Source organism: Salvelinus fontinalis, chromosome 22, assembly GCF_029448725.1.
Source record: "Salvelinus fontinalis isolate EN_2023a chromosome 22, ASM2944872v1, whole genome shotgun sequence".
NCBI classification, from domain to species: domain Eukaryota; kingdom Metazoa; phylum Chordata; class Actinopteri; order Salmoniformes; family Salmonidae; genus Salvelinus; species Salvelinus fontinalis.
Window position 1 is genome coordinate 24,202,735 of NC_074686.1, and position 144,179 is coordinate 24,346,913.

The following is a 144,179-nucleotide window of genomic DNA, read 5'->3' on the forward strand; positions in this document are numbered from 1 at the left end:
TAATAATTGTGTTACTTTAATATCTACCTCCTATTGCATTTTATGAAATGTAATCTGACATAATGACCAAAGTTGCATCCCTGAAGATTATTGACAAGTAACACGTATTTCTTTGTTATTATTGTATGTTGATTGTTAATGCTGTAAAGGATTTCCCCCTCAATTATATCCAATTTGTTTTTTTTGCCTGCCAAGTCCATTTATCCAGTAGAGTCCCATTAAGTCTTTTTACCTTCCTTATATCGTTCTTCATTTTCAGAAAGAGTTTTTGGGTTCTTGGAAGCTGCTTTAATTCTGCCACTGTTTGAAATGCCCTGATGGAATGGAGGATAATAGTCTCTTCTCCAAAGAGAATGTTAAGAATGATTTTTCTTAATTGGTACTTAGCCTCTGGGTAACCTCTCTAAGGTCAGAGGTCACCATAAAGCAGAACCTGGTAACCTGGTATTCGATCCCTTAGCTGTAATCCAGCCAGGGTGACTCCCAAGCAAGATGTTCAAATGTATAGCCTACTTTGACCTGATGCAATATTAAACTACGCTACATTGTTTTGACCAGGGTCCCGGAACACTTGGAGAACAAACAGATAATCAAGAGTTTTTATGCCTGCCTGCCCTTGAGGACGTTGGCAGATTGCTATGAACCTTTCAGAAGAACGTGTCTGTCTCCTCATATGCATGTGTCTGTTTATTGTTTGTCTATTTAATCATTAAATATAGAAGTTGTTCGCCTTCTGCTTGGGTTCAACTTTTTTCACACCTTGAGCAAATCCATTATTCCCGACAGCTCCATTTTTCAACACTGTTGCATTATCCACTATCAGAGGAGAATAATACCAATATTTCAATACATTTTTGTGTGAACAGGTAAGCTAATATAATTATTAAAATATTCAAACGTGTGTTTGTAATTTTAAAAGCAAAAATGATTTTGGTTGAGATCCATTATTACAACGCATTGTTTTTCAAAGACTTTTCCCCCTTGTAAGCTGATCTTGAAAGTGATAGCACAATTAATGTTAGTTGTATACAGTATGTTTGCACATTATTTTAACAAGTTTGAAGTAACACGTCTTTGTTCATCTGCCCAAACTCAATTCTCCTTCATATTTGTATCACTCACAGGGTTTGGTCTGAAGGAGGGGAATGAGGATCAATCTTTCAACTGTATTCTTTGTGTCTGGGCTGTGTATAGGATTTCTGTCTACCCTATACATTGTTTACTCAGACCCGAGCACTGTAGACCCAGCTGTTTTCTCACTGGGTAACTCCAGTAGAGTTCAGTATGACAGGGGGGTTCCAAGACACATACACTCAGGTAATTGACTTATTACTTATTATTGATAATAAATGACAAATTGCTGTAATTCATTTTTTATTGCAATGTAATATCATTCAGTTATAAAAAATGAATTTAATTGAAACAACTAGGTTATTGGGTCTCTTTCCTCTTAATATGGAGGTGTACACTGAGTGTACAAAACATTATGAACACCTGCTCTTTCAATGACAAACTGACTTTGTGAATTCAGGTGAAAGCTATGATCCCTTATACGGTTACATAAAAACTGCAATATGCTTCACGGAGTCGTGGCTGAACGAGTATATTATCAGCATACAGCTGGCTGGTTATACCTTGTATCGGCAGGATAGAACAGTGGCATCTGGTAAGACACGGGGCGGGGGGCCTATGCATATATGTAAACAATAGCTGGTGCACGATATCTAAGGAAGTCTCTAGGTTTTGCTCGCCTGAGATAGTGTGGTCTACAGCTTATCATGAGATACTCTGTCTACCTAGAGAGTTTTCATCTGTATTTTTAGTAGAGTCAACATACCACCACAGACCGGTGCTGGCACTAAGACCACACTCAATGAGCTGTGTTCCACCATAAGCAAACAGGAAAATGCTCATCCAGAGGTGGCGCTCTTAGTGGCCGGGGACTTTAATGCAGGGAAACTTAAATCTGTTTTACCAAATTTCGTTTAGCATGTTGAATGTGCAAACAGAGTGAAAAACTGTAGACCACCTTTAATCCACACACAGAGATGCATACAAAGCTCTCCCTCGCCCTCCATTTGGCAAATCTGACCGTAATTCTATCCTCCTGATTCCTGCTTACAAGCTCAAATTAAAGCAGGAAGCACCAAAGACTCAGTCAATAAAAAAGTGGTCAGATGAAGCAGATGCTAAGCATCAGGACTGTTTTGCTAGCACCAACTGGAATATGTTCCCGGATTCTTCCTATGGCATTGAGGAGTACACCACATCAGTCATTGGCTTCATCAATAAGTGCATCGATGACGTCATCCCCACAGAGACTGTACATACAAACCCCAATCAGAAGCCGTGGATTACAGGCAACATCCGCACTGAGCTAAAGGCTAGAGCTGCCGCTTTCAAGGAGCGGGACTCTAACCCAGAAGCTTATAAGAAATCCCGCTATGCCCTCCGACGAACCATCAAAAAGGCAAAGTGTCAATACAGGACTAAGATCAAATCGTACTACACCGGCTCTGACGCTCGTCAGATGTGACAGGGCTTGCAACCATTACAGACTACAAAGGGAAGCGCAGCCGAGAGCTGCCCAGTGACACGAGCCTACCAGATGACACGTGCCTCGTGTACCCTCGAGCATGCGCTGACCAACTGGCAAGTGTCTTCACTGACATTTTCAACCTCTCCCTGTCCGAGTCTGTAATACGAACATGTTTTAAGCAGACCGTCCAGTGTCCCTGTGTCCAAGAACACTAAGGTAATCTGCCTAAATTACTACTGACCCGTAGCGCTCACGTCTGTAGCCATGAAGTGCTTTGAAAGACTGGTCATGGCTCACATCAACACCATTATTCCAGAAACCCTAGACCCACTCCAATTTGCATACTGCCCTAACAGATCCACAGATGATGCAATCTCTATTGCACTCCACACTGCCCTTTCCCACTTGGACAAAATGAACACCTATGTGAGAATGCTATTCATTGACTACAGATCAGCATTCAACACCATAGTGCCCTCAAAGCTCATCAGTAAGGTAAGGACCCTGGGACAAAACACCTCCCTCTGCAACTGGATCCTGGACTTCCTGACGGGCCGCCCCCAGGTGGTAAGGGTAGGTAACAACACATCCACCACGCTGATCCTCAACACAGGGGCCCCTCAGGAGTGCGTGCTCAGTCCCCTCCTGTACTCCCTGTTTACTCATGACTGCATGGCCAGGCACGACTCCAACACCATCATTAAGCTTGCAAATGACACAACAGTGGTAGGCCTGATCACCGACAACGACGAGACAGCCTATAGGGAGGAGGTCAGAGACCTGGCCGTGTGGTGCCAGGATAACAACCTCTCCCTCAATGTGATCAAGACAAAGGAGATGATTGTGGACTACAGGAAAAGGAGGACCGAGCACGCCCCCATTCTCATAAACGGTGCTGTAGTGGAGCAGGTTGAGAGCTTCAAGTTCCTTGGTGTCCACATCACCAATAAACTAACATGTTCCAAGCACACCAAGACAGTCGTGAAGAGGGCACAACAAAACCTATTCCCCCTCAGGAGACTGAAAAGATTTGGCATGGGTCCTCAGATCCTCAAAAGGTTCTACAGCTGCACCATCGAGAGCATCCTGACTGGTTGCATCACTGCCTGGTCTGTCAACTGCTCGGCATCCGACCACACATCACTACAGAGGGTAGTGCGTACGGCCCAGTACATCACTGGGGCCAAGCTTCCTGCCATCCAGGACCTCTATACCAGGCAGTGTCAGAGGAAGGCCCTAGAAATGGTCAAAGACTCCAGCCACCCTAGTCATAGACTGTTCTCTCTACTACCGCATGGCTAGCTGTACCGGAGCGCCAAGTCTATGTCCATGAGGCTTCTAAACAGCTTCTACCCCCAAGCCATAAGACTCCTGAACATCTAATCAAATGGCTACCCAGACTATTTGCGTCACCCCCCCCCCCCCCCCCCTCTTTTACACTGCTGCTGCTCTCTGTTATTATCTATGCATAGTCACTTTAATAACTCTACCTACATGTACATATTACCTCAATTACCTCAACTATCCGGTGCCCCAGCACATTGACTCTGTACCGGTACCCCCTGTATATAGTCTTGCTATTGTTATTGTCTATTTTTAAACTGCATTGTTGGTTAGAGGCTTGTAAGTAAGCATTTCATTGTAAGGTTGTTGTACCTGTTGTATTCGGCGCATGTGACTAATATGATTTGATTTGAAACCAGGCTACCTGCTGGCACTCTGGTAAATGCAGAAAATCGGCAATCAAAATAAACGTTCTACCACAGCTACCATGATGTTTTTGGGAAGCATATTTGATTCTGAATTCGGGGGTACAGTATAACGTTTGTATGTGAAATCTACGCTACATTGTGGGGGTGCAACTCAATATTAGGAAGGTGTTCTTAATGTTTTGTACACTCAGTGTAAGTGCAATCCAGCCTTACGTCTAAGTATAAGTAGTGTTTTTGTTACCCCGGAGTTGCATTGGATGTGTGTGAGTGAATCTTAAAACATCTATTACTCCTGAAAGCATTGTGGTTCCAAGAGGCCAGTGGGTTAGAGAGCACAGTGCTGGGAACACTAGGTGTTTGATTCCCATATAGAGGACACATATCAGGGTTTGGGTCAATTCCATTTCAATTCCAGTCAATTCCGAAAGTAGACGAAATAACAATTCCAATAAAAAGTGTCCTAATTGAAAAGCACTGGAAGATAATTGGAATTGGAGTTGGAATTTAATTGTACTCCCTGAATTGACTGAAATTGAAACGGAATTGACCCCAAACAATCCACATACTGAGGAAAACAACTCAATTTCGAAATTGCACCTTGTGCATTCTACTGTTACAACTTTAAAAAGTAAGTTGAAAGCCGGACTCAGTTCGGGGGGGAGGGGGCGTCCTCTCAGTTTGGGAACCACTGTGCTAAATGACCACAATTTTCATTAATTATCTTTAAATGATCTCTTCCAGATGAGGACAGGAGTGTTGCAGCCAACCTGTCCCAGAAGGTGCGTCTGCTATGTTGGATCATGACTGGGCCTAAGAACCTGGAGTCTAGAACTAAACACATCCGGGCCACCTGGGCCAACCGATGCAACAAAATCCTCTACATGAGTTCAGTGGAGACAGAATTCCCCACAGTGGGGCTCAACGTAACCGAGGGACGAGACCAGCTCTACTGGAAGACCATCAGAGCCTTCCAGTACATCTACCAACATCACCGCAATGACTACGACTGGGTCCTCAAAGCTGATGATGACACGTTCGTGGTCATCGAAAACCTCCACTACACCTTGTCCAAACAGGACCCGGAGAAGCCTGTGTACTTTGGGCGAAGGTTCCGCCCGTTCGTCCACCAGGGTTACATGAGCGGTGGAGCCGGCTATGTCCTCAGTAAAGAAGCCGTCAGAAGGTTCATCGAGGGATTCGACATGGCGAAATGTACCCACTTTTCCATCATAGAAGACATGGCTCTGGGGAAGTGTATGGAGACAATGGGTGTGGAGCCGGGAGACTCCAGAGATGTGAAGGGAAGGCAGACGTTTCATCCCTACCCACCAGACAAGTACCTGATCAAAAAGCCACCCAGAAAACGGCCTTGGTTTCTCTTGTACGACTACTACAAACCCAGAGAGGTAAGCATACCCTACCCCTAATCAACTGTTCACTTACATCAAGTACACTCATACCATTCTATTCTATTCTATTCTCAACTCTCTGTGTGGTTGTGATGCTCTCTCAATCATGTGTATTATAGGAGAGTTGTCATAGGTGCTTAGGGTTTGGCATTCAAAATGTTATGACTGACTAGCTAAAGTAAAGATTTACTCATGGCTTTGTACTTATTATAAATAAGTAGCCTTGCACAAACCTTGGCTTACGTTAGTGAGCATTTCTCATTTGCCAAGATAAACCATCCACTTGACAGGTGTGGCATATCAAGAAGATTATTAAATAGCATGATCATTACACAGTTGCACCTTGTGCTGGGGACTATAAAAGTGAACTCTAAAATGTGCAGTTACACAACACAATGCCACAGATGCCTCAAGTTTTGATGGAGCGTGTAATTGGCATGCTGACTGCAGGAATATCCACCAGAGCTGTTGCCAAATAATTTAACATTAATTTCTCTACCAAATGCCGCCTCCAACGTCGTTTTAGAGAATTTGGCAGTATGTCTAACCGGCCTCAGAACCACAGACCACATGTAACCACGCCAGCCCAGGACCACCATATCCGGCTTCTTCACCTGCGGGATCGTTTGAGACCAGCCACATGGATAGCTGATGAAACTACTGGTTTGCACAACCAAAGAATTTCTGCACAAACTGTCAGAAACCGTCTCAGGGAAGCTCATCTGCATGCTCGTCGTCCACACCAGGGTCTTGACCTGACTGCAGTTCGGCGTCGTAACCGACTTCAGTGGATACATGCTCACCTTCAATGGCCACTGGCACGCTGGAGAAGTGTGCTCTTCCCGGATGAACCCCAGTTTCAACTGTACTGGGCAGATGGCAGACAGCATGTATGGTGTCGTGTGGGCGAGCGGTTTGCTGATGTCAACGTTTTGAACAGAGTGCCCTATGGTGGGGTTATGGTATGGGCAGGCATAAGCTATGGACGACGAAGACAATTGCATTTTATTGATGTCAATTTAAATGCACAGAGATACCGTGACAAGATCCTGAGGCCCATTGCCATTTATCCGCCGCCATCACCTCATGTTTCAGCATGATAATGCACAGTCCCATGTCGCGAGAATCTGTACACAATTCCTGGAAGCTGAAAATGTTCCAGTTCCTCCAGGGCCTGCATACTCACTGGACATGTCACCCATTGAGCATGTTTGGGATGCTCTGGATCGACTGACATGTACGACAGCGTGTTCCACTTGCCGTCAATATCCAGCAACTTCGCACAGCCATTGAAGAGGAGTGGGACAACATTCCACAGGCCACAATCAACAGCCTGATCAACTCTATGTGAAGGAGATGTGTCGCGCTGCATGAGGCTAACGGTGGTCACACCAGATACTGACTGGTTTTCTGAACCACGCTCCTACTTTTTTTGGGGGGGGGGTATCAGTGACCAACAGATGGATATCTGTATTCCCAGTGTTAGGTTCTAATCTTTAAGAGTAAATGACTCCACGGACACCAGAGAAGCTTAACCAAGTTAAATTCTTCCCAAAGGGTCGATACTGCTGTAATTCAGACACAGACAAGCCCTCCCCCGTGGTAGTATTCATACCCCACTTTGGGTGGAGTCTCCTCCTTATCACTAAACATAGCATCATTCTTGCTAAGCAGGGAGCTAAGTGATATGAGCCTTCAACGGTTTCTCCCCTTATCAGTACTGCCACATGCGATTGTCTTCCCTGCACTCAGCCCCTCCCAAGCTTCATTATGGCACCCCTCATGTCTCTTTTGTTACTAATGTTCCTATACTTCTGAGTATAACAATGTTCAAAGTTTCACCCCGAATCCAACAGCAGTCATGTGAAATCCATAGATTAGGGCTTAATTTATTTATTTAAATTGACTGATTTCCTTATATGAATTGTAACTCAGTAAAATCTTTGAAATTGTTGCATGTTGCGTGTATATTTTTGTTCAGCGTATAAAGTTTTACACAGGCTTAATACAGCCTTTCTTTCTCCCAGGGCCCAGAATGTTGTTCAGATCACACCGTATCATTTCACTACATCTACAATGTACAGATGTACATGCTGGAATATCTCACCTATAATCTACGGCCCTATGGATACCAGTACAGGTACAACCCTGATTCTGCAGAAACTGAAAGTGAGAGTCACACCACCACACCTGTCTCTGCCTGACACAGAGATAGCACAGACAGACTACTGCGCTGAAGAAAGTATGTATTACTGTATCATTTTTAAATGCCAGAAACAACAGCTGACCCTGCCACTTTGTTTGGTATGCTGGGAAATGAGACTGGGGAAATGTAACCACTCTCAAATTCATCGACACGGTAGTTTTAAACACATTTTGAAACTATACATGGTTTGTTTACAAAGACTCAAATGACAACTATATTAAAAATGAAGTTCTAGAGTTGTTGTGAAAGGGTCAGTTGTACTAAGCTCATAAGGCATCTATTTATTGTATATCATTAATCAAATTTGATTTGAGAAGCAGGGAATCTTCCAGACTGTAGGTTTGTAATACTGACGACAAGTGTCAATCATTTCCCCTGTTTGTCATTCAAAAGTACATATGATACTTATTGTAGCTGAAAGTGCTTATGATTTAAGCACTCCATATGTTTTATTATATATTTATTAAAACAAACATGTGTATTCTGTTGTGTGAGCTTCACATTTCCTTCTTTGCTTTTGTTGTACAATATTAAACAAAAATATATTTTACAGTCAAGTGTTCATTTTAAAACTTACAGTAAAACAAAGGTTAACATGGTAGTTTGTTAATATGAAAATAGAAGTATCTACTTTATGTCTTCTACAGATTTCTGGAGGTCTGTGAAACAGAGAACTGGACTAAATACAGCACACACATACAGTAGATATGTCATGAGAATCCTGACCTGTGAGAATCTGTTCAGATCACAGGGTTTATGGTTTGGAAGTTATTAAGGTGTCTTTTTATTGGACAATTATTTGAAGCAACACAATGGGTAAAAACAATAGTGTGTGAAAATATACAAAATGTAAACAGGTTGAACATTTGTACAGTACAGGGGGTGGTTCACAGACTACATAAAGAACATAACAGAAATAAAGAGACAGTATACAGGTCCTCTTGGGAGCAGCAGTGTAGCAGTGCTGTCGTTCGCCTGAGCTTTGGTCGAACTGTAAGTAATAGAAAGCCTATGTCCCGATTCTCCACCCTTCTGCGAAGTATGCACTTACACACTCCCCATCCTCAGGAGAATTGGGACGCAGCCATAGATAGATAGGAGCCCATGTCCTCAGTGCATCCCTCTGACATTATCATTGGGGAATTTGCACACGGCCCTTCTCTCTTTAAACAAAGCACAACTGTCTGTTACGTGCGGACGCAAACGCTACTGCACCCGGCCTCCGACTCAAACTGGTTTCCGTTACCCTGGCAACCTCCGTACCAGAACTGGGCGCAGGAGTTGGCTTCCGGGTCGTAGTACCACTTGACCACATACTGACGACACGGCCCAGGGTCCAACGGCAGTCTGCACCCCACCACTGGAACAGACAAGAGGTTTTTGTAATACTTTTTATTTATTTATTTTTAGGGGGTAGATCTTTAATATTGCCGATAGATTGTAGCTTCCATCAATGTAATCGTCTGCATCATTTCCAATCGCCCATACATATATTTTTTCCTTTCTTATTTTCCCCTAACCTTACCATCCCTCCCCTAACTGGAGTAAACTAATGGACAACAACTCTTAGGCTTCTCCTTCCAGATTATACATACTAAATAGATTTGATGGATACAGTATATGTTACAATAGTTATCTTTTGTTTGTTTTTAGTCCCATCCGTTAGCTCCACTCAACCCTCCCATCTATCTCTGAACACCATCCGGTTATGATTTCTATTTGTCATATATTTTAACTGTACTGTGATGTTTCAGAAAAGTTCTGATTCTAAATGAAAGATTTTTTTTCTTTCTACGAGTATTATATTATTGATCGATTGACTATGACCTTTTTAAATCACCCAGCAGCCATTCCTGAAGCTGCGACCAAAAAAAACTACATGTAGACAGTACCAAAACAAATGATCTAATGATTCTCTTCTCGTCTCTTCTCTTCAGTATTTGTAAGACTTTATAAAGGCTTCTTCATCCTAATAACAAGTTATAAAGCATTACACTTGTTTTATAAATGCTTATAGGACTTTATACTTCAACACACATAGACTAACAGAGAGACAAACAGGTTAATACGTCTGTTTGTTGAAGATGTGATAACTGGTTTTGTAACATTATGACATACCCTGAACAAGTAAACAGATCTGGGTCTATCAGGTAACAGCAGGTAGCCTAGTGGTTAGAGCGGTGGACTAGGCAGGTAGCCTAGTGGTTAGAGCGGTGGACTAGGCAGGTAGCCTAGTGGTTAGAGCGGTGGACTAGGCAGGTAGCCTAGTGGTTAGAGCGGTGGACTAGGCAGGTAGCCTAGTGGTTAGAGCGTTGGACTAGGCAGGTAGCCTAGTGGTTAGAGCGGTGGACTAGGCAGGTAGCCTAGTGGTTAGAGCGGTGGACTAGGCAGGTAGCCTAGTGGTTAGAGCGGTGGACTAGGCAGGTAGCCTAGTGGTTAGAGCGGTGGACTAGGCAGGTAGCCTAGTGGTTAGAGCGGTGGACTAGGCAGGTAGCCTAGTGGTTAGAGCGGTGGACTAGGCAGGTAGCCTAGTGGTTAGAGCGTTGGACTAGGCATGTAGCCTAGTGGTTAGAGCGGTGGACTAGGCAGGTAGCCTAGTGGTTAGAGCGGTGGACTAGGCAGGTAGCCTAGTGGTTAGAGCGGTGGACTAGGCAGGTAGCCTAGTGGTTAGAGCGGTGGACTAGGTAGGTAGCCTAGTGGTTAGAGCGGTGGACTAGGCAGGTAGCCTAGTGGTTAGAGCGGTGGACTAGGCAGGTAGCCTAGTGGTTAGAGCGTTGGACTAGGCAGGTAGCCTAGTGGTTAGAGCAGTGGACTAGGCAGGTAGCCTAGTGGTTAGAGCGGTGGACTAGGCAGGTAGCCTAGGGGTTAGAGCGTTGGACTAGGCATGTAGCCTAGTGGTTAGAGCGGTGGACTAGGCAGGTAGCCTAGTGGTTAGAGCGTTGGACTAGGCAGGTAGCCTAGGGGTTAGAGCGTTGGACTAGGCAGGTAGCCTAGTGGTTAGAGCGTTGGACTAGGCAGGTAGCCTAGTGGTTAGAGTGTTGGACTAGTAACCCAAAGGTTGCTAGACCAGATCCCCGAGCTGACAAGGTAAAAATCTGTCGTTCTGCCCCTGAACAAGGCACTGTTCCTAGGCCGTCATTGTAAATAAGAATTTGTTCTTAACTGACTTTCCTAGTTAAATAAAGGATAAATAAATACCATAGACAAAACATTTCAAAGGAGTAATGAGGAAATGTTTCCCAATCAATTGTTTGTACAGTTGAGATGTATCCTACATAATGTAATTTCTCAAATGGTCATTAAAAAAAAGAGACTCACCTGGTACAAAGATGTCTGGCAGAGGCTGGGTGGTCTTAGGGATGTACTGCCAGTTGGTGGGTGTCTGGGGCGTCTGGGGTCCCACCATAGAGATAACAGGGGGTTGCTGCCTCCCCCCTTGGCCCCCTGATGCTGCTGTCATGACATCTGGGAGCTTGTTCAGGGGTACCTCGAAGACCGATGTCTTGCCTGTGTCGATTTCATTCTCGTTGAAGCTGGGGGATTCTGGGGCCCATGAGGAGGGAGGGCTCTCAGTCTCAAATATTGGTGGTCCAGGCTGGAGAGGGAGAAATATACAGAGGAAGAAATATCAAATGACTACGCATTCCAGACATAGTGATCACTGCAGCAGTCATGTTAACAGACTGGATGTTAGAGTCTTACGCAGCTATTTACAGTCCTATGTAGTTTGTTAGAGTGTAGTTTATTAGAGTGTAGTTTGTTAGAGTGTAGTTTATTAGAGTGTAGTTTGGTAGAGTGTAGTTTGTTAGAGTGTAGTTTGTTAGAGTGTAGTTTGTTAGAGTGTAGTTTATTAGAGTGTAGTTCGTTAGAGTGTAATTTGTGTATTGGTATGATAATGTGAAATGTCTACTTTTATGTGGTTTTGGCCATTTGTTCGTCTTAAGTGTCTTAGTAAGTTCATCCCGTAAGTCCTACAAAATTCAAAAGGCACTCGCACATCTGAGCAATCTTTTTTGCAGGTGCATGGCAACAGTTGAACAGATGAAGTAAAAAGGAAACCGCACACTGCTCTTGATAGTATCACTGATATTTAATAAGCTTACGGCCTTCGTCAGAGCTTTTGAAAGTGTGCGGTTTCCTTTTTCCTTCATCCCGTAAGTCCTGAAAGTGTTTTCTCTTACTCTTCTGTAATCGTTCTCAAGGTCGGGTATGCCCCCCCTGTCTGGGACTTCTCTGTAAACCTCAAGGGTGGGTATGGCGTTGGGGATGAAGAGGGTTCCATCGTTGTGCTCACAGATCTGGCTGAGCAGCGTACTCTCCAGGGCTGTGCCAATACAGACCGTTTAAAAGACTGTAATCAACCTCAAGTTCATTTCAAGCTATTAAAGGTTTAAATAGTCCTCCAGGGAGTTTCAAAACATAGAACATCAATCATCACCAGTCAGAATGTTACTGGCCTGTTTCTCTAGATAGTGTACGGGAACTCCACTACTCGGTCATGTATATAACCCTTGGTTTAAACTTTAAAGAGCGACTGAACACGTCGATTGGCACATGTGTTTTTCTGTTGCTCATTAGAAAAATTGGATTTCAGTCTTGGTGTGTTTTCTGACCGATTGTGCATTTGGTTAGTGATGTTTGTCCCCCATAAAACACTGTATACGGGGAAGCCCTCATCAAAATCTGCAGAATGAAGCTAAGATACAGTAACTCAAGAAATCTGTAATTCATTTGGACATTTTTGCCGAGGATGTTTTACTTGCACAATTTTACATCTAACTAAGGTGTTTGGTGCAGTATTTCTCAAGTTAAATGTGTGACATGTTGTCTTATGTAAACAAAGTCAGAGCTGCTGTCTCACTGTCTATGCTCCATTTTAGACGAGATTTTCCCAAATGTCACTTTTAAACAGGCCATGCAGTGAGCATAGTTGGGATGTGATGAAACATTATCTATAACACTTAAAGACTTTACAATACTGCAACTATAGTGACAGCGTTTTGTGCAATGCATTTTCACACTGTTTGTTTATACTCGAATACTTCAATTTTAAATATTCTATTTATATATAAAAGTTATAGCATTATCACGTTATTGTTATAAAGCAATTTTGGCACTGTTCTGTGCCGATCTACAGAAATCAAGATATCTCCTTCACAAACCCCTTAATGGGGCTCTTCAGTAGAGCTGTTAGAATAGATCTGTTGTCTGTTCTTTTATCAATTTAAGCATATGTATTTAGATAGGCCGATGCCATTTACATGGATTTAATTTCGTATTGACTGCTATGACTGTGGATGTAAATAAAACCAAACTAGAACCATATACTAGGCAGAGTCTTGCACCTCATCTAGAGTCTTGCACCTCATCTAGAGTCTTGCACCTCATCTAGAGTCTCCAACTTCATCTAGAGTCTACAACTTTGTCTACAACTTCATCTAGAGTCTACAACTTCATCTAGAGTATTGAACTTCATCTAGAGTCTTGAACTTCATCTAGAGTCTTGAACTTCATCTAGAGTCTTGAACTTCATCTAGAACCACATACTGGGCAGCGTCATGAAGTCGTCGATCAGGTACATGTGTTCCTCGTCTGGGTCGGAGGCGATAGCGATCATCTCAGATTGGAACTCTGTGTACAGCGGGTCTTTCTTATTCACCACGCCGATGACAAACATCTCAATGCCGGCGGTGTGGGCCTCCCTGGCGGCGTCCTCGGGCTGCACTGCGTCACGCCGGTCTGCCTGCCCGTCGGTTAGTACCACGGCAACTTTACGAACACCAGGCCGCGAGGCCTGGAACAGCTGGTTGGCTCTCCCAATGGCACTACCCGTAAAGGTGCCCTCGCCCAGGTACGGCATCTTCCTCACCGCAGCCTGAGCGAAATTACACAGACAGACAGATGATAGACATACCAGGGGATGAAAGAGTGAGTGTAATTAACATCAGACAGAAAAAGGATACAGCAGAATAAACACAGATCTGCTTCAAGAACGTCTAGGCTTTAGCTCAGAGGGCTAATACAGTTGTGACGTGCAGGAGACCCGGGATTCGAACCCAGTCTGTGACAGGTACTCATCTGCTTCAATACTACTGACCTTGACGTCGTTCTGGCTGGACTGCTGCGTCAGACTGACCACCACTATGTCCACATGACTGTAGAGGACCACACCGATCCTGCTGGCCTCGCGGTTCACAGACACACGGTCAATCAGGGTGTTCACAAAGTCCTTGACCACCTCGAAGTTCTCCGGTCCAACACTCTCTGAGCTGTCAATCACAAACACCAGCTCCAGAGGACTCTCTCTGCACTTCACACCACAGCCTGAGAACATAAACATAGAGACAGTCTATATCAATCAAATGTATTTAAAAAGTAATTTTTACATCTGCAGTTGTCAAAGTGTTTTACAGTAACCTGGCCTAGAACCCAAAGAGCAAACATAAGCACATTTGATTTATTCATGTTTATCTATTTAGCAAAGGATTGTCCAGCAATAGTAACAATTGCCACTGTTTTCCAGGGAGGTCTGTGCACAGTTTCTTAGAAAGAATAAATGTTGGCTAACACTTTAACAATGGTGTTTACGTTCTGTAGATATGTATAGTCATTGAGCTGTTTTAACTCACCACAACTTTCCCTGATAATTTTGATGACTTCCTCTCTCTGTGGGTGGAAGAGGAAAACATTTAAGATATTAAAATATGGTTGAGAGACATAACAAGGGTGCCATTATGAAACAGTATGGATTTTGTGCTCTACTCACTGTCAAGCCAGGATCCCCCTTCTCACCGGATTTCCCCTGCAAGTTTGAACACAGGTTAGCGATCAACATATAAATTAACCATGACATAGGTTATTTTCTAACCATGGGACCAGAAGATTATCATACCATGGGTCCTATAGATCCTGGCTCTCCAAATTCTCCCTTGTCTCCTTTCTTCCCACGGTCTCCAAGAATCCCCCTGTCTCCCTGTGTACAGTAATATGACAACAGTATTGTTAAGAACATCAACAAGAACATTTATATTGAACAGCAAATGGTTGTGTGCCCATGTTGGAATTGAACCAGTCTGTGTGTTTGGCAGTTACAGTCCTGTGTGGCTCAAGTCGCTGGTTCAATTCCTGCAGGGATCAAAAGCATTGGTTAAGTTTGTACCTTTTCTCCTGGAAAGCCGTCCCCTGGAGGCCCCCGGGGGCCCATTTGCCCCTCGAACCCAGGCTCTCCCTGAATGTCGAAAAAAGACAAGACTAATGATTAATCATTGCTAATGTTAAAACAGCTCACAATACTGTATACAGCAGCACACAGAATATTGTACCACATCAGATTGATAGTACCAAAACCAATTTCCCTCTGAACATACAGGTAGCTGCCAAAATAAAATAAACACTTGAGTAAAAGTATATTGAAAGCAAGTGCTTCCACACAGGTGTGGTTCCTGAGTTAATTAAGCAATTAAAACATCCAATCATGCTTAGGGTCATGTATAAATACGTACAGTTGCCCATTGTCTTGGCTACCATGACTAGAAGAAGCATAGGGGGGTTAAAGGGTGTGTGTCAGTCACCAGATCTCAACCCAATTGAATGGTTATGGGAGACTCTGAAGCTGCGCCTCAGAGAGCGTTTTTTCACCACCATCAACAAAATGGAATTTCTTGTGGAAGAATGGTGTTGCATCCCTCCAATAGAGTTCCAGACACGTATAGAATCTATGCCAAGGTGCATTGAAGCTGTTCTGGTGGCACGTGGTGGCTCAATGCCCTATTACCTGTAGTTCCCCACTTGAACATAGCACAGTCTTTTGTTTCTGGGTCCATGAATGACATACTGTACTATAATTACATTGGCATTTAATTAGAATTGCAGTTGATATATTGTCACTATGACATAAGTATCCAATAAATCGTCACGCCCTGATCTGTTTCACCTGTCATTGTGATTGTCTCCACCCCCTCCAGGTGTCTCTTATTTTCCCCAGTATATTTATCCCTGTGCCAGTTCCTCTTGTATGTTTTCCAAGTCAACCAGCGTTTTTCCTGTTCTCCTGCTTTTTGCTATTCTCCTTTTTCTAGTCCTCCCAGTTCTGACCCTTGACTGTTTCTGGATTCTGTACCCACCTGCCTGACCTTTCTGCCTGCCTTGACCATGAGCCTGTCTGCCACTCCTTCTGGACTCTGATCTGGTTTTGACCTTTTGCCTGTCCACGACCATTCTCTTGCCTACTCCTTTGGATGAATAAACATTGTAAGACTCCAACCATCTGCCTCCTGTGTCTGCATCTGGGATTCGCCTTGTGTCATTATATAAATATCACACCATTATCATCATTATGATCATTATCTCAGGCCAGTCCAGTGTGATAATGAGGCCCTACCTTGGGCCCCTGGATGCCCTCTCCTGGGATTCCTGACAGACCAGGTGGACCTGGCTGACCCACAGAACCCTGCAAAACACAAACATTAGTTCAGTTCCACATTACAATTTTCAAAAATAAACCTTTTATAAAGGACACTGGCATTGAAAAGAAACAAGAGATGTTGACAAAAGGTGTCTACAAGAAGATCTACAGCAGATGAAGGATCTAGGCTAGGCGGTAAAGGGTAGGGGCAAGGGGGTAGGGGCTACGCGATAGGGGATAGGGGGTAGGAGTAACAGGATGCAGGCTGTTTCTGAACTAATCCTGTGTTTCCAGTCATCACTAACCTTAAGTCCCAGCAGACCAATGCCAGGAGGTCCTGTGGGTCCTGGAAGTCCTGAAGAACCTCTGTCACCCTGAAACACAAACATAATATGAATTAACGTTTCATTGTACACATACAGTGCAGTATATACACTCATGAGAAAGAGAGAGAGTGTGTAAAACCATGCATGTAAAACTGTGATTCATTGTGTGAAGGATTAGAGTTAACATTGTGTGTATAAGGTAAGTTCAGCGCTTACCTTAGGGCCAGGTAATCCTTTCCCTTCAGGTCCCAACTCTCCTGGTTGCCCTGGCAACCCTGGGAGGCCCTGTTTATCAACAAGAACAAGACTGGGTTCATGTGTTGGGATTTCATTTTCAATGCATACTAAATCTCTTATGAAGGCTATGAGGATGCTATGTAACTTAATAAACAAGTGATACTGGCAAACGGAGTGTGCAGTTTTTATATTATATATATATATATTTCCCACACATCTGCAAGTAACTTCAGATACAGAGATACAGGGCTGGCGAACTAGACTAGGGTTTTTAAATAACTAGCAACATCAATATTCCCACCTGAGGTCCTGTGTAGCCGTCTCCCTTCAACCCTGGTGGTCCAACAGGTCCAGGGTTCCCCCTCTCACCCTGAATGGGAGAGAAACACACACACAGAAAAATATGTGTCATTGTAGTACTAGCTTGCTGCCAAAACCTTGGCAGTAATGTAATAAAGCTAGGCTATGTTCTAGCTGTCCGTTGAGGTTACCTTCGGCCCAGCGATGCCCACTCCAGGGTCTCCTACAGGCCCAGACTGCCCCACTGGTCCAAGGTCGCCCTGTCAATGTGGACCATACGGTTTTAGTGCTGTGTATGACAGAGCATTAAATGCATGGGTGTGTTACTCAGTAGTCATTTTATCTGAGACCTGAAGACTTGAATTAGTTCCTAGAGTTAAATGGCTAGGCTTTAGTTTACCGAGCTTATGGTGCGCAGGGGACCATGGTTTCCAACACAGGTCAAGAGCTGATATTTTTAAGACACTATGCTGTGTGTGTGTGTGTTTATATGTGTTTACAACTTACCTTTGACCCAGGTAGGCCCCTGCCAGGAGGACCTGGTAGACCCATCATTCCAAAACTGCCAGGCTCTCCCTGAACAGAAGAACAGACGTGAGATACATGACACCATGAACCTCACGGATGACAAACAAACAATAGCCAGGTAACTACAGCAAACACACGCAACCTGTTCCGCTGATATGTTGAACCAGCAGTCAAAAGTCACATCTCATATTATGAGCCAAATCTACTGTAAAGGAGTCTAATGGGAGTTTACTGATATTGCATTATAAATATATTGTTAAAGAAGCCTAAAAGAGATGTAAAATAAAACAAGCCTAAAAGAGATGTAAAATACAGTTATGGGAGAGCTTAGTGGTGTCATTATAAAGCATATTGTTAATCTGTCTTCTTTATCCTTAATCAAACAATATCATACACCAGCCCCAATAAAGTAGTAACTCAAATAGTTTGTAAAGTAACATAAGCAATACTTATTTAAAAAAAATTCTTTATTTAACTAGGCAAGTCAGTTAAGAACAAATTCATATTTTCAATTACGACCTAGGAACAGCGGGTTAACTGCTTTGTTCAGGGGCAGAACGACAGATTTTTACCTTGTCAGCTCGGGGATTCGATCTTGCAACCTTTCGGTTACTAGGCCAACGCTCTAAACACTAGGATACCTGCCGCCTGTGTGCTTTGAAATCTGAGAATTATACCATGAAGGCAAACACTGATAGTAAAACAAACTGCATTGTATTGAAGTGACTTGATGCGAATTGATGACACTTAAATGCAACCTGGTCTGAGAGTATTTCATATTATTTTGTACGTAAATCCGAGATACCCCAGATATACTGAACAAAAATATAAACGCAACATGCAACAATTTCAACGATTTTACTGACTTAGAGTTCATATAAGGAAATCAGTCAATTTAAATAAATAAATAAGGCCCTAATCTATGGATTTCACATGACTGGGCAGGGGTGCACCCAATGTGGAGCGAGGCCCAGACAATCAGAATCAGTTTTTCCTCACAAAAGGGCTTTATTACGGACAGAAATGCTCCTCAGTTTCATCAGCTGTCTGGGTGGCTGGTCTCAGGCAATCCCACATGTGAAGAAGTCAGATTTGGAGGTCCTGGGCTGGCGTGGTTACAAACGTGTTTTGCGTTTGTGAGGCCGGTTGGACGTACTGTCAAATTGTCTAAAACGACGTTGGAAGTGGCTTATGGTAGAGAAATGAACATTCAATTCTCTGGCAATAGCACTGGTGGACATTCCTGCAGTCAGCATGCTAATTGCACACTCACTAAAAACTTGAGATATCTGTAGCATTGTGTTGTGTGACAAAACTGCACATTTTAGTGTCATTTTATTGTCCCCAGCACAAGGTGCAACTGTGTAATGATCATGCCTTTTAATCAGCTTCTTGATATGCCACACCTGTCAGGTGGATGGATTATCTTGGCAAAAGAGAACTGATCACAACAGTGATGTAATTTTTTTATTTAACCTTTATTTAACCAGGTAGGCCAGTTGAGAACAAGTTGCGACCTGGCCAAGATAAAGTAAAGCAGTACGACAAAAACAACACAGAGTTACACATAAACAAACGTACAGTCAATAACACAAAATAAAATAAAAATAGAAAAATCTATGTACAGTGTGTGCAAATGTAGAAGAGTAGGGAGGTAGTCAATAAATAGGCACTAGAGGCAAAAATAATTACAATTTAGCATTAATACTGGAGTGATAGATGTGCAGATGATGATGTGCAAGTAGAGATACTGGGGTGCAAAAGAGCAAGAGGGTAAGTAAAATTATGGGGATGAGGTAGTCGGGTGCTATTTACAGATTGGCTATGTACAGGTACAGTGATTGGTAAGCTGCTCAGACAGCTGATGCTTAAAGTTAGAGAGGGAGATATAAGACTCCAGCTTCAGAGATTTTTGCAATTCGTTCCAGTCATTGGCAGCAGAGAACTGGAAGGAAAGGCGGCCAAAGGAAGTGTTGGCTTTGGGGATGACCAGTGCAATATACCTGCTGGAGCGTGTGCTACGGGTGGGTGTTGCTATGGTGACCAGTGAGCTGAGATAAGGCGGGGCTTTACCTAGCAAAGACTAACATTGTGCACAAAATTTGAGTGAAATAAGCTTTTTGTGCATATGGAACATTTCTGAAAACTTTCATTTCAGCTCATCAAACATGGGACCAACACTTTATTTATATTTTTGTTCGGTATAGTACGATATTTTATGCTTCATATGGTATGTATTAATTTGGGGATGTCCATCATCCATCATCCATATGTTCCGACTTACAATTCCTGTGATATGTTACAAATTCCAATTTGTTGTGGTTAACGTTAGCTGGGTGGCTAGGTGGCTAACGATAACGTTAGCTAGCTGGCTAACATTGGCTAGGTGAGGAGTTAGGGGTTAGGGTTAAGGTTAGGAGTTAGGCTAAAGGGTTATGGTTAGGGTTAGTTAAAAGGGTTAAGGCTAGGGTTAGGGGAAGGGTTACGTAAGTAGCTGCAAAGTAGCTACAAAGTAGTAAGTAGTTGAAAAGTTGCTAATTAGCTAAAATGAGATTCGAACACGCAACCTTTGTGTTGCTAGATGTTCTCATTATGCACTGACCAATCCACTACGACCAACCATCCTCCTTTCGTTTTTGCTTTAAGTAACCTTCTGTCTTCTGTAACCATACCAAACATAACATATCATACTAATTTGAGTGTCCCCGAATATACTTTACTATGTTACGTCTAGTCTATGAGACCAGACTGTAAATTTGTAGTGATGGAATACAATGGTTGTTGGCTTCTTGTCAATGCTTCTGGGAACCATTGAGGAAACAGAGCACATATTTGGAATTTGAGCAAATGTTTGCATAGAGGGCCTGATTGAGTGTTGAGATAGGTACAACTCAGACTTCCTTGATGTCAATGGGAGACTTGCTTAAAAATGTGTGAAGATCTCAAGTCAGAATACCACCCAGACTGAACATGAAGTTGAAGAATTTCAAGCAGCATTCCATTCATGTAACTTGAACCCTGACATTCCTTAACATCTAACTAACTACAGCAGGGATGATGGGGGTGGTGTCCACAAAAAAATTTTTTTTTTGCCATGGAACGTAGAGAAAATGTTGCCATTTTAAAGCAAGTTTGCGTCACTTCGACACATTTTGCCATGGGGAGGAAAGAAAATTTGCAGTTTTACAGCTAATTTCCTGCAATTCTACACATTTTTGCCATAGGGTGGAGACAAATGTTCGCAGTTTTTAATATGATAACTGATGATCAATGGGGGTAATTTGTATACTACAAGTTTAGATATCTGGCCACTAGACTAACTTACCAATCTAAAACATGTTAGATGACATGGGCTAATTGACTGATTGCTGATGGGCAACCAAATTTCGAAATTACACCTTGTTCGATGAGAGTGCAGGGGACCACTTTTTAAGGGTATGGACAAACTAAGAAGTGTGGCTTTAACATACCTTGGCTCCTGCAGGTCCCACGGGCCCTGGCGATCCTGGTAGTCCCCTCACCCCCCGGTCACCTCGATCACCCTGTAGATAAACACACAAGTGAAATCATTAAAAAAATGAAATGTTGATACAAAGACAGAGAAAGTATGTACCAACCTATGATGTGCATACCATAGAGCTATGGTCTAAAGTAGTGCACTATATAGGGAATAGGGTGCTATTTGGGATGCTGACACTGTCAGGATTCTCTGGAATGCAGCAATACTGTGTTTGCACTTCCGTTTCCAATGCAGGTGCCATTCATATCTTATATTTTGATGTATAATATTGCTTGGAATTGCTTTTCAAAGATGAAGCACCGGTCAGGGAGTATAGTTGTATTGGATAAAGACTTTGTGAAAATGTTCAGTAAATGTTTATTCATCCAGCCTGATCTATACGGCATGTTTAATATTGCGGTAATGATGCAGATTTCTCTGTTGTCACACCCTCCCTTTGACCGGTAAACTTACTCAACTCAATTGTGTAAGGCCCAGTGCATTATTTGTCCATCCTGTACTTTGAAGGTTGACCATTCAGGAAGTCCTCTCCTGTATTGCTTAAGGTGGAGTTTAATAATTGGTCAGACTCCTATACTGGACGCAGGTAATTCTGTGTTTAACGTAGGTGTATGTAGGTATGCCAGCACTACAGTACCAAAGGTTTCTATAGGACTATGGGTGGTTGTCTGGGTAAACATTCTAGATCCAAAACCTTCAAAAAAAGAACTACCTTTTCTCCAGGAATTCCTTTCCCAGGCTCACCCTCTATCCCTCGCAGTCCTGGCAAACCAATCTCACCCTGTTTCAAGACACCAAGGAGAATATAAAAATGCAGACAATGAACAAGTTAGCAAACGAACTATTTCAAATGTCTGTGCTCTGTGCGTTTGCGTGTGCATTTTATAGCAGTTGGACGAATAAAGATTACTTAAAACTTTAGAGCAAATCATTCCTGACTTTACACGCTAGTAAATATACAATGGGGCCCAATGAACTTTGGCCTCCTTTGACCCCTTAGTTACCTTAGGTCCGACCGCTCCATCTTCCCCGGGTATACCAGGTATCCCAGAAGATCCGTCAGGTCCTGGTTCACCCTGGAGACGACCAAAGACCAGACACTCACCTCCACATTCAACACCTGCTCATCTCAGCTGTACATACAGTGAATGTATATAATATCCGGTGTTGTATATTTAATTGGGGACCTTTGCCATCAACTCACCTTTGACCCTGGCTCCCCGACTCCTCTCTCTCCCTGTGGTCCGTGCTCTCCTGGGAAGCCCTGGTCACCCTGTGGAGAAGACAACTGGATCAGTCCCTGATTAGAGGTGAAGAATGAAAACGAGCAGTACTACGGACCTCATGGTCTGGATTTGAGTAAGGGGGCAATGTACCATGTCACCCACCACCATATTTAGTTCCACCCACCTTTGGGCCGACTATTCCCAGCCCTGGTGGCCCCCGAGGGCCGGAAGACCCAGATGGACCACTGTCTCCCTGCAAGGAGAGAGAGGGACAGAGATTAGTCAGTTTAGTTATAATTGAGTGACAAAAAAACCCAGAATGTCAGTTGGATTCAAATTGAAATAGTGGAACACAGTGGAAACAGTAGAACAGTTGAAACAATGGAATCATTTAATAGGCCTGCCTTGTCTCCTTGGATCCCTGCACCTGGAAAACCCACCAATCCTGGCAAACCTGGAGCTCCTGTGTTTCCCTGGAGGTCAGAGGTTAAAGGGTTCAGGGGATAAGCGGTAGTCCCTTAGTGCAGGGGTTCCCAAATGTTTTTTTTGCTTCTGGGCCCCTTTTATGATAGCAACTTTATCAGGGACCCTGTCATAATATCAGAACACGTGCTTCTGCAGTGCATGGCCGGACTTACCAAGTCTCGGTCCCTGGGAATTAACATTTAAAAGGCCCCCCTCTTGGCATCAGAGAGACAATTTTGATGGTTTAGGTTCAGGGCCAACATACCTTGTCACCTTTGAACCCTGAACCCGGGGTGCCGCGGGTGCCCTTAGGACCCTCGTAACCCCTGTCACCCTGAAACACATAATACACCCTGAGCCATTAGCTAGGTACACACTTTACTGAATAAATAAAGATATGTGATTCCTACATGTCATATCTCACGTACAGCACACTATAGCCTACACATACAGAACATATCCAAGCTAGACTATTCAGTGGTATGAACAGCTAGTGATGGTGTCTCACCTTAGGCCCTGGTAGACCCTCTCCTGGGAACCCTTGTGTTCCCTGAACCCCTGGAGGACCAATTGGACCCTAGTAGACATAATAAAGAGGATAAAAATGACTTAAATCCGTCAGCAAAGAGCAAAGCTCAATTATTAACAATATGTCTCAACCTAGTGGATATCCTGGCACACTGCATGCAGGGTAATTCTACAATTTTATTTTTATTTTTATTTAACTAGGCAAGTCAGTTAAGAACAAATTCTTATTTACAATGACGGCCTACCAAAAGGCAAAAGGCCTCCAAAAGGACAAAACACATCACAACAAGAGAGACAACACAACACTACATAAAGAGAGACCTAAGACAACAACATAGCAAGGCAGCAACACACGACAACACAGCATGGTAGCAGCACAACATGGTAGCAACACAAAACATGGTACAAACATTATTGGGCACAGACAACAGCATAAAGGGCAAGAAGGTAGAGACAACAATACATCACACAAAGCAGCCACAACTGTCAGTAAGACTGTCCATGATTGAGTCTTTGAATGAAGAAATTGAGATAAAACTGTCCAGTTTGAGTGTTTATTGCAGCTCGTTCCAGTCGCTAGCTGCAGTGAACTGAAAAGAGGAGTGACCCAAGGCTGTGTGTGCTTTGGGGACCTTGAACAGAATGTGAATAGCAGAACGGGTGTTGTATGTGGAGGATGAGGGCTGCAGTAGATATCTCAGATAGGGGGGAATGAGGCCTAAGAGGGTTTTATAAATAAGCATCAACCAGTGGGTCTTGCGACGGGTATACAGAGATGACCAGTTTACAGAGGAGTATAGAATACAGTGATGTGTCCTATAAGGAGCATTGGTGGCAAACCTGAAGGCCGAATGGTAAAGAACATCTAGCCGCTCGAGAGCACCCTTACCTGCCGATCTTTAAATTATGTCTCTGTAATCTAGCGTGGGTAGGATGGTCATCTAAATCAGGGTTAGTTTGGCAGCTGGGATGAAAGAGGAGCGATTACGATAGAGGAAACCAAGTCTAGATTTATCTTTAGCCTGCAGCTTTGATATGTGCTGAGAGAAGGACAGTGCACCGTCTAGCCATACTCCCAAATCATTTTATGAGGTGACTATCTCAAGCTCTAACCCTCAGAGGTTGTAATAACACCTGTGGGGAGAGGGGCATTCTTCTTACCAAACCACATCACCTTTGTTTTGGAGGTGTTCAGAACAAGGTTAAGGGTAGAGAGAGCTTGTTGGACACTAAGAAAGCTTTGTTGTAGAGGGCTATGTCAAGCAAGCGTTGACGTAAGAAAGATATCTTGTCACGCCTGCTCCCGCTCTTCCTCCCCCTGGCGCTCGAGGGCACCAGGATCCCCAGCATTATGCACTCAAGCCACCATCAGTACGCACACCTGCCTTCCCCCCGTCGCGCGCATCAGCGATCATTGGACTCACGTGGACTCAATTACTTGTGTCATTACCTTCTCTATATCTGTCTGTTCCCAAGCTCTGTTCCCTGCTTCGGGATTGATTGGTATATGTCCGTGTTACCCGTGTTCTGACGCTGTTCCTGTCGTGTTCTATGCCTGTTTGCCAGGCTGCCACACCCCTGCCGGTTCGCGGGGAGTTTACCCCCAGCCGGTTTGCCCAGCGCTCATGTCTCCACCAGCTCGCCCAGGTGGGACGCCCGGTGGCGCCCCCTAGAGGGGAGTTTCTGTCACACCTGCTCCCGCTCTTTCCCTCTGGCGCTCGTGGGTGCCAGGCTGCCCTGCATTACGCACTCCTGCCATCATCATTTACGCACACCTGCCTTCCCTCGTCACGTGCTTCAGCGATATTGGAGTCACCTGGACTCACTCAATCACCTGCTTATTACCTCCCATATATTGGTCAGTTCCCCAGCTCTGTTCCCCGCTGCTGCATTGTTTGTCATATGTCTGTGTTACCCATGTGCTGACGCTGTTCCTGTCTTGTTCTATGTCTGTTCCCTAATAAATGTCTGACTCCCCGTACCTGATTCTCTTGTCCGGCGTCGGCCCTTACATACAGTTGAAGTACGAAGTTTACATACACTTAGGTTGGAGTCATTCAAACTTGTTTTTCAACCACTCCACAAATTTCTTGTTAACAAACTATAGTTTTGTCAAGTCGAGTTAGGACATCTACTTTGTGCATGACACTAGTAATCTTTCCAACAATTGTTTACAGGCAGATTATTTCCATTGTAATTCACTGTATCACAATTCCAGTGGGTCAGAAGTTTACATACACTAAGTTGACTGTGCCTTTAAACAGCTTGGAAAATTCCAGAAAAGGATGTCATGGCTTTAGAAGCTTCTGATAGGCTAATTGACATAATTTGAGTCAATTGGAGGTGTACCTGTGGATGTATTTCAAGGCCTACCTTCAAACTCAGTGCCTCTTTGCTTGACATCATGGGAAAATCAAAAGAAATCAGCCAATTAAAAATTGTAGACCTCCACAAGTCTGGTTCATCCTTGGGTGCAATTTCCAAACGCCTGAAGGTACCACGTTCATCTGTACGAACAATAGTACGCAAGTATAAACACCATGGGACCACGCAGCCGTCATACCTCTCAGGAAGGAGACGCGTTCTGTCTCCTAAAGATGAACGGACTTTGGTGCGAAAAGTGCAAATCAATCCCAGAACAACAACAAAGGACCTTGTGAAGATGCTGGAGGAAACAGGTACAAAAGTATCTATATCCACAGTAAAACAAGTCCTATATCGACATAACCTGAAAGGCCGCTCACAAAGGAAGAAGCCACTGCTCCAAAACCGCCATAAAAAAGCCAGACTACGGTTTGCAACTGGGAACAAAGATCGTACTTTTTGGAGAAATGTCCTCCGGTCTGATGGAACAAAAATAGAACTGTTTGGCCATAATGATCATAGTTATGTTTGGAGTAAAATGGGGGATGCTTGCAAGCTGAAGAACACCATCCCAACCGTGAAGCACGGGGGTGGCAGCATCATGTTGTGGGGTGCTTTGCTACAGGAGGAACTGGTGCACTTTACAAAAAGATGGCATTATTAGCAAGGAAAATTATGTGGATATATTGAAGCAACATATCAAGACATCAGTCAGGAGGGCCTCCCGGGTGGAGCAGTGGTCTAGGGCACTGCATCACAGTGCTAACTGCGCCAACAGAGTCTCTGGGTTCGCGCCCAGGCTCTGTCGCAGCCGGCCGCGACCGGGAGGTCCGTGGGGCAACGCACAATTGGCATAGCGTCGTCCGGGGTAGGGAGGGTTTGGCCGGTAGGGATATCCTTGTCTCATCGCGCTCCAGTGACTCCTGTGGCGGGCCAGGCGCAGTGCACGCCAGCCAAGGGGGCCAGGTACACGGTGTTTCCTCCGACACATTGGTGCGGCTGGCTTCCGGGTTGGAGGCGCGCTGTGTTAAGAAGCAGTACGGCTGGTTGGGTTGTGCTTCGGAGGACGCATGGCTTTTGACCTTCGTCTCTCCCGAGCCCGTACGGGAGTTGTAGCGATGAGACAAGGTAGTAATTACTAGCGATTGGATACCACGAAAATTGGGGAGAAAATGGGATAAAAATTTAAAGAAAAAAAAAAGACATCAGTCAGGAAGTTAAAGCTTGGTCGCAAAAGGGTCTTCCAAATGAACAATGACCCCAAGCATACTTCCAAAGTTGTGACAAAATGGCTTAAGGACAACAAAGTCAAGGTACTGGAGTGGCCATCACAAAGCCCTGACCTCAATCCCATAGAAAATGTGTGGGCAGAACTGAAAAAGTGTGTGCGAGCAAGGAGGCCCTCAAACCTGATTCAGTTACACCAGCTCTGTCAGGAGGAATGGGCCAAAATGCACCCAACCTATTATGGGAAGCTTGTGGAAGGCTACCTGAAATGTCTGACTCAAGTTAAACAATTTAAAGGCAATGCTACCAAGTACTAATACTGGGAATGTGATGAAAGAATAAAAACTAAAATACATAATTCTATTATTCTGACATTTCACATTCTTAAAATAAAGTGGTGATCCTAACTAACCTAAGACAGGGAATTGTGAAAAACTGAGTTTAAATGTCTTTGGCCAAGGTGTATGTAAACTTCCAATTTCAACTGTATCTAGCTGTCACGTTCCTGACCTATTTATGTTAGTTTTTGTGTGTTAGTTGGTCAGGACGTGAGGTTGGGTGGGCATTCTATGTTATCTGTTTCTATGTTGGTTTTGGTTTGCCTGGTATGGCTCTTGATTAGAGGCAGGTGGTTTGCGTTTGCCTCTAATTAAGAGTCATATTTAGGTAGGGCATTCTCACTGTTTGTTTGTGGGTGATTGTCTCCTGTGATGTCTTCGTCGTTGTCGATGTGTTTTCACTTACGGGACTGTTTGGCATATTTCCCGCAAACCGCATTTTGGTCTGAAGATCCTTCTCTCCTCACCTCATCCGAGGATGAGGAAAGCGACAGCCGTAACAGAATCACCCACCACGCTAAGACCAAGCGGCCAGGGAGAAATAAACGGAGTAAGGGACAGAAGAAGGAGCAATGTACATGGGAGGATTTATTGGATGGGAAAGGTGTCTACACATGGGAGGAGATCCTAGCTGGTAGAGATCGCCTCCCATGGGAACAGCTGGAGGCACTGAGGAGAGCGGAGGCTACCGGAGAGAGGAACCGGAGCTATGAGGGAACGGGTCTGGCACGGAAGCCAAAAAAGCCCGTAAGTAATTCCCAAAAATTTCTTGGGGGGGGGCTAGGAGGTAGTGGGCCAAGGGCAGGTAGGAGACCTGCGCCCACTTCCCAGGCTTACCGTGGAGAGCGGGAGTACGGGCAGGCGCCGTGTTACGCAGTAGAGCGCACGGTGTCTCCTGTACGAGTGCATAGCCCAGTGCGGGTTATTCCACCTCCCCGCACTGGTAGGGCTAGATTGAGTATTGAGCCAGGTGTCATGAGGCCGGCTCAACGCGTCTGGTCTCCAGTGCGTCTCCTCGGGCCGGCATACATGGCACCTGCCTTACGCATGGTTTCCCCGGTTCGCCTACATAGCCCGGTGCGGGTTATTCCACCTCCCCGCACTGGTCGGGCAACCGGGAGTATTCAACCAGGTAAGGTTGGGCAAGCTCAATGCTCAAGAGAGCCAGTACGCCTCCACGGTCCGGTATTTCCGGCACCACCTCCCCGCCCCAGCCTAGTACCTACAGTGTATACACTACGCACTAGGCTACCAGTGCGTATCCTGAGCCCTGTTCCTCCTCCACGCACTCTCCCTGTAGTGCGTGTATCTAGCCCGGTGCCTCCAGTTCCGGCACCACGCACTAAGCTACCAGTGCGTCTCCAGAGCCCTGTACAAACTGTATCTTCTCCCCCTACTAATCCTGATGTGCTTGTCCTCAGCCCGGCGTCACCAGTGCCGGTACCACGCATCAGGGATAGAGTAGGCTTTGAGAATACAGTGTGCCCTGTCCCTGCTCCCCGCACTAGTAGGAAGGTGCTTGTCATTAGCACGGTGCCTCCAGTTCCGGCACCACGCACCAGGTCTACAGTGTACCGTATCCGGCCAGAGCCATCCGTCTCCCCAGCGCCATCTGAGCCATCCGTCTCCCCAGCGCCATCTGAGCCATCCGTCTCCCCAGCGCCATCTGAGCCATCCGTCTCCCCAGCGCCATCTGAGCCATCCGTCTCCCCAGCGCCATCTGAGCCATCCGTCTCCCCAGCGCCATCTGAGCCATCCGTCTGCCAGGAGCCTGCAAAGCCGCCCGTCTGCCATGAGCCTGCAAAGCCGCCCGTCTGCCATGAGCCTACAGAGCCGTCAGCCAGACAGGAGCCGCTAGAGCCGTCAGCCAGACAGGAGCCGCTAGAGCCGTCAGCCAGACAGGATCTGCCAGAGCCGCCAACCAGACAGGATCTGCCAGAGTCGCCAACCAGACAGGATCTGCCAGAGCCGCCAACCAGACAGGATCTGCCAGAGCCGCCAACCAGACAGGATCTGCCAGAGCCGCCAACCAGACAGGATCTGCCAGAGCCGCAAACCAGACAGGATCTGCCAGAGCCGCCAGCGAGCCATGAGCAGCCAGAGCCGTCAGAGCGCCATGAGCAGCCAGAGCCGTCAGAGCGCCATGAGCAGCCAGAGCCGTCAGAGCGCCATGAGCAGCCAGAGCCGTCAGAGCGCCATGAGCGTCGAGAGCCGTCAGAGCGCCATGAGCGTCGAGAGCCATCAGAGCGCCATGAGCGTCGAGAGCCGTCAGAGCGCCATGAGCGTCGAGAGCCGTCAGCCTGCCATGAGCGTCGAGAGCCGTCAGCCTGCCATGAGCGTCGAGAGCCGTCAGCCTGCCATGAGCGTCGAGAGCCGTCAGCCTGCCATGAGCGTCGAGAGCCGTCAGCCTGCCATGAGCGTCGAGAGTCGTCAGTCAGCCATGAGCTGCCCTTCAGCCTGAAAAGGCTAGATACCCAGAACTGCCCATCAGTCCAGAGCTGTCTCTCTGTCCGGAGCTGCCTTTCAGTCCGGAGTTGCCCCTCTATCCTGATCTCCCTCTCTATCTTTTTCTACCTCTATATTCTTATCTATCCCTCTGTCTTGGTTTATCTCTCTGTCCCGGTGTTGTCATTCTTAGATATGTTATTAAGAGGATTTTGTGGGGGAAGAAAGAGGGTGGACATTCTTGGAGGGAGGAGGCTAGGATGGATTATGGTGGGGTGGGAACCGCGCCCGGAGCCTGAGCCACCACCGTGGTTAGATGCCCACCCAGACCCTCCCCTAGACTTTGTGCTGGTGCGTCCGGAGTTCGCACCTTGTGGGGGGGGTACTGTCACGTTCCTGACCTATTTATGTTAGTTTTTGTGTGTTAGTTGGTCAGGACGTGAGGTTGGGTGGGCATTCTATGTTATCTGTTTCTATGTTGGTTTTGGTTTGCCTGGTATGGCTCTTGATTAGAGGCAGGTGGTTTGTGTTTGCCTCTAATTAAGAGTCATATTTAGGTAGGGCATTCTCACTGTTTGTTTGTGGGTGATTGTCTCCTGTGATGTCTTCGTCGTTGTCGATGTTATTCACTTTCGGAGCTGTTTGGCTGTTCGTGTGTTTTGATGTAACGTTCCTGTCCGTGAGTTTACGTTTAGTGATGTGAGTTTATGTTCAGGTTTCGTTCTACGTCGTTTTGTTATTTTGTAAGTTTGTTAAAGTGTTTGTTTTCGTGTTGCCATCATCATCAGTTTTCGTTGTTATAAAATAAAAGATGGCTTATTTCCCTGAAGCTGCGTTTTGGTCCATCAATCCGCCACACGATCGTAACACTAGCCATAACGAATATTGTGAACTTACCGGCAGTCCTGGTTCACCCATACCCATGGGACCGGTTGGTCCAGGCCTTCCCTGGTTTCCCTTATTGCCCTGGGATATAGAAGAAATTAGGATTAGAGTCTGAAAGATCATTAGAGGGATTACTAGAGAGATCACTAGAGACATTGCATGACAGAAAATATACAGAAGTAACGCCTCCAAAAATAAAGAATATCTAAACTAACTTTAGGTCCAGGAAAGCCGATGCCAGTATCCCCTGGAGGTCCTGTCACTCCACCAGGTCCACGGTCACCCTGGAAAGAGAGGGGCGTCATTCACCTTACCCCATTTTCCTCAATACATTTTAGCTGTATTTTTATCTAGAACATTTCTGGAGGTATTGGAAGTTTAACGTCATCCTTACTTTGGGTCCTACAAGTCCTTCAGGGCCCTGGTCCCCAGGACCTCCACTAAGACCCTGCAACAGAGACAAGAAAACACCTTGGTCAATGCCTGAATTTAAATACTCTGCAGTAGACTAAATTCACAGGGCTTTGAGTTTTTCCTGGATAGAACCCCCCCCACCCCCTTAACTTATTTTGTAATTGGAAATGCGTGTGAGCCGCGATGTGTGAGTTATCCCAAAGTAAGCTTTAGTTTCACATTATCTGGTCAATGTTATGGTATGGCAAACAGATCATGTATAGTTTGGAGGGTCAGGATGTGGTCAATCAAATGATGTTTCCACTAGCCTCATCCTCCTTAATTCTACAATTATTTGCATAGGGACTCCCTAGTCCTCATGGGAACATGATCTAGAACCAGGACTAAAATTTAAATCTAAAAACCACCACCGTATTCAGGTGATGGACTGCTGTTGTCATGCTAACGCAGGAGGGGCGTGAAAAGCGTTTAAGGAGGAATTAAAGGGGGTGGATAACGTGCCGAAACACTAATCCTGCAGGACAATAGTCTGGTGGGAGATAATAAACTGCAGGCTTGGAGGGACTGCTTTAGTTAGGCTCCATTATGGCGGGATAAGGACTAAGCCAGGACTCACATTCCATAAGTGCAGACTGGGAGAAGAGCTTCATACTCAGTGTGCATCTCCATGAGATACTGATGGTTCCAGTGGAGGGTCGGATGTAGGGGTGTAGACACAGGAATCGTTCAATTTGACCACTCACTCATTCACACACAGGTATGAATGGGCAGAGTGTTGTGTGAGGAGTGGGATTCTTCCAAATGTATAAAGCCATGGGGATTTCTTCTCAGTACGTAAATCGAAGACATTAATTTAGAACACATGCAAGTACATATACTGGATTCTAAAGATACTCAGGGCCTTATTCAATTAAACCTAGTTGTTTTACTGTTTCCATCAGAGGAGGCTGGTGGGGAGAGCTATAGGAGGACGGGATCATGGTAATGGCTGCAATGGAATATTGCAACGGAGTCAAACACATCACACATATGGAAAACACGTTTGACTCCGTTCCATCGATTCCATTCAATGCATTACAATTAGCCGTCTTCCTGTAGCTCATCCCACCAGCCTCCTCTAGTTTCCAGGATAAGTCAAATATAATATTTTCCCCTTACAGTGCTAAAGTGTGTTCGAAAGAATTGATATGAAGTTGAGTTTTCTTTTTGTTTCACAAGCAGTACAGACATAATGACTTTGACTTATCCCTGGGACTTGGCTATCTATTTTGATCTATTTTGTAGGGCCCCAAGTCTGTATCGACAACCAAACAAACATTGTCTGAGGCCTCTGGGAAAAACCATTGATCTGCATGTCTCCAAAATGACCATGCCACCACCATATTGACCATATTGTTCGCTGTAACATATGGACAATAAAGTTGTATTATATTATATTGAGTCACCTGCTCTCCTCTGGGTCCCCGAGGGCCTGGAGGTCCGTCTGGCCCCTGTGGGAACAGGTCACAGTCAGGCGGGGAAAAGGGACATAACAACCTATTGAGGTTGCAGCCAAAAGTCACAAGAACTTTAAAAGGACATGTGCAAATCTCACTCCCAGCTACAAGCTTGCAAGCTGTTGAGTCTAGCATATAGCTCTCTCTTCACAATGCAGTTAATCCTTAGTCAGCAATTCATCCGAATGCACTGAGCAGCAGTTAGTGGGTGGATAGCCATTTACAATGAACAGAGCAGAGACATGGAGAGAGCGGAGAGAGTCATTCATAAAAAACCTACTTGATCTCCCTTCATCCCGGGGACGCCGCACTCGCCTCTTTCCCCCTGGAAAACATTTGAATCAGAGAAGATTGGATTTTGACTGCGCTGAGCGTTTTAAACCGTGGTGTGCCAGAGGACCAGGGTACTGATTCAAACTGATGTTATCTAGCTAGCATGTAGTGTAGAACAAACACTACAGTCTACTGTTTGTTGTCAGGGTAGCATGGGGATCTTGACCAGCTGTTTCACTATGATTCAGTATCTAATCCATCATGGGTCAATTATCTTTGCACAATTAATTTACGGTCACCAAGTAGTACTGGTTTCTCACCTTTTCCCCTCTAGTGCCGGGCCGACCCTAAAACAACAGGAGAGTTCTCAATAAAAATCTATACATAAGTTATAAGTCAACAATATACCTGTATAGATTGTTTTAGTCATCTATGCTACAGTACCTCGATACCCTCCATCCCAGGCCTTCCGTTGATACCAGGTTCCCCCTACAGTGACACCAGAGATCAGACAGTGAATGCATCCATATATCCATCAACGTATTTAAAAACATTCCAACGAACATCAACATATATAAAAACATACCAACGAACATCAACGTATTTAAAAACATACCAACGAACATCAACGTATTTAAAAACATACCAACGAACATCAACGTATATAAAAACATACCAACGAACATCAACGTATATAAAAACATACCAACGAACATCAACGTATTTAAAAACATACCAACGAACATCAACGTATATAAAAACATACCAACGAACATCAACGTATTTAAAAACATTCCAACAAACATCAACGTATATAAAAACATTCCAACGAACATCAACATATATAAAAACACTGCATTCTTTCTGTCACTACAAATAAACATTATCTCAGGACAAAACGAAGAACTTACATGAAATCCTTTTGGACCGGGAGTACCGTCAGATCCAGGCTGGGCTGATTTCCCCTGCAGATTTCAAAGGAATGGAGAGATCATTTCATCAGAGGATAGAATGGACAGATTGTTGGACAGAATGTGACTTTTTGGGGCCCTTTTTCATCCCTGGTTGTTCCCATAACATCCCCATAGTGTTTGTAGATTCGTGCGTACAGTAGGTGACCGTGGTCGTTCGGTGCATGTCCCTGTCTATGCTCTTCCTGTGACCTCTCTATGTATTATCAGACTCAAACCTTAAGTGGTAGCCTATACAACCTCAGTCAACTCAATAGTGTCAGGGGCCTCTGTGCCGTATAGCCTCAAATAACTCAATAGTGTCAGGGACCTCTGTACCTTATAACCTCAGTCAACTCCCTAACACCCTAATGCTCATCCCCTCCCTGTGTGTTTGCCCACATCTAATCTCCTATTCTTGACCACTGCTTCCAGCCAAAAAGCCTCTCTTCAAAAGGCCTGCTAGTCAAAACACACAAAGTCCCACTACACTATTCTTTTATTTTACACCATGACCCTTTGACCCCTCGCACAGTACAGGTCTGCTACACATGCAGTGTGGGAAACACTTCCTACTCTTTGATGTGATGCCCAGGACCACTCTTTTATACACAGAGGCCAGATACACCTCATCCTATTCACAAAGAGGCCAGATGCCCCTGCTATGAGCACCTGCTATGAGTATTCAGGGGTGTTACAGGGGTGTTGAGCAGTTTAGGGTGGGTTAGGGACAAGAGGGCTATGACTGGAAAAGCCCCTGGTTGCATACAAAAGGATATGTAGGGGGGTTACAGCCCATGGTTGTCCAACTGGTGAACATGCCAGCAATAACACAGGCCTGTCTGAGGATTACTGATCCTATGCACTGTCAACCTGGACACATCAACCTGGACACATGAGGTCAATTCATCAAACCAGTCAGTGCTTTTCAATGATGAAAATTGGAATTAAAACGTCAGTGTACTTCCTGAATTTAATTGACAAAAGACAGAAGAGAACAACAAAATCAAAACTGAAGAAGAGTTATAGTGTATGGTATGTACTGACTACTAGAGGATGCTTTTGAGCAAAAACAAGAATGGGTTAGACGATGAGACAGAAGTGGACTCACTGGGCTTCCAGGGGGACCTCTTTCTCCTTTATCACACAGACAGGACTTCGGCTGTGGGCACTGGAACCAAGAGAAGCAACATTTGAGTATACACCTCAGAGATAGTCATCTTTACATTCCAAATGGATGGTTACAAGAAAAAGAGACATACTTACCCCTGTGTTGACAAGCGCGTTCTAAAAAAGAAGAAATAACAGCGCTTTATATTTTGATAGCTCACACTTAGGTGCTCAGTAATGTACATGTTTAAATTGAGCCATTTTAATCCTGGTTAGGTAACTCACTGCGAGAGCCCTACTGATTTGAGATTTAGGGGGTGAAGGAAAACATAAACATTTAGAAGTGTATGGCAATGTCAAGACATGTTGGCATCCTTGAGGACAGCTCACTCCCACCACCACTCACCAGTTCTCTGAAAAGTTTATCCTCCAGCAGGTTGTCTGTAAGGCTGAGGACGTGCTGCTGTGGCGGGGCGCTGGCAATGGAACGTAGCCTGACATTGGTGGGCATATCCCTGGGTAGACCCGACAGCCCGATGGTGAACAGACGAATGTTGTGGTTCTTGGCCTCGGATGCAGCGGTCACAGCACTGGGGCTACGGGGATGGTCCACGCCGTCAGTCATCAGCAACATCACCCTCAGGCTGTTGGCCGCTGTCTCACGGCTAAACATCTGGGTGTTATAATAATTTGATTGTACTTTGGTATTGGGTCTAAGACTTGTTTTTTGGTGTGGTGCAATTTGTTCTCAATTGGGTTTACTTTTTTTGAATAGTCCTCTATGAATAATCCAACTATCAACAAACTTTCATTTGTAACCCTATTGGCTTGGGGCTAGGACTAGGGTTAGGTTTAGTGGATAGTTAGTTGAACGGTTAGTTGATGGTTAGTTTAACATCCATCAACCATCTGCAAGGGACAATCCAAATAAAGTGCTACTAGATAATGATATGCAGACCTGTGTAGCGTTAGTGATGGCGTAGGCTGAGTAGGTTCCGTGTCCGATGTAGGCCATGGATGCCACTCTACTCTGGAACACATCCACATCCTGCCAGTCCCGGAAGTTGTGCTCCAGAGAAACAGAACTAGGAGGAGAAGAAAAGGAAGAAGAAGATGGAGAGCAGTTAAATCTAGAGACGTTAGATGGAGAACAGTTAAATCTAGAGATGTTAGATGGAGAGCAGTTAAATCTAGAGACGTTAGATGGAGAGCAGTTAAATCTAGAGACGTTAGATGGAGAGCAGTTAAATCTAGAGACGTTAGATGGAGAACAGTTAAATCTAGAGATGTTAGATGGAGAGCAGTTAAATCTAGAGACGTTAGATGGAGAGCAGTTAAATCTAGAGATGTTAGATGGAGAGCAGTTACATCTAGAGACGTTAGATGGAGAGCAGTTAAATCTAGAGACGTTAGATGGAGAACAGTTAAATCTAGAGACGTTAGATGGAGAGCAGTTAAATCTAGAGACGTTAGATGGAGAGCAGTTAAATCTAGAGATGTTAGATGGAGAGCAGTTACATCTAGAGACGTTAGATGGAGAGCAGTTAAATCTAGAGACGTTAGATGGAGAACAGTTAAATCTAGAGACGTTAGATGGAGAGCAGTTAAATCTAGAGACGTTAGATGGAGAACAGTTAAATCTAGAGACGTTAGATGGAGAACAGTTAAATCTAGAGACGTTAGATGGAGAGCAGTTAAATCTAGAGATGTTAGATGGAGAGCAGTTAAATCTAGAGACGTTAGATGGAGAACAGTTAAATCTAGAGATGTTAGATGGAGAACAGTTAAACCTAGAGATGTTAGATGGAGAGCAGTTAAATCTAGAGATGTTAGATGGAGAGCAGTTAAATCTAGAGACGTTAGATGGAGAACAGTTAAATCTAGAGATGTTAGATGGAGAGCAGTTAAATCTAGAGACATTAGATGGAGAACAGTTAAATCTAGAGACGTTAGATGGAGAACAGTTAAATCTAGAGACGTTAGATGGAGAGCAGTTAAATCTAGAGATGTTAGATGGAGAGCAGTTACATCTAGAGACGTTAGATGGAGAGCAGTTAAATCTAGAGATGTTAGATGGAGAGCAGTTAAATCTAGAGATGTTAGATGGAGAACAGTTAAATCTAGAGATGTTAGATGGAGAACAGTTAAATCTAGAGATGTTAGATGGAGAGCAGTTAAATCTAGAGATGTTAGATGGAGAGCAGTTAAATCTAGAGATGTTAGAAGGAGAGCAGTTAAATCTAGAGATGTTAGAAGGAGAGCAGTTAGAGTTAAGTGCCTTGCTCGAGGGCAGAAGATGATATCTTCAGTGGGATACTAATACCTGCAAACAACTGGTTGCCAGCCCACTCCCGCCCAGATTTTTATCCCAGCTGCCATGGGATAGAACCTCTCTGGTTGCTCATCCCTCTAACCTCTACAGTACCAACCTGCTGTACTGCAGCACAGTCAGCCTCATCCCTCTAACCTCTACAGTACCAACCTGCTGTACTGCAGCACAGTCAGCCTCATCCCTCTAACCTTCACAGTACCAACCTGCTGTACTGCAGCAGTCAGCCTCATCCCTCTAACCTTCACAGTACCAACCTGCTGTACTGCAGCAGTCAGCCTCATCCCTCTAACCTTCACAGTACCAACCTGCTGTACTGCAGCAGTCAGCCTCATCCCTCTAACCTCTACAGTACCAGCCTGCGGTACTGCAGCGATGCCAGTCTCATCCCTCTAACCTCTACAGTACCAACCTGCTGTACTGCAGCAGTCAGCCTCATCCCTCTAACCTCTACAGTACCAACCTGCTGTACTGCAGCACAGTCAGCCTCATCCCTCTAACCTCTACAGTACCAACCTGCTGTACTGCAGCAGTCAGCCTCATCCCTCTAACCTCTACAGTACCAACCTGCTGTACTGCAGCACAGTAAGCCTCATCCCTCTAACCTCTACAGTACAAACCTGCTGTACTGCAGCAGTCAGCCTCATCCCTCTAACCTCTACAGTACCAACCTGCTGTACTGGAACACAGTCAGCCTCATCCCTCTAACCTCTACAGTACCAACCTGCTGTACTGCAGCACAGTCAGCCTCATCCCTCTAACCTCTACAGTACCAACCTGCTGTACTGCAGCACAGTCAGCCTCATCCCTCTAACCTCTACAGTACCAACCTGCTGTACTGGAACACAGTCAGCCTCATCCCTCTAACCTCTAAAGTACCAACCTGCTGTACTGGAACACAGTCAGCCTCATCCCACTAACCTCTACAGTACCAACCTGCTGTACTGGAACACAGTCAGCCTCATCCCTCTAACCTCTACAGCACCAACCTGCTGTACTGCAGCACAGTCAGCCTCACCCCTCTAACCTCTACAGTACCAACCTACTGTACTGCAGCACAGTCAGCCTCATCCCTCTAACCTCTACAGTACCAACCTGCTGTACTGGAACACAGTCAGCCTCATCCCTCTAACCTCTACAGTACCAACCTGCTGTACTGCAGCACAGTCAGCCTCATCCCTCTAACCTCTACAGTACCAACCTGCTGTACTGGAACACAGTCAGCCTCATCCCTCTAACCTCTACAGTACCAACCTGCTGTACTGCAGCACAGTCAGCCTCATCCCTCTAACCTCTACAGTACCAACCTGCTGTACTGCAGCACAGTCGGCCTCATCCCTCTAACCTTCACAGTACCAACCTGCTGTACTGCAGCGATGCCAGTCTCATCCCTCTAACCTCTACAGTACCAACCTGCTGTACTGCAGCAGTCAGCCTCATCCCTCTAACCTTCACAGTACCAACCTGCTGTACTGCAGCGATGCCAGTCTCATCCCTCTAACCTCTACAGTACCAACCTGCTGTACTGCAGCAGTCAGCCTCATCCCTCTAACCTCTACAGTACCAACCTGCTGTACTGCAGCACAGCCAGCCTCATCCCTCTAACCTCTACAGTACCAACCTGCTGTACTGCAGCAGTCAGCCTCATCCCTCTAACCTCCACAGTACCAACCTGCTGTACTGCAGCAGTCAGCCTCATCCCTCTAACCTCTACAGTACCAACCTGCTGTACTGCAGCACAGTAAGCCTCATCCCTCTAACCTCTACAGTACAAACCTGCTGTACTGCAGCAGTCAACCTCATCCCTCTAACCTCTACAGTACCAACCTGCTGTACTGCAGCAGTCAACCTCATCCCTCTAACCTCCACAGTACCAACCTGCTGTACTGCAGCAGTCAGCCTCATCCCTCTAACCTCTACAGTACCAACCTGCTGTACTGCAGCACAGTAAGCCTCATCCCTCTAACCTCTACAGTACCAACCTGCTGTACTGCAGCAGTCAGCCTCATCCCTCTAACCTCTACAGTACCAACCTGCTGTACTGCAGCACAGTCAGCCTCATCCCTCTAACCTCTACAGTACCAACCTGCTGTACTGCAGCAGTCAGCCTCATCCCTCTAACCTCTACAGTACCAACCTGCTGTACTGCAGCAGTCAGCCTCATCCCTCTAACCTCTACAGTACCAACCTGCTGTACTGCAGCACAGTCAGCCTCATCCCTCTAACCTCTACAGTACCAACCTGCTGTACTGCAGCACAGTCAGCCTCATCCCTCTAACCTCTACAGTACCAACCTGCTGTACTGCAGCACAGTCAGCCTCATCCCTCTAACCTCTACAGTACCAACCTGCTGTACTGCAGCACAGTCAGTCTCATCCCTCTAACCTCTACAGTACCAACCTGCTCTACTGCAGCAGTAAGCCTCATCCCTCTAACCTCTACAGTACCAACCTGCTGTACTGCAGCAGTAAGCCTCATCCCTCTAACCTCTACAGTACCAACCTGCTGTACTGCAGTACAGTCAGCCTCATCCCTCTAACCTCTACAGTACCAACCTGCTGTACTGCAGCACAGTCAGCCTCATCCCTCTAACCTCTACAGTACCAACCTGCTGTACTGCAGCACAGTCAGCCTCATCCCTCTAACCTCTACAGTACCAACCTGCTGTACTGCAGCAGTCAGCCTCATCCCTCTAACCTCTACAGTACCAACCTGCTGTACTGCAGTACAGTCAGCCTCATCCCTCTAACCTCTACAGTACCAACCTGCTGTACTGCAGCACAGTCAGCCTCATCCCTCTAACCTCTACAGTACCAACCTGCTGTACTGCAGTGCAGCCAGCCTCATCCCTCTAACCTCTACAGTACCAACCTGCTCTACTGCAGCAGTCAGCCTCATCCCTCTAACCTCTACAGTACCAACCTGCTGTACTGCAGCGATGCCAGTCTCATCCCTCTAACCTCTACAGTACCAACCTGCTGTACTGCAGCACAGTCAGCCTCATCCCTCTAACCTCTACAGTACCAACCTGCTGTACTGCAGCACAGTCAGCCTCATCCCTCTAACCTCTACAGTACCAACCTGCTGTACTGCAGTGCAGCCAGCCTCATCCCTCTAACCTCTACAGTACCAACCTGCTGTACTGCAGCACAGTCAGCCTCATCCCTCTAACCTCTACAGTACCAACCTGCTGTACTGCAGCGATGCCAGTCTCATCCCTCTAACCTCTACAGTACCAACCTGCTGTACTGCAGCACAGCCAGCCTCATCCCTCTAACCTCTACAGTACCAACCTGCTGTACTGCAGCACAGTCAGCCTCATCCCTCTAACCTCTACAGTACCAACCTGCTGTACTGCAGCAGTCAGCCTCATCCCTCTAACCTCTACAGTACCAACCTGCTGTACTGCAGCACAGTCAGCCTCATCCCTCTAACCTCTACAGTACCAACCTGCTGTACTGCAGCACAGTCAGCCTCATCCCTCTAACCTCTACAGTACCAACCTGCTGTACTGCAGCACAGTCAGCCTCATCCCTCTAACCTCTACAGTACCAACCTGCTGTACTGCAGCACAGTCAGCCTCATCCCTCTAATCTCTACAGTACCAACCTGCTGTACTGCAGCACAGTCAGTCTCATCCCTCTAACCTCTACAGTACCAACCTGCTGTACTGCAGCGCAGTCAGCCTCATCCCTCTAACCTCTACAGTACCAACCTGCTGTACTGCAGCACAGTCAGTCTCATCCCTCTAACCTCTACAGTACCAACCTGCTGTACTGCAGCAGTCAGCCTCATCCCTCTAACCTCTACAGTACCAACCTGCTGTACTGCAGCACAGTCAGTCTCATCCCTCTAACCTCTACAGTACCAACCTGCTGTACTGCAGCAGTCAGCCTCATCCCTCTAACCTCTACAGTACCAACCTGCTGTACTGCAGCAGTCAGCCTCATCCCTCTAACCTCTACAGTACCAACCTGCTGTACTGCAGCAGTCAGTCTCATCCCTCTAACCTCTACAGTACCAACCTGCTGTACTGCAGCGCAGTCAGCCTCATCCCTCTAACCTCTACAGTACCAACCTGCTGTACTGCAGCGATGCCAGTCTCATCCCTCTAACCTCTACAGTACCAACCTGCTGTACTGCAGCAGTCAGCCTCATCCCTCTAACCTCTACAGTACCAACCTGCTGTACTGCAGCAGTCAGCCTCATCCCTCTAACCTCTACAGTACCAACCTGCTGTACTGCAGCACAGTCAGCCTCATCCCTCTAACCTTCACAGTACCAACCTGCTGTACTGCAGCAGTCAACCTCATCCCTCTAACCTCTACAGTACCAACCTGCTGTACTGCAGTACAGTCAGCCTCATCCCTCTAACCTCTACAGTACCAACCTGCTGTACTGCAGCAGTCAGCCTCATCCCTCTAACCTCTACAGTACCAACCTGCTGTACTGCAGCACAGTCAGCCTCATCCCTCTAACCTTCACAGTACCAACCTGCTGTACTGCAGCACAGTCAGCCTCATCCCTCTAACCTCTACAGTACCAACCTGCTGTACTGCAGCAGTCAGCCTCATCCCTCTAACCTCTACAGTACCAACCTGCTCTACTGCAGCAGTCAGCCTCATCCCTCTAACCTCTACAGTACCAACCTGCTGTACTGCAGCAGTCAGCCTCATCCCTCTAACCTCTACAGTACCAACCTGCTGTACTGCAGCGCAGTCAGCCTCATCCCTCTAACCTCTACAGTACCAACCTGCTGTACTGCAGCAGTCAGCCTCATCCCTCTAACCTCTACAGTACCAACCTGCTGTACTGCAGCACAGCCAGTCTCATCCCTCTAACCTCTACAGTACCAACCTGCTGTACTGCAGCAGTCAGCCTCATCCCTCTAACCTCTACAGTACCAACCTGCTGTACTGGAACACAGTCAGCCTCATCCCTCTAACCTCTACAGTACCAACCTGCTGTACTGCAGCACAGTCAGCCTCATCCCTCTAACCTCTACAGTACCAACCTGCTGTACTGCAGCACAGTCAGCCTCATCCCTCTAACCTCTACAGTACCAACCTGCTGTACTGGAACACAGTCAGCCTCATCCCTCTAACCTCTACAGTACCAACCTGCTGTACTGCAGCACAGTCAGTCTCATCCCTCTAACCTCTACAGTACCAACCTGCTCTACTGCAGCAGTCAGCCTCATCCCTCTAACCTCTACAGTACCAACCTGCTGTACTGCAGCAGTCAGCCTCATCCCTCTAACCTCTACAGTACCAACCTGCTGTACTGCAGCGCAGTCAGCCTCATCCCTCTAACCTCTACAGTACCAACCTGCTGTACTGCAGCAGTCAGCCTCATCCCTCTAACCTCTACAGTACCAACCTGCTGTACTGCAGCACAGCCAGTCTCATCCCTCTAACCTCTACAGTACCAACCTGCTGTACTGCAGCACAGTCAGCCTCATCCCTCTAACCTCTACAGTACCAACCTGCTGTACTGCAGCACAGCCAGCCTCATCCCTCTAACCTCTACAGTACCAACCTGCTGTACTGCAGTGCAGCCAGCCTCATCCCTCTAACCTCTACAGTACCAACCTGCTGTACTGCAGTGCAGCCAGCCTCAACCTCAGTCTCCATCCTGCTGCCTGGATCTGCATGAGCCGCGTGCTGAAACGCAGGACGAAGTCTTTCTGCTTCTCAAACAGCAGCGCCTTGGCCTTCTCTGAGCTGTCCAGGATGAACATGATCTCCACCGGGCAGATCAGAACTATTTGGGAGGGGGGAGAGAGAGAGGGATGGAAAGAGAGACAGGGTGGAGAGGATTGCAGGTGAGTGAATGAATACATGAATTAATTAATTAATTAATTAATTAATTAATTAATTAATAAATAAATGAATGAAACCCACTTACTTTTCCCTTCATTTTGGAGGACCTGGTTGTCGTCTCTCTGGCCCTTCCTCCTCCTGCCCTGAACCCTGGCTGTGTGTGTTAGTAGCAACACGAGGAGCAACAGCTCCACAACCTTCCTCATCTTGATCTCTTGTCCAGCAGCTCAGCCTAGAACCAACCAAACATGAGTTTGAGACAACTTCTCCTAATGCAGAACACACACAGACACACAAACAGACACACACGCACACACACACACACGCACGCACGCGCGCGCGCACACACACACACACACACACACACACACACACACACACACACACACACACACACACACACACACACACACACACACACACACACACACACACACACACACACACACACACACACACCGTCACAGAAGAGTGCTATGACTTCTGTACACACTAGAGGGCGGCAACACCATTATACAACTTTAAATGACGCCAGATCAATTTGGGCTAATGTGATATCATAATTTGTTTGCAAGCAAAGGGAACATGTTGTACATGAAGCCTCCAGTGAGGGAATAGCTGCAGCTGTAACATCATAATGACTACCCAGGAAACCAGAATCACTGCTCTCTGTGTGAGATCATCTGTTTATTTTACCAAAGTTATTGCCAGTTACTGTTTGTCTTTACAGCAGTAATTTTCAGGATATGGTCAGACAATTTTTTCTTCAGAAAATGTTCCCATTTAGTTACAAAATATATTTTTATTTCAGGAATTTCATTTTTATCGAGTTATTTGAATTGGAATTTGTCCCAGCCTTATTCATAATATTTAGCTGCAAATATTTCCTTGTAAATGTGTGATTATAAATGCATAATTGCTGAGAATTATTTGGAGAACAAGTTAATGCTATCAAATCAACGGATTGATTGATTTAAAAGCGCAGACAACACCAAACTCATCATTATTATCATCATTATTACTATTTACTATTTACCATCATTACTATTTATAAAAAAATATATATAAATAAACATTTCAATCTGGAATACAATATGCAGCAAATGCGATTGTCATTGGATTTTCTACAACAATATTCTCTCTAAGTGTTCAATAGCCTACACTTGACACGAATGTGTTACATAACATAGTTTCAATTCAATTAAACCTTACCTTGATTCTCATTTAAATACAATCAATCACAGTAATAGTCCGCTCATTTGGTCTCAATTACATAATCCAGTGGGCGAGTTTTTTATCCCCGGTTTAGTCCTAAAGCAAGAGAGAGCAACAGTGATCAACCCGCTCGAATCGATTCAAACCTGCACGAGGGGGCTGCGCTGGGAACACTGAATATTTATGAAGCGCGCCTATCATCGCACGGGGATGCCTCCCTTTACCAGTAGTGTAGAAAGCTACAGGGCTGATTCTTATCAGATTGATGGGAAAAAATGAGTTTAGGTTATTGCACATTTTTCATATTGATAACATCAATAGTAAATCAGTTTTTTTCACTGACAATATTGAGGTCAGTCCCACAACCTTGATTTCTCAGTCATCATTCATGCCAACTATTGGTCTATAATATTTATTCATAGGCCCTATGCATAAACCATAATGTGGCCTATCAACCTTCAACATCCTTCCCACCCAACCTCTAATGTTATTAATGTGTTACAATCAAATAAATAACCTTAGTGGGACTAGTGTATATGTTTATATTCATAGCTGTAGGCGATTGAGTCTTATTGAACACACAGATACACTACTCGATCTTTGAAGATTTGAATGTGAGCACTTACTCATCCAGCACGCAATGCATGGTTCAATGTTCAGAGTGATTGAGTTTCTACCATGATCCACTGACTCAAATACCAACCCTCACCGACATGCTACTAAAAATCAACAGGGCTAATATGGCACTAAATATGACTTATGGGGTAGAACACATGAGTACTGTAGACCTGGATCAAATATAAGTCAAATCCTTAAAAAAAATGGAGGTGCACTTGATTTAGCGTGACTGGTAGGCTAGCCTACAATGAAACCAATGTAATAATCCCAAAAGTGCAAACTCGGGCCCACCTTGTATGTTGGTCAAACCACATAAGTAATGTGCACTTCAAGAGTTTCGGTCACAATTTTTTACCAAGGTCTGGAATACATGTAGGTCAGCGATCTACACCAAAGGGGTTCCAAAATAATTTTTTGGGCTGTCCCCAGAGGAGAACTTTTGAGGTTCTATGTAGAACCCTCTGTGGAAAGGGTTCTATCTTGAAACGAAAAGGGTTCTTCAAAGGGTTCTCCTAGGTGCACAGCCAAGTAACCGTTGTAGGTTCTAGACAGCACCTTTTTTTCTAAGAGCGTAGGGATGGAGTGAATTATCTGTTGAAGGAAAGGAATAAGAAAAACATCATTGACCAATGACCTTTGAGTAACATCTTGGACCCACTCCAAGCAGCAACCCCACAAGTTCATGGAGTAGCAAGTACCAGACCTCATCTGGATGACTGCAATATGAAAGAAACATCATCACTGTACCTGTCTCCTTCCTATAACTCACAGTAAGGAGACATGACCGACAGGGTTTTTATGGCAATTCCAGACGACGTAAATCAAAGGTGTCTGAGAAAGAGGGGTTTCTCTAGCTGAAAAGGTTAGCAATCTTCACATGAGATATGTCCGGTTTGGTGCAACAGGCCAGAAAGACTACAGATGTTGACACAATGTGTTTTTCTGAAGATGTAACGAAAACACCTAGCGACTTTATCAAGGTCACTCACTATCACAGGAACCCAAGAGTGCAAACTTCATGACATATTATCAAACACAGTCTAAACTACATTACGAACTGTTAAAATGCTCAAATTACCAACCTATATTCACAATAGGACACAGGAGTTAGTTGCATTAGTAGCCTAAAATATTTGTATTTCACAATACTTAAAATGTCCTCCTGAGGAATCGGCCATAAACTTCCCTAGTTCCCTAGTTGAAGGGTGCCTAGGAGGGTGCTCACTAGCTGGAGGGGGGAAGTGATCTACATCTACACTGTGTGACAGGGATCATGATGCTTCTCCTTCCAGGCACTACTAACCCTGTGTCACGGCACAGTAGACTATAAAGATGTCAAACCACAGAACATGGCTGTCAAAAGGTTCTGCTTCCGAGAATGTTGAAGGAATGTTCCTTGATAACTGCCTGGCTGGAATTGAAGTCCTGTGTTGCTCTGTTGGTAAGAGCAGGACACTAGCTAAATCCAAGGTTGTGGCTTCAATTCCCACAGGGATTACAAAGGCCTACACTTACAAAAAATGTATGCACTGTACTGTGCTGTAAGTCGATTTGGATGAAAGTGTCTGCTCAGTGGCGTGTAGTGTTATTATTATTCAGTGTGGTGCTGTGAAAGCCATGCTCTGGCACTGTGTGAGTGGGTACTGAGTCAGTGTCTGGGCTCAGGCTGGGTGTCTGGGCCAGGCTGTTAAACCAACAGAGCCTGGCGGCAGGACCGATGCCAGCCCCGCCACCACCGGACAGGGATTTTGGAGGGTGGCTTCCTGCCATCTCTCCTGGTACAGCAACTAAACATGCGACTGAGATAATGAAAGACAAACAACATTAGACCATATAGAAAACAACTCCACGGAGGTGGCAGGCTCTAATGGAGAGAAGGGGAATCTAACACAGGTCGTCTTGTCTTTCCATCAGTTGGGAGTTAACACGGTCTGTCATCCGTGAGGCCAAAACACCAAATAGTGTTATGACTAGACATGGGGGTGTGCTGTTCAACAGGGTCCAATGGTCAGAGCGTTGCTGCGGATATAGATATGGCAACATTCTAAAGGTTCCATGTTCTATCAGACACACTCTAAAGGTTCCATATTCTATTGGAAACATTCTAAAGGTGCCATGTTCTATTGGAAACATTCTAAAGGTTCCATGTTCTATCGGAAACATTCTAAAGGTTCCATGTTCTATCGGAAACATTCTAAAGGTTCCATGTTCTATTGGAAACATTCTAAAGGTTCCATGTTCTATCGGAAACATTCTAAAGGTTCCATGTTCTATCGGAAACATTCTAAAGGTTCCATGTTCTATCAGACACACTCTAAAGGTTCCATGTTCTATCGGAAACATTCTAAAGGTTCCATGTTCTATTGGAAACATTCTAAAGGTTCCATGTTCTATCGGAAACATTCTAAAGGCTCCATGTTATATTGGAAACATTCTAAAGGTTCCATGTTCTATTGGAAATATTATAAAGGTTCCATGTTCTATCGGAAACATTCTAAAGGTTCCATGTTCTATCGGAAACATTCTAAAGGTTCCATGTTCTATTGGAAACATTCTAAAGGTTCCATGTTCTATCGGAAACATTCTAAAGGTTCCATGTTCTATCGGAAACATTCTAAAGGTTCCATGTTCTATCAGACACACTCTAAAGGTTCCATGTTCTATCGGAAACATTCTAAAGGTTCCATGTTCTATTAGAAACATTCTAAAGGTTCCATGTTCTATCGGAAACATTCTAAAGGTTCCATGTTATATTGGAAACATTCTAAAGGTTCCATGTTCTATCGGAAACATTCTAAAGGTTCCATGTTCTATTGGAAACATTATAAAGGTTCCATGTTCTATCGGAAACATTCTAAAGGTCTGTGTTCTTTCTGCAACATTCTAAAGGTTCCATGTTCTATCTGCAAAATTCGCAAGGTTTCATGTTCTATCTGCAAGATTCTAAATGTTCTAATGAATAAGCCCTTGATAGGACTTGCAGTGGCATCCATGGTATTGAACTAGATAAATTCCACAAGGCCTGTCATTTAGGGAGATGTGAAGCTGCAGAGAAGCTGGTGTGTGACCTTTTCCCTTTTTTACAGCATTTGCCTTGCAGCTTGTGTACAAGCACCAACGAGGCTTGGTTTTAAAACTGTAAAACAAAATTTGGCCGGCCTGAACTCTGGGTGTTCAGTTTAATAAAAAAGAATTGCTCAAAATGTACGAAACGTGACTTCAAAGTGTTACATGTATCTGCAGTAGCAAGCAGAACTCAGGAAAGACCGTTTTATGCCCTTGGGTGCTCATACATGAGTGGCCTGTGGGTATGTAGTTTTCCTGAACCTGCCATACTTGGATCATTTGTTAAACATGTGGCAGTTTTCAGCTTCAAATTTGGCTGGTTTGAGTGCTTCATCTGGTTGTATCAAACCTTTTAGATGGGTACCTGATAGGCATGATGCTGGGATAGATATGTGAAACTGGGAAAGAGGTTGTTTTAAACATACTTCATATTGTATGATGGAGAGTCGTTACATTCATGAAAAAGAGCAACATGAAGTTAATTGAAGAAATGTCTGCCTTGGTATGCAAACTATTACAAAAAACAGTTAGTCAGAGTCTCTCTATCCCTCTCTCTGACAGACTGTCTCTGATTGGGAGAAGTGATATCCAGTGAAGGTGATAGGCTGGCAACTTAACAATCTTGTATGTATCTACAGTATGTCTGAATATGTCACAATATGCAACTGTCCTGCCTTCCCCTAGGCTACTATTCTCCTTTCCCACCCATCAAGGAGAAGAATATAGCAAGCAACGTATCAAATAATAGTACCACTATCAGACAATCATTACAGATATTGTGCCATTAAGCAATATTTTATTTATTTTTCATTTCAAAATCAAATACAATTTTATTTGTCACATGCTTCGTAAACAACAGGTGTAGGCTAACAGTGAAATGCTTACTTATGGGTCCTTCCCAACAATGCAGAGAGAGAAAATAGAGAAACAGACCTTTTTTTATTAAATGTCTTTATTTTTTATATAACCTTTATTTAACTAGGCAAGTCATTTAAGAACAAATTCGTATTTACAATGCCGGCTTACACATAAAAATGCAATAACACATAATAATAACATTTATAATAAATACACAATGAGTAACAATAACCTGGCTATATACACGGGGTACCAGTACCGAGTCGATGTGTAGGGGTACGAAGTAATTGAGGTTGATATGTGTGGAATAAAGTGACTAGGATAGATAATAAACAGTAGTAACAGCGTATGTAATGAGTCAAAAAAGTTAGTGCAAAAAGCGTCAATGCAGAAAGTCCGGGTAGCTGTTTGGTTAACTATTTAGCAGTCTTATGATTTGGGGTTAGAAGCTGTTCAGGGTCTTGTTGGTTCCAGATTTGGTGCATCGGTACCGCTTGCCATGCGGTAGCAGAGAGAACAGTCTGTGACTTGGGTGGCTGGAGTCTTTAACAATTTTTATGCCCTTTCTCTGACCATGCCTAGCAGAGTGGTCCTGGTTGGCAGGGAGTACGGCCCCAGTGACGTACTGGGCCGTACCCACTGTCCTCTGTAGTGCCTTGTGGTCGGATGCCAAGCAGTTGTCATACCAAGTGGTGATGCAGCCAATCAAGATTCTGTCAATTAGATTCTGTATTAACTTTTTGAGTATCTGAGGCCCCATGACAGATCTTTTCAGCCTCCTGAGGGGGAAGAAGCGTTGTCATGCCCTCTTCACGATTGTGTTGGTGTGTGGACCATGATAGATCCTCAGTGATGTGAACACTGAGGAACTTGAAGTTGTCCAACCCGCTCCAATACAACCCCCGAAACAGGTCTTCTATATGACTCAATTGAGAAATGAAACTCCTTTGAGAAAAGCACATACTGTCTGTGCAGCTTCTACAGATGAGAACATTACAGTTTGAATATTACACTAGTGATGTTCACTGTCAATGGTGTATCTCAGATTAAGTCAAGAATGCAAACCATTCATAGATGTCATAATATTTAGAGAGCATTTGTCAAAACAATGTGATGAATACATTTCTGTGATACAATAAAAGAAACACAAAGTCTTGAAAGTTAACATTCAGTTTATTGTGTGTGGGGAAACTTCACTTTTTGCTGATAAGTGTTGCTGAAGCTTATTTTAGTCCCTACCTCACCACTTGGTGGCAGGGTAGAGAAGTGTGGTTACAGCAGTACAGTAGCTTGTTGAACATTTGTACCAACAGAGGGTACTATAACACAGCCATTTCAATTCAGATTTGAAATACAGTTTATATCAATTATCCTGAGAAAGTAACTTGGTTGAGATGTCAATAAAGCACAGTTTAGTTGATGCTGATAATCTCAAACTGTATCATAGGTCATTTTAGGTTTATTTACGAAGATTGTTATAATGACTAAACACAGACAAGTTAAAGGCTTTTATTTTCAAAACAAAGAAATAGAAAAAAAACTATACATATCTTTTTAGAACTGAGATATATATATATATATAAAAAAAGGCAACAAGACAATTGAGGTTCACATTGACAATGATCTGAATGAATAAGTGGATAGTGCTCATCCACTGGTGGCTAATTCAAACGGATAGTGCTGGGGGTATTCATGGATGACTTTCAGGGCTTCATTGTACAGCTCCAGGTCTGAAAAAATAATAATATTATATGCAAAAACATAGATCTGTAAAAAAACTAAGAGATGTCAAACCAGCTAAACAGTCTTTGGCAAGTTAAAAAGTACACTCAGCAATATCATCACGCCATGGGGCAACATCACCAACAAGAATTCAAATAAGACTACCACTACTGTTTCTCCCAAATCTGTGCTCTCCCTTGAGGTATGCTGCGCTGCTCACATTGGCAAGAGAGCATATTTTTTAGATTTTGTTGCAGGAAGTCACTCTGCTGTGTGTAATGGTGTAATTTTGCAGAGTGTACCTTTGAGAACACATTCCCTTTTCCACAGGAGAGATGACATACTTACCAAAAGGAATGCCTTGGTCTTCTCTGAGCATGTTGTATGCAGAGGCCATTATTGCCCCTTTGTTGGACACTACACCAACCACCTCCACCACCCCACTCAGCTCCTCATCAAGCTGGGAAAGAGAAACAATGTTACATCAGGCAATGCACTAATAGCCATATGCCTTTGAAATTCAAGTACAATGTTCACTTTCAGTTTTGTGATGTCATGTTGTCATTGTCAGATCGTTTCATTCCTAATTCCTAGAAGATAGCTACTGTTCAACCAGTCTACTGTAGTTAGTTGGTTACGTCTTGCAACTGTACTCACGGGTTCATTAAGTTCCACTGATGCAGACTTCCCTTCTCCATCCGAAAGAGTGAATGATTTTCCTGTTGGATGGACCTGTCATATACGACAAAACAATGAATTGCGATTTAGTCATGCTAATTAGCTAGTTAGTTATAAAAGTAGCAAATTTCATTGCCATTTCTGGCTGTGTACCACCACGACCCTTTCGTCAAGACTGCCATCCAATTTCTAGTGCTGAACTAATGTTAGGCCCAATAAAAACACTAACATATTACCTTCTCAACACGTCCAACGAAGCAAATCGGCCTGCTGATATATTGAGACAGCATAGAATTGTTTATTCTGGGTTTTGGTGACTCAAAAACGGCCATTTCGATAGATTTTGCAGAACACAACTTGAAATTCTAGCTACGATTGAGCAAAACAAGCAGGCGATAACGCGGGAAATACTTTGTTACGACGACGTTTCCTCGTTGTTCTATGCTACATTCTTTCCCCGGACAGAAGCTTATGTTAACTATCGTTCCTCATATTAATTTTTAAATGTCACATGAACGGATAATTTCATATAAATAAAACTTCAATCTTTTAAAGTGGAGTCTAATAAATAAACACCAGATTCAAAGCGACAGATTGCGGTACAATCATTATAAAACTGATTAGAATAAAATTGTTCTCGACATTGTTTCTAAACGGACCATTTACAGAAAAGGAATGACCGGAAACAGATAAGACAACAGCAACAACACACTGGTCAATGGCTAACTCCACGAAAATGCATAGATAATCTAACAACAACAAAAGCGTATGTTACTTTACTCGACTTTTTAACGAAAAGAAAGACTGGTAGGGTAAGTAATTTGCTTTGGTTTGACGAAAACCTAGCTAACTAGACACTAAAGAACATTTAGCTAGTAGAGCATACGTGACATTTGATACTTCGGAAGTTAATAGAAATCTAACTGAAAGTCACTTTCACTTGTATTCAGTTATGATATTGCGATCTGTGATCAACTTTCAGGCATACTCCTAGGTTCTACATACCAAAAGGTAAACACAACATGCTTTCTTTATGCATTTTCTCATTCCAACTGCCGTGATGATGTTGCCGTAAGCTTGCTAACGTTTGTTTTTCTCGCCTTTGCAGACCCAGTAAGGAGTCAGTATGTTCAGTTTTTTTGGGAATCGTAATAAAGACTCTTCCAAGAAGTCATCGTCAGAGGGTGGTACAGATGGGTTCGTGATAATAGGTGAGAAACAAATAATCAAACGTCAACCTGCTGGCTTTGTAAGAGTCAGAAATGTGTATTTGCTTGATACTCAAAGTCTAGGTGTTCAACAAAACTTTGACGTTTCAGGTCGTCCTATTGCTCAGTAGACGCCGCTCAGTTCTGAAACTAACAAGTTGGGCAGAACACACACACATAAAGTAATTCTGTGATTTGTTATTGAATCCATGAAATGTGTGGATTCCACAATCTACTGGTTGTACCAATCTTATTTAACAATTAAATGACCAGGCCTCTCCTGGTTGCCTATTGATATCACCCAGAACAATGTTGTGGGGGTTGTGTGTCAGAGTTGCACACAATGACATGTCCAGTGCTACTGTATTATAAAATTGAATTTTAAATGTTTCAAAGCACTGTACACATTCAGTCAATAACATCGGTCTATATTTTTAAGTTTATCTTGTTATTTTTTAAATTTCGATTAATCATTTTTGTCAACAAGACTAAATCCTGAACCTCTACTTTGTATCACTAGTAAATAATATAAGCTTAAAAAGTCCACATGTAGTTTTAAGTTTGTCACCAACTTTGAATAATGTCTTTCACCACTTCCTTGAGGCTGAAATGAACCTGAAATTAAAATAATGAGTTGCGCAAAAAGTAAGTTTCCTCGTGCTCATGGGCGTGGTAATAAGTCATAACAACAAATTAGCATATGTTTATCGTTAAGTTCAAAACGATAATATAGGATTGCTACTTGCTTTATGAAGATAAATCCTGCCAATTTTAAAGGTACCCAAGGAGGAAACAACCTCTTTGGGTACCTTTCAAAATAATAAAAATGTTATTGTTAGTCAGGAATCTCCCTCCTCCCTCTTTCCTCTACCAGGAAAGTGCAGTATAATTGGCTCTTTAACCCGTGGCTTTGATTGGGAGCACTGCTGGTGGATCTGGATTCAAATAGTACTCAAAAACAATTTCAAATACTTTAGCTGGGCTTGATTGCGCTTGCCTGGCACTATGGAACCAATAAAGTAGTCGCAAAAGTGCAAACGCTGTCCATCTGGCACTCCAGACAGGCTAAAACTAACACCAAAAGTAGTTAAAGTGATTTCAAATAGTATTTGAACCCAGGTATGGCTTTTGGTGAAGCAGTAGACACAGATGGTCAGGAGTTGTATGTTTCTCTTGGCAGACAAAAGAGAGCCAGTCTCAGAGCCAGCGTTTCTTCCTAGACAAAGGAGAAAGAGTCTGACTGAGATCACAGATGTTTTAGTGTAAACCCAATGACTGTGCTCTGTTTAATCACATTCTCTGATTTAAAGATGCCAATGATGAGAGAGAGTGTGTGTGTGTGTGTGTGTGTGTGTGTGTGTGTGTGTGTGTGTGTGTGTGTGTGTGTGTGTGTTTCGTAAGGGAGGGATCAGTCAGATAGCTGATAAAACCAGGGAGTTTAAAAGGCAAATCACCAAAACTGAATTCATAGATTTACTCTGGGTGTAATCAATGTTGATAGGAGTTGTTACAGAGAGCAAATCCAACAATGGAGGACTATGCTTCAGGCAAAGTTGGGGTAGTGGCTTTCAATATAGGTACAGTTAGGTTAGTTTGTCCCGTTGCATTGAATGAATATTCAAAGATAATTTTCTGTGAGGAAAAAAAAGAAAAAGATTTTAAAATAGTTTTTACTGTATCAAATGTAAAGTGTAGTTACTTGTTTCCCTGAAATCTGCCACTACATTTGCCATCTGCACCACAGCCTTTTTCCACTTTTCGAGAATTCCTGGTACTGATGGCTCCAGACCAAAGGGAGCAGATGTTCTTACAAAGCTGATCTGTGGGGCTCAGTCTGTGTCCATATGTTAGGGGGCATATCATGTGCCACTCCACTACCCTTTCACTTCCCCAGCCAGCGGCCTGCCGGTTGGGTATGTTCAGGCCAGGGCTGGGCTGTGGGAGAGAGCCAGCGGAAAATCCCAGTGGGCAGGGAACTGGGTGGCTGGCAGGCTGATCTTCTGTGGCCCTTCTCGCCTCCATCCACGTGTAGTTATTCAGACCAAGATAAATCCTCTTGGGGAAGGAGCAAGGCAGTGCAGTGAAAAAAGTAATATTTTCAATTTTCTTAATGATATTTCAACACTATAAGATCGAAATAACACTCTGAAATTGTGAAAATGATAATTCCCTTTTAGTGAAAGAGTTTTTTTTTGTATGTAAAAATATACACATTTGTGTCAACACACCCACATGATCAGACTGAGCATTTCAATGGCAAAATGAAAATAAATTATAAAAATAGGCAACTTTTTGGGGGGGGGGGTGAGGTTATTTTCATTAAATAAACACACAGTAATTATATTAGACACACAGTGACGATTTAAAAATAACATTTATAAAGACTGCATGGGGGCTTTAAGGGAAAACAATCTGCAGAGTCCACCCCTGATGCTAGATGGAGGGATGGCTCACATTTGTCGGGGTCATGGAGTCGAATCTCATTCTACCTCCAAAGATTAGCTAATTAGCTATTACCATAACGTCCTTTGACAAGGTTTGTATCCTACATCAGGCAAATCTCTCCCCAGTCTAAGCTGTTAATTTGTAACACCTAATATTTTCTCCTCCATTCCGTCAGATGGAATCCAATAACAAAGGATTTGTTTTATTACCTCTGAAGTCATGAAGTCATCTCTGTGATCCAAGTCTAGGGCCTTCAGTCCCTCAAAGTGTGTGTGTGTGTGTGCGCACCTGCATGCAGCTGACCCTCTTGAGTGGTGCTGGTTGACTGCTGAAGTCATGAGCAGCTGCCTGTGCCTTCTGGGAGCCCATCTCCCAGAAGACAGACAATAGCCTCACTTGTATTTGGATGGCTGTCAGTGTCTACAAGGAGTCTTTTTCACTAACATCGTGTTCAAAGGCCTACACCCCCACACCACATTCATTTTAACATTTGTCCTCAGATGTTGCTTTTCCTTGTCTGAAGTCTTTATTTATTTAGCCAGGATAGTGGTCCACTCAGTAACAATTGACACTTTTTTCCAGGGAGTCCTAAAGTCGTTGCAGGTAATGCAAGGATGGGTGTGCATGCGGACATCATGCATGTGAGTTCATAAGTGTTTTAGTAATTGGTCACTGGTCATTAACAGAAGATTGTGAAAATAAATGTGAGGCTACTAACAGTGTCCAGCATTACTAGAGCTGGTTTATTCTGCACTGGCAAAGATGTTTACGAGAAGCCTGCTAGCCTGACAAGCTGCATGTCATTGACCATGTCCACGCTCTGAGCAGGTCACACAACTCCAGCACGAATCATGACATAACGTGATGTCATTGACCATGTCCACGCTCTGAGCAGGTCACACAACTCCAGCACGAATCATGACATAACGTGATGTCATTGACCATGTCCACGCTCTGAGCAGGTCACACAACTCCAGCACGAATCATGACATAACGTGATGTCATTGACCATGTCCACGCTCTGAGCAGGTCACACAACTCCAGCACGAATCATGACATAACGTGATGTCATTGACCATGTCCACGCTCTGAGCAGGTCACACAACTCCAGCACGAATCATGACATAACGTGATGTCATTGACCATGTCCACGCTCTGAGCAGGTCACACAACTCCAGCACGAATCATGACATAACGTGATGTCATTGACAAGATCCACACTGCACAGAGCAGGTCGATGCAGAATGTAATGTGCTCCTTTTCATTCCTCTTCACTTGATCAGCACATGATCCAAGCCAGAACCTTAGGTCTCTCTCCTGAACTGACACTGTTCAGACAAGATTTGATTTTAATGTTTAAAATATACACTGCTCAAAAAAATAAAGGGAACACTTAAACAACACAATGTAACTCCAAGTCAATCACACTTCTGTGAAATCAAACTGTCCACTTAGGAAGCAACACTGATTGACAATAAATTTCACATGCTGTTGTGCAAATGGAATAGACAACAGGTGGAAATTATAGGCAATTAGCAAGACACCCCCAATAAAGGAGTGGTTCTGCAGGTGCTGACCACAGACCACTTCTCAGTTCCTATGCTTCCTGGCTGATGTTTTGGTCACTTTTGAATGCTGGCGGTGCTTTCACTCTAGTGGTAGCATGAGACGGAGTCTACAACCCACACAAGTGGCTCAGGTAGTGCAGCTCATCCAGGATGGCACATCAATGCGAGCTGTGGCAAGAAGGTTTGCTGTGTCTGTCAGCGTAGTGTCCAGAGCATGGAGCCACTACCAGGAGACAGGCCAGCACATCAGGAGGCCGTAGGAGGGCAACAACCCAGCAGCAGGACCGCTACCTCCGCCTTTGTGCAAGGAGGACCAGGAGGAGCACTGCCAGAGCCCTGCAAAATGACCTCCAGCAGGCCACAAATGTGCATGTGTCTGCTCAAACGGTCAGAAACAGACTCCATGAGGGTGGTATGAGGGCCCGACGTCCACAGGTGGGGGTTGTGCTTACAGCCCAACACCGTGCAGGACGTTTGGCATTTGCCAGAGAACACCAAGATTGGCAAATTCGCCACTGGCGCCCTGTGCTCTTCACAGATGAAAGCAGGTCCACACTGAGCACATGTGACAGACGTGACAGAGTCTGGAGACGCCGTGGAGAACGTTCTGCTGCCTGCAACATCCTCCAGCATGACCGGTTTGGCGGTGGGTCAGTCATGGTGTGGGGTGGCATTTTTTGGGGGGGCCGCACAGCCCTCCATGTGCTCGCCAGAGGTAGCCTGACTGCCATTAGTTACCGAGATGAGATCCTCAGACCCCTTGTGAGACCATATGCTGGTGCGGTTGGCCCTGGGTTCCTCCTAATGCAAGACAATGCTAGACCTCATGTGGCTGGAGTGTGTCAGCAGTTCCTGCAAGAGGAAGGCATTGATGCTATGGACTGGCCCGCCCGTTCCCCAGACCTGAATCCAATTGAGCACATCTGGGACATCATGTCTCGATCCATCCACCAACGCCACGTTGCACCACAGACTGTCCAGGAGTTGGCGGATGCTTTAGTCCAGGTCTGGGAGGAGATCCCTCAGGAGACCATCCGCCACCTCATCAGGAGCATGCACAGGCGTTGTAGGGAGGTCATACAGGCACGTGGAGGCCACACACACTACTGGGCCTCATTTTGACTTGTTTTAAGGACATTACATCAAAGTTGGGTCAGCCTGTAGTGTGGTTTTCCACTTTAATTTTGAGTGTGACTCCAAATCCAGACCTCCATGGGTTGATAAATTTGATTTCCATTGATCATTTTTGTGTGATTTTGTTGTCAGCACATTCAACTATGTAAAGAAAAAAGTATTTAATAAGAATATTTCATTCATTCAGATCTAGGATGTGTTATTTTAGTGTTCCCTTTATTTCTTTGAGCAGTGTATATACACACACTACCGTTCAAAAGTTTGTGGTCACTTAGAAATGTCCTTGTTTTCCATGAAAACATACATGAAATGAGTTGCAAAATTAATAGGAAATATAGTCGACGTTGACAAGGTTATAAATAATTATTTATATTTGAAATAATAATTGTGTCCTTCAAACTTTGCTTTTGTTAAAGAATCATCCATTTGCAGCAATTACAGCATTGCAGACCTTTGGCATTCTAGTTGTCAATTTGTTGAGGTAATCTGAAGAGATTCTCCCCATGCTTCCTGAAGCGCCTCCCACAAGTTGGATTGGCTTGATGGGCACTTCTTACTTACCATACGGTCAAGCTGCTCCCACAACAGCTCAATAGGGTTGAGATCCGGTGACTGTGCTAGCCACTCCATTATAGACAGAATACCAGCTGACTGCTTCTTCCCTAAATAGTTCTTGAATAGTTTGGAGCTGTGCTTTGGGTCATTGTCCTGTTGTAGGAGGAAATTGTCTCCAATTAAGCGCCGTCCACAGGGTATGGCATGGCATTGCAAAATGGAGTGATAGCCTTCCTTCTTCAAGATCCATTTTACCCTGTACAAATCTCCCACTTTACCACCAGCAAAGCACCTCCAGACCATCACTTTGCCTCAAACATGCTTGACAGATGGCGTCAAGTACCCCTCCATGTTCTTCTTTGTGATCCGTACACCTCAAACTTAGATTCGTCTGTACATAACACTTTTTTCCAATCTTCCTTTGTCCAGTGTCTGTGTTTTGCCCATCTTAATCTTTTCTTTTTATTGGCCAGTCTGAGATGGCTTTTTCTTTGCAACTCTGCCTAGAAGGCCAGCATCCCGGAGTCGCCTCTTCACTGTTGACATTGAGACTGGTGTTTTGCAGGTACTATTTAATGAAGCTGCCAATTGAGGACTTGTGAGGCATCTGTTTCTCAAACTAGACACTCTAATATACTTGTCCTCTTGCTCAGTTGTGCACCGGGGCCCTCCCACTCCTCTTTCTATTCTGGTTAGGGCCAGTTTGCTCTGTTCTGTGAAGGGAGTAGTACACAGTGTTGTACAAGTATCTTCAGTTTCTTGTCTATTTCTCGCATGGAATAGCCTTCATTTCTCAGAACAAGAATAGACTGACGAGTTTCAGAAGAAAGTCCTTTGTTTCTGGCCAATTTGATCCTGTAATCGAACCCACAAATGCTGATGCTCCAGATACTCAACTAGTCTAAAGAAGGCCAGTTTTATTGCTTCTTTAATCTGGACAACAGTTTTCAGCTGTGCTAACATAATTGCAAAAGGGTTTCCTAATGATCAATTATTCTTTTAAAATTGTAAACTTGGATTAGCTAACACGATGTGCCATTGGAACATAGGAGTGATGGTTGCTGATAATGGGCCTCTGTACGCCTATGTAGATATTCCATAAAAAAATCTGCTGTTTCCAGCTGTATACACTGTATTTCTGATCAATTTGATGTTATTTTAATGGACAATCAAAGGTGCTTTTCTTTAAAAAACAAGGACATTTCTAAGTGACTCCAAACTTTTGAACAGTAGTGTACACATGTTTGCCAGTCCAGGTTCACGTACAGTTATCCAAACACACAGTCTTTCCACGATGTTGAATGTGAAAACATGCAGCCTTACTATAATGTGAAGTCAAGTACAACTGACCTGACCTGTCCTCTGTATCATCAAGCAGAGGTGTGTGTGTGTGTGTGTTTTCTTGCTTTTGCCTCGCTATCCCTCTCCTGAAGGATTTAGTGAATGGGAGGGATAAACTCCTGCATGCTATTGAGCAGATGACGGATGCATGCTCTGTGTGTTACTGACTGAGAGAGAACGGGAAGGCGGGGCCTCTAACTGACTGAGCCCAGAAACAAGGCCATGCATGTACAATGCTGACGACACATAACGAGGAGAACATAGGCTAGGCTTACTTTACATGGCATTATTTAGATGCCCCTGTTGTTCTAGAGGACTTGCTCTGGAGGTGAACAATACCTACCATGCCAAGAATTCCTTCACAGATGTGGATGGAAATGTGGGCTAAATCTTGTGATGAAATTGTGGGAATTATTGTAATTTACTTTTGTACCTGTAGGACTAAAGGGGGAAAATTAAAGCTTTAAATACAAGGCATAGAATGAATTAATATTGCATACTTATATGCCTCAAACATTGATGGAAATATGAATATGATAATGGCAAAGTAAGACAATAGACAAAATATTTTTATTTAAACAGATTTTAAAGCTGCAATATGTTAAACTTTTTGGGCGACCTGACAAAATTCACATTCACAATGTAAGTTATAGATCTGTCATTTTCATTGAAAGCAAGTCTAAGAAACTGTAGATCTGTTCTATGTGCAGTATTTCTGTGCTTCCATTTTTAAGTTCAGTTTTTGTGTCTTTTACATTAGGTTTTGTACACAAGCTTCAAACCGCTAAAAGAAAATACAATATTTTTGGTTATGGAAAATATATTTCACAGTGGTTTAGGTGGTACAATTATTCTCTACACTATAGTGCTTGTTTTGTCAAAAACTGAAATTAAGTGAACCATTCGAATTTTAGCTACCAGAAAATGATTTCTGCATAATGCTTTTTTTAAAAATAATCTGAATTTGAGGTTACTGAAGCTGAGAAACATTGTACTACTAGACCAGAGTAAGCTGATAGGTCCCATATTGATCCTGTGCAGAGTAACGCAACCTCTGTTTTATCATGGGGCTCTGGGCCTCCGTTCCCTTTCATGGAGATCATTTACCCTCTATAGAGACAGACATTGGGTGACTGGAGACACTGAGCTCAGATCAAAGGAATCTGTTGAGATCAGGGAGGATGACTTCATGCTGCAGAAAGAGTTCAGTCCCACAGGACAGGGGGAGTGGAGATGGCAATGGTTACAGAGGAGAAGAAAGAGGGAGCGAGAAGAGGAGACGACAATGTGCAGTTAGTAACTAGACTAATTAAGGCCCAGTAGTTCTCCCCCCAGATGACATGATGCAAGAGGAATTGGGTTGGGAACACAGGCTAGGTTACACCAGAGAGAGGAATGGGGTTGGGAACACAGGCTAGGTTACACCAGAGAGAGGAATGGGGCTGGGAACACAGGCTAGGTTACACCAGAGAGAGGAATGGGGTTGGGAACACAGGCTAGGTTACACCAGAGAGAGGAATGGGGTTGGGAACACAGGCTAGCTTACACCAGAGAGAGGAATGGGGTTGGGAACACAGGCTAGGTTACACCAGAGAGAGGAATTGGGTTGGGAACACAGGCTAGGTTACACCAGAGAGAGGAATGGGGCTGGGAACACAGGCTAGGTTATACCAGAGAGAGAGGAATGGGGTTGGGAACACAGGCTAGGTTACACCAGAGAGGGGAATGGGGCTGGGAACACAGGCTACACCAGAGAGAGGAATGGGGTTGGGAACACAGGCTAGATTACACCAGAGAGAGCTGCAGGCATGCTCTGGTCGACATAGTGCTCTGTGGAACAGTATTACTGTGTTACTAACTTTGTTAATGCTGTGTAATCCATTAATGTGATCAGAATGCCACTCCACTCGTTAAACCACATCTAATCACACACTTGACCTGCTTTTCCCGAAGAAGGAAAAAATACACCAAAGAGGCTAATGACTTCTGTTATGAAGACCACAGGGCAAGTAGGCCATTGTAGATGGGGCTAGTCGTGGGTCTCGTGCACATGTATGTTGATGAAGAATCCAGGCCTAGGCCCATGGTGTATAATGACAGAATATCTTTCTTTTTTTTTCCTCTCCAGGAGAAACTCTGGACGAGCAGAGGAAGAAGATCCAGACCGCGAACGTCGGCAAGCCATCATGTAACGTTATTGTGCAACCATCAAAGGTGATTGTCTTTTATAACCAGAGGGCAGCGCTATGCAGAACATGCAGTATAACACTCTTTATGGGCTCTGGTCTAAACTAGAACACTATGTAGGAGAAAGGCAGATGGAGTGTCATTTAGGACCCAACCTGGGTGATGTTACTCAAAACTGCCAAGTGGTTCGTTTCGCAAATGCTGTCCTCAGTACCAGGAAACACAACTGTTGTAGACTTAAACAGACAGCAGTGAGACTTACTGACGGTCTCATCCTGCCTTCATATAGTCTGCCTACAGTCTGCTGCTGCTGTGTTGGCGACAGATGCTGAGTGGCATGGGTGTGATCTTACACACACACACACACACACACACACACACACACACACACACACACACACACACACACACACACACACACACACACACACACACACACACACACAGAGAGACTTGAGGACCATCACATGCCACTACCATTCAGCACGCTCCATGCCTGCTACACTGGGTCTGGACTGAAGTCTGGACATATGGTGGCTGTAGAAAAGCTCCTTTGTGTTGCTGCTAGTTCTCTGTTTGATCTGGTTGGTCCTGCTAGTCCTTAAAGTCGCCTGTGGTGATTATTATGGGTTTAATCAAGGCCAATATGTCAATGGCAGCTGTGTGGTGTGTGTGTGTGTGTGTGTGTGTGTGTGTGTGTGTGTGTGTGTGTGTGTGTGTGTGTGTGTGTGTGTGTGTGTGTGTGTGTGTGTGTGTGTTGAAGCGTAAGCTGCATATGGTGACATGGCACTGCAGCTCTGCTCCCATTCAATGAGTGTTATCTACAGTGCTTTGCCCCCATGTTGCGCACCCTTCACCTACATGATGTACAAACTCCTACCTACACCCATATAAACCTGTCCTGCTTCACACACTCACCTGTGTTATGGGCAATATATGAAAAATAAGGAGGGCCGGATGGCAGGACCACTACCTACAGTGTTCTGTATTGGTTATTACACAGGTAATTAGTGGTTAAGATGCAACGGTACTTTATCTGTGAAGTTCTAGAAGTCATGAAAAAGGAAAGAACCACACACTGCTTGCTGATCATGCTCCCAGGTGAGTCCTCGGCACCACCGTGTTTGAGAGAACAAACACTCAGACTCTTTTAAGGATGTTTCCGTGGTTATGTCCCAACCGAATGCTCTCTTAATTGAAGAGGAATAAGCCATTTCCTGTAACATCTTCTCTGCATTTAAGCTTTTATTCCAAGGCCCGAAGCACTGCTTAAGCCTCCAATCTAGCACTTTATGTGTACACCAAATCCTTTGGAATCAAATGAGTCAATTGAAGAGTACAAATAGTAGGCCGGTTTAATATCATGGTAGACAGGCAAGAATAATTGTATTGTGTGACACTTGCTTGTGTTTAGTAGTACACTTACTGGTACGCTAGTTTAGTTGCTAAGGTTACGGTTTGGGACAGCACCCTAGTGACTTCCTCCCGTGGATTTTGCCGAGTTCTGAAACCTCATCGGCATCAATCTGTTTTCATGTTTGACAAAAGTTAGCCACGTTAAGTGTTCCTTTTTTTATTGTGTAGCCTACACTTGTTTCTAAATGCAATGTCTGAAGGTGGATATTTTCTCACCTCTTCTCCTTAGTCCTCCAGTACGACACCTACCCAGGCCCACCACTCTCCAGCCCCTGCTCCACCTTCAGTGATCGCCCCATCACCAGGGCCTATGTGGAAGCCCCCCGCGCCCATAGTGGAGGCAGCCCTGTCTCTCCCAGACCTACTAGGAGATGTCCCATTCACCTTGGCCCCCCATGTTTTGGCCATGCAGACAGGGGGTCCTGGGTTCCCCCTCTTCTCTGAGATGCTGATGTCCCCCCAAGACATCAATCACAACCTGGCCTCCTTCACCTACGACTTCACTCTGGAGAACTCTGTGCTCTGTGACCATTGACCTGTAGATTGTCTACTTGCTGACTATGACCGCTGGCCTTTTGATCTGTCAACCTCCCCTCCAATACCAGCCCTATGTCAACCCTGGGTCGTGTTCATTGGGCAGCAAACAGATGAAAACGTACTGAAACAAGGTGGGATTACCTGGGCTTGTCCAATAAGAAAGACACATGTTTGTTTTCCTTTCCAAAGTTTTAGCTACGTTTGCCCTACTGAACACAACCTTGGACTGTCTTGGCTCGTTACCATTCAGGTTTAGTTTCAGTTCTATAGGCTCTGTCTGAGAATGGTAGTACTATAATTAATGGTAAACCTGGCTATGGTGATGATCAGAGTTAGAAAACAGGTGTGAGTCAGGTGGGGTCAAAACTGCACCTGCCGGCAGTGATGTATGTTACACACAGTATGTAGGTAGATGGGTACGCAGAGTTCTACCATTAAGATTGTAGACTACTAGTTCAAGGCGAATCACTTTCTGATGTGCATGTGATAGTAGTGCAGGTTCACTGTTTTAAGAACTGTGTGTATCAGAAGAGAGCTAGCTTCAAGTCTGATAGGCATGCTTCATCATAACTTTGTGTTTCATTTGAACAGTGTCTGGGTCTGTAGATTCACCTGTTGCTGCTGTTAGTTTAGAAGTCACTGATTGACCTTTGGGTTTGCACTAATGTACGTATGAGACAGATTTCAGATCGTTTTCAAATCTTATAAAGGAAATTACACGTATTATTCTTTATCTGGTTACTATTTTTTTTTCTCTGCTGTCCTCACTTTTGCCAATGAAGTTATGAACTCTTTAACAAGACATTTGAAAAAAACATTTGTGTAGCATAAGCATTTCTATTGAGGAACTATGTAGCTTTTTGATCTATTTTAAAATGTAAGGATATATATCCCCTATTTTTCAACATGTATTATCAGGACTCACTTGATATGGTGACTCTTATGTGGCCTTTCTCTTTTGATCATCATCAGCATGGCTCTAATGAACGCATCATGTGTTGCAACTTCCCAAACGCTGTATTTATTGTTATTTATTCTGAACAAACCAAGTTTCCTCCAGTCTTCATGGCACTGTTTAGATTTGACAGTGTGTCCAGGTATCCTGTCATGTATACTGTATTCATTGCACACTGGTGAACAAATTATCTTGTGAACACACATATGTTCAGTTACCTCTGACTGCTGTACAAATGTGAGAGGGCAAGAAAATACCAATTATATTTAGTTAAAATACTTTTTAGGACTATTATTTGAAGTAAACTCCTTATGAGTTAACTCCTAAGACAACCACTCAAGAACCTGAAAAGATGGCTCATAAGTTGCTGTTATTTTCAGTGCAATGTTGTGGTATTCCACATGTGAAATCATCCATAGAGGCTGCATTTACACACGCAGCCAAATTATTCTTTTTTTTGATCAGTTCTTTTGCCAATAATTGTGCAAGAAAATCTGAATTGAGCTGCATGTGTAATCACAGCCTTACTACTGCATACATTATGAAATATTTGTGATTTACCCTTTCTGGACAATCCTTTGCTGTGCATACCTGGAAACAAAGTGTATTTATAGCTGTCTGTGTTAAACGATAATGTGGATTTCCCCAGGCCTCTTCCTCTCTTTGTAATTCAATCACTGACCTAACATAGCATTTTTTTATTATTCACCGGCGTGGAAGGCTACAATTTGAGTTTGAGTAACTTAGTTTGTTTGGTTTACTTGGAAGAATTTTGGGGGTTTAGTTACGGTGTGGTTAATTTGTGGTTGTTGTGCATGTTTGCTATTAACAATACATTGTTTTCATTTATCTTGTCATTTTTAACTGAGGGGTTTTCTCTAAAGATGGTTGACCTGTAAAAGCATGAGTACTGTGTTTTTATTAGTAGTAGCTGGTATATAGGAAATACAGTGCATTCGGAAAGTATTCAGACCCCTTGACTTTTTTCACATTTTGTTACGTTACATCCTTATTCTAAAAGTAATTAAATCGTTTTTTTACCCTCAATCTACACACAATACCCCATAAAGAAAAACTGATATCACATTTACATAAGTCTTCAGACCCTTTACTCAGTACTTTGTTGAAGCACCTTTGGCGGTGATTACAGCCTCAAGTCTTCTTGGTTATGACGCTACAAGCTTGGCACACCTGTATTTGGGGAGTTTCTCCCATTCTCTGCAGATCCTCTCAAGCTCTGTCAGGTTGGATGGGGAGCATCACTGCACAGATATTTTCAGGTCTCTCCTGAGATGCTCGATCAGGTTCAAGTCTGGGCTCTGGCTGGGCCTCTCAAGGACATTCAAAGACTTGTCCCGAAGCCACTCCTGCGCTTGGCTGAGTGCTTAGGGTCGTTGTCCTGTTGGAATGTGAACCTTCGCCCCAGTCTGAGGTTCTGAGAACTCTGTGGCAGGTTTGCATGAAGGATCTCTCTGTACTTTGCTCTGTTCATTTTTCTCTCGATCCTGACTAGTCTCCCAGTCTCTCCAGCTGAAAAACATCCTCACAGCATGACGCTGCCACCACCATGCTTCACTGTAGAGATGGTTCTAGGTTTCTTACAGACTTGACACTTGGCATTCAGGCAAAAGAGTTGGTTTCATTAGACCAGAGAATCATGTTTGAGTCCTTTAGGTGCTTTTGGCAAACTCCAAGCAGGCTGTTATGTGCCTTTTTTACTGAGGCTTGGCTTCATTTTGGCCACTTTACTATAAAGGCCTGATTGGTGGAGTGCTGCAGAGATGATTGTCCTTCTGGAAGGTTCTCCCATCTCCACAGAGGAATTCTGGAGCTCTGTCAGAGTGACCATCGGGTTCTTGGTCACCTCCCTGACCAAGGCCCTTATCCCCCAATTCCTTAGTTTGGCTGGGCGGTCAGCTTTAGGAAGAGTCTTTTGGTTAATTCCAAACTTCTTCCATTTAAGAATGATGGAGGCCACTGTTCTTGGGGATTTTCAATGCTGCAGACATTTTTTGGTATCCTTCCCCAGATCTGTGCCTCAACACAATAATGTCTCGGAGTTCTACAGACCATTCCTTCGACCTCATGGCTTGGTTTTTGCTCTGACATGCACTGTCAACTGTGGGACCTTATAGACAGGTGTGTGCCTTTCCAAATCATGTCGAATGAATTTAATTTACCACAGTTGGACTCCAATCAAGTTGTAGAAACTGCTCAAGGATGATAAAAGGAAACAGGATGCACCAGAGCTCAATTTCAAATCTCATAGCAAAGGGTCTGAATACTTATGTAAATAAGGTATTTCTGTGTAAGTTTTTGTAAATTAGCAAAAATGTCTCAACCTGTTTGGCTTTGACATGATGGGGTATTATGTGTAGATTGATGAGGGAAAACATGCATTTAATCCATTTTAGAATAAGGCTGTAACGTAAGTAAATGTGGAAAATGTGAAGGGGTCTGAATACTTTCTGAATGCACTATATGTCAAATTGGGTTAGAGGATATGTTTTACATGCTATCTGCCCTACTTACCTGCTTCTGTTTTCATAATGCTAGTACCTGACCATCAGCCAAGTATTTGCACATTATCCTGATATCATGTACTCAGTGTTGGGGAAGCTACTTTGAAATTATAGTTTACTTCACACTGGAAGAAGTTAAGCTACCCGTAAACTATATATTTAACTAAAGTTTCTTTGAAAAGTAGTTCATTACATCCAAAGTCCTTTATCATATGTAGATCTGAAATGCCATAGACAACAATTTGCAAGAACAGATCACTCTGTAGTCAGATGTTAAACTAATATGTAATTTATCCAATTAATCACAACAACAAAATTCAAGTGAGAATTTGGACGGTCCGATGATGAAAAAGAAAGATGATTGCCTATTTCACCCATATTTTATTTTTGGAAAAGAGTAGTAGAATGTAGTTCCAGTAGTTAGCCACACCACTAAATGGCAAAAAAGTACTTAGCTACTGAAAACACTACCTTGATTTGAATTTAGTTCAATTACCACCAAGCTACTGCAAAAATGTTATTAAATCACTAGTTGAACTACATGTACAGTACTTCACTACTCCCCAACACTGCAAGTACTGTAACTTCAAATTGATATTAAGAGTTAGGGAGGATGTTACATGCAATACTACATCCGGTAAACCTCTGAACATGCAGTTGTGTGTTCTTTGAAAATGTGCCTACCTCTGAAGAAATTTGAATGCCACTTTAAAAGCAAACCATTTTACCTTGTGGTATATCTGCCAAGTTTACACCCCCTTATTCTGAATCCTGTCTTCAGCTTTACTTCCTTTTCAGTCCTTGTCCAATGCCTTTTATTTTGCTTCTGTATCCTCTTTGTGTTTTCATTGTATATGAATTTGATTGTGAATCAGCTATACATAATTTTATTTGTTTGAATGTACAAAAGCAGACTATTAAAAAATATGTAAACTGGCCACTACTATAATGATTCTTATCTTGTTGGTAGGGAAAATACATATGGTGCAAGTTTACTACTTTGTAAATCTGTAATAAATATGTTTGAACAGCAATATGTGGATTTTTAGGAAGGATCTAGATACAATAGTTGAATATTTAAACTGTGCAGTGGTTGTTTCAATATACTCAAACTTGTCAATGCCATGAAGATGACTGGTCTAAAGCCGCGTGGGGAAAAATCGATTTGATTGGTCATCCAACTCGGGAACTCTGCGTCTTTCTAGAGCTCCGACTTTCTGACTTGAAGATCACTGACGTCATGATTTGACCTCATTTTTCAGAGATCCCAGTTGTTTTTCACTCGGCATTAGGGCAACAGTGCAGTTGTCAACAGAAACCCAGATTACCTTTCTTTTTTACTGAATATTCTGCACAACCCATTTCTCTGAGATTTAACTCTGCGCCACTCAGGGCGGTCTAAGGTACTGCATCTCAGTGCTAGAGGTGTCACAACAGACCCTGGTTTGATTCCAGGCTGTACCACAACCGGCCGTGATTAGGAGTCCCATAGGGCCGCGCACAATTGGCCAAGGGTAGTTAGGGTTTTACCAGGGTAGGCCGTCATTGTAAATAATAATTTGTTCTTAACTGACTTGCCTAGTTAAAGGTTAAATACAATTTTTTTGGACGTTGAATCTTCAGCAAACTTCAATGAATCGATTGGTGGATGCTTAGAATTTGGCCAATGACCTCGACCTTACAGTATTATATTGGCCAATCAGAGCTTTACAGTGAGTGATTTTGCCACGCCCTGATCCGTCAACCAGTAGTTTTGACAGAGGAGGAACACAAGAAAGGGTTTGCGTGTTGCAAAACAGACAACATTGAGACAAAACTAGCTAGCTATGTTGTGATTGCGCTTTTTTAAGTAAAGTTCGTGGTTTAAGTCGTTTTTGTTCAATATGAAGATGTTTAATTGAGAGTTTTTCGAGAATCCATACTTGTTCGAACACTTCAAAAATGACGAGTAGCAGAAAAAGTGCGAAAAATGTAGGTAGCTAAGCAGTTTACTCTCAACTAGACTTTTACAAAAACAAATGTTTCAGATAACTTTTTGGAGAAAGTTACCAACTTGCTTTGTTATGTCACATTTATATACTTGAGCAAGCCAACGAAAATACTTTCCGGTAACTTGAGTTTTATTCAAGACTACTTTGTATTTTTGGCAAGTTTTTCAACTGGAAGAGTTGCACTGTGGCAATCAACATCATGTCGACAGCATCATCAGCAACCAATTCAACCCAACAGCAGCAAAAGAGGGTCAAGCGCAGCGGTGACGGCTCCCCAACCATCTCTCCAGCCGGCTGCAGCAACTACAACACCACCACGATCCGGCTGCAGCCTATTCGTGCCACGGTGCCGTACCAGCTCTTGCGTGGAAGTCAGCACAGCCCAACCCGCTCCTGCTCCTCTTCATTCACAGTCGCGAGCAATACAGGACCGACATCGACGTCCGGTTGCAACAGTCCTGGCAGTCCGACGCAGCTGCTGCTCGTGAATCCGGTTGGAAACGGCTCGGTGGAGGGCAGGCTGGTCGCAAGGCAAAGACGATCGCCGCTGGACAGCAAGGGCTCACCTGAGCAGTGTCCGAACTCGCCTGTTTTCAAAGGTGCAGTAGTACCCGCTTGTCCATAATGTATTGCTTCCAAAGCTAAATATGCAATATGTTGCTATAACTAGCAAGCTAATTGGGTCAGATCGGGGGTCTCTGCTAGACGCATCAGCATCACTAGCACGCAAACATTATTTTGCTCAACATTGTGTGTTTATAAGCCAATCCAGAAATAGTAAATAACATACCTTACTAACCCTGAAAATGCTGTAATTTATTGCGTATTTCGTATGAATTATTATGGACCCAGTAGCCAAATGTTGTCATGTTCAAATAATGAAATGGCATCAAAGGGATACTTTGAAAGCAGACATGCATATTAACTGTTGTTTAATTTTCAAACAATTGCTTTGGGCTTTCGATGTATGTCTCCGTGGCTATTATATTATTATGGTGATGATGCAGTTACTGTACCGCCAGGCCAGCGCGCGCCAGTTAAGCTAAATACGGGTTACATTTCTAGAATACTGGCAGCGGCAACCACATATTGGACATGTTAAAATGATTAACTAAATACCAATCATGATTAGTGTGACGTAGTCATTTATTTCGGTATCTTGTTAAATGTACGCTTGTTTGCCGGCGCCAAGGAATGGAAAGAATTACGTAGTTGAGGGAAGGTCTTTCGCTTATGGCAACACTGAGGCCTAGCAGGAGCGAGTGCATTTCGAGACGTTAACACGATAATTATATTGCAAGTGCTGCTCCTGCTCGTTGCAAATACGTTTTTCTAAAGCTGCATTGTTATTTGACACCTTACAGGAGAGTACAATGTACTAAATTTGACAGATAAATACATCCATCTAAGAGGTGAAATGCTATTTTGGAGTGCTATTCTTTCCCAGCACTTATGATTGCATGGATTCTAGAAGAGGTAGAGACAGGGTATTCCAATGCATTTCTCTAGCTACCAGGTCCACAATATGCTGTCTCTATCCACCCTCTTTCAAAATAGGTGACCCCAATAGAATACAGTACCCAGGTGTGCAATGCAAATTCTGCAGGTCTGGTAGTACTGTCTGCTGGTAGTACTACTGCTTTGACAATGGGATACCATGACTCAGACCCCCTAGAAAGCCTTGACCTTTGGCCTTACTCTGTGTCAAGCCAGAGATGATGGATGCAATATGGAAAAGTCACTGGTGACCTCAGATGTTTTGCACATTTTAGGTGCAGGGCATTGGACAGGTGGCCCCATGGACAGGTGGCCCCATGACTTGGGTTGAATCCCATTCTGCGTTGCAGCGCACAGAACGGAAAAGCCCCCCAAAATGAGCCGTCTTATCATACAATCTCATAGAAAGCATATGATATTCTAAAGGCTAGATTTCTCAGATGTCACAGTTTGTCGTCTGTACTGTAGTCATTTTGAATCCGAGGTCAGGTCAAACATGTAGGTTCTAGTCTCCTCCAAATAATGACAAGTGACAACCACATGAAATAGTAATTTGATAATATTAATGTCCTCTGTGTTAGAATGCTGCGCGTGTGCAGTGATTGTTGGCAGCCATAAGTGCTATGCAGTCATTAGTACTCCTCTATTAACACTATCCTGTTCCTACATTAGCATTGAGGTAGTGCCTTGGGTCCTGTGTGTGTTGGTTATGCAGCATGCACTAGTCTGTGCATAAATGTTGTTTGTTTGATAATGGGTGACAGGCAGGTCTGTTAGGAGACAGGCTATTCATTCCTTCCTGCTCACACTCTGGTTGGTCGCTGCTGAAAATGTTCAGGCCATGGTGATATATTCTGACGTTCCATCACATTACCTTTTAAAGTGGCAATATGTAACTTTTTGGGCGACTGACCAAATTCACATAGAAATGTGAGTTATAAGAACTATCATTCTACTTGAAAGCAAGTCTAAGAAGCGGTAGATCTGTTCTATGTGCGTTATTTCTATTCTTCCCGTTTTGTTTTTGTGTCTGTTTTGTACATCAGCTTCAAACAGCTGAAACAACAATATTTTTTGCTTATGGAAAATATACTTCACAGCTGTTTTAGATGGTACAATGATTTCTTACACTATACTAGCTTATTTTGTTACATAAACGGAAATTAAGCAAACTAGATGTTTACCAACCAGGAAATGGTGGAGCAATTACTGTATAATGCAACTTTAAGCATGATGATGGTGATGTCATCTCTCAGAACCTTAGACTTGCTGAACCCCTGTAGAGTGATGGTCCCACAACATTCTCATTCATTCTCCTTCATCGTGACTCAAAAGGCCCTATTAACATTTACATTTACATTACATTTACATTTAAGTCATTTAGCAGACGCTCTTATCCAAAGCGACTTACAAATTGGAAAGTTCATACATATTCATCCTGGTCCCCCCATGGGAATTGAACCCTGGTCCCCCCGTGGGAATTGAACCCACAACCCTGGTGTTGCAAGCGCCTTGCTCTACCAACTGAGCCACACGGGACCTTTAGTTGAAATCTAGCTTATATGAACCAGCTTATATGAACCAGAAATAACAGGAAAGTGTTTAAAACCATCTGTTTGAAGTTGGCTGACACTGTCAGTTCTCTGTTGGAGTAGAGACAAGCCTAACTCTCATTGCTACAGGGGTGTTCTGTTGAGGCATTGATTTTGAGTGGGGGTGTTCTGCAGAGTACATCTGCTGCTTGAATTTCCATAGCATATTGAATCTGGGCTCATATCCCATTATGTATAGAAGAATCAATACCTTGTTGTACAAAAGGAGGATTCGTGAGACGAGAAGTGGTGAAGCTGTAAAGTTGTGCCGTTATGGTTACAGGTATTTAAGCATATTGCTTGTAAAGCAGGCTTATAGAGGACTGCAGGCTGGGAGTGATTTAGAATACGTTACTCTGGCATGAATGGCTTTAATGGTGAAAATGAAACCGTTTTATCTTCAGGTAGGGGGGGTTCTGTGCCATAGAAAATGTCCCCTCATGTCAAGTTATGAACAATGGGACAGTGAATATGTTTACGTAGGTGTTATCTAATATACGTTCCTTTTGACACGAAGTCATTAACTACAAGGGATTTCTTGTGAACTCTCTCTAGGTATAACTTGAGAGAGAGAGGGTTGTAAACTACGCTGAAAAGTGTGTGTGTGACGCATCAGTTAATTAGCCAGTCCTATGCTCTCCTGGAGCTGTAAAACAAAGTAAAGGCAGCTTCCTGTAATAGGCTTGGCATTAAGGGAACACAACACCACAACAACCATCTAGTTCCTGATGAAAGTATCCATAATGCAAATCTGTGAGCTACGTCCTATATTAAGCTAGTGCGCTACTTTTGACCAGAGCCACAGGCTTCCAAAATGGCACCTAGTGCACTACTTTTGGACAGCTCTATAGGGATCTGTCATGCAAAGAGCCTGTTCTGCTAGTGACAGTCCTTGTGTGACCCTGTGCTGAACTGTCAGCCACACTTAATGAGAGAGCTATTATGACTGATTAGTAGGTGACCTCATCATCTTGAACAGTGAACACAACCGGTCTCTCTTCCAAACTCCAATATGGGTCCATGTTGCCTTTAAATAGTAAGGGGTTGAATGAATGAGTTAGTTGTGCAGATGGAGAGGGATTGTGTATCTTGTGTGAATGCTGTGCATTCAAACTCTGGCAACACAAAGACCGTGGGTTAAATTCCTGCAGGGATCACTTGCACACACTCAAAATATATTCACACACTACTGCAGGTGGCATTGGATAACAGAGTCTGCTAAGTGGCATGTATTATTATATTATTAAACCCCTTCGTAAATCTTTCAATGCTGTTCGGCTACACAGTGAGAGTGATTTCATCTACAACATTTATTCATTTTGAATCATCCCATACTTTTCTGTCACAACTGTCAAATAAGTGTCCCCTCGTTTCTACATCAAAGGCTAAGCTTACATCTTGGCTAGAGAAGCTTGTATCTGCGACTAGACCCAAATGTTAGGCTATTTCAACTTATTCTTTTCATTGTTTACATTTAGAATTTTTGGTCTGGCTGGAAATCATTGAAATTTCCGGAAAGCATATGCACACAGGGCATTGTTCCAAAGTGGGAATATGTGTTTTTCTTTTTTTTTTGATGGCATGATGATGGGAGCTCTCAATGTAGAGGCAGGAAGTTCTGTTTCCAAAATAGTAGTTTAGCTGAGTTGCTGAGTTTAGCTTCTTATCCAGAGCCACTGATTTTATAGTTTGTTTGTATGTATAGGCCAGAGATCGGCAATCATTTCCAAGTATCATCAAAGCTTTATTTCAGAAGTTATCTTGGCCAGTTTCATTGAGTCATTCAATGTTTAGGTTAGTTGTTGTTTTAGTCACATTATGTTAGTGGTCACATAATGTGAACCTGTGAATACTGTAGTCAATATGCTATAGAAATGGAGTCCATAACCATATTAGGGTTATTAAATGACCTGAGACTGATGGTTGTTGCATGGTTTAGCTGTTGTTTCTGTAACCTAGGCCTAAACCTGTGACATGTTCCTGTTAGGATAGGTGTTCCATATGTAAGGCGTTCTGTCAAACATTGTTCTGGTGTGATGTGGGAGAGTTTCTCTGTCAGTCAACACCGTTCCTTTCTCTGTTTGTTCCCCTGGTAAGTGCCATCGATCACCTTCATCTAAATAATTTAGTGTGTATTTGATTCATAGTTGGTCCATGCCTCACCATTGTTCAGCAGCTTAGGGTTAACTGGAAGGTTGCACTGTGCATTTATGTGTGTGTCAAAGGCTATGGTATGGCAATTTGTGTTCGCCTATGGCCTGGGGAGAAAGTATGTTGGGCTTAGAACAGTCTTTGTAACTGTCATGGCTTCATTTAGTTGTAGGCCCTGATTAGCACTGTATTTTATTTTAAATGATTACTTATAGTAGGCCTATTTTATATAGTATTGTGTTCTACATTTTCCAGCACTGTTTAACTATTATTTTGAAAACTGACTGCAGGTTGGCCTAGCATGGGAACCAAACAGATTTGACTACATTTCTATTGTGAGAGCAGTGTTCAGTCTGGTTGGCTCTCTTTCCTTCATTAAATTCTCTACTTCTAGGGCAAACCTTGTGAAACCTGACCGTAACCGTTGGCTTTATTTTGATAAGATCCCCTGAAGAGCTCAGCTTATATGTTTAGTCTTTATCTAAACATATAAGCATAAGCATACCACCCTGCATACCACTGCTGGCTTGCTTCTGAAGCTAAGCAGGGTTGGTCCTGGTCAGTCCCTGGATGGGAGACCAGATGCTGCTGGAAGTGGTGTTGGAGGGCCAGTAGGAGGCACTCTTTCCTCTGGTCTAAAAAATATCCCAATGCCCCAGGGCAGTGATTGGGGACACTGCCCTGTGTAGGGTGCCGTCTTTCGGATGGGACGTTAAACGGGTGTCCTGACTCTCTGAGGTCATTAAAGATCCCATGGCACTTATCGTAAGAGTAGGGGGGTTAACCCCGGTGTCCTGGCTAAATTCCCAATCTGGCCCTCAAACCATCATGGTCACCTAATAATCCCCAGTTTACAATTGGCTCATTCATCCCCCTCCTCTCCCCTGTAACTATTCCCCAGGTCGTTGCTGCAAATGAGAACGTGTTCTCAGTCAACTTACCTGGTAAAATAACGGTAAAAAAAAAAAAAAAAAAAAAAAAAATCTGACTGGTGCAATTGGTTTTCTAACCTTCCGCATGACAGTGTGTCACACTGCTTAGCTTTGAAGAACATTTGCATCCCCCCCCCCTTGTGTGTTAGGGATTTACGCATTGTTGTATCAGATATTATCAAACTGCTGTTTGATTTTCTCGTTCCCTAATGTTGATATTAATGCTTGTATAGCCAACTATGACAAAATACAGGACGTGTTTTAGACTACATGTATCTGTGACAGATGTTTTCAGCTCTCTAGGCTCTTTCTGGTAACATGTCTAAGTTCTGTATAGCGTTTTCCCTATACCATGTCACTTTTTGGAAAAGGTCAAACCTTGTTCTGAGCTGGACTGAAAGAACTCTCCTAAGGTTGTTGGTGCAGTTTGTTTGTCATTGAATGCCTACGTAACGCAAAGGCCTAGGCATGAGGAGGCACATACAAACTCATGTTTATACACACACACAAAGACACATGCAAGCAATGTGCTGTGATGGTGCCAGTGGACTGCTCTGTGACAGCTCCTGGCAGAGTCATGCTCATCTCACTCTCATCTGGTCTCAGGAACGTGGGGGAAAAACTGAGGGAAATGTGTCTGTGCCAAATAGTAAGGGGTTGAATGAATGAGTTAGTAGAAGGAGAGAAGCAGGTGAGTGGAGGAATAGATCTGCAGGAGGAGTGGAAGGAGAGAAGCAGGTGAGGGATGGAGGAATAGGTGTACAGGAGGAGTGGAAAGAGAGAAGCAGGTGAGTGATGGAGGAATAGATGTACATGAGGAGTGGAAAGAGAGAAGCAGGTGAGTGATGGAGGAATAGATGTACATGAGGAGTGGAAAGAGAGAAGCAGGTGAGGGATGGAGGAATAGGTGTACAGGAGGAGTGGAAGGAGAGAAGCAGGTGAGTGATGGAGGAATAGGTGTACAGGAGGAGTGGAAGGAGAGAAGCAGGTGAGTGATGGAGGAATAGATGTGCAGGAAGAGTATCCTGGCTGGTTGCATCACTGCCTGGTACGGCAACTGCTCAGCCTCTGACCGCAAGGCACTACAGAGGGTAGTGCGTACGGCTCAGTACATCACTGGGGCTAAGCTTCCTGCCATCCAGGACCTCTATACCAGGCGGTGTCAGAGGAAGGCCCTAAAAATTGTCAAAGACTTGAGCCACCCTAGTCATAGACTGTTTTCTCTACTACCGCATGACAAGCGGTACCGGAGCACCAAGTCAAGGACCAAAAGGCTTCTCAACAGTTTTTACCCCCAAGCCATAAGACTCCTGAACAAGTAATCAAATGGCTACCAGGACTATTTGCATTGTGTGCCCCCCCTCTCTCCCCCAACCCCTCTTTTACGCTGCTACTACTCTCTGTTTATCATATATGCATAGTCACTTTAACTATACATTCATGTACATACTACCTCAATTAGCCCGACCAACCGGTGTCCCGCACTTTGGCTACCCGGGCTATCTGCATTGTGTCCTGCAAACCCTTCTTTTATGCTACTGCTACTCTCTGTTTATCATATATGCATAGTCACTTTAACCATACCTACATGTACATACTACCTCAATCAGCCCAACTAACCGGTGCCTGTATATAGCCTCTCTACTGTCCATAGCCTTGACTGTTATTTTTCACTGTCCTTTTACTTACTTATTGTTCACCTAATATTTTTTTTTTTGGGGGGGGGGGGGATTGCACTGTTGGTTAGAGCCTGTAAGTAAGCATTTCACTACAAGGTTACCTGTTGTATTTGGCGCATGTGACAAATAAACTTTGATTTGAGTAGCAGATGAGAAGCAGGTGAGCGATTAGCTGGTAGGGGATACAGCTGGCTGATTACAGCTGCCACGTGATATGTGCATAAAAGTGAAGTGGACATTATTGGACCGGCACATACAGTGCATTCGGAAAGTATTCAGACCCCCTCCCTATCTCCACATTTTGTTACGTTACAGCCTTATTCTAAAATGGATTTAATACATTTTCCCCTTCATCAATCTACAAACAATACCCCATAATGACAAAGCAACATTGTTTTTGCAAATTTATAAAAAATGAAAAACAAATCTTATTTACATAAGTATTCAGACCTTTTGCTGTAAGCCTCAACATTTTGCTCAGGTGCATCCTGTTTCCATTGATCATCCATTGATCCACCTGTGATAAATTCTATTGATTGGACATGATTTGGAAAGGCACACACCTGTCTGTATAAGGTCCCACAGTTGACAGTGGATGTCAGAGTGAAAACCAAGAACACAGTGGCCTCCATCAATCTTAAATTGAAGAAGTTTGGATCCACCAAGACTCTTCCTAGAGCTGGCCTCCCGGCCAAACTGAGCAATCGGGGGATAAGGGCCTTGGTCAGGGAGGTGACCAAGAACCCGATGGTCACTCTGACAGAGCTCCAGAGTTCCTCTGTGGAGATGGGAGAACCTTCCAGAAGGACAACCATCTCTGCAGCACTCCACCAATCAGGCCTTTATGGTAGAGTGGCCAAAAGGAAGCCACTCCTCAGTAAAAGGCACATGACAGCCTACTTGGAGTTTGCCAAAAGGCACCTAAAGGACTCTGAACATGAGAAACAAGATTCTCTGGTCTGATGAAACTGAAATTGAGCTCTTTGGCCTGAATGCCAAGCATCACGTCTGGAGGAAACCTGGCATCATCTCTATGGTGGAAGCATCATGCTGTGGGGAAGTTCAGAGGCAGGGACTGGGAGACTAGTCAAGATCGAGGGAAAGATGAATGGAGAAAAGTACAGAGAGTTCCTGATGAAAACCTGCTCCGGACCTTAGACTGTGGCGAAGGTTCATCTTCCAACAGGACAACACCCCTAAGCACACAGCCAAGCAGGAGAAGCTTCGGGACAAATCTCTGAATGTCCTTGAGTGGCCCAGCCAGAGCCCGAACTTGAACCCGATCGAACATCTCTGGAGAGAACTGAAATTTGCTGTGCAGCGATGCTCCCCATCCAACCTGACAGAGCTTGAGAGTATCTGCAGAGAAGAGTGGGAGAAACTCCCCAAATACAGGTGTGTCAAGCTTGTAGCGTCATACCTAAAAAGACTCAAGGGAGGGTGTAATCGCTGCCAAAGGTGCTTCAAAAAAGTACTGAGTAAAGGGTCTGAATACTTATGTAAATGTGCTATTTCAGGTTTTTTATTTTTCCATAAACCTGTTTTTGCTTTGTCATTATGGGGTATTGTGTGTAGATTGAGGGGGAAACTATTTAGTCCATTTTAGGATAAGGCTGTAACGTAACAAAAGGTCTGAATACTTTCCGAATGCACTGTACAAGAGATAGTTGCTGTTGCTTATATTTAACAATGTTTAAACAACTGACTTTAGAAACATTTTATAAGAGGCGTCAGCTGGTTATTATAGATCTGAGAAATTTGGTCCTATCAAATGAAACTACTATGGTATTCTAAGATTTGGATGTCATAAAAACTGACTTTGCACACGGCTGCGTGGAGTTTCAAAATATTGCATGTGATATGGGTCTCTTGCGAAATGGATATTACACGTCAAAATTGTGATTTTTGAATGTGAATTAGATACATTTTGCAGCCCTAGTGTTAAAATGCAACAATTCTAAAGCTTTCCAGTGCTTTTTGTGTTTAGTCTGAAAAAGACTTGAAGCCAGACATGCTGATTTAGCTTTCTGAGATGAAACACAAGCAGCATCTTTCTAAAAGACCTCAGCATATTATTTCCTCTTTCTTACTTCCTGTTCTTCTTCAGACCTCAGCTGTGTCAGGTCGGCAAACTGCTGCTTGACAGTGTGTCAGATCACAGCCACGGCCTTATTATTACTTCTCTCAGAATGTAGTAGTGTTTACCTGTAATCCAGTGGATTTGCCCCAGGTGACCCTGCCCAGTACCTTTGTCAGTGGGCTTTAATCCCACTAAGGCCTACAGGGCTTGTCAGTCACCTCAGGGACAGGGTAAGGGAGCCCGCTGCCCTAAGTCCACCTAGTACACTTGAGGACACCACTGGTGTCCTTGGGTCTTTTGAAAAATGTCAAATGCTTCACTCAAATCCTGCGATCGTAGCCATACATTGAGGTTTTGTAGCACAGGAAAAAAAGATCAACATTTACTCAATAGTTCCCACTTCTGAGAGACTTCAGCATAGATCAAGTCCTCCATAAATCAGAGGTGTTACGGTACACAGCACAAGTCTGTTTCATTTCATACTGGAATGTTGTTCTTAGAAACCTGGCCTGTTTGGTCAACTTTGCTAAATGCCTTATATATTAGCTAGCACCTTGTGAGTTGAAGCCTTTTGCTTTTTAAAATTCTAGCCCCATACAAGGCCACAGGGTTAGGAGAGTGTAAATATTGTTGTTTCTATCTCATGCGCACACACACACCAGAGAGTGTTGCTAGAACAAGCACACAACCCTTGACCCAGATCCTCGGGTATATGTGAGGTATTTTTATCAGGTTTTGCCTCACCGTGAGGGAGGACAGGCTGGGCTGCTCTCGGCTGCTCCAAGGGTAACCAAGTCAACCTGCAGTCTCTGGAAACAACACCATGCCGTTGTCTCAGTCTGCATCCTCACATATTGCCTCTAGAACAGAGATTGTGGGGATTGCTTCTGACTGTACAGAATGTGAAGGTGGATTGGCATAGTAATCTGATCAGTTGTTAATAGATTATAAACACAAAGTATTGGACTAGGTCAGGCATTGCTTTTTGAGAGCCTCCTCAATTAAAATGTCTCTCCCCCCTCCCACTCCAGTAGAGCGGTCCAAACCCCAGCAGCAGGTGCGTAACTCAGGAGCCATCCGGCGGACTTCCTCCCTGGGTACCATCACCGGCCCCTACCTCACTGGCCAGTGGCCTCGCGACCACCATGTGCACTACCCCTCATGCATGAAAGATAAATCGACTCAGGTAGGTGCCCCCTCACTTCCTGTCCCCTATGTTTCATGTTTTATTGGGTCTCCCCTGCTGAAATTGAATGAATGTACACTATGCTTTGTGCATTAAAGAGAAATCCACTCAGGTAGGGGCCTCCTCACTTCCTGTCCCCCTACCCTTCATGTGTCACGCTTTGTTCGGTCCTCCGACAGAGATGAATGCAAGTGGCATTTATTCAACAAGAAAGAACTGATGATATTCCAGCTAGAAGAAACTAGATGTATAGATGGCTCTGGTTAGCGCTGGTTTATTGATAGCTCTGATTAGCACTGGTTTATTGATAGCTCTGATTAGCACTGGTTTATTGATAGCTCTGGTTAGCTCAGGTTTATTGATAGGTCTGGTTAGCGCTGGTTTATTGATAGCTCTGGTTTATTGATAGCTCTGGTTAGCTTAGGTTTATTGATAGGTCTGGTTAGCGCTGGTTTATTGATAGCTCTGGTTTATTGATAGCTCTGGTTAGCTCTGGTTTATTGATAGCTCTGGTTTATTGATAGCTCTGGTTGGCTCTGGTTTATTGATAGCTCTGGTTGGCTCTGGTTTATTGATAGCTCTGGTTAGCTCTGGTTTATTGATAGCTCTGGTTAGCTCTGGTTTATTGATAGCTGTGGTTAGCTCTGGTTTATTGATAGCTCTGGTTAGCTCTGGTTTATTGATAGCTCTGGTTAGCTCTGGTTTATTGATAGCTCTGGTTTATTGATAGCTCTGGTTAGCTCTGGTTTATTGATAGCTCTGGTTAGCTCTGGTTTATTGATAGCTCTGGTTAGCTCAGGTTTATTGATAGCTCTGGTTTATTGATAGCTCTGGTTAGCTCTGGTTTATTGATAGCTCTGGTTTATTATTAGCTCTGGTTTATTATTAGCTCTGGTTTATTGATAGCTCTGATTAGCTCTGGTTTATTGATAGCTGTGGTTAGCTCTGGTTCATTGATAGCGCTGGTTTATTGATAGCGCTGGTTTATTGATAGCTCTGGTTAGCTCTGGTTTATTGATAGCTCTGGTTTATTATTAGCTCTGGTTTATTGATAGCTCTGGTTTATTGATAGCTCTGGTTAGCTCTGGTTTATTGATAGCTCTGGTTTATTGAGAGCTCTGGTTAGCTCTGGTTTATTGATAGCTCTGGTTAGCTCTGGTTTATTGATAGCTCTGGTTTATCGATAGCTCTGATTAGCTCTGGTTTATTGATAGCTGTGGTTAGCTCTGGTTTATTGATAGCTCTGGTTTATTGATAGCTCTGGTTAGCTCTGGTTTATTGATAGCTCTGGTTTATTATTAGCTCTGGTTTATTGATAGCTCTGGTTAGCTCTGGTTTATTGATAGCTCTGGTTTATTGAGAGCTCTGGTTAGCTCTGGTTTATTGATAGCTCTGGTTAGCTCTGGTTTATTGATAGCTCTGGTTTATCGATACCTCTGGTTAGCTCTGGTTTATTGATAGCTCTGGTTTATCGATAGCTCTGATTAGCTCTGGTTTATTGATAGCTGTGATTAGCTCTGGTTTATTGATAGCTGTGATTAGCTCTGGTTTATTGATAGCTGTGGTTAGCTCTGGTTTATTGATAGCTCTGGTTAGCTCTGGTTTATTGATAGCTCTGGTTAGCTCTGGTTTATTGATAGCTCTGGTTAGCTCTGGTTTATTGATAGCTCTGGTTAGCTCTGGTTTATTGATAGCTCTGGTTTATTGATAGCTCTGGTTAGTTCTGGTTTATTGATAGCTCTAGTTTATTGATAGCTCTGGTTAGCTCTGGTTTATTGATAGCTGTGGTTAGCTCTGGTTTATTGATAGCGCTGGTTTATTGATAGCTCTGGTTTATTGATAGCTCTGGTTTATTGATAGCTCTGGTTTATTGATAGCTCTGGTTTATTGAGAGCTCTGGTTAGCTCTGGTTTATTGAGAGCTCTGGTTTATCGATAGCTCTGATTAGCTCTGGTTTATTGATAGCTGTGGTTAGCTCTGGTTTATTGATAGCTCTGGTTAGCACTGGTTTATTGATAGCTCTGATTAGCGTTGGTTTATTGATAGCTCTGGTTTATTGATAGCTCTGGTTTATTGATAGCTCTGGTTTATTGATAGCTCTGGTTTATTGATAGCTCTGGTTTATTGATAGCTCTGGTTAGCTCTGGTTTATTGATAGCTCTGGTTTATTGATAGCTCTGGTTTATTGATAGCTCTGGTTTATTGATAGCTCTGGTTAGCTCTGGTTTATTATTAGCTCTGGTTTATTGATAGCTCTGGTTAGCTCTGATTAGCTCTGGTTTATTGATAGCTCTGGTTAGCTCTGATTAGCTCTGGTTTATTGATAGCTCTGATTAGCTCTGGTTTATTGATAGCTCTGGTTAGCTCTGATTAGCTCTGGTTTATTGATAGCTCTGATTAGCTCTGGTTTATTGATAGCTCTGGTTTATTGATAGCTCTGGTTAGCTCTGGTTTATTGATAGCTCTGGTTTATTGATAGCTCTGTTTAGCTCTGGTTTGCTGATCTGCAAAGCATGCTTGTTTTGAACTAGTATGCTGAGGTGAAGGACAGGTGCTACAGATGTACGATCTTAATTTTATGTATATTGTCACAGCAAAATAATCCTGCATCAACAGGATTTGAACATTTTAGACCATAATGTTTCTTGATCTGTGGTTAGGCTGTTAGCTGGCCGGAGAATTCTCAGTAACAAATTTGATCAAATGAAGTGGATGTGTACTGCGCTGCATCACCAGAGGGAAGTGGGCTCTTTCAAGTTACTGGTTGCAATCCAGATTGTACACTACTCAGTCACTGATTCACTTACCCACACAGATATGAGTTAGCCTCTGTTGTCCTCTTTCACAGGTCTACACACCCTGTTTCCGCCAGTCACTTTGACGTTTACCACCTACGCATCAGCGGGCCTGTCTAGCCTTGCTATAGATTAACCAGTATTAAATGCCTGGCTTTTTTTGTATTGACCAAGTAGGCCCTAGGTGTCATGGAAGCACAAAGCTGTCATTGTGGAGAACATGTGAGCTCCTGTCTGTCTGAGTGACACATGGCTTCTGCTTGTCAGATGAAATCAACTGTTTGTACAGAGCCATGTTGCTGCCAGTCCAGCTGCGGCTGGAATTTTCCCTTCCTCCTCCATGTCTTTCTCCTCCTCCTGCTTTTCTTTCTCCTTCTTCCCCTCCTCACCCTTTCCTCGTTCTATTCTGTATTTCTCAGCCATTGGGTCTGTGAACTGGAATTTCTTTCCTCCTCCCCCTCTTCTTCCTGGTCCTATTCTGTATAGTGATGTGCCCTGCAACACCCACCCCATCCTTCCAGGTTATGACAGACATGCCCAAACACATAGCACTAAGATTATACCGAGAGCAATAAGTAGAAGTGTGTGGAAGATTGATTGTGCAGGTTAGGTAGTGTACTGGGCCAGTTCCTCTGACCTAGGTTAAACCTACTTCCCAACTGGACGAAAAGGCCTTTTAATGGACATTCTGCTTTCTGCGTTGAACATGATTGTACAGTGTCAGCCCAATTATTCTGGATCCCTCAAACTGGTCATTAAAGGGGTAGATTTGGCCTTTAGTTTATCCTTTCTGCTCTGGGTCTAGTGCAGTCAGTGGTGGAAAAAGTACCCAATTGTCATACTTGAGTAAAATTAAAATGAGTGAAAGTCACACAGTAAAATACTACTTAAATAACAGTCTAAAAGTATTTGGTATGAGATATACTTAATTATCAGAAGTAAAAGTACAAATCATTTTAAATTCCTTATATTAAGCAAACCAGATGGCCCCATTTTCTTATTTATTGAATTTATGGAAAGCCAGGGGCACACTCCAACACTCTTCATTTACAAATGAAGCATATGTGTTTAGTGAGTCCGCTAAACACATATGTTTATAAGCGTGTGAATTGGACCATTTTCCTGTCCTTTTAAGCATTCTAAATATAACGAGTACTTTTGGGTGTCGGGGAAAATGTATGGAGTAAAAAGTAAATGATTGATTTAAGGATTGTAGTAAAATATATAAATGGTCAAAAATATAAATAGTAAAGTACTGATAGCCCCAACAACTACTGAAGTAGTACTTTAAAGTCGTTTTACTTAAGGACTTTACACCACTGAGTGCAGTAGCCAGTCTCAGTGAGAGCGAGCTAGCAGGGTTATGACACCACCGCAGCCAGTGCCAGTTAGAGTCAGAGATGACATCCCATTATTTGTATTTATTATGAGGAGCCTCCAGACGAGCTTCAAAGCCATACCTCCAGACGAGCTTCAAAGCTATACAACTCTCCTTCTGTGGCCTCCAACTGCTCTTAAATACAAGTAAAGCTAAATGCATGCTCTTCAACCGATCGCTGCCTGTACCTGCCCGCCCTTCCAGCATCACTACTCTGGACGGTTCTGACTTAGAATATGTGGACAACTACAAATACCTAGGTGTCTGGTTAGACTGTAAACTCTCCTTCCAGACTCGTATCAAACATCTCCAATCCAAAGTTAAATCTAGAATTTGCTTCCTATTTCGCAACAAAGCATCCTTCACTCATGCTGCCAAGCATACCCTCGTAAACTGACCATCTTACCGATCCTCGACTTCGGCGATGCCATTTAGAAAATAGCCTCCAACACTCTACTCAACAAATTGGATGCAGTCTATCACAGTGCCATCCGTTTTGTCACCAAAGCCCCTTACACTACCCACCACTGCGACCTGTACGATCTCTTTGGCTGGCCCTCGCTGCATACTCATCGCCAAACCCACTGGCTCCAGGTCATCTACAAGATCCTACTAGGTAAAGTCCCCCCTTATCTCAGCTCGCTGGTCACCATAGCAGCACCCACCTGTAGCACGCGCTCCAGCAGGTATATCTCTCTGGTCACCCCCAAAACCAATTCTTCCTTTGGCCGCCTCTCCATCCAGTTCTCTTCTGACAATGACTGCTATAACACCCTCTGTGTTCTGTTAGACAGGTAACTCCATATCCACAATATAGCAGGGGGTGTAAAGCCATAACACCCTCTGTGTTCTGTTAGACAGGTAACTCCATATCCACAATATAGCAGGGGGTGTAAAGCCATAACACCCTCTGTGTTCTATTAGACAGGTAACTCTATATCCACAATATAGCAGGGGGTGTAAAGCCATAACACCCTCTGTGTTCTGTTAGACAGGTAACTCTTTATCCACATTATAGCAGGTGGTGTAAAGCCATAACACCCTCTGTGTTCTGTTAGACAGGTAACTCTATATCCACAATATAGCAGGGGGTGTAAAGCCATAACACCCTCTGTGTTCTGTTAGACAGGTAACTCCATATCCACAATATAGCAGGGGGTGTAAAGCCATAACACCCTCTGTGTTCTATTAGACAGGTAACTCTATATCCACAATATAGCAGGGGGTGTAAAGCCATAACACCCTCTGTGTTCTGTTAGACAGGTAACTCTTTATCCACATTATAGCAGGTGGTGTAAAGCCATAACACCCTCTATGTTCTGTTAGACAGGTAACTCTATATCCACAATATAGCAGGGGGTGTAAAGCCATAACACCCTCTGTGTTCTGTTAGACAGGTAACTCTATATCCACAGTATAGCAGGGGGTGTAAAGCCATAACACCCTCTGTGTTCTATTAGACAGGTAACTCTATATCCACAGTATAGCAGGGGGTGTAAAGCCATAACACCCTCTGTGTTCTATTAGACAGGTAAATCTTTATCCACAGTATAGCAGGGGGTTTAAAGCCATAACACCCTCTGTGTTCTATTAGACAGGTAACTTTTTATCCACAATATAGCAGGGGGTGTAAAGCCATAACACATACGTTTTTCCAGCAACAGACTATGATCGATAATGTCAAAAGCCACACTGAAGTCTAACAAAACAGCCCCCACAATCTTTTTATCATCAATATCTCAATAACAGTCATTTGTGTAAGTGCTGTGCTTGTTGAATGTCCTTCCCTATAAGCATGCTGAAAGTCTGTCAATTTGTTTATTGTGAAATAGCATTGTATCTGGTCAAACAATTTTTTTCCCCCAAAAGTTTACAAATTGTTGGTAACAGGCTGATTGAAGATATGGCAAATAGGAGTGGTAGTATAATCCACTAATTATCCTCAGTAATTTGTCAGACCCCGGTGGCTTGTCATTGTTGATAGACAACAACAAAAAATGTCACCTCTTTCCCACTTACTTTACAGAATTCAAAAAACAATGCTTGTCTTTCATAATTTAGTCAGATATACTTGGATGTGGTGTCAGCGTTTGTTGCTGGCATGTCATGCCTACGTTTGCTAATCTTGCCAATGAAAAACTTATTAATGTAGTTGGCTATATCAGTGGGTTTTGTAATGAGTGAGCCATCTGATTCAATGAATGATGGAGCAGAGTTTGCCTTTTTGCCCACAATTTCATTTAAGTTACTCCAAAGCTTTTTACTATCATTCTTTGTCATTTATCTTTGTTTCATAGTGTAGTTTCTTCTTCTTTTTATTGTGTTTAATTACTTGATTTCTCAATTTGCAGTACGTTTGCCAATCGGTTGTACAGCTAGACCTATTTCCCATTTATTTTGTTTCATCCCTCTCAACCATACAGTTTTTCCAATTCCTCATCAATTCACAGGGATTTAACAGTTTTTACAGTAATTTAGTTAATGGGTGCTTGCTTATTAGTAAATGTGTCAAGTGCAGCGTCTGGTTGCTCCTCATTACACACTATGGACCAACAAATATTCTTTACATCAACAACATGGGAATTGCACAAAATGTATTGTATGAGCTCTTATACACTATATTAGGCCCAGACTTTGGAACTTTGGTTTTCCTAGATATTGCTAATATGTTGTGAACACTGCATCTGAAGGATATGGTAACTGTTTTCAAACACGGTTTTGCAGCATTAGTAAAGATATATTCCTGTGCTGTTTGTAACTACCTTGGTAGGTTGATTGATAACCTGAACCAGGTTGCAGGCACTAACTACAGTTTGAACATTTTTCTTGAGTGAGGAACCTGTCAAATCCCCCGGAAAATATACCTGTCTATTGAAATCACATATATTATCAAGCATTTCACATGATATCCAGATACTGACTGTTAGCACTTGGTGATCTATAACAGCTTCCCACCAGAATGGGTGAGGCAGATGAACCTGTAGCCATATTACTTCAACAGTATTTAACATGAGATCCTCTCTAAACTTTACATGAATGTGGTTCTGAATATAAACAGCCACACCTCCACCTTTGGCATTTTTTGTCTTTTCTGTAGATCTTATAACTATGTATCAAAAATATTATCTAAATGAGTTTCAGAGATTGTCAGAATATGAATATAATCTGTTAGAAAAAAATAGTAATTTCAGGAACCTTGTTTTTTAGCTACATTTGTTAACGTGGGATTTTCTTTTTACACTTTTCTGGGATTCTTGATTGCTAAACTTCCCAGTAAAGCAAGAGAAATGGAGGTAGACATGCTCTGGTTATTTATGTTAGTACAGGGTGAGCTGCCCACAGTGGACTTCCTGCTAGGGCACACCACCTCAGTGCTAACAGTTCCAACACCCTGGGATAATGTACATTTGCTGAAGCATTATGACAACTCAGCGACGCAATGTTAGGGATTAAATAAGCTGGACTTGGGTCATTGATAAATCATTGTCTCAACATAGCCTTATAATGCTGTGAAAGGATCCAGGAACCCAAATGATTTGGGTGGAGGCCATCCTCCTTTATAATACAAGCTTTGTTTCCAGAAGGTATCAAAATTGTCAACAGAGCTGCAATAGTCTCGTAGTCAGTTATGGAGGGCTAAAAGTCTGCTGAAACGTTCAATGCCACAATTTAGGGAGGGCAGAGGGCCAGATATTATGGGCCGTTTGTTGGTGTCAAATAGTGAACCAATCAGTTCTTTAAAATCCATCTTCAGCTGTTCTGAGCTGCCCTTCATAATGTCATTCGACCCCACATGAACCATGACAGTGTCAGCCCCTGGTGACCTCCTACATTCTGTTTGACTGCACTGCTCGGCAACCAGGGCCTAATAACCTCCTCAGCCCAGGCCATAGCCAAATTGCTAGAGCATCTCAAAAACTATATTACTGTGGAGTCCACGTGGCAGCCGGTTTACTAAATGAATCAACCCGTCCATTCCACTTCTCCTTGGTCCACATGTATAGAAACATCGGGCATATCCACATGTGCAGTACGGAGCTGCTCTCGTCCTACGCATCGGAAAAAGGTTTATGGCTTGTGCCATAAGGACACTTTTCATATGCCAAACGGTCCGAACCCTAACCAACGGAAAAGCTGGAATTTCCTTTGGAGTGTTTGTTCATTGACCGAACACATGCAGGGCAGGGAACGGTATGCGGTCACACATGGTCCACTGTAAGAGGAGAGGATATGGTGTGTGTGTGTACTCTTCTCTTTAAAGAGGAGATGAAAAAGGCTATGTTCAAAGCTGTCTCTCTCTGTTTCCTGCCTGGCTTGGTGATGGTGTTGAACTGGTTACAGAAGACAACAATGTGAAGTCTCCACAGATTAATAGAAGAACTCACCATTTTACAATATTTACTACCGCTTCCGGCTACATCATTGGCCTAGCACTTCCATTGGCTCTTACAGTATATATTCACGGATGCTGTGATGAAGGCATAACTGCAGAAAATAAAAAGGTGAAATGAGGTTACGTATTCTACACAAAAAAAAACATTTTGGAGAGCCGTTGTTTCCCAATGTTCTTGAACTTGGGATTTTATTTTCTCTCTCTTTATTCCCTTTCTCTCTCTTTTATTATCTCTCTTTGCCCTCTCTCAAGCAGACACACAGAGTTAGCCTATTCTTTATCACACCACACACTCTATTTAATTCCTGTTTGATGCCTGCCATGTGTTGAAAGAGCCCGGCAATGTACAAGATGGCGCTGCCTGACATGGTCACCCTGTTTCTAGCTCCTCTTATTTCTTACATTATTTGCTCAGAACATTTCTTGCATTATTACATGCATCCGAAAATAACGTTTGGATATTACATCCATGATCACTCATCACAAATTCGACTTCCCTAAATTGGATCCTTTGTTTGAACTCCCCGAGGCAGTTCCATTCATCCCGGGGGCTGCTCCAGAAGAGGAGTGGGCTCCTATTCAGATGCAGGAGGCGTGCATACCATCCACCGCTTCCAAGTATATTACTCTCTAACCTTCATTCCCTGGACAATAGACAAGCTCAGGGTGAGGATCTCATTCCAGAGAGACATCAGGGACTGTAACATACTCTGTTTTACATACATCTCATTCCAAAATCATTAGCATTAATATGGAGTTGGTCCCCCCCTTCTGGGAAGACATTCCACTAGATGTTGGAACATTGCTGCGGGGACTTGCTTCCATTCAGCCACGAGCATTAGTGAGGTCGGGCACAGATGTTGGGTGATTAGGCCTGGCATCTGCAAAACCCAGATTCGTCCAGATGGTTAAGCGTGATTCATCACTCCAGATAAAGCATTTTCACTGCTCCAGTGTCCAATGGCGACAAGCTTGACACCACTCCAGCTGACGCTTGGCATTGCGCATGGTGATCTTAGACTTGTGTGCGGCTGCTCGGCCATGGAAATACATTTCATGAAGCTCCTGACAAACAGTTCTTGTGCTAATGTTGCTTCCAGAGGCAGTTTGAAACTCGGTAGTGAGTGTTGCAGCCGAGGACAGACGATTTTTACGCATTTCAGCACTCTGCGGTCCCTTTCTGTGAGCTTGTGTGGCCTACCACTTCGCGGCTAAGCCGTTGTTGCTCCTAGACGTTTCCACTTCACAATAACAGCACTTAGAGTTGACCGGGCAGCTCTAGCAGGGCCGAAATTTGACAAACTGGAAAAGTGGCATCCTATGACGGTACCACGTTAAAAGTCACTGAGCTAATCAGTAAGGCCATTCTTCTGCCAATATTTGCTATTGAGATTGCATGGCTCTTTGCTCGATTTTATACACCTGTCAGCAAGGGGTGTGGCTGAAATAGCCGAATCCACTAATTTGAAGGGGTGTCCACCTACTTTTGTGTGTGTATATATAGTGTATTAACATATCTCCTGTGCTACCCGCGTATCGAGCACTCTTGACCATTGCTACTCCCCCTTCTGGGACGGTTCCCTCCCTTTGGCAAATCAGATCACGCCTCAATTTTGCTCCTCCCCTCCTATAGGCAGAAACTTAATCAGGACCAATCAGAATCTATACTTCAAGATTGTTTTGATCACGCGGACTAGGAAATGGTCTGAGTTGTCTCTGAGAATAGTATCAACATATACATTGACTCGGTGTGCATAAAGGATGTTGTTTACACTTTGACAATTAGGATGTGCATAAAGGATGTTGTTTACACTGTGACAATTAGGATGTGCATAAAGGATGTTGTTTACACTGTGACAATTAGGATGTGCATAAAGGATGTTGTTTCCACTGACAATTAGAACTTACCAAAAACTGTGGATTTGCGCAAAACTGAAAGCGTGAACCACCGAATTTAACCACGACAAGGTGACTGGGAAAATGGACACGGGTGGCGCAGCGGTCTAAATCACTGCATCTCAGTGCAAGAGGCGTCATTACAATCCCAGGTTCAAATCCAGGCTGCATCACATCCGGCCGTGATTGTGCGCTGCTCTATGGGACTCCCAATTGGCCCAGCGTTGTCCGGGTTTGGTCGAGGTAGGCCGTCATTGTAAACAAGATAGGCCGTCATTGTAAATGGGAATTTTGTTCTGCACTGACTTGCCTAGTTAAATAAAGGTACAATTTGTAAAAAAATGTGGCAGGGACTCCAGACAATCACGGATTATGAAGGGAAAGCCAGCCACATTGTGGACACCGTCCTTCTCCCGGACAAGCTAAACACCTTTGCCTGCTTGGAGAAAAACACAGAGCGGCCAACGCGGGCCACCGCCGCTCAGGAGGACTATGAGCTCTCACTCTCTGTGGCAATGTAAGACATTTTAAGCGGATGCCGCTCAGACAGCATCCCAGGCTGCGTCCTCAGAGCATGTGCATCCCAGCTGGCTGGAGGGTTTACAGACATATTCTATCGCTCCATATCCCAGGTTGTTGTCCACACTTGCTTCAATATGTCCACCATTGTTCCTGTACCCAAGAAAGCCAAGGTACCTGAAATAAATGACTATCGCCCCGTGGAACCCACTTCTGTTATCATGAGGCACTTTGACAGATGGTTAAGGATCATATCACCTCCACCTATCCTCGACACTCTAGACCAGGGTTCCCCAACTGTTGGCCCGTGGGTGGTTTTATTTGGGCCTCCCAAGTTTTCTGAGCAACAAAAAAAAAAAAATATACAGTACCAGTCAAAAGTTTGGACACACCTACTCATTCAAGGTTTTTTTTATTATTTTTTTAAACTATTTTCTACATTGTAGAATGAAGACATCAGAATTATGAAATAACACATGGTAACCAAAAAAGTGTTAAACAAATCAAAATATATTTTATATTTTTCAAAGTAGCCACTCTTTGCCTTGATGACAGCTTTGCACACACTACTGTGTGTGTGTATAGATAGATATCTATCGATCGATGCATCACTAATATATTTATATATATATACATACATACATACATACATACATACATACATACATACATACATACATACATACATACATACAGTTGAAGTCGGAAGTTTACATATACCTTAGCCAAATACATTTAAACTCAGTTTTTCACAATTCCTGACATTTAATCCTAGTCTAAATTCCCTGTTTTAGGTCAGTTAGGATCACCACTTTATTTTAAGAATGTGAAATATCAGAATAATAGAAGAGAGAATAATTTATTTCAGATTTTATTTATTTCATCACATTCCCAGTGGGTCAGAAGTTTATATACACTCAATTAGTATTTGGTAGCATTGCATTTAAATTGTTCAACTTGGGTCAAACGTTTTGGGTAGCCTTCCACAAGCTTCCCACAATAAGTTGGGTGATTTGTGGCCCATTCCTTCTGACAGAGCTGGTGTAACTGAGTCAGTTTGTAGGCCTCCTTGCTCGCACACGCTTTTTCAGTTCTGCCCACAAATTTTCTTTAGGATTGAGGTCAGGGCTTTGTGATGGCCACTCCAATACCTTGACTTTGTTTTCCGTAAGCCATTTTGCCACATCTTTGGAAGTATGCTTGGGTTCATTGTCCATTTGGAAGACCCATTTGCGACCAAGCTTTAAAACCCTGACTGATGTCTTGAGATGTTGCTTCAATATATCCACATAATGTTCTTTCCTCATGATGCAATCTATTTTGTGAAGTGCATCAGTCCCTCCTGCAGCAAAACACCCCCACAACATGATGCTGCCACCTCCGTGCTTCATGGTTGGGATGGTGTTCTTCGGCTTGCAAGCCTCTCTCTTTTTCCTCCGAACATAGCGATGGTCATTATTACCAAACAGTTCTATTTCAATTCACCAGAGGACATTTCTCCAAAAAGTACGATCTTTCTCCCCATGTGCAGTTGCAAACCTAGTGTGGCTTTTTTTATGGCAGTTTTGGAACAGTGGCTTCTTCCTTGCTGAGTGGTCTTTCAGGTTATGTCGATATAGGACTTGTTTTACTGTGGATATGGATACTTTTCTACCTGTTTCCTCCAGCATCTTCACAAGGTCCTTTTGCTGTTCTGGGATTGATTTGCACTTATCGCACCAAAGTACGTTCATCTCTAGGAGACAGAACGCGTCTCCTTCCTGAGCGGTATGACGGCTGCGTGGTCCCATGGTGTTTATACTTGCGTACTATTGTTTGTACAGATGAATGTGGTACCTTCAGGCATTTGGAAATTGCTCCCAAGGACGAACCAGACTTGTGGAGGTCTACAATCTTTTTTCTGATTGGCTGATTTCTTTTGATTTTCCCATGATGTCAAGCCAAGAGGCACTGAGTTTGAAGATATTCCTTGAAATACATCCACAGGTACACCTCCAATTGACTCAAATAATGTCAATTAGCATATCAGAAGCTTCTAAAGCCATGACATAATTTTCTGGAATTTTCCAAGCTGTTTAAAGGCACAGTCAACTTAGTGTATGTAAACTTCTGACCCACGTTTGTCTGTAAACAAATGTTATAAAAATTACTTGTCATGCACAAAGTAGATGTCCTAACCGACTTGCCAAAACTATAGTTTGTTAACAAGAAATTTGTGGAGTCGTTGAAAGACAAGTTTTATTGACTCTAACCTAAGTGTTTGTAAACTTCTGACTTCAACTGTGTATTCCAGACTCTGACAGTGCTCGTTCTGATATTTCTTATTTCTTTCTTTTTATTTGGGGGATTTGTGTCTAGTGTTAGGTGTTACTGCTCTGTTAGAGCTAAAAACATAAGCATTTCTCTGCACCCGCGATAACATATTTGTACGCGACCAGGACATTTGATTTACTTTATTCTCATTTCCTTTTACGCTTGTCTTCCTCCTTCTGTCTTTCTCCTCCTTCTGTCTCAGCTCCAGTAGCAGACCAGGGGTAACCAAGGGACGAAGCAAGGTCTACTTTATCTCTCTCTCTCCAGTTGACATGACTTATTCATCACAGTAGCTTTAGCTGAGCCTGCAGTATTTAGAGGGTTCTCCTTTTTCTGTTGTGCTCTGACACACAACAGAATGCTCACGGCTAGTTGAAGCTCCATTTTAGATCTCGTTATACATGATGTATGCACAGCAACGCATCCATGTCAAACCTGCCACTACTGCATGGTAGAGAGACCAAGTTAACATAACTGTCTGAGGTTTTGTGTCGCAACGGCAAATCTGAAATGGCAAAGTAGTGCACTGCTTAGGCTGGGGTCAAAGGCCCCTCTCCCAGGCTGCATACTTTTATTCCCTACCATGAGGATCACGATGATTGACATAGCTGATGAGAATATGAGGTTGGTAATTAGATAATGATATTATTGGTTGTTTCCTTGTTGTTTTCAGACACCTGGATGTTGGAGTGAAGAAGCAGGAGAGAGGAGGAGCACACACCAGCGCTCTGCTTCTTGGGGCAGTGCCGACCAGCTCAAAGAGGTACACACTCACTCACGTGTGTGTATGCATGCATGCACGACACACACACACACACACACACACACACACCATACTAAAACATGTCATTAGAAACCCTAACCTTTCGTAAGAAAACACAACTTGCAGCACTTTCCTAATGACGATTGAACCGAGGTGTTATCAAATCAACAATGACAACATACTGTACAGTAGGCCTCCATGTAAAACTGATGAAATCTGTTATCCTTGCACACTGCGCGTCAGTATCACTCCTTTAACCCGGACGTAGATTCTGCCAGGTTGAGATGACTTGAAGTTGACATGACGACTAGAATGTCAATGGGGAACTGCCTACCATCTGCCGTGACATGCCCCCTCCCGCCCGCCACTTTCTATATATAACTTCCTGTATGACGTCCGCATGCACAGGGCTTCTCTGTTCTAATGCTGGGTGTCAGAGACGCAGTGCGGTCGTTGTCTTATCATCCCCTCTCCGCTCCACCCTGGTACTATACGGCCACAGGCAGGGAGGAGGCAGATAACACTATCTATCTCCCTCACAACTAACCAGAAACTTCCCCTCACAGCAACCAACTGCCAGCCCAGCCATAACCCAACAGGCAATTTATTGACAGAAAAGATAGCCAGGCAGACCTCAGATTCCTCTCTCTCTTTCAGCCCCTTTCTCTCACTCTTTCTCTTTCTGCCTCTCTGCCTCTCTCTCTTTCAGCCCCTTTCTCTCATTCTTTCTCTCATTCTTTCTCTTTCTGCCTCTCTGCCTCTCTCTGTTTCTGCCTCTCTCTCTCTACAATTCAAAGGGCTTTATTGGCATAGTAAACACATATGTTTACATTGCCAAAGCAAGTGAAATAGATAAACAAAAGTGGAATACAAATTGAACAGTAAACATTACACTTACAAAAGTTTCAAAGGAGGAGACATTTCAAATGTCAAATGGCTATGTACAGTGTTATAGTGATGTGCAAATAGTTAAAGTACAAAAGGGAAAATAAATAAACATTTATATGGGTTGTATTTACAATGGTGTTTGTTCTTCACTGGTTGCCCTTTTCTTGTGGCAGCAGGTCACAAATCTTGCTGCTGTGATGGCACACTGGTATTTCACCCAGTAGATATGGGAGTTTATCAAAATTGCATTTGTTTTTTAATTCTTTGTCTGTGTAATTTGAGGGAAAAATGTGTCTCTAGTATGGTGATACATTTGGCAAGAGGTTAGGAAGTGCAGCTTAGTTTCCAACTCATTTTGTGGGCAATGTGCACAGCCGTTTCTCTCTTGAGAGCCAGGTCTACCTATAGCGGGCTCTCTCGCGCTCTCCCTCTCCCTCCCTAGTTTAGCAGCAGGGAGAACAGTTAAAATAGTGGTGCTCAGGCATGTTCCTTAGTAACGGTAATGGAGCTTGGAGCTGTCGTGCAGAGGGGTTGAGGTCTCCTTCAGTTACACCAGGATTGTTCGTAGGCCTATATAACCTCAAGAGATCCCAGGGTTGTTAAGCAACCGTAATCCTAATCTTATAGACCTCATTATATACCAACACTTCCTCACTTTACTCTTGTGTTCTTATTTCCTCAGCATTATATAGGATGTACTTGCTCTACTTTCAACCCTGTGTTAAGTGCTGCCCAGCCTAGCTGAATGTCTTAACACACACACACACACACACACACACACACACACACACACACACACACACACACACCGTAATGTTTTTAGTTAGCTTCTGTGTACTAGCAGAATGTATTTTTCAGTGAATCGCTGGGAAAGTACAGTGAGAGGAGGAGTTCATTTGTTTTATTTCACCTTTATTTAACAAGGTAGGCCAGTTGAGAACAAGTTATCATTTACAACTGCAAACGGGCCAAGATAAAGCAAAGCAGTGCGACACAAAGAACAGAGTTACACATGGGATAAACAAACATACAGTCAATAACACAATAGAAAGTCTATATACAGTGTGTGCAAATGTTGTAAGATTAGGGAGGTAAGGCAATAAATGGGCCATAGTGGCGATAAAATTACAATTTAGCAATTTAACACTGGAGTGATAGATGTGCAGAAGATGAATGTGCAGGTAGAGATACTAGGGTGCAAAGGAGCAAATAAATAATAATATGGGGATGAGGTAGTTGGGTGGGCTAGTTACAGATGGGCTATGTACAGGTGCAATGATCAGTAAGCTGTTCTGACAGCTGATGCTTGAAGTTAGTGGGGGAGATATAAGACTCCAGCTTCAGTGATTTTTGCAATTCGTTCCAGTCATTGGCAGCAGAGAACTGTAAGGAACGGCTTCGGGGATGATCAGTGAAATAGACCTGCTGGAGCGCATGCTACGGATGGGTGCTGCTATGGTGACCAGTGAGCTGAGATAATGCGGAGCTTTATCTAGCAAAGGCTTATAGATGACCTGGAACCAGTGGGTTTGGCGACGAATATGAAGTGAGGGCCAGCCAACGAGAGCATACAGGTCGCAGTGGTGGGTAGAATATGGGGCTTTGGTGACAACGGATGGCACTGTGATAGACTACATCCAATTTGCTGAGTAGTGTTGGAGGCTATTTTGTAAATGACAACGCCGAAGTCAAGGATCGGTAGGACATTCAGTTTTACGAGGGTATGTTTGGCAGCATGAGTGAAGGATGCTTTGTTGCGAAATAGGAAGCCGGTTCTAGATTTAATTTTGTATTGGAGATGCTATATGTGAGTCTGGAAGGAGAGTTTACAGTCTAACCAGACACCTAGGTATTAGTAGTTGTCCACATATTCTAAGTCAGAAACGTCCAGAGTAGTGATGCTAGACGGGTGGGCGGGTGCAGGCAGCAATCGGTTGAAGAGCATGCATTTAGTTTTACTTGCATTTAAGAGCAGGCAGAGGCCAAGGAGTGTTGTATGGCATTGAAGTTCGTCTAGAGGTTTGTTAACACAGTGTCCAAAGAAGGGCCAGAAGTATACAGAATGGTGTCGTCTGCGTAGAGGTGGATCAGAGAATCACCAGCAGCAAGAGCGACATCATTGATGTATACAGAGAAAAGAGTCGGCCCAAGAATTGAACCCTTTGGCACCCCCATAGAGACTGCCAGAGGTCCAGACAACAGGCCCTCCGATTTGACACACTGAACTCTATCTGAGAAGTAGTTGGTGAACCAGGCGAGGCAGCCATTTGAGAATCCAAGGCTGTTGAGTCTGCCGATAAGAATGTGGTGATTGACAGAGTCAAAAGCTTTGGCCAGGTTGATGAAGACGGCTACACAGTACTGTCTTTTATCGGTGGCGGTTATGATATCATTTAGGACCTTGAGCGTGGCTGAGGTGCACTCATGACCAGCTCAGAAACCAGATGCATAGCGGAGAAGGTACGGTGGGATTCGAAATGGTCTGTGATCTGTTTGTTAACTTGGCTTTCGAAGACTTTAGAAAGGCAGATAGATATAGGTCTGTAACAGTTTGGGTCTAGAGCGTCTCCCCCTTTGAAGAGGGGGATGACTTCGGCAGCATTCCGATCTTTAGGGATCTTAGATGATACGATAGAGAGGTTGAACGGGCTAGTAATCAGCTGGTTCCAACAATTGCGGCGGATAATTTTAGATAGAGGGTCCAGATTGTCTAGCTCAGCTGATTTGTAGGGGTCCAGATTTTGCAGCTCTTTCAGAACATCAGCTATCTGGATTTGGGTGAAGGAGAAATGGGGGAGGCTTGGGCAAGTTGCTGTGGGGGGTGCAGTGCTGTTGACTGGGGTATGGGTAGCCAGGTGGAAAGCATGTCCAGCCGTAGAAAAATGCTTATTGAAATTCTCGATTATCGTAGATTTATCGGTGGTGACAGAGTTTCCTAGCATCAGTGCAGTGGGCAGCTGGGAGGAGGTGCTCTTATTCTCCATGGACTTTACAGTGTCCCAGAACTTTTTGGATTTTGCTACAGGATGCAAATTTGTGTTTGAAAAAGCTAGCCTTTGCTTTCTTAACTGCCTGTGTATATTGGTTCCTAACTTCCCTGAAAAGTTGCATATCGCGGGGGCTATTTGATGCTAATGCAGTACGCCACAGGATGTTTTTGTGCTGGTCAAGGGCAGTTGGGTCTGGAGTGAACCAAGGGCTATATCTGTGCTTAGTTCTAAAAAAATAAATAATAATGTGGCATGCTTATTTAAGATGGTGAGGAAAGCACTTTTAAAGAATAACCATGTGACTGACTGGCTCGATTCGGTCTTATGTAGGAAAATTAAAATGTGTTTTTTACATTGTATAAAAGTAGAGACTCAGCTAGAAAATAGCATATCATACACTGCAGTTGAGGAACAATGGGAAAGTAATTCTGCTTTTAAAGTTGATAAACTTGTTGCTCACTTTTGAGAAAATGGTCCTTGAATGTTTTGGTACACCTATCTTAGAGAGATCTCTTTAAGGATTCACATGTGAGGCCATACAGAGCGAGTACTGTAGTGTACTAAACAACCAAAGATTTCAAGACTAAAGGCTGTTTTATACTGTGTCTATCTGTAGACAGTTGTCGCAGTGACACATTAACATTCTATTGTTGTCCGGCATCAAACTTTTTGTTGTCGTTAAGAAAAAGTATAAACACAAAAACTACAGGCTGCATGACATCAGCAGCCTAGTGGTCCAAAATATCATAACTGGTGTATTTTAACGCCAATAAACCCACCTGTTTAAAAATGAATTTAGTATATGTTAATCTTGCAAACCAGGCAACCAGAAGCAACTTGCTAAACAGTGTTTTGGTTTGTTTCTAGCTTGTTGGCTAGCTAGCTAACGTTAAGTTGGCTGACTAGCCAGTTCAAATAATGACTTTATCATTTTGCTGACAACATCTTCACTTTAGCTAATTCGTGTTAATTATTACAGCAAAATAAACCCACAACAAGATCATTATTTACAAGTTAATGGCAAGCTAATTATAGAAAAAAGCTTACGGTAGTGAGTGTGAAGAAATAAAAGCAGGGCATTCTACCAGAGGATTTCAGGACTTGGACACTGTCTCGTTGGCCTAACTTTATATCCTAAGTTGACTTTGCTGCAGTTCTTCACATTGCCGTCTCTGGTAAACACACACTTTATCAAATAAAATCTAAGTGTATTTGTCACATGCACAGGATACAGAAGGTGTAAACGGTACAGTGAAATGGTTACTTGCGTAGTAGAGTCTTTTTAGACAGCTAGCTAGCTAAACAATCCACCATAAGCCCAACTCCTAACGTTACTACCCTTCACGAATCTGCAAATAGCTACCAACTAGGTTCAATGTTAGCTAGCTAGCTAACATTAGGCTATAACTAGCAATGCAAATGGCTCTGAGATACGAATAATATTACTACACAGGTCATACACGTAACGTTAGTGATCAAGCCAGCCAGCTAACGTTAGCTAGCTAGCAAACAGTGCGCTTTAATTTACACGTTTAATTTGAAATGTATATCTGAAAATGTAGCTAGCTAGACTCTTACTCGTATACATGGATGAACACCTCTCCCTCTCTGTCACGGATGCCATGGTTGCCCTTAGTTTGAAGATGTAATTCGGTGACAGGTGTTTATACAACAGCCTTCTGTTTTCTCTTTTCAACTCCCTCTGCATATTTGCAATCAAACGGCAGAATTTTCTCCATCTCCTTAGCTATCACACTCTGCTTCCACCGTGCACCCACCGTGATTTCAAAACTCGGTCCTCCAGAAAGTGGAGAGCAACACTTTTGCAGTTCTTTGTGATATCTTTTAAAAAGCAGTGTTAGAAAGGATTACCTAGACATACTGACCAGCTCATGTTATGGACAGAAGCATGCTACATGACAGACCTATTCCACCTCATCTCTAGGCATGTCCAGTCCATCCATTATCTCAGCCAATCACGGTTTAGTGGGTTGTTTCCTGTCTTTTTCCGTGGCTAAACCAACTAGGCTCGTAAATTAACTATTTTTTATTGCATTTACAGATGACATACACGTTTTAAGGCACATGAAAGTTCACATGTTCCATAAGGCATTTCTCCCAAAAATGCATTTTGATAAATAATACATTAAAATGCCTCTCCTGTGAAGTAGTGACACGCGACATATGGCTAGTTTCCTGAAACAAGTCGCACAAAAGAGCTTGAGTGAGTTTTCAGTATGTGTGTTTGAGTTGGTGTATTCAGGAGCGATGTTGGTGCTGGAATAAAGCAGTCGAGCAACACTGTTTATAGTAATGAAAGAAAAGCCTACATATACTATCTTTATTTTGGGCCCAGCATCATAAGAGAAATTTGTGATGTGCCTATTATCGCCTACTGATTCTTGAGTTATCTGGAAAGCTGACTAACTATTGAGTGCACCAGGCCCACTATGGCTAAAGAAAGTGGATCACATATCAGCCTTCCCATTCAGACAGAGCCTCCTTTGATAAGGACCTGTTAGGCTGGGTGTTTGTGCTGTGTTGCTATAGTACAATGACTTGGTGGAAGAGGACAAGTTGAACGACGGTTTGTGTAAATGCATTGTGAAAATAGCATGTGTTCCTGGTGTAAGAGGGGACCTGTTGCTATAGTAAAGTTACTGCAATGACTGAGCCAACAATGACTTATGTGTAAAGGCACAGGGAAAATAACATGTCTGGGCTTGTCCTGTCTGGTTGTGAGATGCTAATACATAAAATAGCTACCATGTGGCAAGCAATTTATATCTACCAACCTATCAATGTAATTTTTGCATCATTTCCAATCCCCCATATAATGAAAGAAAATATGTTTTCTTTTATTACTTTCTGCTAACCCTCACCTAATTGGAGTAAACTAATGGACAACAATACTTAGGCTTCTACTTCCAGCTTATTCATACTATATACATTTTACGGACACAGTACATTTTACATTAGTTATCTCTTAAAAAATATAGATATATCTCACCCTTCAGCTACCCTCAACCCCTCCCATCGATCTCTAAAAACATCCCGTCTTGATTTCTTCTACTTGCCAAATCTTTTTCAACTGTGATACTTTTATGATGTTTTAACTAAAGTTCTGAAACTTTCTATTCTCATAGTTTCCACAGATTCTAAATAATAGATGAACACCTTTACTAAAAGCACCCAGCAGTGTGATTGTTCAGCCATTTCTTAACCTGCGACCTGAAACAGGCTACATATGGGCAGAACCAAAACAAGTGAAATAATGATTGTTTCTTCGCAGCCAAATCTGCAGAGTTGGGATGGGTGTATCCCCCATATACATAACATTCTATTGGTTGCAAGAATTTAGTATAATTAAAGTGGAAAAACTCCGTTTTGAATCCAGCGTTGTTTTGTGTGTCAGTTCATAAACCCTGTGCCATGGAATCTGCACATCAAAAATCTCTTCCCAACTATTTAGCAACCTGTACGGCACAGCTGTCAACCTTTTGGTCCTTAAATGGAACTGGTATACGTTCCTATTTATATACATTTTTTCAAAGTTGGTCTTTAATGCAGGGCCGACAGACAACTTCCACTAGCCTTTATTTTTGCAGTAATGCTGCAATCAGCTGGTTATAATTGTATATAGAGCAGACATTCCATATATTGTTGGTAGATGCATTGGTCACAACTCACCCAGTCCAATGTATGATATAATTAACAAAGACTATCTTGTTTTGTTCTCCAAAAATGTTTTTTTTTTAAATCAATTAGTATATTTGTGTTTTAACCTTTTTAATATTTGTAGTAATACTTGTTCTGTCTTTTCTAGTGGATTAAACTTAAATTACAACCAGCTTTCTATGGCTTGTTTTAAAAATAGTGATATGTTAGAGATTAAATTTTCAAATAACCAAAAGAGGTAGAGGTAGCGTTTTGAATAAATGGAAAATGAGGGTGAGCCATTCTTACTAATCTGCTGGAGAACCCGTTTGGATTTAGGTATAACTTTTGTATGACTGAAGCCTTTAGTGAGAGGTTCAATTCTTTAATATTCAATAACTGTAGCCCTCTGAATTCATATTAATGATATAAATATGCCTGTTTTTAATTTTGTCTGATTTGTCGTTCAAAATAAAATGGAACATTGTTTTGCTAATAAAAATGTTTAAAAACAAGTTGTCCGGTGTAGGCAGGCCATCAGTAAATAGGTCAACTTTGATGTGCCTAAAGAATTAATCAGGGTGATTTTTCCACAAATGGACAAGTTTTTACCTTTCCATGGTAGCAAGATCTTACCTATTTTTGCTAACTTTCTATAAAAATGTATGGTATTGAGAATTTATATATTTTGTGATATGAATACCGAGTATGTCCGCTTACCCGTGAGACCATTTTATTTGTTATCTACATTGTAATGTAAAATCTTAATTATTTAGTAATCCAATATGTAATATGGTATGCTTCTCATAGTTCGGTTTGTAATCCAAAGTGGTTTGAGAACTGATCTAGATCCTCTGAGGCTGTGCAGGGATCAATATTGTGGATTTAAAGAAAACGTCATCAGCGTACAATGTCACATTTGTTTTTAGGCCCTGGATTTCTAGCCCCTTGATATTATTGTTGGATCTGATTTTAATAGTTAACAAATAGATATAGTAGTAGTAGACAACCTTGTTTACTCATCATGACAGTTTTTAATACTTTCTGAGAAGTAGCCATTATTTACAATTTTATACCTGGGGTTACGATACATAAGCAACTATTCATCTGATTTGCAATTAACTGACACACGAAAGGCCCCCACTTGTCTGAGTTCAAAATACTCTTTTAGCAATTGAAACTTCCCTCTGTGGGCTATTATGAATGCAGAATTATGAAGACATATCGATGTGGGTCAAAGATATACCTAGAGCCACACAGGACTGGAATTCTAGCCCTTTAGTCCTTATTGGTCAGATGAAAGACATTATCTATATTATAAATGGCCTTTTTATGTGTTTTTTTTACGATTCTTCCTCTAGCGATTAGATCGATGACTAGCCTGCCAGATAGTCTGAAAGGAATGTGACTATCTCCTTTTAGATGTACCTAGGGACTGCACAGCTCCAGCTATACATGTAATCTGATGCATTCAGTACTGGAGCTGCCTGCCCTGAGCTATAGTGACCCCTGGTGGATATATGGGGTTATGTCAAAACGTTAAATCGGCTACATTACATGAGACAGAGGTTCACCTGTTAACATGTTACTGTTCCTTTCTCTCTCTTTCCCCGTGTTTATTTTCTCTTTCCTTTGTCTCCATCTTACTCTCCCTCTCTTTTCCTCTCCCTCTTTCCACTTCCTTTCCTCCTCCTCTGTTCTCCTCAGCAGATAGCCAAGCTCCGGCAGCAGCTGCGTGGCGGTAGTAAGCAGCAGCAGGGAGGTCATCTGTCTCTGTGTCACAAAGACAGCTCATCTCCTTTACAGGGACCTATCAACACCACATCCAACCAAGCACACGTAAGGCACAATACTGCCATCCAGACCTGAGTTTATATTTATTTATTTATTTGTGTCATGCTTTAGGGGTATGCGTGATTTAGCTTGCTGAACGGAATGGAATCAACGCAATCGACCCAAAAGTGCAAACCTAACACGCCAGGGAAGCTTAATCACCAAGACTTCCCTGCTTATATGTGTAATATTGAGGTTTTGTTTTTGAATGTCTGCGATTGTGTCCCTGGTCCTTGCAGTGGTCCTGCATGTCTAAGTCGTCCCCGATGTCCAATATGACGGTGCCCAAGTCCTCCATCACCAGAGTGCCCAGCAGCATGGAAGGAATCAACCACGAGCTGGAGAAGGTCTTCATCAGAGACGACAACGGAGAGAAAGAGGAGCTTAAGGTGTGGGGACGGACTGGTAGATGCATCCAATCACATATTTACAATATGCACTCTCTCACAATACTAGCGGTGGCCACTTGCAGTCAAGCATGACATCAGTCATGGGCTGCATGTGTCAATGTGTAGTTCATATATCATCTATAATCAGAATTACTATCTTTACTCAATTAGCCACAAAATCCCTACTTTGAAAGTGACTGTTTTCTTGAAACTGTGCCGTACCATTTTCTGTACAGTTAGAGTTTGCAAGAAAGGCATTTCACTGTGCTTGTGCACGTGACATTACAACTTGGAACTTGAAACTCGTGTGTCTGGAGGGAGCTGAGAAGACATGCACACAACCACTCATGCGCCTGCTGTGTCACTGGAAATCCTATTACTTGCAGTACTCAATGACGAGACATCTCTTTTTCCTTCACTCCTCGCCCTCCCCCAGGTGTTGGAGGTACCAGACGGGCGGCGAGCCCCCTTCCCCCCCCAGCAGCGCAGCAGCAGTACCCGTAGCGTGGACACACAGACCCCCTCTGCCCCCGGCCGCTCCAGCAGTAGTTCCAGCCTGTCCCCCTGTCCCTCTCCTGCCTGCCCCCCGGGGTCCTGCTCACACGGGGGCAGCCCTTACTCCACCGACGATCTGCTCTACGACAGGGATAAAGGTAGGACTGTCAGGATGCTCTCTCAGACCTGGGGCAAGGCCTCCATTGGACATCCTACCATTGTGCCTTTGAGCAAGGCTCTGAACTCCCAACGTGGACTCTGTGTCTTGTCCGGGGACTGTAGAGTAATCTTCTTTTCTGTCCTTTTCTGACCATTGTCTCTGTCTCTCTGTCTACAGACAGTGGCAGTAGCTCTCCGCTGCCTAAGTTTGCCTCGTCTCCTAAACCCAACAACAGCTATATGTTCAAGAGAGAACCTCCAGAGGGCTGTGAGAAGATCAAGGTGTTTGAGGAAATGAGGTAAGTACAGCAAGAGACCAGGGATCTTTAAGGATCTCTTTTATCACACCAAAGTGGGAGATACTGAAGGTCAGTTATATATATATATACATGTCATGAATGGAGTTAACACGCCGTCTCTTACTTTCCCTTTTGTCTGTCCAGCTCCAGGCAGTCAGCGTCAGTCCCTCTCTTTTCCTGCCCTGACAAGAACAAGGTCAACTTCATCTCCACCGGCTCCGCCTTCTGCCCTGTCAGACTGACCCCCGGTGCCCTGCACCTCTCTGTGACCTCTCACCCCGACGACGACCCCGAGGCCGGCCCCAGCTCAATGACATCAGCATTCTGCCGCGTCCTCCCCACTCAGGTCCACACCTCCACCAGCACAGACGACGCTCCCACCCCCGAGGAGGCTGCCACTCCAACGCCCACCTCCCCACAAGAGACTGCCCCCCAGACAGACTGCCTGGCCATCAGCTAGACCTGGGCAGAGCTGGCCTCTGACACGGGGTTCTGGGTCTTCTTATTCTGAATAATATGATTATTAAGCCCCCAGTATCATCAGCATCACTGAAGTCCTGTCTCCTTCGCTAAAGGACCTCCTCTTCTCTCTGTCTCTGCTGAACTCTAAACACTCTGCATGGCGTAGCATTAGCAACAATGTCCCAGGCAACAACGACAACAAACGGAGAAAACAAAGACAAGTCTACCACATGTTTCTAGCGTATTCCTAAGGCACTGTTCCTGTCAGGGATAGACATGGTGATCTTTAACAGCATGTAGAGATGCTGGATGATGTCATTGGGTGGATGGGAAGAAAATGAGACACTTTGGATGGGGGGGCATGCATTTTAAACCAGTAGTGTGTTTAAGATTAAAGACATGCTCCTGTACTTTGGCGACTAAGAAAGTATTTCTTATTATTGGGCTGGTTGTGTCAATGTGTAGTTTATGCATAATCTATAATCAGAATTACTGTCTAACCTCAATTAGCCTTGAAATCCCTAGTTTGAAAGCGACTCTTTTCTTGAAGCTCTGCTGCGACATTTTCTCTTATTTCCCATCACATGGGCCAGCCCCATAGCGATTAGAGTTCTAGCCAATGAGCTTCAGCCCCTCACATTTCAACCACGTTATCCATTGAGGTTGAAAGGTGGGCATAACTGCTGAGTGAGTGAGTGACGCACACCAAGAGTGAGTGACGCACACCAAGAGTGAGTGACGCACACCAAGAGTGAGTGACGCACACCAAGAGTGAGTGACGCACACCAAGAGTGAGTGACGCACACCAAGAGTGAGGGACGCACACCAAGAGTGAGGGACGCACACCAAGAGTGAGGGACGCACACCAAGAGTGAGGGACGCACACCAAGAGTGAGGGACGCACACCAAGAGTGAGGGACGCACACCAAGAGTGAGGGACGCACACCAAGAGTGAGGGACGCACACCAAGAGTGAGGGACGCACACCAAGAGTGAGGGACGCACACCAAGAGTGAGGGACGCACACCAAGAGTGAGGGACGCACACCAAGAGTGAGGGACGCACACCAAGAGTGAGGGACGCACACCAAGAGTGAGGGACGCACACCAAGAGTGAGGGACGCACACCAAGAGTGAGGGACGCACACCAAGAGTGAGGGACGCACACCAAGAGTGAGGGACGCACACCAAGAGTGAGGGACGCACACCAAGAGTGAGGGACGCACACCAAGAGTGAGGGACGCACACCAAGAGGGAGGGACGCACACCAAGAGGGAGGGACGCACACCAAGAGTGAGTGAGGGACGCACACCAAGAGTGAGTGAGGGACGCACACCAAGAGTGAGTGAGGGACGCACACCAAGAGTGAGTGAGGGACGCACACCAAGAGTGAGTGAGGGACGCACACCAAGAGTGAGTGAGGGACGCACACCAAGAGTGAGTGAGGGACGCACACCAAGAGTGAGTGAGGGACGCACACCAAGAGTGAGTGAGTGAGGGACGCACACCAAGAGTGAGTGAGTGAGGGACGCACACCAAGAGTGAGTGAGTGAGGGACGCACACCAAGAGTGAGTGAGTGAGGGACGCACACCAAGAGTGAGTGAGTGAGGGACGCACACCAAGAGTGAGTGAGTGAGTGACGCACACCAAGAGTGAGTGAGTGAGTGACGCACACCGTGAGTGAGTGACGCACACCAAGAGTGAGTGAGTGAGTGCGCGTCTCTGCGTCTTTCAAATTCAAATTCAAGCTGCTTTATTGGCATGAAAAACATTGTGTCAATATTGCCAAAGCAACAATGTATACAATATACATTGTAATAAAATTATAAACAATGACAAATAATAATATAGAATGGCAGTAAATAATAATACAAAATTAAATATAAAAATAGTAACAATAAAATGGTAACAGTCAATAATCGAATGTAATGTAATAAAAAAATTAAACTATAACTAACTTATAACTAAACAACGGTCATTTTCACCATTACATTGGTACTACAACTACTATCATCATTACCACTACTACCACCACCACCATCATTAAACTGCTATCATTACCATTACCACCCATACCATTACTACTTGGAATGATAAACAACAATAATAATAGTAATAACAATAACAGTAATAACAATATCAGTCATAATAAGTAACAGTCATAATACTGCTTACTATGCAGATGTTATTATTCAGTGTCCCTCAGGCTATGGCAGGCAAATACATATTTGGCTGCAAGAGGAGCCATTGCTCCTTCGCCCATGAGTATTTTTAGTTTTTCCTCTGGGTTTAATAAGTTAAAATTTGGAATAAATGTAGACATTTCTGTGAATAATGAATCTCTTGGTGAGGAATATTTATCACAGTAAAGGAGAAAGTGCATCTCTGTTTCTACATCCCCTGTCGTGCAGTGACCACATACACGCTCCTCTTTGGGTAGCCATGTCTTTTTATGTCTGCCGGTTTCTATTGCCAATCGGTGGTCACTCAGCCTGTACTTGGTAAGGATCTGTCTCTGCTTCGTATCTCTGACAGAGTAGAGATAATCAGACAATTCATATTCTCTGTTCAGAGCCAGATAACAATTTAGTCGGCTTTGGGATTTTGTTTCGTTTTTCTAATGTTGTAAATATGAGTCCTTTGATTGGTTCATGATTTTGTTTATTGGAATTCTTTATTTTGATGCAGTGCTGGTGTCAGCTTGGTTGGTTAGGTCGAAGCAGTGCTGGTGTCAGCTTGGTTGGTTAGGTCCAACGCCAGCTGACTGAGAGGGCTCGTTTCTGGGCTCAGCTCTTGGGTTTGAAGTGCTTTAAATTGCAGACTTGAATTTGGACTTGAATTTAGATGTATCCAAAATTTGAATAATCTTTCCTGTATTTTCATTACCACTGGAAAGCGGAGAGAGAGACACAGAGAGAGACACAGAGAGAGACACAGAGAGAGACACAGAGAGAGACACAGAGAGAGACACAGAGAGAGACACAGAGAGAGACACAGAGAGAGACACAGAGAGAGACACAGAGAGAGACACAGAGAGAGACACAGAGAGAGACACAGAGAGAGAGACAGAGAGAGAGACAGAGAGAGAGACAGAGAGAGAGACAGAGAGAGAGACAGAGAGAGAGACAGAGAGAGACAGAGAGAGAGAGACAGAGAGAGAGAGCGAGAGAGAGAGCGAGAGAGAGAGCGAGAGAGCGAGAGAGAGAGCGAGAGAGAGAGCGAGAGACACACACAGAGAGCGACACACATGGAGAGAGAGAGAGACGCACATGGAGAGAGAGCGTGACACAGAGAGAGAGAGACACACAAACACAGAGACAGAGAGAGAGAGATACACACACAGAGAGAGAGAGGGAGAGATACACACACAGAGAGAGAGAGAGATACACACACAGAGAGAGAGAGAGAGATACACACACAGAGAGATACACAGAGAGAGAGAGAGAGAGAGAGAGAGAGACACTCAGAGAGAGGCAGGCCCAGAGAGCGAGAGACAGAGAGATTTTCGGGGACCAATTTTGGCTTGTGAACTACTGGCTACTACTTTCAGAACTACTGGCTAAAAAGTATATAGAAGTACCAGAGAATCTCTTTAACTTATGTGTTAATTGTGTTCTGTTCTGACATTCCCCACAGCATGAATAAGCTCTAAACACAATATTACACATTATATAGCTTATGGAAAGAAAAAACAACGCTTGTTTCAATTGAAAATGGTCTGCTGTGTTATATTATGTACAGTATCAGAGAAATCCAGGTCCTTTGAAACATGAAACGCAAAACCAGAAAAGAATCATCAGAATGGGGGGAAAAGACATGGACATAAAGAAAGTGTCCATTGCGTCTGGCCTTCAGGTGTGTATCACAAACGGAGTCTAAGCTCAGGTCATTTTGAATGTATGCCCATATTCCATGACCCAGATTGACTCTGACTGCAGTTCCTCCTTGAAACAGAACAGATCACTCTATTTCCTTTGCTTTTTCTCATTCCAGATTCCATTCCAGAAATTCAGCACATTTTATTCCCCCTAGACATTCCGTGGCGTTATGATGTGCTGTCCCAAGACTTGACCTATTCTTGGCTGACAGCAGAGGTTAAAGGTTGACTGTGTTGTTAGGTGTCTTGGTTGCAATTATGAGTGACTAGCAACAAACCAGGCCCACTGTGAGAGATGACGGCTGTGCTTGTTGAGACGAGTTCTGACATGTTTGAGAGAAGTCTATAACGGCTATGACTGTCAACGCCTGACGATTCTGTGTGGTCGTCAGACCCTCTGCTGCCGTCGTGCTGTGGTCAAGGTCATGTAGTATCTTCAGGTCAGTCTGTGTTGTCTGGTCCTAGTCAAGTCCTGGCCTGCAGTAACATCACATAAAACAAGACCATGAAGCGAGAAACAGCATATGATTGGTTACATTCTGTTGATATCCAGTCTGAAAGTGTTTAAATATTACATATACAACATAACTATGCTTACTATTGATTCATAAGACATTCCATTAGATTTTAGCTTGTTTGGTGGTCGAGAAGACTCATCAAGTCACGTCCAAATGTTCCTCTTTATGCCCTCAGGTTTGGATAGAGAGGAGCTAGTTGGTTTATTTCATCTGCAGAATTGGTCGATGCTTCATCTTTGGATTTCAAAGAAAATGGGTAAACTGGCCTTATCCAGTCCATGTGTTTCTGAACTGAAATGCTTTACAATGTCATGTAATTATTGGCATCATCTTCATCAATGTAGAGCCAAATCGGCACAGATTCACACTATAGGGCTGGCCCGTCTTGTGCTGGCTAAGATATTTTATTTTCCAGCAACTATGATGGATGCGTAACCAGGCCAGCACAGCTCGGCCCAGTTTGGCTCAGTAGTGTGTTAACAACCAGCGCTGAATATCATGTCACCAGAGCACATAGCTTTTGGCTAGCAGGTCATCAGTGTTCATCAGCTCATCCAATCAGCTTGCTCCTTATTGGACCTGTGGGGTCAAAGGTCATACACAAACACAATAAAAGGATTGGTTGCTGATGTGACTGTCCACTTTGTGTTATTCTGACCATCATTGATTGTGTGCAAGTTATAGGAGGAGAGTGTGTAAGGCACAGGAGGCTGCTGAGGGGAGGACGGCTCATAACAACGGAGCAAATGGAATGGCATCAAACACCTGAACACCTGTGTTTGATGTATTTGAAACCATTCCACCAATTCTGCTCCAGCCATTACCACGAGCCTGTTCTCCCCAATTAAGGTGCCACCAACCTCCTGTGGTGTAAGGGACAATGACTGTTTTTGACCTGCCATTGAAAGGAAACAAGACGAAAGAAACTGTCAGAAACACGTTACAACAACAATACCCCAGCGGTATAAAGATGAATGCAAACATGTTCCAGCAACCAACCACACTACAACACTTTGAATGTGCTCCTCTCCTCTCTCACGTCTGTGTTAGGCAGAAACCAATGTTGCAAGATTAGTCCATAGGTAACATCTAGAAAAAAGGCTCTTAAGAAACCTTTATGTCATTTGTGTTTCCTCTGTTTCGCTCACGATTCCCTTGGTGTGTGCTCAAGGTGTTATTGGAGAGTGTTGTTAGGTGATGAGCGGGCTCACCAAGTGTACAGTACTTCTAGGTCTACTGTTAGTCTGCCCACTGTTCTCAGTTGACTGGACCTGATGGTGCGATGCCACACCTATTGTTGTGTGACGGACGGCCGTGCGTGGCCGATGATTGTTTAGTATTTTTATCAACATAGAGATCTCGTGTCTTAAAGTTATTAGCAGAACCAGAGCACTTCCTCTGGAGTTGTGTGTGTGAATGACAAATGAGACGCATATACACATTGTTTTCTGAGGTCCACTCACACCGTTTATTTCAAAAGTTTTACAAGTATATATCATATACATACCTTTTGTAAATGCACACACTGACACCTTTTATTTATTTTCACAGCAAGGTCGGTTAAGACTTGTATGTACAGTATATTATCTAGCCATCTTCGAGGGGTCACTATGACAGCAGAGTGTTCTCTAGTGATAGAAAGGGGCCACTATAGAAGAGATTGCACTTGATCTCAAACACATTACTCTCAATAAACCATTACAGTACTGTACACCACACCTGGCACCTGCACTCCAGCACATACCTTTCTGACACCGATGGGGAGTGTCTGGAAATGAATCAACACTCTAATTGTTTCAATTCTTTGAATGAATAAAACGCTGAAGCCTATAAAGTGACATCCCACCCCAAGTGCCTTAAAACTGTGGTAATGAATCTCTTCCACCTTTAATGACGTTTTAACATCCGCCAGGTTCATACGTGACCGTTGAAGTTGGTGTGTGTGTGGTAGGCCTTTATATCGTAAACTACAACGAGAATCAAAATCCCGGCAACGATGACATGACCGCCGCCTGCTTTGTCGAAAGAGAGTGGCCTTCCTTAGCCTACCCTAAGCTTTGCTATGTAAGACTGATGTAAGATGTAAATCTTCCACGTTCAGCCTTTCTCTCTCTGTCAGAGCTGGAGATACACTCTTCTCTACGACAGCAGTAAAGTGGGAATTTACTTCAAACAATCTCCTGTATGCTTCAGGGTAGATTCTTGAATCTCAATAAAGACATACTGCATTAATGGTGTAACATTTTCCTGGCTGAGGATTGATTGATTGATGAATTGATTGATAGAGGGTGAGGAAGAGGGCGCATGTGAATTGCTGAAGGGTTGATGTAAAAAGAAAAAAAGGTGCGGGGGACAAATATCGGTATAGGTGATCTACACCTTTTGAGAGGTACCGAGGTCAAAGGGCGGGAATGTATCTTATGTGTCTGACGTAAAAAAAAAAAATCTTAAATTTGCCAAGAGTCTCTATGGTGAAAAGTACAACCTTGACAAGATAAATGTTGCCCCACAGCCATTAGTTAGTGGGTGACCATGACTTAGCTGTCATAGCGAGGTGAACACAGCGCCAACAAGTACACCCCCATCCGGGCGTCTCCCCTACCCCTTTACTCTAATCCCACCCTGTGAGAAACATGCAGAAGATGGCGCTTTCATAGCTGTGGCCTTGAGGAGTATAGGAGTGTTTATACTGTGACTGAGGAGCAGGGTACAGGGTGCAATGCAATTCAGTACAGGCTACAGAAAAGCACTGTTACATGGACTGTAAACATGCAGAATGGTGGGTGACAGTGGGTCGTGGCTCAGTTATATTTGGATATATCCAAACTTCAAAAACTCTGTCGATTTAGTCTGAAGTATTTAAATGAAGACACTCAGGAATTAAGTCTTATGTCGTTACATGAATATTGTGTATATGTAACAGTTTAACTTTAGTCCGTCCCCTCGCCTGACTCGGGCGTGAACCAGGGACCCTCTGCACACATCAACAACAGTCACCCACGAAGCATCGTTACCCATCGCTCCACAAAAGCCGCGGCCCTTGCAGAGCAAGGGGAACCACTACTTCAAGGTTTCAAAGCGAGTGACGTCACCGATTTGAAACGCTATTAGCGCGCACCACCGCTGACTAGCTAGCCATTTCACATCGGTTACATATATATGTATATATTTACCAGCTGCCCTCATTACAGATGATGGGACATTAAATGGGAATTTTAATGTGGAACTTGAGACACATATCCATTTGGAAGTCCCCATTTGACATATCCATTTGTCGCAGAATTGTAGTTTTAGTCCTTTGAGTAAGGATGCTGGCTTCTCTTAAGGCTTTGCATCTGGCACCATATACAGTGCATTCAGAAAGTATTCAGACCCCTTGACTTTTTCCACATTTTGTTATATTACAGCCTTATTCGAAAATTGATTAAATAATTTTTTCACTATACACACAATACTCTATAAAGACAAAGCAAAAACAGGTTTTTATTTAAAAAAATATGTCACATAAGTAATCAGACCCTTTACTCAGTACTTTGTTGAAGCATCTTTGGCAGGGATTACAGCCTTGAGTCTTCTTGGGTATGACATTACAAACTTGGCACACCTGTATTTGGGGAGTTTCTCCCATTCTCTCTGCAGATCCTCTCAAGCTCTGTCAGGTTGGATGGGGAACGTCACTACACAGCTATTTAGAGGTCTCTAACCAGAGATGTTAGATCGGGTTCGGGCTCTGGCTGGGCCAGCTTGTTCCGAAGCCACTGCTGCGTTGTCTTGGCTGTGTGCTTAGGATTGTTGTCCTGTTGGAAGATGAACCTTCGCCCCAGTCCGAGGTCCTGAGCACTCTGGAGCATGTTTTCATCAAGGTTCTCTCAGTACTTTGCACCGTTTATCCCTCAATCCTGACTAGTCTCCCAGTCCCTGCCACTGAAAAATATCCCAACAGCATGATACTGCCACCACCATGCTTCACCGTAGGGACAGTGCCAGGTTCATTCAGACGTGATGCTTGGCATTCAGGCCAAAGAGTTCAATCTTGGTTTCATCAGACCAGAGAATCTTGTTTCTCATGGTCTGAATCCTTTAGGTGTCTTTTGGCAAACTCCAAGCGGGCTGTCATGTGCCTTTTACTGAGGAGTGGCTTCCATCTAGCCACTCTAACATAAAGGCCTGATTGGTGGAGTTCTGCAGAGATGGTTGTCCTTCTGGAAGGTTCTCCCATCTCCACAGAGGAACTCTGGAGCTCTTTCAGAGTGACAATCAGGTTATTGATCACCTCCCTGACCAAGGCCCTTCTCCCCCGACTACTCAGTTTGGCTGGGCGGCCAGCTCTAGGAAGAGTTGGTAGTTCCAAACCTCTTCCATTTAAGAATGATGGAGGCCACTGTGTGCTTGAGGACCTTCAATGCTGCAGAAATGTTTTGGTACACTTAACCAGATTTGTGCCTCGACACAATGGTGTCTCGGAGCTCTACGGACAATTCCTTCAGCCACATGGCTTGGTTTATGCTCTGACATGCACTGTCAATTCTGAGACCTGACATAGACGTGTGTGCCTTTCCAAATCAAATCAAGTTGTAGACACATTGCAAGGATGATCAATGGAAACATGATGCACCTGAGCTCAATTTCCAGTCTCATAGCAAAGGATCTGAATACTTATGTCAATAAGGTATTTCAGTTTTTTATTTGTACAAAATTTGCAAGATTTTCTAAAAACCTGTTTTTGCTTTGTAATTATTGGGTATTGATGGAAAAGTGATTATTTAATCAATTTTAGAATAAGGCTGTAACGTAACAAATTGTGGGAAAAGTCAAGGGGCCTGAAAAATGTCAGAATGCGCTGTACCTCTTAGGCCTATCCTAACTACACGTTGACAGGTTTAGACACACAATTCAAGCAATGCATTGAAGGGGAAGTTATGTAGGCCTTACAATCTCCAACATTTGGAATTAGAATTTGTGTTTTAAAAGCAATGAAAGTGATTTTGGATTACATAAAAAATCGAATAATATTAATAGTTCATAAGGAAGGTTTGTACTATTTGTATCCACTAGGTGGCAATGTAGGACCAAAAAAGAATCAACTAAAGCAATTTGGTGTTCAGAACTAGATCTTATGAGATTTTAATGATTTTAAAATGTAGAAGATGGTTTATTTAAAATGCCTCTGAAAATATAATGCAGTCATAATACATAGTGGAATGGAACAAATATCATGTTCCTTTTTTAGCATGCAATTTACATTATGGCAACACATCCTGCTCTATCTGCTAATATTCAATGTAATGCATGTCATCTAGGCATTAACATAGCATAAGATCACAACGTAGGAATGCCATTCATGATGATATGAATGATTTCTCAGAGTTCTTACTTTTGATTGAACACACAGCAAGCAGCTTTTTTTTTAACAGAGAGAGAACTCAATTTGGCCCTGTTTCAATTCTGGCTAATCGGCTTTCAGACAAACGCCATTCTCTGAGCTAATCTCCACCTCCCACCAGCCTTACTGGGAAACATGGAACAAAGGTAAGACTCTTTCTTTTCAAATCAAATTATGAAGCAAAAAGCCTCTTGTAATCCTCTGTTTTCTGTCTGTCTTAGTAGTGTTGTTGTTTCCATATTATTCAAAGACAATATTTCATGCATAATAATACTAATCTGTCATTAAAATATAGAACCAATGGAACAAAGCTAATACAGTGAGGTTCTATCAAATCAGTGACTACCAATATTAGTCATACAGTAAATGATAGGTCTATGTAGCATTATCAACTGAGGTACTCAATGTACTTGCATTACAACAACACATAAATGCTACGGACAGAGATTCAAGTGGCAACAGCACCCTCCTGACTTTCATTTACTGAACTGTAACACTTTACTTAAAGACTTCAGGTAAAATGCATTATGATGCTGTTTTAATGCATTAAAAAGCCTTATACATGATTATAAAGCATTATACCCGCACAAAGTGTTTTAAACTAAACTTGACAGAGATGAGTACAGGCAGACAGGTTAGTTTCTTCTTCACACTCAGAGCAATCAGCTCCCCAATTACTGGCTAGTTAGTGAGAGCTGGCCCCAATCAGAGCCCTCTTCACCCAACCAATCAGCACGCAGGACACATAGTCCAGGCTCAGAGGTTAAACCCACACTTCCTCACTTTAGTGTCTATTCTCACACTGAGATAGTCCAGTAGATAAGCCTAAACATTGATCACTTTGGTATAGAAGCGTGGAAAAATGTGCCCATTTTCACGCTTTTATACCAAAGTGGAAAATATGGTCGTCTTCGGAGTTTATCTACTGGATTTACTGAATTACCGACAAAGTGCTTATGTTAGTATGCTGTGCTTTAGTAATATGGATATGTTTTACTTGTTTGTAAGGGTGGTATTTCAGAGACAAGATGAAGACAGAATGCTAATACATGTTCATATTGGTATAAACATCAATTGGCAGTAAACACAATTACCACCAATATTTCCTGTCGATTTAATTGTATTGCTTGAATACCCCCCCCATCAGAGCCCAATGTTGCATTGATACCTGGGCCACAGACAGCTTTATCAATTCTATGAAACCTATCAAATATCAATTGCCACATCAGTCAAAATGTATTTTATGAATCAGGAAAAACTCAGATATGAGTCAGTCCATGCTCCCAGGGGACAGTAGCCATGGCAGTGGATGGACAGGGGATGAACAGGACTGACAGTCTCAGCTTTATTGTGTGTGTGTGTGTGTCTGTCTCTGTCTCTGTCTCGTGGGCCCATTGTGTTCAATTGGACAGTCCAGCAGGCAGATCCCGTGGATGTCAGAGCCTTCCTCCCATCCTCCTTGCCTTGTATGCACATCAGTCTCCCCTTCTCCCTGTGAGCCTATCCCATTGTTCTCTCTCCCTTTCAGACAGACCCTTGAATGCTACAATGATCAAACAAAATAATCAACTGGTCTTTTGTTTTAGCAGCTGTTTCAATAGGAGGTAATAAACGTATGGTAATGAAGCCTTATCCTATTCAGTTCAGACGTTCAGGGTGCAGAGACATGTGATTTGTCTGCCAGTCTGTCCAAAAGTAAGCTTTTCTCTCTCTGGCCTGCGATCAGGAGGAAGTTTGAAGCCAGCTGTCTACCATCCAGCTCATTCTAATACTCAAGTGCTTTCCTCTCTCTCACCACTTCACCTAAGGCTGTGTGACTATGAGAATTCTATGACATTGGTTGCTCTCTAACGTTGCAGAGACACTGTGGAAACATTGTATGAATGTTGGGGGCTTGTCAGCTGGCAGGAAGGAGGGGCAGGGGGATACTGCCATGGCATCCGCTGTGCCTTTCGTTTTGTTCCAGGCCAAATCATCCACTGAAAGGCTCTGATGGCTCTCATTGTGTTGCTTAGAGAGAGGAAGCCACACTGGCCAACAGGAGGGTGAGCCTTTTACCAGCCATGACAGACAGGTGCCAGACTGGCCAATGTAATGGCAGCCTTTTCCCAGTCATATGATCGACTGGCCAATAGGACATGATGATACTGAAAGACAGGTGTCAAACTGTATCCAGGTATCTTTTTCACCTGTCTTCCATATGTATCTGTCTACTGTCATCCAGTCTAAGTACAGATGAAGAGGATGTAATGAAATGATGACTGGGATAGATGACACATAGGCGGAATTCCGTAAACTGCAGATAGTGGTTTGATACCGTTTTCAGATCCTGCTTTTTGGTGTCTCACCTACTCAAAATGTCCACAGGAGACATTTTTATTAAGTCAGAATAACGCCCTGTGAGAGTGAAAATCCAGGGTGTAAATTGCTGTATTAGCCAACCTATGGTGTGTGTGTGTGTGTGTGAGGTGTGTGTGATAGAGAGGTGTCTTTGAGAGAGAGGAGGGGATGATGATCCTGAAAAAAGCATTATTTAAATGGAGCACTCCGCTAGGGAGATTACACCGACGGGTGTGTGTAGGACACGCTCATCTCATGGAGAGAGAAACCAGAGGAATGGAAGATAAAGAGAGAGGGAGAGATAGAGAGACCAGAGGAATGGAAGATAAAGATGCGAATACTGAGAGAAATTACCAGCTAGCGTACCTTTAACCTAGCGCTATCGCCACACCACAGAGCTGGAGGTGAGAGATAGAACAGAATGGTAGTAAAAAAACAAACGCAGGGTAAAGAAGAACGACCCTTCAGAATATTATTCACAGAGAGCAGGGCTAAGCATCCATATCTGTCGGCAACACCAGGGCAACCACTCTCACCTTAAATGGGTGTTTTTCTTCACTGTCAGCTTCTGTGGAGCTTGGTGTGGGTAAGAAAGTGTATTGGTGGATGGGAGGAGCAACCCTGGACTGTATTACATCCTCATCAGGGGGATACCACTTAGGGTAGGTTACAGCTCTCTGTAGGTAACAACACAATGTAATATACAGTGCCTTTGGAAAGTATTCAGATCCCTTGACTTGTTCCATATTGTGTTCCTTTACAGCCTTATTCTAAAATTGATTAATAAACATTTTTCCCTTATCAATTTACACACAATACCCCATAATAACAAATCAAAAACAGTTTTTTTTTGTTGCTATAAAGTACACTGCTCAAAAAAATAAAGGGAACACTTAAACAACACAATGTAACTCCAAGTCAATCACACTTCTGTGAAATCAAACTGTCCACTTAGGAAGCAACACTGATTGACAATAAATTTCACATGCTGTTGTGCAAATGGAATAGACAAAAGGTGGAAATTATAGGCAATTAGCAAGACACCCCCCAAAACAGGAGTGATTCTGCAGGTGGTGACCACAGACCACTTCTCAGTTCCTATGCTTCCTGGCTGATGTTTTGGTCACTTTTGAATGCTGGCGGTGCTCTCACTCTAGTGGTAGCATGAGACGGAGTCTACAACCCACACAAGTGGCTCAGGTAGTGCAGTTCATCCAGGATGGCACATCAATGCGAACTGTGGCAAAAAGGTTTGCTGTGTCTGTCAGCGTAGTGTCCAGAGCATGGAGGCGCTACCAGGAGACAGGCCAGTACATCAGGAGACGTGGAGGAGGCCGTAGGAGGGCAACAACCCAGCAGCAGGACCGGTACCTCCGCCTTTGTGCAAGGAGGTGCACTGCCAGAGCCCTGCAAAATGACTTCCAGCAGGCCACAAATGTGCATTTGCAGGGCGCTGGCAGTGCACCTCCTTGCACAAAGGCAGAGGTACCGGTCCTGTTGCTGGGTTGTTGCCCTCCTACGGGGATTTGATCTTGCAACCTTTCGGTTACTAGTCCAAAGCTCTAATCACTAGGCTACCTGCCGCCCAAATGCTAGCTGCTATGACATATTATGACATGGTTATGACCATGCTATAACGTGTTATGAAGCTGGGTGTTAAGTAACATGTTACCTAGTATGGTAGTAGTACGAGTATAGTATAAGTCATGTATAGTCAGTATAAACTGGGTGGTTGAACTCTGCGTTGCGTCGTGCTTAAGAACAGCCCTTAGCCTTGGTATATTGGCCATATACCATACCTCCTCAGGCCTTATTGCTTAAGTATAGTATAGCATGGTCTATGCTCCTGCCCACTCCCACCATAGACTCTGGCATGTGGTAGCACAGTGCATAACTCAAGCCAGAGTTAGCTGCCCAGGCCAGGGTTGACAGGACAGTCTTTGCTAATCAGTTATTATAATGATTGTTTGTGACTGTAGCCCTACCTGGATCACCGATCCTCAGCCCTGCGGCTGGGCTTGGCAGTGGGCTGTCAGGCTCCAACTAATTCAGTGATGAATCGGAGCAATTGTGTATTTTACGACCAATGGAATGAGCTCTGGTGGTGCGGCCGGGAGCAGCGCGAGGTGGCGGGAATGATCCAGGAGCGGTATGGGGAGCAGGCAGGAGCAGCAGGAGGAACAAACGGCTCATAAACAAGCCCTCCTTGACAGATCAGCCAATTCATGGAAACGTAGGAACAACCATTACCTTCCCTTGTAAATCTAGAGATGACCTTTAAATATGTGCAGAGAGAGCCGAGCTGGTGTGCAGATATGGGCTCTGGCTAGAAGGAGATTAATATAGATTTCTTCAGCTTTTTTCAAAGGAGCTCGCTGTTTTATCGGCATCATTGCATGGATATGAAAAAGTTCTGAAATATCAGCCTTCGACTACCAACACAGTAGTCTAAAAGGGTGGGTTAAGGGAGAGTAGAGTGACAAACATATTGGAAACTGGAATGTCGTTTACTCTTAGTACACTCATCAAATCACATTCAAGTGTAGGTCGAAAGCGGTTTTTGTTCTTTTAAGTGTAGTTAAAACTATTTGTCGTGGCAATGGGGGTGTCTGTTGTTCCTGCATACATGCAGCTTGTGTGTGAGCATGTGTTATGCAGTAGATGCTGCATTTGCAACAGCTAATAGGGATCCTAATAAAATAAACAATAACTCTCTGTGGTCTTCTAGAACTATCTCCACCTCCTAACATAAACTAAACCACTTAGCTTTAACATCTGTCTAACCAGACTTCAAATATATGCCTCAGGGTCCAACATCTCTACCTACACTACTCATACCTCACACTGCAGCCCACTACATGAACTTTGAAAAGCACCACCCCTCAAATCAGCACCTGACCAATCAGCAAATTATAAATCTGCACCTGACCAATCACAGCATGATGAAGCAGGGCTGTAAAACAAGCAGCCAGGAGCCAATTATATGGAATGTTCTCCATGCATCCGTCCAACATGGGAGAGATTTTCGAATGAGAAAGTTGTCAGTTTCCTTCACCCTCTCCTTTCTCTTTTTTTCTCTCCATCTATCTTTCTCTTGCACGCACACACACACACACCAGCTTCATTAGATTTGCACCAAATTAGTGAAATGGCTTGTGTGGAGTGTTTGGGATGGGAAGGAGGTGAAAACAGCGATAACCTACACCCTGAGAGATTGAATTATGTACGAGTGTTGAAGGGTTTTTATGCCGGGGGTGTGATGTGAACCCCCTTCTCTTCGAAAGTCAATCAGACGGCCTACTTTTAGAGGTTGTGAGTGGGCGTGCTACTGCCGGGCCAGCAGATGGTATTAGGGAGGGTGTGTGTGTGAGACGGGGGGAAATTTATTGCAAATAGATCTGTTATCAAAGACAGGTCATGGAGAGAAGCTAGAACCCCATGTTGCCACGGCGATTTAATAACAGTGCTAAGGCAAACGGCTGGCAGGAGGAAAATGAAAGTGAGACAGAGTAACCTCGTCAGGACTCTGAGACTCTGCACACACACGCAGGCTAGTATAGCTGCATTATGGCAGCATACTATAGCTCCCTTAAACTAGTCATACGTCAACTAGGGAACTTGGACACATAGGGATCGCTGGAGGCAATGAGGCATTGCAAGCCTCTGAGATGCACAGAAACACGTATAAGGCTGTATTAAGGCAACACAGGTTCTAGAACTATGTGGATGAATTCATGTGTATAGTTTAGTATAGCTAACTACAGACCATTGGCATTTGCAAGACTCTTCCAGCAAGGACGTAAGAACGTAACCTTTAAAGTATGTACCTAAAGTGCTGCATAACCTGGAACTTAACCGTTGAAAGTAGTTTGGGGAATTAAAATATGTCTGTTATTGAAAGGATACAGAGAAGAAATATCGAGAGAAACTGAGGGAAAATAGAGAGAAATGTAGACTAAGATAACAAGAGCAGAGGAGTATAACAAGAGAGAGGAGTGTCAATCTGCTGATAGAAATCATATTTCTCTGCTGTGTAGACGCAGAGGGCATTGGCACTCACTCACTTTGAGCTCTAGCATGATAACTCGGTAGCTTTTTTCTCAGCACCATTTAACAGCACACAAACAAGCAGGTACATTAACATTGTGAAACTGTTGTTACACAGTAAGAACAGTGCAGTACACTATGAAGGCTTGTTTGTTTCTTTGGGATTCGTTGCTGCGTTCTTGCTGAGGGAAGCTAAAGAACTAGGGCAAGAGAAGAAGAGACGAGAAAAGAGAAGAGGAAGTGGAGAGAGAAGAGGAAGTGGAGAGAAAAGAGAAGAGGAAGTGGAGAGAAAAGAAAAGAGGAAGTGGAGAGAGAAGAGGAAGTGGAAAGAGAAGAGGAAGTGGAGAGAAAAGAGAAGAGGAAGTGGAGGTAACATAAATCATGCTGCTGTCCTTGGTGGGATGAGAAAGATGGTGTTTGGTGGTTGGGCGCGCTGCACAGTGTCCTTTCTGAGGTGACTGCTTTATGTCGATGCAGGAGATAGTGTCCCTAAATGACAAACACACACACACACGCACAAACACACTCCAGCCTGCATTTATCAATCAGCTTCCTGAAGGCCGTGTGTGTGTGTGTGTGTGTGTGTGTGTGTGTGTGTGTGTGTGTGTGTGTGTGTGTGTGTGTGTGTGTGTGTGTGTGTCTGTGTGCGCGCTTGTGGACAGTACATTTTGTACAGTATAGCTAGACAACCATAGAAATAGACATAGAACATATGCTATGACTCTGGGCCTTCTGTTGTGAAGAAATTATGCCATGTTGTTCTCTTACAGAGGCAGCTCAGACACATTTGAATATCATTTTTACATACCTTGAAAGTCAGCAATCCACAATTTGTGTTTGTACTTAGTGACGGCCACCCCTGGATATTCAATGGCTATACATTATCAGGATTACAGATCTCAAGTCAATTTCTTTCCTGTTGCCTTTTTGTGAAACATATAATTGCGTAAGAGGCTTAAAAAAGTACCTGCTACAACAGATAAACACCATCACCGTATCTTAGAATCTGCTTCATCTGGATGTAAGGCCCATTACTGGACAAGGCAGCAAGTGAATGTGGCCCTGGGAGAGACATACACACACAACATACACACACACACACACACACACACACATACACACACACACACACACACACACACACACACACACACACACACACACACACACACACACACACACACACACACACACACACACACACACACACACACACACACAAACACACACACACACACACACACAGGTATGTGTGTAGATGGTCCTGTGTAGCCTGTTTGTGTCTGTGTGAATTATTCCCGTCATAAAGCTTTAATAGGAAGGCTATCAGTAGCCTGTATCAGGACGGCCGTGTACCTCAATGTATTTACTTTTTTATGAGGTCGTAAATTTGACAGGTAGCACAAAGGACAGAACCTCTTTGTGTGAGTATGAAGCACAACTACACACAGAGCAATATACTGGAACTGAGATAGATTAAAATAAGGTCTAATTCGCATCCTTTCTATGGAATTTTGCAAGCATGGCGAAAAGGTTGGACTAATATTCTCCCCAGTCTTTTGTCAACATAAACTGAATCTTACACAACCATTACACAACAGACAAACTCCTGCCTATTTTAATTATTTATTTTTTATTTCACCTCTATGTAAATATATGAGAATTTTTACCTCGTCTTCTTCCTCCGTGTTTAAATCTAACAGCTCCTTGTTCCAGCTGTCACAACAACCAGGTATCAGAATGAACTTGTGTGTGTGTGTGTGTGTGTGTGTGTGTGTGTGTGTGTGTGTGTGTGTGTGTGTGTGTGTGTGTGTGTGTGTGTGTGTGTGTGTTGAGGGAAAGTTCAGCTCTGCTTTTGTCTGACTTATGTACCAGCGTACTGTACACTCAGTCCCTCTCATTTCTGATTTCCACAGACCTGTGTGTGTGTGTGTGTGCGCTTGTGTGTGAGAGAGTCATTAACGTGGCTGTGTGAAGAGGGATACTTGATGGTGTTAGGAACCTTTTCAGGAGTTTCTCTCATAAGTGTCTTTATCCACACACACGCACGCACGCACTCGCGCACAAACATACACACACACACACACAAACACACACACACACTGAGCAATAAAGAGGGAGAAAAACTGTCATAACACGGTAAGCCTGGAAAAGGTCACTCAAGCACCCCTTCTATACTGAGATGATATCTTAGGAATTATCCACAGCAATTAAAACTGAGAGGGATAGAGAGAGAGAGAGAGAGAGAGAAGGAAAGAGAAAGAGTGAGAGAGAGGAAGTACAGAGAGGGAAGGAAGGAAGGAAGACAGGCAGGAAGGAAGGAAGGAAGGAGAGAGCAGAGGAAAATATTCAAATCTCCTTGTAAATGTCACAGAGCCACTTAAGTAAATCTTTACTGTAATATCTCCAGGGCAAACTGACTGGATATTAGTCATACTGCTGGGGTGGAGTGTGAGTGCAGAGAAATCATTCCCATAAGGGACACAGGGGCACGTACCCCCTCAACATTTATTTTGTATTTATTTGTTGTTTTTCTGTAATACTACTAGCCACTTAGCAATTTTATGAAGTTGTCTTTAGCTAGCCCAGATAGGTTTCCAATCTGCCAACCTCATAACCTAATACCAAGACGCCATTGCAGGCTATCAATCTAGTTAGAGTAGCTAGCTTGTCTATATCTTAGCTGGCATGCCTGCTGGCAAGGTTGGTAGACATTAGAAAAGCAAGAAATAACTAAATGTACTGAAGGAGACAAACATTCCTTTTAATCTTTTACCTACATTTTAGCAGAAAGGCAGAGAAGCATATTTAGTTTCTTACAAAAAATACAGTCAGGAAGATAAAAACAGTTCAAGTGGTATATTATATATATATTTTAAATGTAGTATTAAACATAATGATTATGATTCTAGATTGCAGGAAAATGCTGTTTCAGGTGTTTGAAAAAATTCGATTTTATTTTGTCCACCCTCAAGCCACCCTCGCTCCTGTGTGTGTCTCTGTGTGTACAATGAGTATCCCCCCATGCCCCTGGGTCCTTTTGACCTCAGAACAGCCTCAATTCGTCAGGGCATGGACTCTGCCCAGTTCTCGAAAGCGTTCCACAGTTGTGGATGCTGGCCCATGTTGCCTCCATTGTGTCAACTTGGCTTGATGTTCTTTGGGTGGGGGGCCATTATTGATACACACGGGAAACTGTTGAATGTTAAAACCCAGCGGCGTTGCAGTTCATGACACAAACTAGTGTGTCTGGGACCTACTACCATGCTCTGTTCAAAGCCACTTGCCCATTCACCCTCTGGAATTTTTTTCTCATCAATCTACACACTATACCCCATAATGACAACGTGAAAACAGTTTTTTTTACATTTTTGCTCATTTTATTTACATAAGTATTCAAACCCTTTGCTATGACACTCGAAATTTAGCTCAGGTGCATCCTGTTCCCATTGATCATCCTTGAGATGTTTCCACAACTTGATTGGAGTTCACCTGTGGTCAATTCAATTGTACATTATTTGGAAAGGCACAAACCTGTCTATATAAGGTCCCACAGTTGACAGTGCATATCAGAGCAGAAAACAAGCCATGAGGTCGAAGGAATTGTCCATAGAGCTCCAATACAGGATTGTGTGGCGGCACAGATCTGGGGAAGGGTACCAACAGCATTGAACGTCCCCAAGAGCACATTGGCCTCCATCATTCTTAAATTAAAGAAGTTTGGAACTACCAAGACTCTTCCTAGAGTTGGCCGCCTGGCAAAACTGAGCAATTGGGGGAGAAGGGCCTTGGTTAGGGAGGTGACCAAGAACCCAAAGGTCACTGGCAGAGCTGCAGAGTTCCTCTGTGGAGATGGGAGAACCTTCCAGAAGGACAACCATCTCTGTAGCACTTCACCAATCAGGCCTTTGTGGTAGCGTGGACAGACGGAAGCCACTCCTCAGTAAAAGGCACATGACAGCCCGCTTGGAAATTGCCGAAAGGCACCTAAAGAACTCTCGGACTATGAGAAACAAGATTCTCTGGTTTGAACTCCAAGATTGAACTCTTTGGCCTGAATGTCAAGCGCCACGTCTGGAGGAAACCAGGCACCGCTCATGACCTAGCCAATACCATCCCTATCGTGAAACAAGTCTCTGAATGTCCTTGAGTGGCCCAGCCAGAGCCCGGACTTGAACCTGATCAAACATCTCTGTAGAGACCTGAAAATAGCTGTATATCGATGCTCTCCATCCAACCTGACAGAGCTTGAGAGGATCTGCAGAGAAGGATGGGACAAACGAATACAGATCTTTTATTTATTTTTTATTTTACCGTTATTTTACCAGGTAAGTTGACTGAGAACACGTTCTCATTTGCAGCAACGACCTGGGGAATAATTACAGGGGAGAGGAGGGGGATGAATGAGCCAATTGTAAACTGGGGATTATTAGGTGACCATGATGGTTTGAGGGCCAGATTGGGAATTTAGCCAGGACACCGGGGTTAACACCCCTACTCTTACGATAAGTGCCATGGGATCTTTAATGACCTCAGAGAGTCAGGACACCCAGGACATCTGCCAAGCTTGTAGTGTCATACCCAAGAAGACTCGAGGCTGTAATCACTGCCAAAGGTGCTTCAACAAAGTACTGAGTAAAAGGTCTGAATACTTATGTAAATGTGATATTTTGTTTTTTTTTGTATTGTTGCAAGAAGTTTTTGCTTTGTCATTATGGGGTATTGTGTGTAGATTGCTGAGGGAAAAATACGATTTAATCAATTTCAGTAGAATGCCATAATGTAACAAAATGTGGAAAAAGTCAAGGAGTCTGAATACTTTTGGAATACACTGTACCTTAAAACAATCTGTAAATGTAGAATTATTGTGTAATTTAAATCTACAGGCTACATTTAAGGTTTTCTTTCATTATTTTACACTATCGGGCATTAGTGCATAAGCCGAAACTTCAGGGCTCAACTGTGCATGTGCCAAATAGCCTACACACAGTTTTGCCATGTTCGCTGATTTCCAGGCAAATTGGGCTCCTTTGAAAACGATGTCGCGAGTATATTGTTTGTGGGTTTGCAGGTTTTTGGGCTATTTCTAAGTTGCACCGCGGTCGCCATTGGCATTTCTCTTAAAAATATACGTTTGGGGTCACTTAGAATGCCCTTGTTTTCCATGAAAACATACATAATAAGTTTACGTATCGGCCTCATGGCCTTCGTCAGAGCTTTTGTGTTTTTTTTTCTTTTTTGCACCCTTATGTAGACCTGGCCCCACCCACATCCGTTCTACACATCGAAGGGGGTTGGAGGCAAAGGAAAAACAAATAAGTGCTACCAAATATTACAATATACATTTCATAGATATTACAAAAGTGTATAACTAAGGCGTATTGAACACGTCTGTAAAACCTCAATGAGGACATAGCAAGTTTTCATTAGTCATTGGGTACATCGTATGAACAACGTCAGAGTAATCTACAATAGACACATTTCATGTTCAAATTCACAACATCACATACATAGGCATTTCATCATTAAGTCCTTTAGGAAATAATGTCTGGAGGGTGAAAATCCCAAAACATTCTCTTTTACTCAGAGTATTATTAATATCCCCTCCCCTGTCTGATATCTTAACTTTCTCTTATTAAATATCGGTGATACTATCAAGAGCAGTGTGCGGTTTCCTTTTTCCTTCATCTTGTTCAATTGTTGCCATGCACCTGCAAATTAGATTGCTCAGATGTGCGAGTGTAACAGTATAACTTTAAACCGTCCCCTCGCCCCGACACGGGCGCGAACCAGGGACCCTCTGTAACTAGCTAGCCATTTCACATCCGTTACACTCACCCCCCTTTCAACCTCCTCCTTTTCCGCAGCAACCAGTGATCCGGGTCAACAGCATCAATGTAACAGTATAACTTTACGTCGTCCCCTCGCCCCGACACGGGCGCGAACCAGGGACCTTCTGCACACATCAACAACGGTCGCCTACGAAGCATCGTTACCCATCCCTCCACAAAGGCCACGGCCCTTGCAAAGCAAGGGGCAACACTACTTAAGTCTCAGAGCAAGTGACGTAACTGATTGAAATGCTACTAGCGCGTACCCGCTAACTAGCTAGCCATTTCACATCCGTTACACGAGTGCCTTTTGAATTTCCATGAAAACATACATGAAATTATTTGCAAAATGAATAGAAAATATAGTCAAGACGTTGACAAGGTAATAAACGATAATTTTTTAATTTAAATAATAATTGTGTCCTTCAAACTTTGCATTCGTCAAAGAATCCTCCATTTGCAGCAATTACAGCATTGCAGACCTTTGGCATTCTAGTTGTCAATTTGTTGAGGTAATCTGAAGAGATTTCACCCAATGCTTCCTGAAGCACCTCCCACAAGTTGGATTGGCTTGATGGGCACTTCTTACTTACCATACGGTCAAGCTGCTCCCACAACAGCTCAATAGGGTTGAGATCCGGTGACTGTGCTAGCCACTCCATTATAGACAGAATACCAGCTGACTGCTTCTTCCCTACATAGTTCTTGCATAGTTTGAAGCTATGCTTTGGGTCATTGTCCTGTTGTAGGAGGAAATTGGCTCCAATTAAGCCCCGTCCACAGGGTATGGCATGGCATTGCAAAATGGAGTGATAGCCTTCCTTCTTCAAGATCCCTTTAACCCTGTACAAATCTCCCACTTTACCACCAGCAAAGCACCCCCAGACCTTCACATTGCCTCCACCATGCTTGACAGATGGCGTCAAGCACTCCTCCAGCATCTTACATTTTTTTCTGCGTCTCACGAATGTTCTTCTTTCTAATCCCAACACCTCAAACTTAGATTTGTTTGTCCATAACACCTGTTTCCAATCTTCCTCTGTCCAGTGTTTGTGTTATTTTGCCCATCTTAAACTTTTATTTTTATTGGCCAGTCTGAGATATGGTTTTTCCTTTGCAACTCTGCCTAGAAGGCCAGCATCCCGGAGTCGCCTCCTCACTGTTGACGTTGAGACTGGTGTTTTGCAGGTACTATTTAATGAAGCTGCCAGTTGAGGACTTGTGAGGCGTCTGTTTCTCAAACTAGACATCTAATGTACTTGTCCTCTTGCTCAGTTGTGCACCGGGGCCTCCCACTCCTCTTTCTTTTCTGGTTTGCACTGTTCTGTGAAGGGAGTAGTACACAGTGTTGTACCAAATCTTCAGTTTCTTGTCTATTTCTCGCATGGAATAGCCTTCTCAGAACAAGAATAGACTGATGAGTTTCAGAAGGAAGTTATTTGTTTCTGGACAATTATTATTATTATTATTATTATTTTTTTTTTTAAATTTTTATCCCATTTTCTCCCCAATTTTCGTGGTATCCAATCGCTAGTAATTACTACCTTGTCTCATCGCTACAACTCCCGTACGGGCTCGGGAGAGACGAAGGTCGAAAGCCATGCGTCCTCCAAAGCACAACCCAACCAGCCGTACTGCTTCTTAACACAGCGCGCCTCCAACCCGGAAGCCAGCCGCACCAATGTGTCGGAGGAAACACCGTGTACCTGGCCCCCTTGGTTGGCACGCACTGCGCCCGGCCCGCCACAGGAGTCGCTGGAGCGTGATGAGACAAGGATATCCCTACCGGCCAAACCCTCCCTACCCCGGACGACGCTATGCCAATTGTGCGTCGCCCCACGGACCTCCCGGTCGCGGCCGGCTGCGACAGAGCCTGGGCGCGAACCCAGAGACTCTGGTAGCGCAGTTAGCACTGCGATGCAGTGCCCTAGACCACTGCGCCACCCGGGAGGCCTGTTTCTGGACAATTTGAGCCTGTAATCAAACCCACAAATGCTGATGCTCCAGATACTCAACTAGTCTGAAGAAGGCCAGTTTTATTGTTTCTTTAATCAGAACGGCAGTTTTCAGCTGTGCTAACATAATTGCAAATGGGTTTTCTAATGATCAATTAGCCTTTTAAAATGATAAACATGGATTAGCTAAAACAACGTGCCTTTGGAACACAGGAGTGATGGTTGCTGATAATGGGCCTCTGTATGCCTGTGTAGATATTCCATAAAAAACAATAGTCATTTACAACATTAACAATGTCTACACTGTATTTCTGATCAATTTGATGTTATTTTAATGGACAAAAAAATTTGCTTTTCTTTCAAACACAAGGACATTTCTAAGTGACCCCAAACTTTTTTAACGGTAGTGTATATTTCACTGTGACCTGCTGCTGACTGTGAGGCAAGCTGTTGCTGTGTGAGTGGATGAGTGAGTGAGTGGTTAGGAGGGATGGAGGGGTGGGTGTGTCTGTTGAGGGAGCACTACAGTTATTGGCTGAGTCACTTGAGCGAGAGGCGAGAGAGCAGCAAACATGCATATTGTGACAACTTCTACCAGTTGTCGTTATGGAGACACCTATTTCCTCATATTTTTCCATAAAACACGTTCATATGCTGGAAGTGATGCACATTAAGAAATAATAGAGACAAAGCACTGGAAAAACGACTTTGGGTGCACTAGAGCGCATTACATATATCCGCTTGGAGATGGTTTATACTGCATTCTAATGTTGACTGCTTAAAGGAAACTGTATCAAGCGGTGCTTTATGCTCAGTTCTTGAGTCTCGGGGGCTGCCAGAGTGGACATTGGAAATGGAAGTTGTGGAACTCCCTCGCGTTGTTCTTTTTATGGGGAAAAGTCCTCAATGAAACTGACATTAGGCTAAAAGTGGAGAATTATACATTTGCCTCTGTTGGCCATCAAGTAGCCTATTTAAGCAATAAGGTCTGAGGAGATGTGGTATATGGCCAATATACCACGGCTAAGTAGTCAGATTAGGCTACAGGTAAAACAAATGAAAAAAAATAAACACTGGCTGTTGTTGACAAGCATATTCAGTTCATAAATATATTATTAATATTTTATTCAGGGATTGTAACTATGACCCCATTCTCAGTAGCTTATTCCAGTAAGCTATTGGGGAAACAAGCACTTCCTATTGCGATATCGCAAATTGAAATTGAATAAATTAGTCTGTTAATTTGAACTAAGCAAGCTGCTAAATTGTTCAGTTTACATCTTGCCAACATTTTGACTAGGCTACTGTGACTATATGAAATGAGATGTAGGTCTATCAGGGGCTATAGGCTACCTGCCTTTATCTAAGCAAACGATGGAAAAATGTTACTAGAATCATAAACCCAGATTTTAGACTGTAGCCTATGTCTATTGAAATGACAAGTCAATCTCGCAAATGGGCCATTTATAACCGTTTGTAGTCTTAACATCTGGCACATAACAACACAATTAAAAATAGTGTTTTACGTTCATCCAAGTGTTTCTTGCTCAGATTTTTCGAAATCTACTGTCCAGCTTTCATCACGCAAACTCTGCTGTCTGATTTATCTATAGTTATGCACATGTGCAAAGGGGATTTATTTACAAATATAACCTGGGTGGTTTAAGCCCTGAATGCTGATTGGCTGACAGCTGTGGTATATTAGGCCATATACCATGGGTATGTCAAAACATTTAGGCACCTCAGAGGTTTGTGGTATGGCCAATATCAAATCCAATTGTATGTCACATCTATGACTTGGGTGACTGGAGTCTTTGACAATGTTTTGGGCCTTCCTCTGACACCGCCAAGTAGATAGGTCCTGGATGGTAGGAGTCTTGGCCCCAGTGATGTGCTGGGCTGTACGCACTGCCCTCTGTAGCGCCTTACGGTCAGATGCTGAGCAGTTGCCATACAAGGCGGGGATGCAACCCATCAGGATGCTCTCGATGGTGCAGATGTAGAACTTTTTGAGGATCTGGGGACCCATGCCAAATCTTTTCAGTCTCCTGAGGGGGAAAGGGCACTCTTCACGACTTTCTTGGTGTTGCATCATGTCTAAGACCAGCCCTTAGCCGTGGTATATTGGCCACAAACCACACCCCCTCGGGCCTTATTGCTTAATTATAAACCTGGTTCGAGCCGTGAATGCTTATTGGCTGAAAGCCATGCTATATCAGACCATATACCACAGGTATGACAAAACACTACTTTTTACTGTTCTAATTGCGTCGTGCTTAAGAACAGCCCTTAGCCGTGGTATATTGGCCATATACCATACCTTGTGACTTATTGCTTAACGAGTTAAATCGACATCCATTGGTGGAAAATGATCTGGCAAGTTTAATAAGGGCAAATTCTCTTTTCTCTTTCCACATATTCAAATTCATTTATAACGTCATGTCATAGCATGCAATAATTATTATTTTGAGGACACCCAAATTTTGCTTCCGGGCAGCCTCAGAGAATAATATCGATTTATACGCTGATTTGGTGAGTAAGTTTATCAGTAAGTGCGTTGGAGATGTACCCACGGTGACTATTAAAACCTACACTAACCAGAAACTGTGGATAGATGGCGGCATTCGTGCAAAACTGAAAGCGCGAAACACCGCATTTAACCATGGAAAGATGACTGGGAATATGGCCGAATACAAACAGTGTAGTTTTTCCCTCCCCAAGGCAATCAAACAAGTGAAATGTTGGTATAGGGACAAAGTGGAGTCGCAATTCAACGGCTCAGACATGAGACGTATGTGGCAGGGTCTACAGACAATCACGGACTACAAAAAGAAAACCAGCCACGTCACGAACACCGACGTCTTGCTTCCAGACAAACTAAACACCTTCTTTGCCCGCTTTGAGGATAATACAGTGCCACCGACGCGATCCGCTACCAATGACTGCGGGCCCTCCTTCTCCTTCTCGGTGACCGACGCGAGAAAGACATTTAAACTAGTTAACCCTCGCAAGGCTGCCTGCCCAGCTAGCATCCCTAGCCATGTCCTCACAACATGCGAAGACCAGCTGGCTGGTGTGTTTACGGACATATTCAATCTCTCCGTATCCCAGTCTGCTGTCCCCACATGCTTTAAGATGGCCACCATTGTCCCTGTACCAAAGAAGGCAAAGGTAACTGAACTAAATTACTATTGCCATGTAGCACTTACTTCTGTCATCATGAAGTGCTTTGAGAGACTAGTCAAGGATCATATCACCTCCACCTTATCTGCCACCCTAGACCCACTTCTATTTGCATACCGCACCAATAGGTCCACAGTTGATGCAATCACCATCACACTGCACACTGCCCTATCCCATCTGGACAAGAAGAATACTCATGTAAGAATGCTGTTCATTGACTACAGCTCACCATTCAACACCACAGTACCCTCCAAGCTCATCATTAAGCTTGAGGCCCAGGGTATCAACCCCGCCCTGTGCAATTCCTGACTGGCCGCCCCCAGGTGGTGAAGGTAGGAAACAACATCTCCACTTCGCTGATCCTCAACACTGGGGCCCCACAGGGGTGTGTGCTCAGCTCCCTCCTGTACTCCCTGTTCACCCGTGACTGCGTGGCCATGCACGCCTCCAACTCAATCATCAAGTTTGCAGATGACACAGTAGTGGGCTTGATTACCAACAAAGACGAGACAGCATACAGGGAGGAGGTGAGGGCACTCAGTGTGGTGTCAGGAAAACAACCTCCACTCAACATCAACAAAACAAAAGAGATGATCGTGTACTTCAGGAAACAGCAAAGGGAGCACCCCCCTATCCACATCGACGGGACAGCAGTGGAGAAGGTGGAACGTTTTAAGTTCGTCGGCGTGCACATCACGGACAAACTGAAAGAGAAGGAGAATTGAAAAAGAGAAGAGAGGGACAGAAAAGTTCTGTTGGGAAAGATTTGGTGAAGTGGTAAAAGAGGATGATAGCAGTGTGTTATGTGGTGATTGTGAGGCTCTGTACAAATTCCACAGTCACAAGATGGACTTCAAATAGACCTATGGCACGTCAAGGGAACTGTAGCCTCCTGTTCAGATGGGTTAAATGTAAACTGAAATCTGGACACTGACTGTAGGTCTGTAACCTCTCACATAGCCTAAATATTAACTCCTGCAGAATTAAGCATTTATTGCAGTAAAATTATACACCAAATGTAGGCTACATTTGGACTTGGGAACAGGAGCGGAGAAATATGATTTCTTTCTTTCTGCATCTTGAGATGCTGTCAGCATCATAAAAGCTGATATTATTTCAAACACAAAATATGCATCGAGGCCGATTTGAAATCTTAACAGAAACACTTTGGGTCATTTTCATAGCTTCTATATTCCTACAACCGGTTAAGCTGATGCCATTTGGACATTTTGCACAGAAAATCTTTCAATTCTTTTTACATTATTGCATTTTCTCCCCGGTCCCTAAACATCTTTGCTCTGCGAAAGAAGTTGACAGAGAAAACTTTACCTATATCAAGTAGATTGAAGTATTCATTCTATTGACCTATTACATTATTTTGTTTTGGAAGGGTTTATTTAGTCTTCTAGGTCAACATATAATGACAAAAGAGAAGCTGACTAACAAATATCCTACCCAAATTTCAGAAATTATAATCAGAAACATGTCTAAATCAGGCAAAAATAAATAATCCTGCACCCCATGTCATTTTAATTCGTTTTTGCTGTCTTTGACTGTAGCCTACAGTACATGTTCTATATTAGTGGGTGAGGGTTGGGTGCAGGCCTCAGATTTTCACTTGATCATATATTGTCTTGTGGTTGCTGATGGGTTATTAGCAATTGCGGGCGGTTGCGGGTGAACAAACAGCTGACCCGCGCAACACTTATGTGTGTGAGGCCAACGCTGTCAAAACCATAGATCTACCTGATTAACGTATGACATGTCATTCATATAAAAACTTACTTGGGCTAACTGGAGAGGAGAAGCATAGCCAGTTTGTCCACTTTTTACTGCTAAGCTAAGAAATCTTTCACCCAGTTGTTTCTGCAAGAAGTATATTAATGACAGGCAAATAAGAAGGATATCAAAGGATCTTAAATACTATTTCTACATTGTAGCATTTTGTTATAATCATAGATCAGAAAATCAACTTAAGCAGCCCTGTAGTCTATAAGCTGTTCAACATCAAGAGAACATCCCTTCATAAAGTAGACATATACAGTAGAAAGAAACAGGGCGTGGGATCACATCTCCTTGGCCCTGTGTATGGCCTCAATAAGATTTTTTTTTTTTTACGCATTCATTCCGCCTGGTTACAGGGTTAAAACAGAAACAACTCAAATGGTTAAGTTTAGGTATTAATTCCTAGTGGTTAAGGTTAGCGCTATGGTTTGGGGAAGGCCTTAAACCAAATAATTAAAAACAAAGTGCTGTTTCCATCACCTATCATCAAGTATTCTCACGGCTTGCTAGAGCATTGTGAATTGTGGTCTAAGTAGTGCCCTCTTACTCTGAGCATCATGAGTTTCTGCCCAGTGCTGGGTAATCATTTATTCTATTCTTTGTGAGCACCAAGGAAGGCATATATCCAGGGGCGCAACTTTTTAGAAATGGCGGGGACATAATTATACATTTTATTTTAATTTTATTTTTATCCAGTCCGATAAACACCCGACTGCTTGGAGGTGTCCCCATGGTCCTACATCACACTGTTGTCTTGTTTTGTATCACATTCCAATGATAAAACTGGGGGGACAAAAATGCAATTTCATGTGGTGGGGAGGGGGCATTTCCCCCCCATTCCCAGTGAAAGTTGCGCCCCTGCATATATCGATGTTCTCGGGACCTTTTCAAATGTCCGAAATCCGCCATCTATGTATGGCCATACATAAAGAAACATTAATACATGAGTGCTTTGTTCATTCTTCTCTTTTGCTCTAGACAGCAGGCTGTTGATCTGTATAAGGACTTTTAAGACCTGTGCTGCGACTGTAGATAGGGGTGTAGACGGGAGATTGGCGGGGCACACACACAGATTGGCGGAGCAAGGAGCGACGGAGTGGGCCACTGTCATTAACGTGCCCATCACTGTTATTGCAGGCCTAATGACATCCTTCTCAGACGGCATGCTGGGAAAACGGAAGCGGGAGGCCCGGCTCTATCGTCTGCCGGCACCAGCCGCCCCTCCCATCAAAGAGCATTGTAACGTGTCTCTTCCTTTTCCTGAACGAGGGACACACACACTTCTCTCTCTTTTCCTCCCCCAAAAAGGAGAGACACAGGCACTCCAGATAATGTCTTTCACGGTTCAGCGGCTGTAGAGGGGTTCCCTCCTGCCTCCCTGACATGGGAAAATGAATAGTTCCTCTTTGAAACAAATTGGCATTACACCCCTCAATGAATTAATGCCTGCATGCTTCTCCCCGCCTTGACATGGGGGATGGGGACAGGGGTTTGTGAGGCGATGAAATATAAAGATCCATTTGACAGCGTTTCATTTTTCAATCTTTTTGTATTTGAATGTGTGTGAGAGAGACAGAGAAACAGAGGGAAAGTAGAAAAGAGAGAGTGAAGGAAGGAAGAGTGTGCGTTTGTGTATAAATGTTTGGAGGATTGTAAAGATAAGCATGAGTGTGTGTGAAGCACTGCCCCTTACTAGTGCTGGCACACGACTGCAGTTTAAATGGGGCTGAGAGTCCTTTGTGAGGATAAATAATATAGAGCAACATATTATGACCCAAGGAACACAGAGGAGTCACTGTGTTGTCTCTGGTCCTACTCAACACTCCATTACTGTAGGCTAGGATCTAGCATGAATCCCAAATGGTACCCTATTCCCTATCTATATTTAATGTCAAATGATCAAGCAGAATGTTTGCAATTTCGTTTCTCATTTTTATGACTGCAGTTGACCCAGAATGCAGTTGACCCAGACTGCAGTTGACCCAGACTGCCGTTGTCCCAGAGCTTTGTATAAGGAGGGTTCTTTTTTGATGTTTACAAAGTCAAATTTAAGGAATGTCATAGAGACAGAGACGATATTAAAACCATAATATATTTGTGGAAATTAAGTTTATTGGCATTTAAACATTTCCAAAGTACCTAAATACATACTCTTAGCAAATGCATATCCCCCCAGGAAACCCCCCCCCCCCAAAAATGACATTTTCCTTGTTGAGTTAATGTGAAAAACATTAGAATAATACATTGGTAGCACTTAAACAGGCAAATCAAAGGCAAAATGCGTTGACTTGGATTGTAGTTTCTAGACAGCCTGTGTTAAAAGCCTAAGAAATCCTACTAAAAACAAATTGTATTTGTTTCCTTTGACTTGTAGTGCTGCCACAAACAAAGAGGATCGCTCACGTCAAATGGATTGTGCTACCAACAGGCCACGTCATTAGTATAAGGTTACTGACATGTCAGACAGTATGAACATAAATGCATACAAATATAAAACCAAACTCATTAAAAAGAGGTCATGACAATTGATAGAGAGAAGACCACTAAGCACCAAAAAAAAAGTGATACAAGACCTGTATGACAAATAATGTTTCAATTCAACGGTGATGAGAGATTGTATAAGAAATACTCGACACCGCTGAATACTTAACATACAGTGTATGTAAACCGGGCATTGAAGATCTAGCAAGATCCCAGATCTGTTTGTGCTGTGCAGCCAACTCTAATGGTTCTTGTTTGTGACAGCACAAACAGATCTGGGACCAGACTACTGAGAACATCATACTGTATTCTGATTAGTGTATGAAATAGATCTGAGGGAAAATGTTTGGTTGGTCAAGTTCATAAAAAACATCAAGCAGGTACATATCCTTTAACAGTCTGACTGGTCTGGTCCAACCAGGCACTTTCCCTGGGTTTTATATTTATTTGATGCCCCTGAAAACCTTCTCTGTCAGAATACATTGATGTGCTTTTTCATTAAGTTCTTTAAATACAAACCATAGAAATACATTTTAGAATATATAACCTAGAATAGATTCTAGATTGTATACTTATATGATAAAACCTACATTGACATTCCATTTACCATAGCGAGTGTGAGGGTTCAGCCCTGTCCCGTTTGAAAATACATACTATTCCCTCTAAAAGATAACCAAATACATCCTGTTCACCAACATATACTGTTCCTCTGGCTACAAAACTAATGTGGGTAGTACCTCTGTGCTCTGTCCCATATCTTACTGAAGAGAAAAGATGAGTTAGCATTGTCCCAGATCTGTTTGGGCCGTCTTGTGGTTGTGTAGACATTAGCTGCAAGAAAGCACAAACAGATCTGGGACCAGGCTAGAGATGAGCGGCAATGGCAGTAAAACGGTGAGACACTACAGACTGTCCTGTTACCTACAGATCTTTCAAGTGGAATTGATGACACTGACCATCCGGTGACCACTAACATTTGATTATTGTGCTCAAGATATGGTAAAACTGTTGTTTTTGTTTCAGTTGGGAATTCGTGCTCTGTCGTTTCCTCTTTGACAGAATCGTCCTCTTTGTCCTCCTCATATTCCTCCTGAAACATACAACAACATTTAATCGGGTCAACAACAACAGAATATTCAGGCACGGTATTTTCCTCACCTGGGTCCCCAAAATGGGTCTCTAGAAGGTGAAACATGTCAAAGTCCTGTAGACCACAGTTGGACAAATCACATCCGACCTCACAACCACAAATTAGATTTTTAGAAAGGTCTGTCACAATACCAACAGGGATAAGTAGTTAGTATTGGTAGGTTAGTGTTGTGCCGGTGTTAGTTAGTGGTGACTTCCCTGCTAACAACATTGCTCAGCAGCCATTTCCTATTAAAACATAGAGCTGTAGAGAGGCTGGGCCCAGAGGGGGCAGGCGACAGCATCAACAGTGACTAAACGACTCTGACAGATGCAATTATCTCCATCTCTAGAGGTTAATATACACACTGAGTTGGAACCACATCTACACACTATACGCACTGTTAGAAACAGCGGGCCTTTACATCCACACCAAGAATCTACACTAGGCCTACGCCTCATGTAAGTCTGTTCATCTGCACGTTCGTGTGTATGTATACACACACTCAAAGCAGTCGTTACATTTTCCGTTTCCTCTCACAGTATCCTTATAGTATCCTCTATATCTAACCACATAGCAAGGTGGCTACGGTACATTCCTAAGTGCTCCTTAATTAACATGGTCATGGAATTATGGATGACGGTTATTGGTCAGCCAAATGACATGGTTACCATAATAACCGTTACGGTGACCACATTTTGTTACGTTACAGCCTTAATCTAAAATTGATTACATTTTTCACTCATCAATCTACACACAATACCTCACAATGACAAAGCGAAAACAGGTTTTAAGAATTTTTGCTAATTTATGAAAAATTAAAAACAGAAATACCTTATATACATAACTATTCAAACCCTTTGCTATGAGACTGGAAATTTGAGCTCAGGTGCAACTTGATTCCATTGATCATCCTTGAGATGTTTCTACAACTTGATTAGAGTCCACCTGTGGTAAATTAAATTGATTGGACATGATTTGGAAAGGCACACACCTGTCTATATAAGGTCCCACAGTTGACAGTGCATGTCAGAGCAAAAACCAAGCCATGAGGTCGACGGGACAGGATTGTGTAGAGGCACAAATCTAGGGAAGGGTACCAAAAAATGTCTGCAACATTGAAGGTCCCCAAGAACACAGTGGCCTCCATCATTCTTAAATGGAAGAAGTTTGGAACCACCGAGACTCTTCCTAGAGCTGGCCACCCGGCCAAACTGAGCAATCGGGGAAGAAGGGTCTTGGTCAGGGAGGTGACCAAGAACCTGATGGTCACTCTGACAGAGCTCCAGAGTTCCTCTGTGGAGATGGGAGAACCTTCCAGAAGGACAACCATCTCTGCAACACTCCAGCAATCATGCCTTTATGGTAGAGTGTCTAGATGGAGGCCACTCAGTAAAAGGCACATGACAGCCCGCTTGGAGTTTGCCAAAATGCACCTAAAGGACTCTCAGACCATGAGAAACAAGATTCTCTGGTCTGATGAAACCAAGATGGAAATCTTTGGTCTGAATGCCAAGCGTCACGTCTGGAGGAAACCTGGCACCATCCCTACGGTGAAGCATGGTGGTGAAAGCATCATGTTGTGGGGATGTCTTTCCGCGGCGGAGACTGGGAGACTAGTCAGGATAGAGGGAAAGATGAACAGAGTTAAGTACAGCGAGATTCTTGATGAAACCTGCTCCAGAGCGCTCAGGACCTCAGACTGGGGCGAAGGTTCACCTTCCAACAGGACAATGACCCTAAGCACACAGCCAAGACAACGCAGCAGGGCTTCGGGACAAGTCTCTGAATGTCCCTGAGTGGCCCAGAGAGAGCCCGGACTTGAACCTGATCAAACATCTCTGTAGAGACCTGAAAATAGCTGTGCAGCGACGCTCCCCATCCAACCTGACAGAACTTGAGAGGATCTGCAGAGAAGAATACAGGTGTGCCAAGCTTGTAGCGTCATACCCAAGAAGACTCAAGGCTGTAACCGCTGCCAAATGTGCTTCAACAAAGTACTGAGTAAAGGTTCTGAATACTTATGTAAATGTGAATTATTTTATTCTAAAAACCTGTTTTTGCTTTGTAATTATGGATTGTTTTGTGTAGATTGATGAGGGAAAAAAACGATTTAATACATTTTAGAATAAGGCTGTAATGTAACAAAATGTGGAAAACGTCAATGGGTCTGAATACTTTCCGAATGCACTGTATATTTACAGTACCAGTAAAAAGTTTGGACACACCTACTCATTCCAGGGTTTTTCTTAAATAGTACTATTTTCTACATTGTAGAATAATAGTGAAGACATCAAAACTATGAAATAACATACGGAATCATATAGTAACCAAAAAATAATTAAACAAATCAAAGTATATTTTATATTTGAGATTCTTCAAAGTAGCCACCCGTTGCCTTGATGACAGCTTTGCACACTCTTGGCATTCTCTCATCCAGCTTCATGAGGAATGCTTTTCCAACAGTCTTGAAGGAGTTCCCACATATGCTGAGAACTTGTCGGCTGCTTTTTCTTCACTCTGCGGTCCAACTCATCCCAAACCATCTCAATTGGGTTGAGGTCGGGTGATTGTGGAGCCCAGGTCATCTGATGTAGCACCACCACTCTCCTTCTTGGTCAAATAGCCCTTTCACAGCCTGGAGGTGTGTTTTGGGTCATTGTCCTGTTGAAAAACCTATGATAGTCCAGCTAATTGCAAACCAGATGGGATGGCTTATCGATGCAGAATTCTGTGGTAGCCATGCTGGTTAACTGTGCCTTGAATTCCAAATAAATCACAGACAATGTCACCAGCAAAGCACCCCCACACCATCACACCTCCTCCTCCATGCTTCACAGTGGGAACCCCACATGCAGGGATCATCCGTTCACCTACTCAACGTCTCACAAACCAGAAATTTCAAATTTGGACTCATCAGACCAAAGGACAGATTTCCACCGGTCTAATGTCCATTACTTGTGTTTCTTGTCCCAAATAAGTCTCTTCATCTTATTATTGGTGTCATTTAGTAGTGGTTTCTTTGCAGCAATTCGACCATGAAGGCCTAATTCACACAGTCTCCTCTGAACAGTTGATGATGAGATGTGTCTGTTACTTGAACTTTGAAGCATTTATTTGGCCTGCAATTTCTGAGGCTGGTAACTTTAATGTACTTATCCTCTGCAGCAGATGTAACTTTGGGTCTTCCTTTTCTGTGGTGGTCCTCATGAGAGCCAGTTTCATCATAGCGCTTGATGGTTTTTGCGACTGCACTTGAAGAAACTTTGAAAGTTCATAAAATTTGCCAGATTGACTGACCTTCATGTATTAAAGTAATGATGGACTGTCATTTCTCTTTGCTTATTTGAGCTGTTCTTGCCAAAATATGGACTTGGTATTTTACCAAATAGGGCTATCTTCTGTATACCGCCCCTACCTTGTCACAACACAACTGATTGTCTCAAACGCATTAAGAAGGAAAGACATTCCACAAATTAACTTTTAACAAGGCACACCTGTTCATTTAAATGCATTCCAGGTGACTACCTCATGAAGCTGGTTGAGAGAATGCCAAGAGTGTGCAGAGCTGTCATCAAGGCAAAGGATGGCTACTTTGAAGAATCTCAAATATAAAATATATTTGGATTTATTTAACACTTTTTTGCTTACTACTTGATTCCATATGTGTTATTTCATAGTTTTGATGTCTTCGCTATTATTCTACTATGTAGAAAATAGTAAAAATAAAGAAAAACCCTTGAATGAGTAGGTATGTCCAAACTTTTGACTGGTACTGGATATATATATTTTCTTTCTAAGATGCACATTCTCTCCTCTCCTCAGTTCCTGAATGCATGTGCTGCTGCTGCAGGGAGGGGGGCGTTGCCTAGGCAACTGAAGACTTGTTTGCTGTAACACCTTGCTTGTTTCAGCAAGGAGCAACAAAGTTTGGACTCAACCTCACGAATGCCGTTCAGTCATCTGTTCGTTCCACAAAACAACACAACATTGTTATGACGGTTATTTTATTTTCATGACAGTCTTCATCCATAACCCTATTCCCTATGGTATTTATTATAACACAAGAGCAAATCTCCCAAACCTCCCAAGTGCACTTCAACAGCAGCTAATTGGGCGAATTGAGTATCTAAACATCAAGCCCCCTCCCAGGTATTCAGAGTATCTCTCGCCTCATACAGTATCTAAGAATGCGTCCCAAATGGCACCTTTTCACCTATCTAGTACACTACTTTTGACCAGAGCCCTATGGGCCCTCCCTATTGGCCCTGTGAATAGGGTGAACTGGGAGTAGGGTGACAATCGGGACGCAGCCTAACTACGTAGCAGGATCCCCCAGGCTTGTTAACTATAAGACAGTAAATGTGGAGTCGTAAATCAACCAGGGGACAGAGTTTAGTTCTGGTTCATATATCACCCTATAACTCACACAAACCTTGTCTGTGTCTGCACCTCTCTGGACACACTTTTGATATGCAGCCTGCCCCTGGTGAAAAATGCCTTACTTTTTCCTGACCTCAGGATACTTCCCTACTTCCCTCCTCCGCCCGGTCCTTGTGGGCCGATATAAATCTATCGTTGCCGGAGATGACATGTCGTGAACCCCGGCCGCCGTACATATCGGCCTGTGCCATCCTCCAAATCTCTCTGACAAGCCTGCCAATTTTCCAATTACCTGTGGTACCATTCACTATCACATCCCCAGGCAGATCTCTCTTCCCCTCTCTCTCCCTCCCTCTCGCTCTCCCTCTTTCTCCTCCCTTGATGTAGTGTCTGTCCCTGGAGAGAAGGGGGAGGGGAGACTGGCCTCTTGGGGACTGATTTGCAGGGCCTGCTGTTGATCTCCTCCTCTCACCTCCATCCACCTCCCTCCCAGGAGTATGATGGCACTAGACAATATACACTGAAGTAGCTAAGGAGAGAGATGGCCAATAGAAATATAGAAACGTGCTGATATGATCATTACTGCACTGCTGTGGGATTCATTAGAGAAGCCATTGGATTGGAGGACATGAACAATGACAAGTAACTAACCACAACTCTATGCTGTGGTGTACCCTTTCCATTATGACCACGGCCATTAGATCTGGCACCAGGCTAGGAGAAACTCTGGGCCTGTTCCGCAACAGAAACAGGAGAGTGAGATAGTGGGTCCAGCCTTGTGTCAGGGTCCCTGACAGACAGAGTGATATTTGCTCTGTGAGGAGCGGAGCAGAATGGAGAGGCAGAGAGCCACCAGAAAGATGTCTCCCCTCAGAGGGCCTGGCGAAAGGGAGAGAGCAGTGGAGGAAGAGGGGATAAGAGGGAGAAACTGACAGGCTCTGGCATATCTCCATCCCTCCCCTCTGGAAGAGAGGTAGGGGGACAGGGGGATGGAGGGGAGGGGGGGAAGAGAGAGACAGAAAGGGAGCTCTCCATGGGTCCCCAGCCCTCTGGCACCAGCAGCATATACATGTATGATAATGAAATACCATATTTTTTATTCTAATTGAGTTTGGTGTTCTTAAAGGGCAAGCAGAGCCTGTCGTCCACCGCTCTCCTGCTTTCTCAAACACTGCTACTGCTGCTCTCAACATGTGAGTCTGGAAGGAGAGGAGGAGGAGAGGAAAGAAGGAGGGGAGAAAGGAGGGGGAGAGAGAGAAACAGGGAGACTACTCCCCCCACACAGGAGAAGGAGAGCAAGGAGGAGAGGGAGAGGAGGAGGAGGAGAGCGAAGAGAGGACAGAAGTGAACCCTAGGTGGCAACAAAGGCTCATGGAGCTGCTAATGTGCGTGAGGCTGAGACCCCCGCTGCCTGGTAGGAAGAACGACATTGCTCTAAAAGACGAGTGAAGCCCCCTCCCTCCCGCCCACACACGCCATGCAGCTTCATAAAGCGGGATTAAAAATAATGCTGTAAAAGAAAATGTAAATGTCCAACGCTGCATGTCTCATTCTTTAATGAGCTTTAGAACCGGTCCTTTATCAAGCCGGCGCAGTCCTCAAAAGAATTAGCAGCTAATTAGTATGACTTATTTTCCTTATCGTTTTTCTCTGCTTTTATTGTATTTAGTAGCGTGGTTGTCTGCGGTGCACTGTGTGTGTGTGTGGTGGAGGAAGCAGTGCTATGGTATTGGCTTTCTTTGATAGGTGCTGCTGGGTGGTTCTGAGGGGTTTACAGCATCCCAGCAAGGTATTGATGCTCCTAGAGCCACATGAAATCACCCACAGTGTGAACAACATTAAAGCACACAAAT

At 43.5% G+C, this 144,179-nt stretch overlaps 5 protein-coding genes and 1 long non-coding RNA gene across 9 annotated transcripts; 3 read left to right on the forward strand and 3 right to left on the reverse strand.

The window, feature by feature from the left end:
• The first annotated feature begins 1,145 nt into the window (after positions 1-1,145).
• On the forward strand, positions 1,146-7,864 carry LOC129820073 (glycoprotein-N-acetylgalactosamine 3-beta-galactosyltransferase 1-like). The gene is made up of 3 exons (XM_055876912.1): positions 1,146-1,317; positions 4,993-5,657; positions 7,688-7,864. The coding sequence occupies exons 1-3, from the start codon at positions 1,146-1,148 to the stop codon at positions 7,862-7,864; spliced, it is 1,014 nt and encodes a 337-aa protein (XP_055732887.1).
• Positions 7,658-44,430, reverse strand: col28a1a (collagen, type XXVIII, alpha 1a). The gene is made up of 38 exons (XM_055876913.1): positions 44,266-44,430; positions 43,139-43,285; positions 42,823-42,994; positions 35,861-35,987; positions 35,309-35,575; positions 35,059-35,079; positions 34,904-34,963; positions 33,754-33,807; positions 33,287-33,331; positions 33,163-33,189; positions 32,850-32,894; positions 32,519-32,563; positions 31,054-31,107; positions 30,875-30,943; positions 30,672-30,740; positions 23,381-23,449; positions 23,138-23,206; positions 22,812-22,880; positions 22,592-22,660; positions 22,386-22,454; positions 22,186-22,257; positions 21,894-21,962; positions 21,132-21,203; positions 17,641-17,709; positions 17,325-17,393; positions 17,135-17,203; positions 16,813-16,881; positions 16,576-16,644; positions 16,247-16,315; positions 15,026-15,094; positions 14,759-14,839; positions 14,633-14,668; positions 14,496-14,532; positions 13,964-14,190; positions 13,414-13,741; positions 12,048-12,190; positions 11,185-11,461; positions 7,658-9,226 (listed from the first exon to the last, which is right to left on the reverse strand). The coding sequence occupies exons 2-38, from the start codon at positions 43,257-43,259 to the stop codon at positions 9,054-9,056; spliced, it is 3,519 nt and encodes a 1,172-aa protein (XP_055732888.1). The 5' UTR covers positions 43,260-43,285; positions 44,266-44,430; the 3' UTR covers positions 7,658-9,053.
• Positions 44,431-49,964: 5,534 nt separating this feature from the next.
• rpa3 (replication protein A3) lies at positions 49,965-51,661 on the reverse strand. The gene is made up of 4 exons (XM_055876916.1): positions 51,447-51,661; positions 51,190-51,264; positions 50,881-50,992; positions 49,965-50,540 (listed from the first exon to the last, which is right to left on the reverse strand). Exons 1-4 carry the CDS (start codon positions 51,540-51,542, stop codon positions 50,458-50,460), a joined length of 366 nt encoding a protein of 121 aa, XP_055732891.1. The 5' UTR covers positions 51,543-51,661; the 3' UTR covers positions 49,965-50,457.
• Positions 51,662-51,865: 204 nt separating this feature from the next.
• On the forward strand, positions 51,866-68,112 carry LOC129820075 (UBAP1-MVB12-associated (UMA)-domain containing protein 1-like). Of its 2 annotated transcripts, none has more exons than XM_055876915.1 (5): positions 51,866-52,022; positions 52,161-52,221; positions 52,319-52,421; positions 61,590-61,675; positions 63,294-68,112. In XM_055876915.1, exons 3-5 carry the CDS (start codon positions 52,337-52,339, stop codon positions 63,597-63,599), a joined length of 477 nt encoding a protein of 158 aa, XP_055732890.1. In that variant the 5' UTR covers positions 51,866-52,022; positions 52,161-52,221; positions 52,319-52,336; the 3' UTR covers positions 63,600-68,112. The 2 variants fall into 2 exon arrangements, with proteins under 2 accessions (XP_055732890.1, XP_055732889.1); XM_055876914.1 differs by having other exon boundaries at positions 52,193-52,221.
• A 712-nt stretch (positions 68,113-68,824) lies between these two features.
• Positions 68,825-105,825, forward strand: LOC129820077 (glucocorticoid-induced transcript 1 protein-like). 3 transcript variants are annotated; one of them, XM_055876919.1, is made up of 8 exons: positions 68,825-69,668; positions 80,035-80,186; positions 94,154-94,243; positions 103,486-103,617; positions 103,851-104,000; positions 104,437-104,653; positions 104,833-104,953; positions 105,098-105,825. In XM_055876919.1, the coding sequence occupies exons 1-8, from the start codon at positions 69,269-69,271 to the stop codon at positions 105,411-105,413; spliced, it is 1,578 nt and encodes a 525-aa protein (XP_055732894.1). In that variant the 5' UTR covers positions 68,825-69,268; the 3' UTR covers positions 105,414-105,825. The 3 variants fall into 3 exon arrangements, with proteins under 3 accessions (XP_055732894.1, XP_055732892.1, XP_055732893.1); XM_055876917.1 differs by having other exon boundaries at positions 68,826-69,668; positions 80,032-80,186; XM_055876918.1 differs by having other exon boundaries at positions 68,826-69,668; positions 80,032-80,186; positions 103,489-103,617.
• A 30,600-nt stretch (positions 105,826-136,425) lies between these two features.
• On the reverse strand, positions 136,426-140,237 carry LOC129820078 (uncharacterized). The gene is made up of 2 exons (XR_008754151.1): positions 137,102-140,237; positions 136,426-137,032 (listed from the first exon to the last, which is right to left on the reverse strand). It is a non-coding gene; the product is annotated as an uncharacterized LOC129820078 (long non-coding RNA).
• Between the last annotated feature and the right edge of the window lie 3,942 nt (positions 140,238-144,179).

What these genes read in the sequence shown, in the direction of transcription:
- LOC129820073 (XM_055876912.1), top strand. Translation starts at nt 1,146, where the DNA reads ATGAGGATCAATCTTTCAACTGTATTCTTTGTGTCTGGGCTGTGTATA. An exon ending in TCCAAGACACATACACTCAG is followed by an intron (nt 1,318 to 4,992) that starts GTAATTGACTTA and finishes GATCTCTTCCAG; the next exon opens with ATGAGGACAGGAGTGTTGCA. An exon ending in ACTACTACAAACCCAGAGAG is followed by an intron (nt 5,658 to 7,687) that starts GTAAGCATACCC and finishes TCTTTCTCCCAG; the next exon opens with GGCCCAGAATGTTGTTCAGA.
- col28a1a (XM_055876913.1), bottom strand. Translation starts at nt 43,259, where the DNA reads ATGAGGAAGGTTGTGGAGCTGTTGCTCCTCGTGTTGCTACTAACACAC. An exon ending in GCTGCACTGCAGTACAGCAG is followed by an intron (nt 35,988 to 42,822) that starts GTTGGTACTGTA and finishes TTCTCCTCCTAG; the next exon opens with TTCTGTTTCTCTGGAGCACA. An exon ending in CAGGGTTCAAAGGTGACAAG is followed by an intron (nt 22,881 to 23,137) that starts GTATGTTGGCCC and finishes TCTGACCTCCAG; the next exon opens with GGAAACACAGGAGCTCCAGG.
- rpa3 (XM_055876916.1), bottom strand. Translation starts at nt 51,542, where the DNA reads ATGGCCGTTTTTGAGTCACCAAAACCCAGAATAAACAATTCTATGCTG. An exon ending in TCGTTGGACGTGTTGAGAAG is followed by an intron (nt 51,265 to 51,446) that starts GTAATATGTTAG and finishes CGTATATGACAG; the next exon opens with GTCCATCCAACAGGAAAATC. An exon ending in CAGTGGAACTTAATGAACCC is followed by an intron (nt 50,993 to 51,189) that starts GTGAGTACAGTT and finishes TCTCTTTCCCAG; the next exon opens with CTTGATGAGGAGCTGAGTGG.
- LOC129820075 (XM_055876915.1), top strand. Translation starts at nt 52,337, where the DNA reads ATGTTCAGTTTTTTTGGGAATCGTAATAAAGACTCTTCCAAGAAGTCA. An exon ending in AGATGGGTTCGTGATAATAG is followed by an intron (nt 52,422 to 61,589) that starts GTGAGAAACAAA and finishes TTTCCTCTCCAG; the next exon opens with GAGAAACTCTGGACGAGCAG. An exon ending in TTATTGTGCAACCATCAAAG is followed by an intron (nt 61,676 to 63,293) that starts GTGATTGTCTTT and finishes TCTTCTCCTTAG; the next exon opens with TCCTCCAGTACGACACCTAC.
- LOC129820077 (XM_055876917.1), top strand. Translation starts at nt 69,269, where the DNA reads ATGTCGACAGCATCATCAGCAACCAATTCAACCCAACAGCAGCAAAAG. An exon ending in GCTCTACGACAGGGATAAAG is followed by an intron (nt 104,654 to 104,832) that starts GTAGGACTGTCA and finishes CTCTGTCTACAG; the next exon opens with ACAGTGGCAGTAGCTCTCCG. An exon ending in AAGGTGTTTGAGGAAATGAG is followed by an intron (nt 104,954 to 105,097) that starts GTAAGTACAGCA and finishes TTGTCTGTCCAG; the next exon opens with CTCCAGGCAGTCAGCGTCAG.